The sequence below is a fragment of the Macaca thibetana genome, chromosome 10 (assembly GCF_024542745.1).
Source record: "Macaca thibetana thibetana isolate TM-01 chromosome 10, ASM2454274v1, whole genome shotgun sequence".
Lineage (NCBI taxonomy): Eukaryota > Metazoa > Chordata > Mammalia > Primates > Cercopithecidae > Macaca > Macaca thibetana.
Genome location: NC_065587.1, coordinates 35,534,413 through 35,674,858, shown reverse-complemented (window position 1 = coordinate 35,674,858; position 140,446 = coordinate 35,534,413). Strand labels below are relative to the sequence as shown.

Here is a 140,446-nt window from a genome sequence, read left to right as displayed (position 1 = left end):
GGCCCCACCTCCCACATCGGGGAACAAGTTTCAACATGAGGTTCGGGGACAAACATCCAAACGATAGCAGGTGTTTTTTTTTTTTTTTTTTTTTTTTTTTTTTTTTTTTTTTTTTTTTTTAGTGGAGACGGGGTTTCACCGTGTTAGCCAGGATGGTCTCGATCTCCTGACCTCGTGATCCGCCCGTCTCAGCCTCCCAAAGTGCTGGGATTACAGGCTTGAGCCACCGCGCCCGGCCAGCAGGTGTTTTTGAAGAACACTCGGGTGCTTCAAACCTGGGGTGAAGCCACGGGTTAATACTGTTTTTCAGACATGGCTGGAGACCTGGGATTCCTACACCACAGAGCCTCCCTGACAGAGTTCTCAGCTCCTGGGGAGGCCGAGGCGGGTGGATCAGTTGAGGTCAGGAGTTCAAGACCAGCCTGGCCAACATGGTGAAATCCCGTCTCTACTAAAAATACAAAAAAATTAGCTGGGCGTGGTGGCGCACACCTGTAATTCCAGCTACCCAGGAGGCTGAGGCACAAGAATCACTTGAACCTGGGAGGAGGAGGTTGCAGTGAGCTGAGATCTCACTACTGCACTCCAGCCTGGGTGATGGAATGAGACATTGTCAAAAAAAAAAAAAAAAAAAAAAAGAAAAAGAAGTATCATGATAAAAGAAATAACATTTTTTAAAAAGACAGTGTGGTATTTGCATCAAGATAGACAGATCAATAGAACAAATTACAGAGACCAGAAATAGACCCACAAATGTGAGCAACTGATTTTCAACAGAGATGCAAAAGCAATTCAATAAAGGCAAGTTTTGTTATCGGTAAATGATGCTAAACAGTTGGATATCCATATGCAAAAAATGAACTTTGATCCATACTTTGTACTATATTAAAATATTAAGTCAACATGGATCATAAACCTAAATGTAAAACCTAAAATTATAAAACTTCTATAAGAGGACATAGGAGAAAACCTTTGCAAACTTAGATCAGGCAAAGCATTATTAGATAGGATATCAAAACATAATCCATCAAATAAATAAGTTGTTTCATCAAAATGAAGAACTTCTGCTCTTCCAAAGACACTACTAAGAAAATGAAGAAAATGAAAATACAAGCCCAAGGCTGTAAGAAAATTTTTGCAAATCACATATTTGATAAAGGACTTGTATCGAGAATATATCAAGAACTCTCAAAACTCAATAATGTTAATGGAGAAAAACACTCTGTAAAATATTTTAAAGAGGTTTTTTCTGAGTCAATATGAGTGACCATGGCCTGGAGAACACAGTTTCGAGAGGTCCTGAGAAAGTGTGCCCCTGGCAGTCAGATTACACTTTGGTTTCATAGATTTCAGAGAGGCAGGAGTTACGGGAAAAGACATAAATCAATACATAGAAGGTAGACATTGGTTTGGCCCCAAATGGCAGGGTATCTTGAAGCAGGGAGTACAGTTTTGAGGTGGATTCAGAGATTCTTTAATTTGCAACTGGTTAAAGGAGTAAAGTTCTATTTAAAAATTTGGAGTCAGCAGAAAGGACCGTTTTGAGTTAAGATATAAGCCTCTTAACCCATAGGGGTGTGTGACTTAACTCCTGTCTGGCACGGCCTTAGGTCCTGTTTGTAATTTGCTATTGTCACAAAGAGTTTGTTTTGTTTGTCTTATGAAATCTATTTTAACATTAATGCTTGAGGTGCATGATGAGATGTGTCCAACTTCCCTTCCCATCATGGCCAGGAATTCAGTTTTTAAGGTTTTCTGGGGTCCCCTTGGCCAAGAGGGGGTCTGTTCAGGTGGTGGGGGGTTTAGGATTTCAGTTTTTTTTTTTTTGAAATGGAGTCTCCCTCTATTGCCCAGGATAGAGTGCAGTGGTGCAATCTCGGCTCACTGCAACCTCCGCCTCCCGGGTTCAAGCGATTCTCCTGCCTCAGCCTCCCAAGTAGCTGGGATGACAGGTGTGCACCACCATACCCAGCTAATTTTTTTGTATTTTTAGTAGAGATGGGGTTTCACCATGTTAGCCAGGATGGTCTCGATCTCCTGACCTCGTGATCTGCCCACCTTGGCCTCCCAAAGTGCTGGGATTACAGGCGTGAGCCATCGTGCCCGGCCGGTATTTCATATTTTTTGATGCTATTATAAATAGCTTTTTTTTTTTTTTTGAGACGGAGTCTCACTCTGTTGCCCAGGCTGGAGTGCAGTGGCCGGATCTCAGCTCACTGCAAGCTCCGCCTCCCGGGTTTACGCCATTCTCCTGCCTCAGCCTCCCGAGTAGCTGGGACTACAGGTGCCCGCCACCTCACCTGGCTAGTTTTTTTGTATTTTTTAGTAGAGACGGGGTTTCACTGTGTTAGCCAGGATGGTCTCGATCTCCTGACCTCGTGATCCACCTGTCTCGGCCTCCCAAAGTGCTGGGTTTACAGGCTTGAGCCACCGCGCCTGGCCAATAGCATTATTTTTAAAAACTTTCATTTGATCGTTTGTTCCTAGGATATAGAAATCCCATAGATTTTTGTGTATTGATTTTGTATCCTGACACTTTGTTGAAGTTGCTTATTAGTTCTAGTAGCTTTTTTGTAGATTATACCCAACTTTCTACACAGATGATCAGGTCTGTGAATTAGACAATTTTTTCTTTCTAATCTGGACACCTTTTATTTCTTTTTCTTACCTTATTGGTTTGGTTGGAATGTCCAGTACAATGTTGAGTAGAAGTGGACATCCTTGTCTCCGTCCTGCTCTGAGGGGAGACATTATGGAGTATGACTTACCTTGGGTTTTTCATATCAGGCTGACACATTCTTCCTATTCCTAGTTTGCTGAGAGTCCTTATGAGGAACGGGTTTTAGATTTTGTCAAATGCTTTTTCTGCATGTATTATGATAATCATGTGTTTCCTTTTTTAGTTTGTTAATATGATGAATCACACTGATTTTGTTAAACCAACCTTGCATTCCGGAATAAACCCTGCTTGGTTATATTATAGTATTTTTTAAAATATTGATGGATTTTGATTTACTAAAATTTTGTTAATGATTTTTGCATCTGTGTTTATAAGGGATATCGGTCTGTAATTTTTTTTCTTGTGATGCGTTTGGTATCAGAGTAATGCCGACCTCAACGAATGAGTTGGGAGACAGTCCCTCTTTTTCAGTTTTCTCAAAGAGTTCTGTTAAATGGGCATTCTTTTCTTTTTGGAGACAGAGTCTTGCTCTGTTGCCCAGGTAGGAGTGGAGTGGGTCACATCAGGGCTCACTGTAGCCTCAGCTTCCGGCAAAGTGATCCTACATCTCAGCCTTCCAAGTAGCTGGAACCAGAAGTGTGCGCCACCACACCTGGCTAATTTTTAATTTTTAGTAGAGACGGGATCTCACTGTGTTGCCCAGGCTGGTCTTGAACTCCCCACACTCCAGGAATGACACCTTCACTCAAATCACAGCCCCTCTGGCTGTCATTCCTGGAGCCCCTTGTGCTGCACTGGCCCCTGCTTGGTCCTGGTCCTTCTGGCCACCCTCAGGCTCCTGCCTGGTGTGTCACACCTCCCTCATCTACTGTCCCTCCTGGCTCCAGGCACCTGCCCAGATGCCACTCCACCGTCTCCCCTCCTGTTTGAGACGCAGGGCAAGACCACGGTGCTGCTCTCAGAGCCTCATGCTCCGCCTGCCCCACTAGGAAGCAGCTGAGGCCTCAGTCAGCCTCCTTGGGGGCCCAGATTAGTTTGAGACACTTGAGACCTGTTAAGTCCCGTCCCACAGACCCCTCTGAGCCTCCTCCATCACCACACGTGTGGGAAGATCCAGGCCAGTGGGGCCTGGCCAAGCCGGTGATGGGGAGCCTCCCAGGGGCCTTGGGGACACGTGGGGGCCAAAGGTTGGAGAGGATGGAGGCTGCTCAGCCAGGGCCAGAACCAGAGCAGCCCTTTCAGTGGGACAGTTGTGGAAAGCTGACAGTAATGCAAACAGTTCTTGTTCATAGGACTGCAAAGGAGTTTTGTCTGGAGGAATGAAGTATTTTGTGGATATTGACCAGTTTTGTGTCTATTTCAGCACCCTGGATTGTCGACAGTGATTTGGGTCCTCCTTGGAACTGGGCTCTAACGCTCAAGTCTTCTTCGTTCGTTAGTGTTGAGGGTTGAGTTGTGTCTCCTAAAAGATATGTTGGAGTCTCGGCCGGGTGTGGTGGCTCACGCCTGTAATCCCGGCACTTTGGGAGGCCAAGGCGGGTGGATCACGAGGTCAAGAGATCAAGACCATCCTGGCCAACATAATGAAACCCTGTGTCTACTAAAAAAATACAAAAATTAGCTGGGCGTGGTGGCACATGCCTGTAGTCCCAGCTACTCGGGAGGCTGAGGCTGGAGAATCACTTGAACCCGGGAGGCAGAGGTTGCAATGAGCCGTGATGGCGCCACTGCCCTCCAGCCTGGCGACAGAGTGAGACTCTGTCTAAAAAAAAGGTACATTGGAGTCTCAACCCCCAGCACCTGTGAGTGTGACCTTGTTTGGAAGCAGGGTCTTTGCAGATTTAATTAGTCAATTTGAGGCCATGGTGGACTGGGGTGTCTTTACAAGAAGAGGGCAGTGTGGGCCCAGACACAGAAGATGCAGGGGACAGTGCTGTGTGAAGACAGGAGTGGTGAGGCTGGAGGGATGCGTCTGTGAGCCAGGGAGCATCGAGGATTGCCAGCAACTGCTAGAAGCTGGAGGAGGTGAGGAAGGTCATCTCTGGAGTCTTCGGAGGGAATGCAGCCCTACCAATACTCGATTCCAGACTTCTGGCCTCCAGAACTAAGAGGGAATAATTTTCTGTTGTTTAAGCCAGTCTGGGGTCCTTTATTATGGCAACCCTAAGAGTCCCACGCAGTGTGCATGGAAAGGGTTGCTCCAGACAGAGGAAACCACACAAGCAGGTGTCCCAGGAGTGGGGGGTAGGGGAAGGAGGGGCTGGGTCATGGAGAACCTTTGAACTGTTTTCCTAAAGGCAGTGGGAGGCTTTTTACAAAAGGCCTAATTCTGGAAAAGGTTAAAGCACACGTTTTGAAAACAAGTTCCATGACCCTCATGCCAGAGGTTTTATTGAACTTGTGTTGATTTTAACCCCTGGGCCTGAGAACAGAGAACCGGGTGAGTGTGACAGAGGCATGCCCACTTCTGGGGAGGCCAGTGGGGCCTCTGTGCCTCCTGTCAGGGGTCGCTCAGGAAGAACAAGAGGTCGTGTGGAAGACGATGCTGGATGGTAAAGGTGGAGTTTTGGTGCGTTTGTCCTGGACCACTGACAGGTTCTTGTTCAGCACAAGGGCAATGGCAATGGCCACTGGTAATCCTAGGCTCCAGGCGTGTTCGTGTGTGCCTGGAGGCACTGGAGAATCCAGGCGTGTTCGTGTGTGTGTAGAGGCACTGGAGAATCCAGGCGTGTTCGTGTGTGTGTAGAGGTACTGGAGTATCCAGGCGTGTGTGTGTGTGTGTACAGGCACTGGAGTATCCAGGCGTGTTCGTGTGTGTGTAGAGGTACTGGAGAATCCAGGCGTGTTCGTGTGTGTGTAGAGGTACTGGAGTATCCAGGCGTGTTCGTGTGTGTGTAGAGGCACTGGAGAATCCAGGCGTGTTCGTGTGTGTGTAGAGGCACTGGAGAATCGAGGCGTGTTCGTGTGTGTGTAGATGTACTGGAGAATCCAGGCGTGTTCGTGTGTGTGTACAGGCACTGGAGTATCCAGGCGTGTGTGTGTGTGTACAGGTACTGGAGAATCCAGGTGTGTTCTTGTGTGTGTGTACAGGTACTGGAGTATCCAGGTGTGTTCTTGTGTGTGTACAGGTACTGGAGTATCCAGGCGTGTTCGTGTGTGTGTAGAGGTACTGGAGTATCCAGGCGTGTTCGTGTGTGTGTAGAGGTACTGGAGTATCCAGGTGTGTTCGTGTGTGTGTGTAGAGGCACTGGAGAATCCAGGCGTGTTCGTGTGTGTGTAGAGGCACTGGAGAATCGAGGCGTGTTCGTGTGTGTGTACAGGCACTGGAGAATCCAGGCGTGTTCGTGTGTGTGTGTAGAGGTACTGGAGAATCCAGGCGTGTGTGTGTGTGTGTACAGGCACTGGAGTATCCAGGTGTGTTCGTGTGTGTGTACAGGCACTGGAGAATCCAGGCGTGTTCGTGTGTGTGTACAGGCACTGGAGAATCCAGGCGTGTGTGTGTGTGTACAGGCACTGGAGTATCCAGGCGTGTTCGTGTGTGTGTAGAGGCACTGGAGAATCCAGGCGTGTTCGTGTGTGTGTAGAGGCACTGGAGAATCGAGGCGTGTTCGTGTGTGTGTACAGGCACTGGAGAATCCAGGCGTGTTCGTGTGTGTGTAGAGGTACTGGAGAATCCAGGCGTGTGTGTGTGTGTGTACAGGCACTGGAGTATTCAGGCGTGTTCGTGTGTGCCTGGAGGCACTGGAGAATCCAGGCGTGTTCATGTGTGTGTAGAGGTACTGGAGAATCCAGGCGTGTTCATGTGTGCCTAGAGGCACTGGAGAATCCAGGCGTGTTCATGTGTGTGTAGATGTACTGGAGTATCCAGGCGTGTTCGTGTGTGTGTACAGGCACTGGAGTATCCAGGCATGTTCGTGTGTGTGTGTACAGGTACTGGAGAATCCAGGCATGTTCGTGTGTGTGTGTACAGGTACTGGAGAATCCAGGCATGTTCGTGTGTGTGTACAGGCACTGGAGAATCCAGGCGTGTTCATGTGTGTGTGTAGAGGTACTGGAGTATCCAGGCGTGTTTGTGTGTGTGTAGAGGTACTGGAGTATCCAGGCGTGTTCGTGTGTGTGTAGAGGCACTGGAGAATCCAGGCGTGTTCGTGTGTGTGTAGAGGCACTGGAGAATCCAGGCGTGTTCGTGTGTGTGTAGAGGCACTGGAGAATCCAGGCGTGTTCGTGTGTGTGTAGAGGCACTGGAGAATCCAGGCGTGTTTGTGTGTGTGTAGAGGCACTGGAGAATCCAGGCGTGTTTGTGTGTGTGTAGAGGCACTGGAGTATCCAGGCGTGTTTGTGTGTGTGTAGATGTGTAGAGGTACTGGACAATTCAGGCGTGTTCGTGTGTGTGTAGAGGTACTGGAGAATCCAGGCGTGTGTGTGTGTGTGTACAGGCACTGGAGTATCCAGGCGTGTTCGTGTGTGCCTGGAGGCACTGGAGAATCCAGGCGTGTTCGTGTGTGTGTAGAGGTACTGGAGTATCCAGGCGTGTTCGTGTGTGTGTAGAGGTACTGGAGTATCCAGGCGTGTTCGTGTGTGTGTAGAGGTACTGGAGTATCCAGGCGTGTTCGTGTGTGGATAGAGGCACTGGAGAATCCAGGCGTGTTCGTGTGTGTGTAGAGGCACTGGAGAATCCAGGCGTGTTCGTGTGTGTGTAGAGGCACTGGAGAATCCAGGCGTGTTCGTGTGTGTGTAGAGGCACTGGAGAATCCAGGCGTGTTCATGTGTGTGTAGAGGCACTGGAGTATCCAGGCGTGTTTGTGTGTGTGTAGAGGTACTGGACAATTCAGGCGTGTTCGTGTGTGTGTAGAGGCACTGGAGAATCCAGGCGTGTTCATGTGTGTGTAGAGGCACTGGAGTATCCAGGCGTGTTTGTGTGTGTGTAGAGGCACTGGAGAATCCAGGCGTGTTCATGTGTGTGTAGAGGCACTGGAGTATCCAGGCGTGTTTGTGTGTGTGTAGAGGTACTGGACAATTCAGGCGTGTTCGTGTGTGTGTAGAGGTACTGGAGAATCCAGGCGTGTTCGTGTGTGTGTGTAGAGGCACTGGAGTATCCAGGCGTGTTCGTGTGTGTGTAGAGGCACTGGAGAATCCAGGCGTGTTCATGTGTGTGTAGAGGCACTGGAGTATCCAGGCGTGTTTGTGTGTGTGTAGAGGCACTGGAGAATCCAGGCGTGTTCGTGTGTGTGTAGAGGCACTGGAGAATCCAGGCGTGTTCGTGTGTGTGTAGAGGCACTGGAGAATCCAGGCGTGTTTGTGTGTGTGTGTAGAGGCACTGGAGTATCCAGGCGTGTTTGTGTGTGTGTAGATGTGTAGAGGTACTGGACAATTCAGGCGTGTTCGTGTGTGTGTGTGTAGAGGTACTGGAGAATCCAGGCGTGTTGTGTGTGTGTACAGGCACTGGAGTATCCAGGCGTGTTCGTGTGTGCCTGGAGGCACTGGAGAATCCAGGCGTGTTCGTGTGTGTGTAGAGGTACTGGAGTATCCAGGCGTGTTCGTGTGTGTGTAGAGGCACTGGAGAATCCAGGCGTGTTCGTGTGTGTGTAGAGGCACTGGAGAATCCAGGCGTGTTCGTGTGTGTGTAGAGGTACTGGAGTATCCAGGCGTGTTCGTGTGTGTGTGTAGAGGCACTGGAGTATCCAGGCGTGTTCGTGTGTGTGTAGAGGTACTGGAGTATCCAGGCGTGTTTGTGTGTGTGTAGAGGCACTGGAGAATCCAGGCGTGTTCGTGTGTGTGTAGAGGCACTGGAGAATCCAGGCGTGTTCATGTGTGTGTGTAGAGGCACTGGAGTATCCAGGCGTGTTTGTGTGTGTGTAGAGGCACTGGAGAATCCAGGCGTGTTCATGTGTGTGTGTGTAGAGGCACTGGAGTATCCAGGCGTGTTTGTGTGTGTGTAGAGGTACTGGACAATTCAGGCGTGTTCGTGTGTGTGTAGAGGTACTGGAGAATCCAGGCGTGTTCGTGTGTGTGTGTAGAGGCACTGGAGTATCCAGGCGTGTTCGTGTGTGTGTAGAGGCACTGGAGAATCCAGGCGTGTTCGTGTGTGTGTGTAGAGGCACTGGAGTATCCAGGCGTGTTCGTGTGTGTGTGTAGAGGCACTGGAGTATCCAGGCGTGTTTGTGTGTGTGTAGAGGCACTGGAGTATCCAGGCGTGTTCGTGTGTGTGTAGAGGCACTGGAGAATCCAGGCGTGTTCGTGTGTGCCTAGAGGCACTGGAGTATCCAGGCGTGTTCGTGTGTGGATAGAGGCACTGGAGTATCCAGGCGTGTTCGTGTGTGTGTAGAGGCACTGGAGAATCCAGGCGTGTTCGTGTGTGGATAGAGGCACTGGAGTATCCAGGCGTGTTCGTGTGTGGATAGAGGCACTGGAGAATCCAAGCGTGTTCATGTGTGTGTAGAGGTACTGGAGTATCCAGGCGTGTTCGTGTGTGGATAGAGGCACTGGAGAATCCAGGCGTGTTCGTGTGTGCCTAGAGGCACTGGAGTATCCAGGCGTGTGTGTGTAGAGGTACTGGAGAATCCAGGCGTGTTCGTGTGTGCCTGGAGGCACTGGAGAATCCAGTCGTGTGTGTGTGCATAGAGGCACTGGAGTATTGACACGCTAGGGGTGAACATGCCCAGTGTGGATGCCCTGCAATGTTACCCTGGGAAGCAGATGATGTGGGCCATCTGGTGGTCACACTGGCACTGTGCTGCTCTGTGTTTAGCTGGGCATGTGCTCTGCGCTGGGCACGAGGCAAGATGAGGACAGCTGCTGGTCTGTGAACAGTCGTTCGCAGGGCTGCAGGCTCTTGCAGGTGGGCCAAGAGGGGCTGCGCAGCCCATGAGGGTGAGGCTGAGACTCCACACTGAGCCCAGGTTTAGGGGACTTGGTGGGGGTCACATCCTCCCCTGTCCCAGACTTGTCCTGGCCCCTCTCATATCCTGTAGAGACCCCCTCACTGTTCACCCTTGTGTCCTGTAGAGACCCCCCCCAGTGTCCAGCCTCATGTTCTGTAGCGATCCTCTCAGTGTCCAGCCTCATGGCCTGTAGAGACCCCCCTCAGTGTCCACCCTCATGTTCTGTAGAGATCCCCTCAGTGTCCAGCCTCGTGTCCTGTAGAGACCACATCACCATCCCGCCTCGTGTCTGTAGAGACCACGTCACCGCCCAGCCTCGTGGCCTGGAGAGACCACGTCACTGTCCAGCCTCGTGTCTGTAGAGACCACGTCACCGCCCAGCCTCGTGGCCTGGAGAGACCACGTCACTGTCCAGCCTCGTGTCTGTAGAGACCACGTCACCACCCAGCCTCGTGGCCTGTAGAGACCACGTCACTGTCCAGCCTCGTGGCCCTCTGCATTTTCTCCTTGGGTTCCTGGAACTTGAGCTTGGGTCTTGGTCCACCGCCACTTTGGGAAGGGCCCTTGGCTGCTTTTTGCTTCAGCAGCTGGGGAGCAGTTAACCTTCAGACCCGACCCTATCCCAAGGCAGCTCAGGGAGGGACTGGACACTTGGTTATTTATGTATTTACTTATTTTTTAATCAAAGCACAGCAAACACACTGACCATGTGGAGGTGGCCCAGTAGACCCTCACAGCGAGCCCTGGGCCACACAGAACATGGCCCCGGAGCACCTCTATGGGGTTTTAACAGGCTCTTAGGGGACCTTGGTGCTGCCTGAAGTTTCAGGATCAGCCCCCGAGGTCTCTAGACTGCGTCTGCCTCCTTGTGCACCAGGCGGCGGCAGCATCTGTTCGTGTTTGCCCACCTGGACCCCATCCAGGGGTTTTTCCCAGGGCGACCTTGTCCGTTGTGGGGAGTGGGGAGAGCCCCTGAGGGGTCGGCCTGGAACGGGAGGTGGCAGCCCATTGCCCGAGTCTCGAAGTGAGTCCTTCCCCACAGCACTTCAGGATTACTCTGGGGCCAACCTAGGGTTAGGAATTTTAAAATGTTTTAAAAAATTGTTTTCCTTTTTTGGGGGGAAATTGGTTATACATCCAGATGATTCAAAAAGCAAAAGTTTAAAAATAAATAATAGTTTAAAAAATGCGCAAAACAAAAAAACTGCGTAAAGTGAAAAGGAAGCGTTTCTGCTTCTCTTTCAGGTCCTTGACGGTGATTCTGACCATCACAAACACACACGCTCCCTCAGTTATGGGCGTCACAAACACACACGCTCCCTCAGTTGTCAGGGGACTTTGAACTGTGCCTTTCCATGAAACCCCATGGCTTGGAGAGGTCCAGCATTGTTAGGGCCCCCTTACCCATGGTGTGGCGGTCCCTGACCAATTTAGCCATTGTTGAGGGACATCCGGATTGCTTTCAATGTTTTTTTCACAGACAGTGGTGCCAAAGGTGTCCTTGGACATGAGTCATCTCCCGGTGGGTGAGCACATCTTAGGACAGATTTCTGAAAGCAGATGTGCCAGGCAGAAGGGCTTGTACTGCGGAGGTGGGGCAGTGTCGTGCTGCCTGTGCTTTCCTAAAGTGTGTGTTGTGAAGTCTCTGGTTCTTTCTTTTTAAAATTTTATTTATTTTTAATTTTTTAAAATATAGAGACAGGGCCTCACTATGTTGCTCAGGCTGGTCTTGAACTCTTGGGCTCAAGCGATCCTCCTGCCTCGGCCTCCCCAGATGCTGGGATTCCAGGCCTAAGCCGCCATGCCTGGACTGGATCTTTCCAATCTAAGAGTTAAAAAGAGAAATTCTCTGCATTTTAGATTTGCGTTTCTCCTACCATGAGTCAGGTTGAACAAGCTTTTGTTTGTTTAAAAGTCATTTTCTCCTGTTCTATAAACAATTTATATTCTTGACCTATTTCCTTCCTTTCTTCCCTCCCTCCCTCCCTCCCTCCCTCCTTCCCTCCTTCCCTCCTTCCCTCCTTCCTTCCTTCCCTTCCTTCCTTCCTTCCTTCCTTCCTTCCTTCCTTCCTTCCTTCCTTCTTTTGAGATGGAGTCTCGCTCTGCTGCCCAGGCTAGAGTGCAGTGGTGCGATCTTGGCTCGCTGCAACCTCTGCCTCCCTGGCTCAAGCGATTCTCCTGCCTCAGCCTACCAAGTAGCTGGAACTACAGGTGTGCACCACACCTGGCTAATTTTTGTATTTTTAGTAGAGACAGAGTTTTGCCATATTGGCCAGGGTGGTCTCGAACTCCTGACCTCACGTGATCCGCCCAGCTTGGCCTCCCAGCATACTGGGATTACAGACCCTTGACACATTTTTCTTATTGCATTGTTGGGTTTTGTCTTATTGATTTGTACAGGGTGTTTACATATTAAGGGCCTTACACCTAAATACTTGCAGATTGTTTTTTACATTTTTTTCTTAAAAAAATTTTTTTTGGGAGACAGAGGTCTCGCTATGTTGCCCAGGCTGGTCTCAAACTCCTGAGCTCAAGGGATCCTCCCATCTCAACCTCTCAAGCAGCTGGGACCACAGGTGTGTGGCACCCCTCCCCTGGTTTGTTGTTTGACTTTTGTCTTTGCTTAAGGAGTTTTGCCATATATAATTTTCTTTTTATTACATGAGGTAATTAATAATTTTCATAATATTCCCCGTCCCCCATGCTTTCTTCTAGTACTATTTACATTAAAAACTTTTAAATCCTTGTAAATCCATCTAGGCTTTATTTTGGTGTAAGAGCCAAGGTTGGAATTGGTGTCTGTTAGCGTCCATGGAGGAGACAGATGTCACCCTCAGCTTGGGAAATTTGAGGAGAGATGAATAAAGGGACTAAGATGTGGTTGGCATGTAGAGAAACCACTAAGGCTAATGCTGGGTGGGACCCCTCAGGCCTTGGAGGAGACAGGGAGGCTGCAAGGGAGGTGGTCCTGTGGGAGCAGAGACCTGGGTGTGGGGAGATCCGAGGGCAGGGCCTTACAGGGAGGGTTGGGGGAACAAACACCCACTCCCAGCTGGCTCCCTGCAGGCCAGTCCCACCCAGCAGCCCAGATTCAGGCAGCCACAGGTGCCCTACAGGTCACAGAGGTGGAAAGTGGGGTGGGCCAGATGCCGGACAGGTGCAGCACAGGACGCTGGGATGAGCTCTGCCAGATGCAGCTCCATTACTGAACCAACAGCCACCGACTTGGGGAATGGGTACTCCCAGGAGCTCCCCAGGGTGCTTGGACTCAGCCCCCGGGATGCCGTGTGCGGCTGGATGTTCAGGAGCTCCCCAGGGCGCTTGGACTCAGCCCCCGGGATGCCGTGTGCGGCTGGATGTTGGAGGGCTCAGGTCTGGGCCTGGGGGAGGCCAAAGGGTAGTGCCAGTGTGGAATGAGCCGACCACAAGCTGCTCTGGACAAGGCTGTGATCTGCCTTTGTGACCCCAGGGCTGCCCATGGGGAGCTTATGGACCTCTCAATGTCAGTGTTTTGGGGTGAGGGTGGGGGTCAGGTGATGCTGGGATAGATGGGGCAGGGTCTGCGGGGGTGGGAAGGGCCGGGGAGGCTGTTGGTGGGCACCGGGCCCCATGCTGTCATTCATGTATCCAGTGCACGTGGGTGAAGCCCTGCTCTAGCCATACCCTGGAACAAGGCTGTGAGGAATCAGTCACTCGTGGTTGCTTTTAACGAGCACTTACGTGTGCAGGTTCCTTGTGTTGACCTTCACAGGCTCACTTAATGCTCACAACAACCCTGCCCTCTAAATGAGGAGACTGGGTTTCAGAAAGGTTAAGGAACCTGCCCATGGTCACACCAAGCTGGGATTCGAACACGGGACTGGCCGACTCCAGGCCTCAGGCTCCTTCCTGCTGAGCTGTGCTGCTGCCTCTGGGGAGTCTCACAGAGATGAGGGCCAGCCTGTCTCCACTTTCGGGGAATTCACCCTCCACTGGGTGGGCAGAGGCCTCGTGATCTCATAAGGACAGCAGGGCGATTCGTGCTGAGCCACGTGCGCCGTCCTGCACTCGCCTGTTCTTGTGGCCCAGGAACTGAGCAGCTATGTTGAGCCCCTGACAAAAACTTATGATGCTTTTCCTTTTTTTTTTTTTTTTTTGAGATGGAGTCTCGCTATGTCACCCAGGCTGGAGTGCAGTGGCGTGATCTCAGCTCACTGCAAGCTCCGCCTCCTGGGTTCACGCCATTCTCCTGCCTCCGCCTCCCGAGTAGCTGGGACTACAGGCGCCGCCACCACACCTGGCTAATTTTTTTTGTATTTTTAGTAGAGACAGTTTCACCATGTTGGCCGGGATGGTCTCGATCTCCTGACCTCGTGATCCACCCGCCTCGGCCTCCCAAAGTGCTGGGATTACAGGCGTGAGCCACCGTGGCTGGCCAAGTTATGATGCTTTTTGACATAAAATCTTTAAGCATTAAAACAATATTAAATCATAAAATCAGTATAAGGAAGTCTAAAACATTGCAGATTTTCCTGAGGTCAACTTAGACACTTTAAAAAAAATGCCAAATTCTTAAAACAATTGTTTTTTGTGTCCTGCTTTGATAGTTCCCTAAACACTTGCTCTGACCGTTAGAAATTCTGTACCTGGGTAGCTGGGGCCCCCATGGAGAGGGAGCAGCTCGTCCAGTGAGAGGGGCTTGGCCGTCATCCTGCAGGAACTCTGCTGCTGGGGGAGTGGGCAGGGCATGTGCAGTGTGGGCTGTGGCGTTTGAGGGAGTGGCCTTCACAGCCCTGTGGCCGGGGTAGGGAGCCCAGGGAGGCCATCCATGTTTCTCTCGAGGCACCTGGCAGAAGGCGGGCGAGGGGTGGTGGGGGGTGATCTTTGACAGCAGAGCAGAGAGAGATGGTGGGCAGAGGCCCAGGCGGGCACCGATTAGGGCAAGCACTGTTCGCCCTTCAGGCAGGCTGGGGTCCGGGATCCGTGGAACCCCTCAACCACCAATAGGGCCTTGAACACCCTGGCCACGGCAGAGGTAGTCCAGGACAGAGGACAGTTCTGCCAGTGGTGAGTTGAATGTGGGTTAGGGGCAGGGTTCGGGTTAAGTTCAGGCACTTGGGACAGATGGTGACCAGGAAACCTCCAGCAGCAGTGGGCCCCAGGGCTGACCTGCTGCCCGTCCTGCCCTGTGCTCCACCATCCTGCTTTGCCCAGGTGAAGGGTTTCCAGGACTCTCCGTTTTAAAACCAGCACAGTCTGGGCCAACTGGGATGCACTGGTCACCTTGCTGGTGTGTCCCTGTTCCTGAGGGGGAAAGTGGGCCGGCAGCTGTCCCCTAGGGCCCAGGGAAAGAGACCACATCAAAGTTACGACAGATTTCCCTGCCCCAGACTAAGGGAGCTGTGGACAGAGGCCGTCCCTGGGAGGTGCTGGGATCTGGGCCCCGAGACCTCATGTTTCCCTGACCCAGGGAAGAAGCCCTGTCCACTCTGGGCCTTGCCCTTCCTTTGTTTTCCTTGGTGGAGGGAGGGAGGGAGGGGCGCCAGCACTGTTTGCCGGAGTGAGGCTCACTTCTCCTTTGTCTGCACAAGGCTGACCGCCCTGCATTTTCATGGTAAGTTTGTTTCTTCAAGCCGTTGTTAAAATCCTGGAAGCAGAGAAAATGCATTTGCTCCATCACCTTTCCTGATGTGACAAGTCCTATAAAACCTGTTAAAGCCTTTAATGAAATCCCTGCGCAGAACTGTTCTGTGAATGAATGCGGAATCAGAATTTAAATTAAAATGTTGTTTTTGTTGTCTGGAGGCTTTGCCTGGGAAGAAATTAAAGGGGCAGCTCACCTTTCTGCCACCACTCAGGTCAGGTGGGCGCCACGGCTAGTCACCCTCTGACCCAGCGCTGGGGGCCCACTCGTGACTCACGGGCTGGGCCAAGGTGCTAGCTGGATTTCAAGGCAGTGGCTCTCTCCACACCTGAGACTGTCCCCACCACAGGCCCCACAGAAAATCCACACTGAGGGGGAAGGTGGGTGCCTGTGGATCAGGTAGCCACTTGGGACTGGAGGTTTTATGTACTCAGAAGCAGAGGCAGACAGTCGCCCTGGAAGAGGAAGGAAGAAAGTGAGAGTGACCAAGGGGCTCGGGTTGGTGCAAGGTGGAAAGGAGGCAGGGAACGTCTTCCCAGAGGAAGGGAGCAGGTGGGAGGCCAAGGCAAGGGGCATGAGGCCTGGAGGCTTGTGGCTTGGCGGGGGGCAGTGGCAGCCCTGCTGCAGCTCTTCCCTCTTCCCTTCACGGAGTCTTGCTCTTTGAACTTAAGACATACTCAGGAGTCTGTTGTTCAAAAACAAACCAGAGGCTCTCTCGGCCTCTGCCCCATCACAGCCAAGTTCTGGAGAGCTCTCTGCTCTGTCTCCTCTTGTCTCCCCCTCCTCCTTCCTCTCCACCTCTGCATGTCCCAGAGAGACAGAGACCCCCAGGCACCCTGGCTGGTGGGAGAGGCAGCACAAACATGAACGGCTCACAGGTGCCACGTAGTTGCCTTCAGAGAGGGGCGAGACACAGCTGTGTGGAACCGGCCCAGGCCCTGAGAGGTGCTTTCCTCTCCTTTTTTTTCCCAAGTTGGCAATGCTACCCTATTTCTTCTATGAGGAAAAGGAACTCTAAAAGCATTCAAAACGTTGAAAAAGTGTGTGTAACAAGTGTTTTCATCCCTGCACAGATTACCTCCAATGAATAATCAGCTATGCCTTCCCTCTTAGGGCCCCAGGTCACGGGAGGAGGCCAGGGGGCGCTCGGGCAGGGCAGGGCAGGGAAGGTGCTGCAGGTGGAGAGACTCCGGGGCACGTGGCTCTGGGAGCAGGTGCAAAGGGTTATAACTGAAGGAAGGAGAGGAGCCATAGCTGATTATTGATTGACAGTAATGCTACACAGGAATTAAAATCAGTCAACTTGAATAAACCGTAAGAATAAGGCTGAGGCCAGGTGCGGTGGCTCACGCCTGTAATCCCAGCACTTTGAGAAGCTGAGGTGGGCGGATCACAAGGTCAGGAGATCGAGACCATCCTGGCTAACACGGTGAAACCCTGTCTCTACTAAAAATACAGAAAATTAGCCGAGCGTGGTGGCGGGCGCCTGTAGTCCCAGCTACTCGGGAGGCTGAGGCAGGAGAATGGCGCGAACCCGGGAGGTAGAGCTTGCAGTGAGCCGAGACCGTGCCACTGCACTCCAGCCTGGGTGACAGAGCAAGACTCCGTCTCAAAAAAAAGAAAAAAAAGAAGAAGAAGGCTGAAACTGGCAGGGCACGAGGTGCGTGCCTGGATTTAGTCCCAGCTACTTGGGAGGCTGAGGCAGGAGGATTGCTTGAGTCTGGGAGGTCGAGGCTGCAGTGAGCTATGACTGTCACTGTACTCCAGCCTGGGTGACAGAGCGAGACTCCATCTCTTTAAAAAAAAGTCGAGCTATAAAAGCAAGTTGTAAAGAGTTTTGCTCTGTGTGATCACATCAATGTAAACTGAAAAAAAATGATACGTGTTGTTCTTGGATGTGTATGTAGATACAAAAACTATGAAAACATGCAGGGAGATGATACAAACCAATTTCAGAGATGCCCCCGATGGGCAGGAGGGCACAGGACAAGCATTCTTCATTGTCTGACAGTGTGTTTTGAATGTGCGTTTGAATATTTTCATGCTTAAAAATTAAACAACAAGAGATGATGGGAGATAGGATGAGGAGGCAGCGTGCTGAAACGGGTCCATTTCCAGGTGGTGAAGAGAGTGAGCTGGGGTAGTGGGCTGGGCAGAGGGAGGGCTTTGAGGGTTCCAGGAAGAATTCTGTAGGAAAAGGAGCCAGGGAGAAGGGTGGGAGGGCCACAGGGGCTGGAAGCAGCGTGGTACTTCCTGGAACCTGAAGCCCAGGTGAGGACAGGTGCTTGTGCCACACCACTGTGGCAGTGACAGCTTGGGCAGGAGAGGCCGTGTGTGCCGAGGGAGGGGTCAGGAGAGGGATGGAGATCTGGAATTGAATGGATGCCGAGAGGACGCTTAGTCATGCATCGCCAAAGACGGCTCATGGAGTAAATAGAGCACTAAAGGCTGGCTCACTCGGGAGAGCTGTTTCCTGTGGCTCAACAAGTTTATAATAAACACAGTTAAACTTTTATTTATGGCACAGCTGCTAATTGCACCATAAACACTTTCCATCAGGCAATTGCTGTTTACTCATTTGCCAATCAGCTCATTATCCAGCTACCTCTCCTTGCTCCTGCCTTCCCGCTTCCCAAATCCTGCTGTTTCTAGGGCGTCCCTCTGCAACTGTCCCCCCACCCAGCTGCCTGGCCTGCCTCCTGGTGTTTGAGGCCCTGTCTGCCCAGGCTGTGGTAGGTGTGCCTGCCCAGGCTCGGCTCTGTTCTACTGCTGCCCATGGCCAGCCCCGACTGTCCAGCATCCTGGTGTTTGAGGCCCTGAACAATGCCCCTGCTGGGCTCTCCTGACCGCTCTTTTCTCTGGCTCCCTCACGGCCCCTGGGGATCCTTGCCTCCCTCTTTTCCTGCCTTTATCCCAGCCCCACTCAGCATGCCCAGAGGTCTCACCACCCATCTCTCTCCTAGACCAGGGATTGCATAAAACTTAAGCCAGTGTTCCTGAGGGTCCTTCCTTTCCTTAAGAGGGAGCATGTTCCGAATAGTCAACTCCTTCCACCTGTTTGCTGGATTCAGTGTCAGCTCCTCGCTCACACTACCCCACAGAGCACTGAGACAGGGCTTACACTTACTCATACCTTGGTGCATTGGTTCACCTGACCATGGCAACCTCCACACGGGTGTGAGTCCCCTTCCCCCGTGCAGAGTTCCCTCTGCAGAGCCGGCTCCAGGGTGAGCCTGAGCTGGGAGATCCTCTGGATGGAAGGAAGTTCCACCCTGTATCCAGTTACTGTGACACCTGCCCCCTATGAGCTAATAGGCCCCCAAGTGGGTGGGGACAAGAGTCTTAGGGTGTGTGCTCTGTGTGCTCTGCAGCACCCACTTTGCAGACATCAGCATTAGTGGACATGTGTATTAGTGAGAATGCGCACGTGAGTGCATACATGTTTAGGTGAGTGTGCATGTACATCTACGTGTGAATGGTGTCTGTATGTACACACATGCACACAGGTACATATGTGTAAACGTGTGCATATGTGAGTGACGTGTATGCTCATGCAGGTATGCTAATGTATATGTAAATGTGTGCACGTGTGTATGTGTAAGTGGTATGTGCATGTGTGTACATGTAGGTTTTTGTGCATATGCAAGTGTATATGTGCACATAAGCGGTGTGTATGTGTGCATGTGTGTGAGTGGTATGTATGTACTCACGTGTGTATATGCATGTGGGCAGTGTGTTCACACGTGTATATGGGCATGTGTGTGCATGTGTGTGCACATGTGAGGGTGCGTGTATATGTGTGTATATGCATGTGGGTGGTGTGTTCACATGTGTATATGTGCATGTGTGTGCATGCATGTGCACGCGAGGGTGCGTGTATATATGTGCACATGCATGTGTGCATATAGCTGTGTTCGTGTGTGTACATGCACATTGTGTGTACATGTGTATATGTCAGCATGTGCATATGTGTAAAAGTGAATGTATGTGTGTGTTGTGTACATGTAAGTAATGCATGTGTGTATGCATGTGTTCAAGTGATATGTTTGTGTGCATAGGCTACACATGTGTGCTTTCATGAGCATATGTGTGTGGGTGGTGAGTGTAAGTGCATGTGCACAGAGGCCTCAGACTGAGTCTGATGGGGGGTCCCTGCTAGCTCTGGAGAGAATGTGCTCACAGGACTGAAGCCCTGTCTTCAGCTGAGTGGGTCTGTCTGGCGTGCGCTCAGCACTCTCCTGCTCTCCTCCTGCTCTTCTGAGGTCAGCCACAGACCTGGACATCTGGCTTGTGGGGGGTATTGAGTTTCAGTGGCTGCATGTGCTTTCGTATGTGAACATGTGCTCATGTGTTGCATATGTGTGGTGTGCACTGTGTCCAGATGTGATCATAGGCAGCGATTTTGGGGTATTTTTGGGTGTCAGGGCACTCACTGGGGGCATTAAAGGTGCAGTGACGAAGCAGGTGTACAGGAGTCTGAGCTCGGACTTGACTTTCTGCCTGGGTCAGCCTAGATTTTCTACATGGAAGTGAGGTGAGAGGAAGAGGAATATTTGGGGGTCCTTCTCTGTCCCTTAGGTCCCTAGGAGCCCAGGTATGGTGAGAGGGCCCAGCCCTTGGTTGGGAGGAACTGAGTAATCTTCTGGGGTCTGCTTTTGGCTTCTTCAGTACAGTGAAATTAGCGCTTTCTCTGGGCAGAGCCTCTCCTAACATTCCTTTGAAGCCTCCCTCCAGGCTGGGAATCCAGCAATGTCCAGTGATAAGCTTGGGAGGAGGACATACTCACAGTGGGAGAGAGACCGTGCCTCTCCCACCAGCCTCTTCTCTTTTGGGGTCAAGCGTGATTGGAGCCCTGCCAATGGATTGTGTGTGTCGTGACAGGTGTCAGCCGGGAGGAAAAGACACTGGGCCCCTCCTGCACTGGGAACTCATTCTAGAGAAAGGGAAGACTGAGGTGCAACGTGGGCCTGTGGGTATGGAAACTGTACTCTGAACACCGTGGGATGAATGCTAGAAGCTCTTAGCCTCTGCCTTCCTCTGACATGCTCAAGCTGGTCAGTCATGGTGCCCGAGGCCCTACAGCACCCTGCAGGGATCAGGGCAGCAAAAGTGCTGCAAAACCAGCAAGACCAACAGGACTGTACAAGACTGGTGTTCCACCGTGGCACCTTGTGGTTGCAATGGCAGCAGCACTGCCGGTGGAATGGAGAGGCTCTCCGGCAGCTCCTCCTACAGTCTTTGGGAGCAGCGCTGGCCCTCCTTTGGACTAAGCCTCCAGCATTTTTGGACAATCAGCATGCATGTTGGAGGAGAGTACTTGAGAAGGAAATAATGGACTTGGTGCTAATACAGGGTTTGGAGGCTCGCACACTAAATGGGGAAGGATTCATTCATACCCATTCCTCCTTCCCAAATGTTTCCTTCCGTGTCCTGCCCAGGCCTGCTCTTTGGGTCTCCTGGGTGGGGGGAACAGATGTGGCGTAATCACATTGAGATGCAGCAGGTGCACCAAGCACTGTGGGCACTGCTGTTACCCCCAGGACCCCCAGTGTCAGCACTAGCCCGGCCTGGTGGGGCTGGTGTTTGTGGACTGTGTCAGTGGACCAGCAGGCCCGTGGATTCCACGTGTGTGAGAGAGACGGACAGCCCTTCCTGTCTCAGAGCAGCCCCTGCTGTGTCCCATCCTGGGTCCTATCCTGGGGTTGGACATGCTCTTGTTGGAACTTGGCCCCTTCTTGCTGGGTCACCAGCCCTGACCCTAAATGTGAGAGGGGGCTTGGCTGGCCTGGGGTCAGGGGAGAAACAGCCACCCTGGCTGAGGCGCTGGCCAGCTGAGGATCTTCAGCCAGCTTTGGGGATCTGCTTGGGTTGGGAGATGGGCTGTTGTTTTCTTGGGCAACGCCCTCCCCAGCCCCTCAAGACTCTGTTTTCAGTCAGTTCAATTAGTACAACTTTAAAGCAATTAGGGAGAATTAGTGGCCAGGCGGCTGCAGGCAGATGCTGAATACACTCATGCCCCCTCCCCCAGCGTCCCTCCCTGAACCTGACAGCTGCTGTGGGGAGTGCCTAGGCCCTGCCTTTCTCTGGTGGTGCTGTCCTTTCTTCCAAAGATCAAGCCCACATCTCTCCTTCTCTCCAGGGTCTGAGGAGGGGAGGGTGGGCCGTCCAGGGGAGAGACACAGAGACAGGGGCCCTGGGACTGGGAGGGCAGGGCAGGCCCCGAGGAAATGAGCCAACTTCTCCCCAAGACCCCAGGCCTGGGCCTGCTCTAAGGAGAGAAGGGATGGGTGCTGGTTGGAGGCTCAGCCCCTGAGTGAGGGTGAGGGTACCCAGCATGGATTGGGAGGACTGACCAGATTGCAGCCCAGCCTCTGGCCCTGTGGCCTCCAGGAGCCCCCAGCTCTGGTGAGGGCAGCCTTTGGTTGGGCCGGCCTCTGCCTCTAGGTGTGGGGTGGCAGCGAGGCCCTGCTTCTGAGCCAGTGCTGGAGCCGTACCACCTTCTCTGCCTGGTAGTGAAGGAGGTGGCCCCGTGGGTGCTGCAGACCCTGGGCCCTCCCTGGTGCCCCTTGTTCTGCTCTGCGGGGAGAGCTCCAGGTGCTTGCTTGCATGGATGGGGCACCAGGGCAGGTGCAGGGCTGACTTCGCAGATGGAGCCCTTTGTGCGGGGACCCCGTCTTCCGGCCTTGCCCCTCCCTACTCCCCCAGCTTCTCAAAGAAGGTCTGTTTTCTGAGCCTCCTCTGTGATGCCCCAACCAGCCGCAGCCTCCCTTAGATGTGTGGGGGGTGTCCGCAGTCCCAACCAATGTCTTTTCTGCATGTGTCCACATGTATCTAGCACTTTCTCTGAGCAGCCCGTGGGCTCAGCACCAGGTAAGGCTGACCCATGCAGCCCCTCACCTAGGCCTAACACTGAACAGATGATGACATGTACTTGTGCAATTCCAGCTTCAACAAGGGTCACCAGAATAGCTCAGAGAAGGGCTGTGACCCAGTCCGAAAGCTTCCCAGAGATTGGCTTAGCAGGAAGACCCTGGGGAAAGAGAGAGTGGGTGGAGCAGAGAGGCCGATTTAGAGGCCGAGTCTTTATACCGAAGTGTTGGTGCCATAGGGGCACAGGAGGGAGTGAGTGCTGTCAGTGGGGGCAAGGAGGGGCAGCTCCCCCTGTGATCCTAACCCTAACCCACATAGGGAACCTTCAGGGCCCATCAAGGGGGCCCAAGCACACGAGGGTGTCTGCGCTCTGTGCCCTCGCTGAGCAGTGCAAGTCAGGGCCCAGGGGCTCCTCTGAGGAGGGGAAGCCAAGGGTGTCCACGAGAAGAGTCAAACTGTAAAGTATTTGAAGAGATTTATCCTGAACCAAATATGAGTGACCATGGCCCGTGGCGCTGCCTCAGGAGGTCCTGGTGACATGTGTCCGAGGTGATCGGGACACAGTCTGGTTTTATACATTTGAAGGGTGACAGGAGCCATTAGTCAGTATCTACATTGTACATTAATCAGTATGTACAAGATGTACATTGGTTTCATCTGGAAAGGCAGGACAACTCGGTGTGGGCTTCCGGGCCGTAGGGAGGTCAGAGACAAACAGTTGCAATCTTTTAGGTCTTTGAACAGCGTTTCACTGAACACACAATTTCCATGCGAGGCGGGTAGAGAAATAGTCACTTATGACTCAGTGAATCTGCATTTTTACATAAATAGGGCAGAGGAAGCCATCAGATCTGCGTTTGTCTCAGATGGGCAGCGGGATGACTTTGATGCGTTCTGCCTGCCCATTGTCCCGCACCTGCGAAGGTAAGCTATCAATTTACGTTGCCAGGGTGAAATTCAACAGAACTGTTTTAGGGCAAAGATCTTGAAGCCCAAGAAGAGTTTCTTTGTGGGGAAATTGTGAGGGAGGATGTAGCCTTCCAAATTATCTTTGTCGCTATCTTATTCAGGAATAAAATGGGAGGCAGGTTGGCCTGACATACTTTGGCTTAGTGATTTTGGGGTCCTGAAATTTATTTTCCTTTCCCAAGTACTTGTTACAATGTAGCAGGCTTCAGACTTGGAGATCTCACAACCCCAACTAACATTCCATTAGAAACCACGGACCGGTCACACAGCTGCTGTGGACTACAAGCTCGCATCACTGGCAGCTCAAAATAGAAAGTGTCAGACACCCCCCACCTTGGGGGACCTCTGTTTCAGATCTCAGGTAACTCTTCACCTTGAAGACATTCAGCTTAATCAGAATCTTTTCTGACCCTTTGTGCCAGCCTTCCTGGGCAGGGGGGCTCCCCAAAGAAGGGGCTACTTCTTTTTTTTTTTTTTTTTTTTTTTTTTTGAGACGGAGTCTCGCTCTGTCGCCCGGGCTGGAGTGCAGTGGTCAGATCTCAGCTCACTGCAAGCTCTGCCTCCCGAGTTTACGCCATTCTCCTGCCTCAGCCTCCCGAGTAGCTGGGACTACAGGCGCCCGCCACCTCGCCCGGCTAGATTTTTTTTGCATTTTTTGGTAGAGACGGGGTTTCACCATGTTAGCCAGGATGGTCTCGATCTCCTGACCTCGTGATCCACCTGTCTTGGCCTCCCAAAGTGCTGGGATTACAGGCTTGAGCCACCGCGCCCGGCAGGGCTACTTCTTGTCCCCTACCTCCCCAGCTCCACTGAGGGCTTCTAAACAAACACAGGATGAGATGAGAGGAAGGTGGCCACCAGAACGGTGCTTAATGGCCAGGACGTTCTCTCCCTGATATATGCTATTCCCATTACAAGTATTCACTTCCTGATGAAGCAATTTCCTATATAATGGCCCCACATGGCAGGCTAAATGTGGAAAACCACCAAATAGAGGCAGAGATATAAAGACACTTTGGATCATCATTTGCAGAAGGCAAAATAGCTGCAGGCAGCTTGTGGTTGAGACACTCAGTGATGGTACTGGCCAGGCCATGCTGGGGGAGGCACAGAAAGCATCCACAGACACAGCTCATGGGAGTGCAGCATGGAGAACTCCAACCAGCCAAGGGGCCCAGGCAGTCCTCCGAGGAATGATGCTTGACCTGAGACTTTCCCCTTAGTCATGGTCAAAGTGAGGGTGTCCCTGCTGGAGCCAGCACCTGCAAAGGCCCAAGGGAGCTGGGACCTTGGAGTCTGAGGATTGCATAAAGCCCAGTTTGAGGAAGCTTTCTTTGTTTGAGGAGGGGGTTGTAGGGCAGCATCATGGACCCTGGGTTGAGAAGGAGGTGGAGACCAGCGGGGTGAGGGGCTCCACCTTGGCTCAGCTCCCTAGATGGCAGCCGATGGGGGCTGGTCTAGAGGGCTCTCTCCTAGGTGAGGGGCTAGACCTGAAGCTCTTGTGCTTCCTCAGCCCGAGTCCCATTCATGGGGGCAGGAATGGTGTGTGATGGTGCATTCATAGATGTGCATGCACACACAGAGACATGTACATTTGTACACAGACATGCACATAGAAATGTGCATGCATAGGCCCACACAACAGACAGGCAAATGCACACAGGTGTGTACACGGAGATGCACGCACACATGCACACACAGATGTGTACACATAGATGCACGCACACATGCACACACAGGTGTGTACACAGATATGCACGCACACATGCACACACAGGTGTGTACACAGATGCACACACGCACACACAGATGTGTACACAGAGATGCACGCACACATGCACACACAGGTGTGTACACAGATATGCACGCACACATGCACACACAGGTGTGTACACAGATATGCACACACACATGCACCCACAGGTGTGTACACAGATATGCATGCACACATGCACACACAGGTGTGTACACGGAGATGCACGCACACATGCACACACAGGTGTGTACACAGATATGCACGCACACATGCACACACAGGTGTGTACACAGATGCACACACACATGCACACACAGATGTGTACACAGAGATGCACGCACACATGCACACACAGGTGTGTACACAGATATGCACGCACACATGCACACACAGATGTGTACACAGAGATGCACGCACACATGCACACACAGGTGTGTACACAGAGATGCACGCACACATGCACACACAGGTGTGTACACAGATGCACACACACATGCACACACAGATGTGTACACAGAGATGCATGCACACATGCACACACAGGTGTGTACACAGATATGCACGCACACATGCACACACAGGTGTGTACACAGAGATGCATGCACACATGCACACACAGATGTGTACACAGATGCACGCACACATGCACACACAGGTGTGTACACAGATGCACACACACATGCACACACAGATGTGTACACAGAGATGCACACACACATGCACACACAGGTGTGTACACAGATGCACACACATGCACACACAGGTGTGTACACAGATGCACGCACACATGCACACACAGATGTGTACACAGAGATGCATGCACACATGCACACACAGGTGTGTACACAGATATGCATGCACACATGCACACACAGGTGTGTACACAGATATGCATGCACACATGCACACACAGGTGTGTACACAGATGCACACACACATGCACGCAGATGTGTACACAGAGATGCACACACGTATGCACACAGAAATGGGCATGCACATGCACACAGATGTACACACATGGATGTTCACACACATACACATGCACGCAAACACAACCCCTCTGTGCAGCTCTACTGTCTGCCTCAGGTTGGGGCCATGCTGGGTGAAGATGTCATTTCTCCCTGTCTCTAAGTTCCTGCCTTGAGGCTATGAAGACAAGGGAATATGAACGGCTCTCTGGAGGCAGAAGACCTAGGTTCAAATATTGACTCTTCTCTGGGCCTCGGGTTTCTGGTCTGTAGACTAGGATATTGGAGTTTTACTCACGTTACTGGAGGGATGAGGGCCCTAAAGCAGCAGCTGGGAACTGGTGCATGGTAAGTTGTGGGAGTGGAGGACTGTGGGGAAAGGACAGGCCTTCCCTAGGTGAGGGGCTACTACTGTGGAGAGTGGTCTAGTTTCTGTGGAGAGTGGTCTAGTTTCCTCTCTGCCCCTACGGGCATCCAGGGGAAGAAGCTGGTGGTCAGTGATGGGCAGACTAGTCCTCAGGTCCTAAGACACTGGAGTGTCTGGATGACCAGTGTGACCTCTCAGAGAAGAGGTGTACACCCAGGGATCTGGCTATGGGAAGGGGAGGGTGTCAGTACAGGAACTGCAGGGACTAGGCCAGGCTGGGTGCACAGAGGCAAGGACAGGGTCGTGAGGCTGGTGCTTGATGAGAAAAGCTCAGTCTAGATATCTGGGCCAGGCCCCAAGGGGAGTAGGGGTCAGGCCTTCATGGTCGGTGTTGGAGAGCCCTGAACAGGATGTGACTTGGTCTTCCCAGTGGAGAACTCGGGGGACTAGCTGGAGCATTCAGGTATTTAAGGAGCAATGTCAGTGTGCCAGGAACTCTTGGGGAGCTTACATCCCAGTGGAAGAGAGAGTTCACCTCTTTGAGCTTTCTGGCAAAGTCAAGGGTGCTAAGTGCTGTGTCAGGGCCGTCCAAAGGTCCTGATATGAGTAGGACTTGGAGGAGGTCAGTCAGGACCAGGCTTGTTGTGGGTGTTGAAACACAGGAGTATCTGTGTGGAGGAGGCCTGGGGGAGCGGGGCACAGGGGAGCACGAGGTCCTCAAGGTTCTCAGTGGTTGCATCAGGAGTGCCCAGGTCATCTTGTCCTGGGCAGAGGATGGGTTCAGAAGAGAACGTCGGCTGTGTATCCTTTGTATCTTCCAGAGGTACACAGCCCTCCAACCCCAGGACAATGTGTGGGAGTGTGTTTGGCTCCTGCGTTCCCCTAGCTCCTTTGTCCACAGGATGCTCTTGGCTGCCAGGAGGTTCCCACTCCTCATCTTTCCAGGCCCAGGTCAGAGGCACTGAAGTCAGAAACAGAGGTGGCAATTTCAACCTAGAAGCACAAATTACAGACAAGTCTTCCTCCTGCAGGTTTCCAATTGCAATGGGCTTTTGTGTGGCACTAGAAGAAACCAGCTTTTGCAAGCATGGGGCTGATGAACACTTGCACAAAGGGAGACAGCGGAGTAGCAGGAGTTTGCAAGCTGCTTCATTAACTTGGAGCCAATGGAATGTCTGGGATCTTCTGTGACTTGGAAACCAGTGGCAGAATGTTCCCGTGTTTCTGGTCCTCTTCAGTCAGGTAGGTTGGGGGGCGCCCAAGACAAGCTTGTGGCTGCAGTGAGGGTGCAGGTTGGGTACACATCTCGGTGGTCCAGCTGGGTGTCAGCTACCTTGAATCTGACCCACGGGCTTTGTGTGGTCTCAGGGCTTGTGTGTATTTGGTCCCCTGTGTACCTGGTGTGCACACATTGCCTGTCATGTGGATCTGTGTTGGAAGCTCCTGCCCTTCAGTTCTTCATGTGGTGCTGTGGGACATCTGGTGGTTTTGAGCCTCCAAGTCTGTGTTGGCTGCTGTAGGTCAGGGCCTGGGACTTTGTGTACCAGTGACATGGCTCCACTGGGACCCCATTCCTGATTCAGCCATGCTGTCACGGACCTCAGAAAAGATCTATCATTTATTTGAGCCTGTAAAACAAGTAAATTCAATCTTCCTGTGAGGTGCGGTGATGATTCACTGGAACCATCGTGGTGTGTGAGGGGCGCTTGCTGGGGCTCTTCCTCCTGCCGGGACTGCCAGGTGGGACAGCTTCCTGCAGACTCAGCGGGTCCAAGCCAGGGTTTCCAAGGAGACTTTGCAGCTGGATGAGAGGAGGCGTCAGCGCACCTGCTTCATATGGTGACTGATGTGCCCGGGCCCAGGCAGGCCCATGCTCCAAGCACACTGTTCCTCAGGTGGGACAGCTCCACCTTCTTTTTTTTTTGAGATTGAGTCTCACTCTGTCGTCCAGGCTGCAGTGCAGTGGCGGGATCTCGGCTCACTGCAGCCTCTGCCTCCCGGGTTCAAGCAATTCTCCTGCCTCAGCCTCCCGAGTAGCTGGGACTACAGGCGTGCACTGCCACATCCTAATTTTTATATCATTAGTAGATACAGGGTTTCACCACGTTTGCCAGGATGGTCTTGAACTCCTGACCTTGTGATCTGCCCACCTCAGCTTCCCAAAGTGTGGGATTACAGGCGTGAGCCACTGCGCCCGGCCTGACAGCCCCTTCTTTAGGCTGGTGCCTCGGGCTCCTAGGCTCAGGGTGGGGCTCACACCCCTCCTCTCATGATCTTGCTTATCCCTTGGGGGAGGGGCCTGTGGCCCCCCAACCCCAAGCACACAGCTGTCACCCAGGTCACCTCCTCTGTCCTTCTCCCAGTACCCTACGTGCTCTGGCCTGGGCAGCCCCCTCCCCCTGTGCCCTTGGTGGCATTTGCATACAGGTGCCTTTACAGCTGAAGTGTTGGGGTGGGGCCGGCAAACCCACGCCCGGGAGGGCCAGCGGCTCTTGGCACAGGTGGTGGGACAATGGCCACTCAGAACATGGCTTTGCTCCCTTGCCACCTCCTTGGGGCTCACACCTTGCTCCTGCATTCGTTGGGGGAGGTGGGCTATGGTGTTTGGGACCTCCGGGGTGTCCTTGCTCTGCCATTAACTTTCCCTGGAAACTTGCTGAGTTTAGTCACTGTCTGAGCCTTAGTTCCTGGTCATAACTGGGGCTCTACAGGGCTTGGGGCCTCGTGTAAGGAGGAACTGATGGCCTGTGTGCTGGCAGAGGAGGTGGTGTCATCCTGGTGGGTCTCTGCACATCCACTGCACACACACTGCATGTGTGTATGTGTGGTGTGTGTGTTTATGTAGTGTGTTTGTGTCTGTGTATATGTGTGTGATGTGTATATGGTGTGTGTGTGTGTTTGTGTTGTGTGTATGTGTGTGGTGTGTTTGTGAGGTGTGCGTGTATTTGTATGTCTGTGTGTGTGTGGTGTGTATATGGTGTGTATGTCTGTGTGTGGTGTGTGTGTCTGTGGGTCTGTGGGGTCTGTTTGATGTATGTGGTGTGTGTGTATGTGTGTGTCTGTGTGTGTGTGGTGTCTATATGGTGTGTATGTCTGTGTGTGTTGTGTGTGTGTGTCTACGTGTGTGGGGTCTGTTGTGTGTATGTGGTATGTGTGTATATGTGTGTGGTGTGTATATGGTGTGTATATGGTGTGTATGTCTGTGTGTCTGCATGTGTTGTGTGTGTGTGGTGTGTGTGTGTAGGGTCTGTTGTGTGTGGTAGGGGTGGAAGGACCTCCCGGGGCTCTTGGATTTGGAGGGCCCATGCTGCTCTGGCCTGGGAAGTTGGGGTTATCTGGAGGGGATATTAGGCTGGGGTCACGGGGAAGGTTCTGGGGCTCTAGGCAGAGGTCCTGGGCCTGGCCAGGTGCAGGCACATGGGCTAGTTGGGCAGTCCCAGGCTGACTAGGCCCAAGGCCTTCCAGGCTCCATGGCCCGTGTTCCCTGTTGTCCTGGTGGGTGTGCCCTTTAGGCACCTGCCCAGGGTCCCCTCTGCCATCCTGGCTGCCCCCACACTGTGTGCCCTGGTTCTGCTCCTGGACCCCACACTCTGTGCCCCGGCTCTGCTCCTGGACCCCACACTGTGTGCCCTGGCTCTGCTGTCCCGGCTGCCCCCACACTCTGTGCCCCGGCTCTGCTCCTGGACCCCACACTGTGTGCCCTGGCTCTGCCATCCCAGCTGCCCCCACACTGTGTGCCCCGGCTCTGCTGTCCCGGCTGCCCCCACACTATGTGCCCTGGCTCTGCTCCTGGACCCCACACTGTGTGCCCTGGCTCTGCCGTCCCGGCTGCCCCCACACTGTGTGCCCCGGCTCTGCTCCTGGACCCCACACTGTGTGCCCCGGCTCTGCTTTTGGACCTCCGTATGCCTTCTGCTCGCTCCAGGGCAGAAACCTCCTGTGCTGGCTCTGCCTTCCTTTAAAGCCTAGCAGGGACTCCTCCGGCCCTGGGTCTGTCCCTCCTGAGCTCTCATTTGAGGAAGGCATCAGTGAGGCCCTTCTTTGGCTCAGATCCAGCCTTTGGTGCCAGACAGTCCAGGGCGTCAGTCCCAGCTTTGTCTGGGAGCTGTGGGCCCTTGACCCTTCTGAGCCCACCTACAAGTTGGGAACAACACTGTGGACCCTCAGGGAACTAAAGGATGAAACTGCCCTGTGGCTGGCACCAATGGGAGCATCCTCGTTCCTCCTCCTCAGGGGCTGGACCCATGGCTTGAGTGGCAGTGGGGACATCCAGCCTGGCTTCCTCAGTGGGGTTTGTCCAGCCTGGCTTCCTCAGTGGGGTTTGTCCAGCCTGGCTTCCTCAGTGGGGTTTGTCCAGCCTGGCTTCCTCAGTGGGGTTTGGCCATGGAGGTGCTCAGGGTGTGCTTGTTGGAATGGTAGGGGAGCTGGCTCCAGGGTCTGCCTCCTAGACCCTGTCCAGGGCTCCAGCTGCCCCTTCCTTCTCTGCACTCCCAGCTGGGATGGGAGGGCCTTGGGCACAGGCTCTAGAGCCCCTGTGGTTGGCTCCCACCCCTCCCCCAGAGTGATGCATGTGAGGATGGGGGCTTGTTCACTCAGGAAGTCGTCCTGTCATCCCAGAGTGTGGTGTTGGCCTCAGACTGGCTCTTGATCTCCAACGTGGGGCATGGCTGGAACCATCCAGTGGTCAGTGTGTCTCGGGCTCCAGCTTAGGCATCTTGGGACGGAGACTGGGCGGCGGGTGTTTCTCCGGACATGGCCAGGCCAGCATGGCTGTTGTCCTTGGACATCAGTTAGCAATAGGCCAGTGCCTACCTGTTCCGCCAAGCTCCATTCTTGGGAATGCAGGGCCCGGACATTCAGTCCAGGGTCTTTCCCTCCTGGGGCTCTGCTGGGGGTGCCCCTCCCCATGAGCCCATCTTGACATTTGTGGGCCTTGCTCTCTGTCTGCTAATGAGTGATCTTCACCAGTCCAGCCTGCCATGGCAACCGCCCGCAGTCTCGCTCTCTGTCCAGGCACCCGGTAGCTTTATCTCCGAGGCCATCTGTTCTGGGAGCACAATTCCAAAGCCATTTAAACAGAGCCTGGAGCAGGGCAAGGCGCTGGGCCCTCTGTCCTCACACGTGTGTGTACACACACTCAGGCACACACACGCATGTGCACATGCAGATGTGGTGTGACCCCTGCAAGGTGGAAGGCAATGACAGGGACAGTCAGGGCGTCCCACCGGCTGCTCCCTTTTCCTACTGTCCCCAAGCTGGTTCCTGGGCACCCTGGTGGTCGGCCAGTCTGTGTCTTCCTCTCTTTCTCTATATTCCTCACCTCTCTGTCCATCTGTTTGTCTGAGCCGGCCTGGTTTCTGCCTCACCTCTCTGCCTTTGTCTTACCTCTTTCCCCACATCCTTTGTCTCCTTTCCTGCCTCTGTCTGTGTCCATCTCTGTGTTTAATCCCCTTGATCCTGGTCCCTGGGCCCCCTCCCTGGCCATTGCCTCTGTTTCTTTGGCCTTTGTCTCCACCTCTTATCTCTCCTACTGGCTCAGCTGCTTTTTGCCTTTGGCTGTCATTCTGTGCTGGTAGGACTAGGGCATCAGGGGGTTTCCACCCCTGCCTCACCCTCTTAGATGCTCCTAGAACAGTCAGGCAGGGGCCTGTCACTCACTGTTCTCCTGGTCCACGCTGGGCACACCTATCTCTCCTCCCCACTTTCTTCTACCTCAGGGTGGCCAGGTCATGAGGTGGGCAGGCGGGGGGACGGGGGTACTTTCTCATACTGCTCTTAGCTTCCTGGGCCCATTGACCAGGGTAGTGCCTTCAGCCTGAGCTTCTTACTCTCCAAGTCCTTCACTCTGAGCTCCTCCCTCTGAGCCCAGTCCTGCTGTTCATTGAATGTGCTTCCCTTTCCTGCCATGCGGCCTTCACTCATGCTGTGCCCTCACCTAACACTCCTTCCTGGTCAGGCCTCCCTGTCAGGACCTTGTGTCCCTCTCTCCACAGGACTGGGCAGGTGCAGCATCCTGGGCTCAGCATGGAGCCTCCTGGCTTCCCCCAACTATGCATGATTGAGCTTGCAGCCTTGTTCAGCTGCCCCTGCCCACAGGGGCAGAGAGGCTCAGAGAGCCCTCTGAGCTCTGCAGAACTTTGACACCAGTCTGACTTGCAGGGGGATGGAAAGGAAGCCCCTCGGCAACTGCTTCCAGTTCTTCTTGAGGTTGGCCTAGGTTGCCGCTGCTGCAGGGAGCTGCTTGCCTTCTCCTGCTGGTGCCCCCAACCCTCAGCTGTCTCTCCTCTGTCTTTCCTCTGTCCCAGCATCCTTTGTCTCCTGGGCTGGACTGTTGCTGAGGCGGCTCTGAGATGCACAGACCCCCAGGACCCTTGGGCTGGTCCCCTCAGAGGCTTGAGGGCCTGGTGACCTGGGTCCTCTGAGCAGCTTCTGTCCTCCAGGTCACTCTGCTGTTTCAGCCAGCATCCACACAGCCCATCCACCTAGGATGCCTCCTTCCAAGGTCATGGCCCTGGGTCAGGGCAGAGCAAGCAGAGGAGCCATATGGGCAGACCAGAGGGGCTTCAGAGGTGCACATGTATTGGGGGGCCTACTAAAGCAGAAACCAGTACCAGCCCAGACAGCGATGGGAAACTGAGTCACAGAGCAGTTTGGCAACCTGCCCCAGGTCACTTCCCCTGTCTAAGCACAGACATCATTGTGGACGAGGAGAAGAGGCAGAACTCAGAGGGGAAACCACTCTTCCACACAGCTACTGCTGCTGCCACCTGTTCCCACCTGCCCCTGTCCCCACCTGTCCCTGTCCCGACCTGTCCCACCTGTCCCTGTCCTCAACCTGTCCCACCTGTCCCTGTCCCCACCTGTCCCTGTCCTCAACCTGTCCCACCTGTCCCTGTCCCCACCTGTCCGTGTCCTCAACCTGCCCCAAACTGTCCCTGTCCCCACCTGTCCCTGTCCCCACCTGCCCCTGTCCCCACCTGTCCCTGTCCTCAACCTGTCCCACCTGTCCCTGTCCCCACCTGTCCCTGTCCTCAACCTGTCCCACCTGTCCCTGTCCCCACCTGTCCCTGTCCTCAACCTGTCCCACCTGTCCCTGTCCTCAACCTGTCCCACCTGTCCCTGTCCTCAACCTGTCCCTGTCCTCAACCTGTCCCACCTGTCCCTGTCCTCAACCTGTCCCACCTGCCCCTGTCCCCACCTGTCCCTGTCCCCACCTGTCCCGACCTGTCCCACCTGTCCCTGTCCCCACCTGTCCCTGTCCTTAACCTGCCCCACCTGCCCCTGTCCCCACCTGTCCCTGTCCTCAACCTGCCCCACCTGCCCCTGTCCCCACCTGTCCCTGTCCCCACCTGCCCCACCTCTCCCTGTCCTCACCTACTCCACCTGCCCCTGCCCCCACCTGCCCCTGTCCCCACCTGCCCCTGTCCCCACCTGTCCCTGTCCCCACCTGCCCCACCTCTCCCTGTCCTCACCTACTCCACCTGCCCCTGCCCCCACCTGCCCCTGTCCCCACCTGCCCCTGTCCCCACCTGTCCCTGTCCCCACCTGCCCCACCTCTCCCTGTCCTCACCTACTCCACCTGCCCCTGCCCCCACCTGCCCCTGTCCCCACCTGCCCCTGTCCCCACCTGTCCCTGTCCCCAACCTGTCCCACCTGTCCCTGTCCTCAACCTGTCCCACCTGTCCCTGTCCTCAACCTGTCCCACCTGTCCCTGTCCTCACCTGTCCCTGTCCTTAACCTGCCCCACCTGCCCCTGTCCCCACCTGTCCCTGTCCTCAACCTGCCCCACCTGGCCCTGTCCCGACCTGCCCCACCTCTCCCTGTCCTCACCTGCTCCACCTGCCCCTGCCCCCACCTGCCCCTGTCCCCACCTGTCCATGTCCCCAACCTGCCCCACCTGTTCCTGTCCCCACCTGTCCCTATCCCCACCTGTCTTTGTCTCCACCTGCCCCTGTCCCCACCTGTTCCTGTCCCCACCTGCCCCACCTCTCCCTGTCCTCACCTGCCCAACCTGTCTATGTCCCCCACCTGCCCCACTGGTCCCTGCCACCACCTGCCCCACCTGATCCCTGTCCCTCTTCTACCTTCCTGCCACCACCTCCCTCCCCTCCCCCCACTTGTTCCACCTACCTCTCTACCGCCATATGCCCCTCCTGGCCCCACCTGTCCCACCTGTCTCCCCTGCCCCCAACCTGCCCCTCTTTTGCCCCCCACATGTCCCCCCTCCCCTGCCTACCTCCACCTGCCCCACCTATCTCCCCACCCCTACCAGCCCCTCCTGGCCTCCCACCTGTTCCGCCTGCACCCACCTGCTCCTTCCTGCTTTCCCTGCACGCTCACCAGCCTCTGAGCACATTCACCCCCTCACTGTTCTCTCCTCTAAACAAGATGACTCACCATTTATTTCCAGCCCAATCGCTGCCCTGAGCCTCAGCCTCCATACTGACACCCTTGTTGACAGTGTCACCTGGTGACTAACAGGCGCTCAGACATCCCAGCAGAGCCAGCAACTCCCACAAATCTGCCCTTCTTCGGCTTCTCCCTCAGGGGGTGCTGCCGCTCACCTCATGGCTCTGGTCAGCCCTGGAGTCTCCTGTGGTGTCTGTCCCAACCTCACCCAGACCCTCAGCAACCCGACTCATTCCTTGAGGGGTGTCCCAACTCAAGTGCAATTCGTTGCTTCCCTTGGGACACCCTTTACCATCTATTGCCGCCCAGTAGTGCTCACCACAGGCCTCACCGAAGATGTAAATGTTAAACATTTTGCTCTTGGCCACCCAGCTGGGAGGGGCCGGTCAGGGGTCAGTCCAGATCTGCCTCCTCCAAAGGTTTGAACCCTCCATACTTCAGGTCTCCCCCTCAATGCTGCCCTGGATGGGAGAGACTAGCCTGGACTTGGCCACGTGTTGGGAGAAAGAAGCCAGCATCACCTGGGCCTCCACCTGTCCCCTGCAGGGACAGACACCTGCAGCACCTGAGGATGAGGAGGTGACCCTGAGCTGCCTGGGGTGATGGAAGCTTCCCTCGGCATCAGGGAAAGCTGGCCCAGAGGACAGCCAGGCTCGATGCTGTGGCCAAGTTCATCGTTTCAAAGGGCCCCTGTGGGCCGTTAAAGGTTGTGGACCCAGTTTGAGGGACTAGGAATCATTCCGGAAGAGGCCTCTGCAGTGTGCACCTTCACTCCTATCCACACACCCTGCCCTTCCCTACCCCTGTGTGGCTCTGGCCGCTGGAAGATCCAGGTCCCTCTGGGCAGCGCTCTCTCCCTGCCCTTTCCTTCCTGCTCACCCCAGCCTCTGCCTGCAGGGCCTGGGGTTGTCCAGGGAGTCTTGACTTCTACAGTGCCCCTCCCCCGGCACCTCCCACCATAGCTTCTTCCTGGCACCTGGTGGTGGGGAGTCAACCACGGCAGCTGAGGGCTCTCAGGGGCCTGCCCTCTCAACAGCCAATGATTGGGTTGTGTGGAGCCAGACCTGACCCCACTCACCCATCCTGGCTGGTTCCCCACCAGGTTTCATCCTGGACCTGGTCTGACAGTCCCACCCGAGAGAGGAAGTGGGGGAAGGGATGCATCTTCAGGAAGGGCCCCTCCCCTCCCTCACTGTGAGTCCATTACTGTGTGGGAAGCCGTGTGTCTCTGCCTCCCCTCACTCCCCTTCCCTGGCCCTGCGGGGTGGGGGGAGAGATTGTCTGGGGCCTGAGCCCATTGTGTGGAGAAGAGAGTCTCATTGGCAGGCAGCCGGGGTATCAATTTGTGATTATCTGCTCCCTGGTCTTGATTGGCTGGATGCAGTGGGGTCTCCCCAGGGCCCCGGGACACAAGTTTGTGCAGCAACTTTTTTCAGCATGAAGTGACGTGTGTTCCCAGAGAGAAGGTGCACCTCCTGGCCAGGATGACACTCTGCGGGATCTTCCTGGGTGCGTACCACCCCCAGCCCCTCGCATCCCTCCCTGGTCTGTTCACAAGTTTCTGCGAAGATGCCAAAGGGACTAATTGGCTGTGTGTGTCCCCCCATCAGTGCTCAGTGCTCTTTTCTGGGCAGCCGAGGAGGTGACAGACATGCTCCCTCCTGAACAATGGCCAGGGCCCCTGGGGAAACTGCCACCTCCTCTTCTAGCGGATCCTGTGGCTTGCAGAAGTGCTGACGGCTCAGAGCCCTGTGAACGCTGCCCTGCAGAAGGTTGGAGGTTGGAGAGTGGTGGGCAGGGTGTGTGCAGAGGCCAGTCAGGCCTTCTTTCTGGTGATTTACCTGCCCAGATCTGCCTAGCAGGCCATATAGCTGGTGGGTGTCAGGAGCCCTTGGCCTGGCAGCAAGGCTCTGTGAGAAGGTGGGCAGAGAGAATCTGTGTGTGGCAGATGTCCCCTGGGACTTAACTGTAGCTAAGGGGCTTTGGCTGGGGCTGCCGCTGCTTGTGTCCTCATCACACTCAAAGTTGCTGTGTGTGAGTGCATGTGTGTGAGTGTGCATGTGTGTGTGAGGGTCTCACAAACTGGGTGCCAAACGTTTGTGTGTCTGCGTGAGTGTGAGACAGAAACACAAAGTCAGCCCCGAGTGTGGCGGAGAGTGGATCCCGGTTTTGTTTGCTCCATCTGCCAGGGCCGGCCTGGGGCAGCACCCCCGCCCTCAGCTGTTCTATACAATATTAATGCTCACCATCTCGGCCTCACACAACGGCCCTAATTGTCGTCTGCAGCATTAAGGCAGGCGCCCATCTGCGGGGAAGCTTTCAGAAGGAAACAAGAAAACTCTCACCCCCAGCTGGTCACCGGAGAAGGTGGTGCCAATTACAGATGCAGAAAGTTTAGACCAAAATTACTTGAAAGAGTTTTTATGAAGCAAATGAACGGACACTTGGAATGTCTGTGTGCAGATTTGCACAAGTAATTACACTTTATTTGAAATGATCTTACCAGCTAAGCGATCATTAAGCCTGCTCCCCCACTCACACAAAGCACTTGCTCAGTGAGTGCGGCCGCCGCGCAAGTTCGGTTTTGCAAATCTCCCTTTCCCTCCCCGTGTGGAGTCCGAGGACCCGCCAGTCAGACAGGAGTTATTTCCTGGTGGATCTTTCCAAACATATTATGGAAAAGTCACATGTGAGTTTCCCACAGGTTTTTATGAAATAAAACCCGAAGGAACTAACCCCATGCTTAGTTATGGAAGAGAAAATATTTTATGGTTTCAAAAGTCCTGACAAATTTTCACCCTCTCTAAGAAAATAAGTTTAAGACTATACCTTGCTGTTGTCACTCACAAGCAGGAGTCTGCTGGGGTTTGGAATTCTCTGTCTCAGCCCGGAGCCCCGAGTTTGGCGATGGCTGAAAACCGGCGCGAGCTCCGAAGCTTCCCTGTGCGGAGAACAAAGACGGAGGCGCTCTGGGGGGAGAGCGCTGTCCGAAGTGCTGATCAGACTTCGGATCCACCCACCGCTCAGGCTCCCTCCCAGGGGCTGGAGGGCGGCGGCCCCTTTTCGGCCCTGCTCTTTCCCCTGGACTCCTTTGTTCTCTTGCCGTGTCAGGTAAAGAGTGCGAACCTTTACTCATCACAGCTCCTCTTCGGAACTGCTCATGCCACTTTGACCTCCCGGCGGGAGCTCCCAGGGCCCTCCAGGTCCTGCCAGCAGGCACCAGTCGTCAGTTTCCAGGTCCTGCCAGCAGGCACCAGCTGTAAGTTTCCAGGCACATTCTGAGCAGCCCACAGAGGGTCTGGGGGCCCGTTCGCGACCACCAGAGCGCCGCACCTCAGGAGGCCTGTGATTGTGCAAAAGGGGAAGTGAGAAATGCCGAAAGACTTAGGTTTTCACAAATATAATTTCTATTACCTGAAAAAACTCTTGGGCCTCACGAAGCCCGTGGTGTACGGGTTGATTTCTCCCCGCTGCCACCTCTGCTTCATTGTGGCTTCTTAGGTGTGACTGCTGCATATCTGAATTAAGTCGCTTTCATGAAACCTTGGGTGTTGCTGGGAAATAAGGCTGATTCAGCAACGGCCCTCCCTTTGATTCTATCTTCATCATGGAACAATGGCCCGCAAGCCTGCCCGGAGCCTGCAGCCTGCCGATAAGAGTTTAATAGAATTTCTGAATGCCGAAGGTTTGGGATGGGAGACGTCCTGGCACTCACAGCATGTCCAGAGGAGATAGAAACGGCTTTCAGGAGTGCTCACAGCCGAGTGTGTCCTTTTGTACTGATGGATAGAAGTTTATGACAGAATTTAAAAATGGTAGGCAGTCATTGTGGAAACCTCAAACTGTTCTCATTTGACTAATTAATATTTCATCCTCAGTTTGACCAGTGCAGGCTTGCATTTATTTCCTTGTGCTCAATCTAAACAATTGCTCTGTGTGCATTTTGTGTTTTATTTGTTGAGGATAGTGTGTGTGTACAAGAACCTAAGATACTTGCCTGTGGGGTGAAGCTTATTGGTTTGTATGTAATGTGTAAAGCACAAATTGTATGTTAAAAATAAGCCACTAAGATTTTCAAAACATGGTCTCTTAGAGAAAGCTAAATGTTTCAGTTCTGCCTCATTCACACTTTTGGTGGCCCGAGCCCTTTGGTGCTAATTAATTGGGGTATTGTGTTCTCGCATAATTTACCAAGAAATGATGTTTACTGTCTGTTGAAATCTCTGCACTGAACTTCTGAGACGTGAATTTTCTTGTTCTCCAGCTGGCCTTGGATGGCAGCATCTTTGCAGGTGTCTCACATTGAGTTTTCACCCTTGTGTTTCACAGTTTTGTTTCTAACATTCTGATTATGATAATGGACAATTGTTTGCCTGATTTATCAGTACAAGAAGGAGATTTGGGCCGCAAACAAGAATACTCTGGCCCTTGAGTACTCTTACTTAAGAAATTCCTACATTTATCCCTGAATGTGGGGAAAAAAAAATCACAAACTGGCAGATGAGAATCACAAACTGGCAGATGACAGTCAGGCTGCATGGAGAGTGGGCGGGCACTTCCATTGTGTGTGTTATGGATTTTTCTCTTCCTGATTTTCATTGGATAGCTCCTTTCAGGCCATTTGTAAAATAATCAGAAAAAGAGCAGAAAACTTGGGCTTCGCTCTGGTTGGAATAAACTCAGTCTTTTTAGGGGGTGGGATACCCAGGCCTCAGGGGTCCCTGAGTTCTCTTTGGGAAGGTTTTTATTATTGTAAAAATTAAAGTGAAAGGGAAAGTGTGACCACAGAAAAATGTCTTTTCCTGATCTATTCTTTGTGTGCATGACTTTGTTTTTTGGTCTGTGGCTATAGTTACCTTTTATGCCGTTAAAAAATACGTATCCATTTAAGTCACGGGTACTTGAATATGCAGATGAGCCAGTATGTAATATTCCCGGTTCATCTGAGTAATAAATTCTGCAGCCCGTTCTTTATGACGGTAGGTCATATTCCTAACCACCAATAAATATTGTCAAGTACTTTCGCTGTAGCCATGCTAACCCCGGGCATCTGTCATTCCGGTTGCTGCTATTAGGAATTATTGGACTGAACCACTGGCAGAGAAAGCAGAGGGGGGTGAATGTGGTGGTTGTAATGCTCTCTGCCCTTTTGTGTGTTTTGCTTTTTCAAAAAATTCAATCATGCTGCACATTGATTATGAATCAGGGTGGACAAATGTAGGCACCTTCTGTTGGCCGAGGCTCAGAGCAGGGGACAGGGCTCCACCGGCCTGGGACACCTCTCACCCCCAGTTCAGCAGATCCATCTTTCTGATGCTATACTGTAAATTTATTTCACCTCAGAGAGTAAACAGATATATTGGAGCCCCAAGGGTTCATGGGTAGCGTATTTACAAAGGAGCCTCCTCCGCCAGCCCGTGCCACTGCTGCTAATGAGAGCAGTCATTAAGTAAATGAGACGTCGCCTTTAGCTGGCTTAGGAGTTCGCACACTAAGGGGAGAAGATATTTAATTGAAACCCGCACGCAGGCTTCCCCACATGTGACCGCTGTACGGGAGGCAGCTGCCTTCCCTCTCCTCCCCCAGTCCACCCTGCACCCCCCATGTAAATTTCATGATTGCTTTCCGTGATGTCATTTTGAAAGAGGACAGACAATAGCTGTGGGGAAAGGTAAGTCAATGTTACGTTCTTTCTGACAAAGGCAGATACCCAATGCTTGGCTTTTCCTCTTGGACAGAGACAGGGAGAGGGTGCGCGGACAGAGTTAATTTCTAAGATGAAGGTTCTCTTTGCAGGAAAAGCAGGTCTGAGGATGGCTTTTTGAAACTGCTCTGGAGGACGGGGGCTTTCTTCTCCTCCCTGGCCTGCCGTGTGCTGTTTTTCTCCTGCCTCTCTGTTGTTCATGCTCCTCTGAGATTCCAGGGGACATGTGCGTCTGACAGAGGAGACATTAGGGGAGGGGGAGTGCATATCAAAACAAGAAACTTTATGCGCATTTCTGGAAGAGGAACAACGGATATGTCTGTGGCCGTGGGACCCAGCGGCTCCGTACCTGGGGAGGGCACTGACCCCTCTGAAGCGGGGTCTCAGAGTCTGGGGTGTGTCACGTGTGACCCCTACCCAAGGTACTGAGTAGAGGGGCTCACGTGAACGTTTTGTCTGCATGTCACGCATTTCTCAACTTAAGGATCAATATCTAGGGTGCATGCGTTTGTGGGACAGACGTGCAGAAGTAAATATCGGCCGCTTCTCAGCCCCTTTTCTCGCTGCGTGTCCGTGAGGCTGTGGAGTGTGGTTGGCTATGGTGGTAGTGTAACTGGATTTTTGTATTTAAAACTAAAAATCAGGGTTAGCTAAGAAGTTGGTTTAGGCGTTGAGCACCTTAATGCCATTGTCTGTAGTTTTGGGGCCGTGGACTTTGGTTCTGTCCATCGAATTCACAAACCAGGAAAATAAACAATTGCTGGTGGCTTTGTGCTGGAGCGGTGGGCTCTCACTGCTCCTCTGAGTCACCAGGGGCTTTGCTTGTCTCAGCATCACCTTTGAATCAGTGGACATCATTGGCTGGTAAAGTTGGGTGTTTAATTTTGGAAACAAAACATCTGCGGTGGTGCGGGGGGTTCTGTGGCTGCAGGCGGGTTGGGTCCTGTCACGATAACGATGGTAATGACAGCGGTGATTATAATTATCCTTTTGGGAGAGGGAGGTGGAGAATTTTGCCCTTGTAGTTTTTTTTTTTTTTTTTTTTTTTTTTTTTTTTTTTAAATCACAGAAACCCGAGGACACCTCCAACGCCAGTGGCTGAGTGCACAAAAGGTGGGAGGGATGTTGGGGCAGGCCTGGGGGGGCCCGCTTGGTGCTGAGGGGTGTGCACTGGCTCTGTCTCCTCTGAGGTGCTGGCAGAGCCTGCCTTGGCCTCACTGTGGCCTGGGGAGTGGGGGTGCTGTGTCCTCACCCGGGGCTAACTGAGGGAGGCTCCCCTCGGCCCCCAGGCTCCCTGCCACCCAGGGCTCCCCTCCCATTGGTCCTTGGCTGTGATTATCGCCTCCTTCCATATGGCCCTGTTAATTAACAGTAAACAAAAGAGTACGAGAGCAGGGATTGGAGTCCTGTGGTACCAGCCTGGGTGCTGCTACCAGTGGGGGCAGGACCCTGCCCTGTCTCCCTGGGTAGCTGTTCCTTGTGCAGAGGAGGCTGGGTCAGGGCTTAGAGGGCAGTTTGTCTTCAAAGAGAAGGAGGCAGATTTCTGGATTCTTCTGTCCTGTAGAGACTGAGACTCCTACAGGGGCCCCTGGCCCCCTGGGCACCTGGATGGTGACGAACTTCAAGGGGTGTTTTCTGATCCAGCAGCCTGTGCAGGAGCCACGGAGAGTTGGACAAAGAGACTTTTCCACTCTGGAGCCGCCCGAGGGCCTGGGAGCTTACCCAAGGCAGGGGGGCTGCTTCTGTCCACAGTGCCACTCGGGGGCTGGTGTGACCCTCAGTCGTTGCCCACAGCTCTGGAGGTGGCCTCAGTTGTTCGGAGCCAAAGCTCTGGCCCCCCATTGGTAGATTCTGGCAAAGGCAGTGATCACCCACTGCCTGGAATGCCCCAGGTGTGTGAGCGCGAAAAACTCTCTGAGATGACCCCGTCTAGCCGTGCGGGATGCAAAGTTGCTCTGGTCTGGGGGTTGCAGCAGCCTCTGCTTGGAAGCTCTGTTAGTGCCCAGAGATGTCAGGGAGAGGCTGGTAGAGGGTATGCGGCCATGGGGTGCACGCTGGGCAGCTCTGGCAGCTGACCAACGGCAGTGCTGGCTCCACAGACAGCCTGGATGGTGGCTGGCGCTCGGCCTGTCCCCTGGCTGTGGAGGTGGTGGGTGCTCTCCCTGGTGCTGCCCAGAGACTCACTCCCTTCCTCTCTGGCCTGGGGTCACTGAATGTGCAGACAATGACATTCGTGGTGGTGTGGGGGGCAGAGGAGACCCACACCCCACACCACTCTGCACTGGGGAGACGGGGTCAGAGGCCTGACTGACCGCCTTCCGGGTGCTGCTCAGTCTGGTGATGGCTGCGCCGCTCGGAAGGCCGGTTTGCACAACCCAGTGCTGTGCAGAGAGAGCAGGAGAGGTTCCTGAAAACTGACAAAGTGCGAGAGAAACCTGGGGCCTCCAGCAGCTGCTCGGTGGCTCTGGGCAGGCTGGTGGGGGCTGAGCTCTTCCTGGATGGACTCCGTGCAAAAGGCACGTCTACTTTGGAAAAGACTGAGGAGGGCTTGGGGCCACCCAGTCCCTCTGTGGGGGCTCAGGGTGGGGACGAGACCAGGAACAACCAGAACACTGGCCAGCACCAGGCCTGGAGTGGATGAGGAGGTAGAGAACTGACCCAGCTGGAGCAGGGGTCGGGGGTTAGCTGTGGGGTGTGGGGGCTGCTGGCCGTCACCTGGTACTGTGGGCAGGCAGGCACTGGATGGTCAGCCAGACTTTCATTTTACTCAGGCATCTTGGAGAGTGGATGCTCTGCCTGTGCCAGCGCTGGAAGACACATCTCAGAGCCCCTCTTTTGTTGCCTGTTCTCTTGCAGAGGCCGGCGGGAGAGTGGGGCAGGGTGCGGCGGGGGACCGGGGGGTCTTCTCTTTCTTCCTCTCTCCCATCCTCCTCATCTTACATCCTCCCCCTCTGCATTTTCCTTGTGAACTCACTCATGAATAAACCAGAAGTTAGTTGTCTACGATGTAATTTTAACAGGAATTCTGTGGTGTGAGTTTACAGGAAAATGGTCTTTGGGAACCAGCATTATTAGATTAGTCAGACGGAGAAACGCTGTGTTTCCCAGAAGAGAAGAGAGCAGTGGCTGCTGTGCTGCTCCCCTGTGGGCTTTCTGCTCCTTGGAGACCACGGCACCCACCCCCGCTTCAGGACAACCCCGCTGGGGGCAGCCCACTGTCCCACCCAGAGTGTTTGCTGGGGCCTTGGGGGGAATGTGCTTCCATGGCCTCTTGAGGTTCCCAGCATTTTTCTGTCTTTCAGACAAAATTTCCCCAAACGTCACTTTAAAAAACTCAAAACAAAAATAAGCCAGAGGAATTTCACCTGAATTAAAATGTTTTTGATCTCAGGCTTCCATGGAGCCTGCTTCAGAGAGAAGAGATTAATGGATACTTGCAAGTGGAAAGCAGAGTTTGAAAATGTCTTCCTGTTTATCTTCAGTGTTGGTGGAACCAGCCCGATGCAAGCGTGATCTTTTCTCCCCACGGTTAAGGCCATTAGGAGCTTTCCTTGTGGGAAGATTGGTCTCACCCATCACTTCATCCTTTTTTTAAAATTTTATTTTACAATTTGTACTTAAAAATTGCAATGTTATTTTAATCGGGAACGAAAGCAACTCAGGATGCTTTAATCTGCCCTGGCTGAGTACATCTGCCTTGGCGAGGATTGGAGTCCAGGCCTTGCAGAGGAGAGAGGATGTCCACACAGCTGTGGGTGTCTGTGGCCCTCCTGCCATCCCTCGTCCTGCAGCACCGGGAGCCTCCACTCAGCAGCCCCAGCCTTCAAGAGGGCGACTTTGTGCTCAGGCAACTGAGTGTGTGGTTTGTCGTGGAGTTGCTCGGAGTCGACTGGATACGTTTGCTGTGCCTTGGGGTTTGTTTGGGACCGTGGCCTGGGAGTATGGCCCGTGCCAGGAGGGTGCAGGTTGGACGGTCCTCAGGAAGTAGGCTGCAGCACTCGGCATGAGTCAGGGTGGCCAGCAAGGTGGGGGTGAGCACTTGGGACCTAGATGCTGGGGAGGAAAAGTGGAGGCACCATATGGCCTGAGCTGCTGACAGATGAGCTTGCTGGCCCCACCTCTCTCTCACGCCTGGCTTCACACCTCCATCGTGTTCCACAGTGGTCTGAGGGCTGGGGCAGAAGCCATCTGGGTCCTCTTCTTTTTTTCCCATTTTGCTGCCTGCGATCCACACATCAGAGGAGGGGTGTGAGAAGAGGGGGCCCTGGGTCAGGGCGGTTAGAGCCTCTCACCTTGTCCTGGGGGACCCCCCACATCTCCCCAGCCCAGGGACCCTCAGAGCTGCCAGTGACTGACCTGCCCTGCCTGAGCGGGAGCTTGGAGGCTCCATGTGCCCCAGGGCCTGCTTTAGAAGGCCCTAGAAGGTCCCTGAGACTCTCGGACCACAAACTGACAGCAGCAGGTGCCTGGGGTGGCCTCCCAGTGAGCCAGACCCACAAACCCACGGTGAGCCGGTCCCCAGACACGTCCCAATCCCTGTGTGCACCTTGCTGAGCTTGTCAGAGCTAGACTTGGGTCTTCACACCTACAGAGTGTTTTGAATTCTGAAAATCAAATGGCTTTAGCAGTCATGCTCTGTCGGCAGCCCAAGTGGCTCCTAACTGAAGGTGCTGCCCATTCTTCACAAGACTTAGAGCTGGGGGACAAGCTCCCTCTCGGCTCTGACTTTCCCAGGGTATTTACCGTCCCGGGGATCCCAGGGATGGTTCAAAGCGGCCTGCCCGGTTACTGCTGACCGAACACTTGCTCGCCAGGCTCTGAGCTTCCCAGTGCCCCAAGCTGCCCGCAGACCACAGTATGACCCTTACTGCCCTCGTGTCTCTTCCTCACTGCCTGGGAGACGTGTGGAGCCTGTCCCCAGCCTGCCCTCCAACCGTATTCTCCGTCCCAAACTGGGTTGTTACCCAAGATTCCCTAACGTGCCTCCCTATGTCCCTTCATCTCCTGCAGTTGAATTTTTGCTTCTCTTTCAAGGCTCAGTACAGATGCCGCCCCTGGGCCTTCCTTTACTTACCTTTACTCTCATGTGTCTCACATTTGAAATCCCGCTCTCCGGATGTAATGTCTCTGCTGTGACATTGCATCAGGCTGATGGGTGTCCCTGCTTGCCTCCCGGGAGAGCCTGCAGGCAACCACCTCCAGGGGTGCCGGGCCTGAGGAAAGCACCCCAAGTCTGGGGCAGCTGGACCCAACGAGGCCACCCCAAGTCTGGGGCAGCTGGACCCAATGAGGCCACCCCAAGTCTAGGACCCGCTGGGCCCAAGGGGGGGCACCCCAAGTCTAGGACCTGCTGGGCCCAAGGGGGACACCCCAAGTCCAGGACCCGCTGGGCCTCAGGGGGACACCCCAATTTTGCCTAGGGGCCCCCTTGTCCACACGGCACATGGAGTTTTCAAAGCTGGTCTGGACCAGGGGAGGATCCACATTTTAGCTTTGAGGTTGGAAGGAGACTTGTGTTGGGAAGAAAAGCTGCTTAAATGCTCAATCGAGTGGTTCTGAATTTTTCCTCCTCTCTGTTCCTTCTTGAGGTTGAGCCCTGCCTTCTGGTTATTTGAGATCATGTCTGCCCAGATAAAATGTTAGACTATGAATGCACATTAAAGAGATACCTCTTACAGTCATTTTTTTTTCTTCAGTGGTCTGATTTTGTTCTGGCTGGCTTATTTAGAGTTTTGTGCTTCCTCATTTTATTTCCACGAAGGCCATGCCCAACCCTTGCCTTGGTGAGCCATGACCCAGCCATGTCACCAACGCATCAAAGTGGTTGGCTGTGAGGTGTTTGTTCCCTCCCCATGACACACGTAGACAAATTGGCCCAATTTTTTTTTTTTTTTTTTTTTTTGAGATGGCGTCTTGCTGTGTCGCCCGGGCTGGAGTGCAGTGGCGCCATCTCGGCTGCAACCTCCGCCTCCAGGTTCAAGGCAATTCTGTCTACCTCAGCCTCCCGAGTAGCTGGGACTGCAGGTGTGTGCCACCACGCCTGGCTAATTTTTGTATTTTTTTTTTTTTTAGTAGAGATGGGGTTTTGCCATGTTGACCGGGCAGGTCTCGAACTCCTCACCTCAGGTGATCTGCCCGCCTCAGCCTCCCAAAGTGCTGGTGTCACAGGCGTGAGCCACGGTGCCTGGCTAAATTTGCCCAATTTTTACGAGTTATGAGGTGCTGTGAGCTTGCTGCCTTCCCTTATCTAGCGGTAAGTCCTGTAAGTAGGGAGTCGACTTCCCAGGTGCATCAGCCAGACAGGAAAGACAGAGTGGCTCTGTTGCCGAGTGGCATCAGGGAAGCCGTCCCTAGGAGGCTGCCTGGAGCCCATCCCGGGGATCAGCTCCAGGACTCTGGGCCCTACACCCCTTCCCTGTGGTTCCCTGTGGAGCGTCATCCACCTGGCGACCTGGGCTTGTCTGGCTGCAAATCGCAGATGCAGCTTCTAAGTCAGAACCTGCTACTGGATGTGGAGCTGCCTTCATCCCCAGGGTCTGAGCCTTTGTGCTTGGCTGACTCCCTACGCCTCTGGCATCTGGAGGAACCCAAACCCACTTTGATCTAAGAGTTAGAGTCCAATTCCTCTTCCTGGAGAGCCCTCTGATGGCCTTGGGACCTCCTGGACCTGGTGAGTTCTCCCCTGCCAGCCCCTCCTGCTGGCGACCCACTTCCTGCCCAGTCACTCAGAGCCCAGGCAGCCTCTGGTGTCTGTAAAGTGTGTGTTTTCCCCAGATGTGTTCTGTGTTGGCGTCGTTTACTGACCACTGTCCATCCAGGCTGGGAAATGAGCATACACATCCCCTCGCCCCCCATAATTTTTCTAAGCCTGAAAAGCAGCAGAAGGGCTGCTCTGAGCCCGGAGCTGGGGCTGCAGTTGAGGCCACCAGAGAGCAGCGGCCTGGGCTCACCCGACCCAAACAGGAATGTGGGCAGGAGCCCTGCAGGCAGAGCCTGGGGTTAGAGGAGGAAAACAGAACTGTTGTGAAGGCCTGGAGCTTCCCTCGAGCCCTCTCCTTTCTGAACTGGGGATGAGCCAGGGTGTGGGCAGACCCAAAAGGGAATGTGGGATGCCCGTCCTCGTGGGAGTAAGGCCTCAGTGAAATGTGGGTTTAAGGAAGAAGGAGATGGCAGTTTCTTCTCTTTTTGGGCTGGAAAGCTGTAGGGTTCTAAGAAAAATTTCTGGGACAGAGGAACGAAAATGCTGGAGCAGAATTCCAGAGCGGGACCTCTTGATCCTGCGAGGCCAACCCAGCCCTACTGGCTCTGGCCATACCCTCTTTTTCTTTTTTTCTTAAAGATGGAGTCTCACCCTGTTGCCTAGGCTGGAGGGCAGTGGCGTGATCTTGGCTCCCTGCAACCTCTGCCTCCCGGGTTCAGCAATTCTCCTGCCTTAGCCTCCAAGTAGCTGAGATTACAGGCTTGTGCCACCACACCTGGCTAATTTTTGTATCTTTAGTGGAGATGGGGTTTCACCATGTTGGCCAGGCTGGTCTTTAACTCTTGCCCTCGAGTGATCCACCCGCCTTGGCCTCCCAAAGTGTTAGGATTACAGGCTTGAGCCACCGTGCCTGGCCTCATACCCTCTTAATTCTTATCTTGCATCTGGAATACCTGTTGGACCAGGCCTGTTTCCATCGCAGCCCCTTCTTACTGCCTTTGTTTTCTCTGTGTTCTCCCCCTTCCCTCCCCTCCTGAGCACCATGGGAGGGTCAGGCCTCGAGCAGCCCTTGGAGGCAGCAGCCACAGACAGAGGTGGGCTGGTGGGCAGGTGCGGCTGATAGACTGGGTGTCTTTTGTGGGCTTCTCCCCAGCCTGTGGCCTGGCCTAGTCAGGAGAGATGGTCAGGGGAGCAGGAGGGAGCCCCTTACCCCAGTGCCTGTAGTTGTGTCCTTTCCCCACTCCCTGGCTTCTCCTCCTGTAGCGTCGTTCCTGTTGCCCTGGGTGAGCTCTTGCGAGCCACCTATTTCTGGAGGTCCCCCCTCTGGGTTCCTTGTCCTGGGTGTGGGGCGAATGTGCTGGACTGGGGTCACAGGGTTGAACCCCACTTGGAGCTGAGGATGTTCTTGCCCCAGAAGGAAAATCCTGCGTGTGTCTGCATGGAGCAGCGTGGAGTGGTTTGCTTGGTGCCGCCTGGGTTCCGGGCACCAGGCCTGGGTGTGAGGCCTGGTCACACGGCTGAACGGCTCTCCCAGGCACCCCTGGGAGGGATGGATGTGACACTGTTGGTGTCCCTCCCAGCACACTGCCTGCCCCGGGCTGGGCACACTCCTCCCCTGTTGGCAGCCGGGGATGACAGGCCGCCTGGAGAGCCCGTCCTGTGATTTGGTTGGAAAGTCATTATTACTGCAGAGCAGTTTAGCTGTTGTTTTTACAGCGTTGGTAAGGTTAAAAGAAATAATGATAATAATATAAGAAAGACTCAGTCACAGTAACTGCCTGCAACATGCTATTTGCATTTTTAAGGAAACACTTCTTTGAGACAGCCTGGGTGAAAGGTCACTATTTGCATATAAATGGAAAAGAAAGTGTGTGATGCTGGAAGTTACATCTGTATTATTTTCTCAGCAGTGAGCTGCTGTTGGAGAGATTAGAGGACATGGCTTGCATTTGGCTTTTATTGAATAGAGAAAGTACCAGCGAGGCTGATTTAGAAGCAAAATAATGAGAGAAATGTGCAAAGCTATAGAACTGCCAGCTCCCTGCCCCCACCTCTCCCTTCTCTCATTTTCACCTAAACTCAGCAAAAGCTGGTCTGCCTTTGCGCCACTCAGCAAGTCTTCATTTCACTTTTCTCTGGATTCCAGAGATTAAAAAAAAGGAAAGAAAAAGAGCAAAACTTGCCCTCATTTCCCCCTTGGTCCCATTTGTGTTTCCTGCCCCGTAGCAGAAGCCCCTGCAGCTGTGGCCCTCCAGCGTGTGGAGTGGAAGAGGCACTCGGGGGCGGGGACGAGGGCACCCTCTCCGGAGCTAGTGGGGCTGTTTTGGAGCCGCTGCTGGGAAAGACTGGGGGCTGGGGCAAACGCGGGGGGTCCAGTGTGGGCTGAGGGAGTCCTGTTCCGCCTTCCTCTCAGCCCCATAGGACCCGTCGTATCTAGGGCATGGGTTCCACCTTCTTTATGGAAATTTCCAAGCTTGTCAGACTTTCCCAGGTGCCTGGTCCCCTGGGCTTTCCCGGAGGCCCCCAGGAACAGAGCCGGCCATCCCCGAGAGAAACCTGGGTGGGGCTGGGGCCGGCACCTGTCCAGCCAGCTTTGGAAGCAGGCCGAGTACATCACGGACTTTAGAGTCTTCCAGCAGCAGTCCTGGGACAGAGGGAGGTGGAGCGTCCTGCCCGGACGAGGCATCTCAGGATCCTCCTTGGTCCCAGCTTCTCTTCTCACAGAGGCCTCCACTGACCACTGGTTACTTAAATCGCAATCCCCCATCCTCATTATTTTCAAAAATACATTTTGAAACAATCTCAAAGCCACAGAAATGTTTCAGGTGACGGGCCCAGCTGTTTCTCCTGAGCGGCTGAGGGCGTGTTGCTGATGTGAGGCCATCACCAGGACATGTGGGTGGGTGTTTCCAACAGAGAGGCCGCCCTCCCCTGCTCCAGCCCCGCCCTCACAGCCACCTGGTCCTCAGACCCATTCGGGAGTGGGTTAGGAGCCGCGTGCTGTGCGTGGTCCTGGCGTCTCGTTCGTCCGAAGTCGTTTCAGTCCCTATCTTTCACGACCTCGTGCTTTTGGAAGGGTGCTGAGCCGTTATTTGGTGGAGTGCCCTTCAGTGTGGTGTGTCCAGTGTTGCCTGTGGTTGGACTTGGGTTATGCAGGGACACCCGAGTGGGAGGTTCTCCCTTCGCCTGACGCTCACTTGTCCCTGAACTAATAATGTTGACTTGGTCACTGGATTCGCTGGGGCATCCCGGCACCTCTATGCCCGAGGGAAATGCCAGTCATTTTCCCTTTGCAATTCATAAATATCTGGGGGGAAGGTACTTTGAAACTCTGGAAATATCTCCATCCTCAACAAACCATCACTTGATTTTGATGAATGTCTCTATAGACTCATTATTTCCTGTTTTATCCCACGGGCTAAAGCCTTCTTGTGATGCTCAGATTGTCCCTGATTGACCAGTACAGAGGCTTCCATAGCCTCAGTTCAGCTCCACTGTCCTTCCTTGTTCTTGCCTTTCTTGCTTGGGGCCTGGAACTCGGGTTCCTTTTATTAGAAAATGGTGCTTAGCCTGAGACCTGGGTGTTGTGCCTCTAGTGGACACGGCTGGGAAGACGCATGTGTGTACACACACATACATGCTACACACAGTTACACACATACATGCTACACACATGCTACACACAGTTACACACACGCCACACACAGTTACACACACATGCTACACGCACACACTACACACAGTTACATACATGCTACACACACGCTACACACAGTTACACAATGCTATACAGTTATGCACACATGCCACACACACAGTTACACACACGCCACACACACAGTTACACACACATGCTAGACACACAGTTACACATGCCACACAACACTACACACACGCTACACACACGCTACACAGTTACACACATGCTACACACACTACACACACAGCTACGCACATACATGCTACACACATGCTACACACACTACACACACAGTTACGCACATACATGCTACACACATGCTACACACTACACACACAGTTACGCACATACACGCTACACACATGCTACACACACTACACACAGTTACGCACATACATGCTACACACATGCTACACACACTACACACACAGTTATGTGCATACATGCTACACACATGCTACACACGGTTACACACATGCTAGACATAATTACACACACGCCACACACACAGTTACACACACATGCTTCATGCACAGTTACATGCTACACACAGTTACACACACAGCTACACACACACCCTTTTTCACCTAGGTCTGTATTTACTTCTCCATCTATCGATGTATATTGAAAAACACAAGTTCGCATTGATCACCTCTGATTCCAGTTCCCACACAGGGTTCGCTCTGAAGTTCTGCCTTTCCACAGGCATAACTTGCTCTTCCAACAGTGAGAAAGCTGGTTTCCATTATCTTCAATATGTTTACTTCCTTGATCCACCTCTTTCGCCACACCAGCGCCCTCCTCACCTCACACACGTGCTGACCCCTTACTGGGCCCCTCTCTGCAGGCCAAACCTCTGGCTCTCCACAGGACAGCCCCACGCTCTGTTTTAGGCCTTGGTGGGGACACCTTCTCCCCTGGAAGGGCTCTGGTGCTAGGGAGCCTCACTGGTCGGTTGCCCAGGACTGTGGGGTTCATGAGGTGTGGGACAGGACGATCCCAAGTATAATGGGCTGGTTGGCCTCCCTGTGGCCCCAGAACTAGCTTCCTTTGTAGCACTGAGCATTATCTTTCGTTATCTTCAACGTTTCAGTGCTGGACCAAGCAGTATTTACCAGTGTTATATCTCATACAAGATTTTGTGGTTTGTTTTTCTTGTAGATAATGATCACCACTCCTGCTGCAGGCACCGCCCTGGCCTCACTCCCCTTACTCAGTGTTCAAGGCGCAGTTTTTGAGACTGTGCGTATCTGGATTTTTTTTATCCACTACTTCCCGCGATCAATGTTTTGTCTGGGCATAGAGGGTATGCCCTGAAGTTGAATGTCAACGCCCTTAAAATCGGGAAGAGGCTTTCTCTGCTGTCTGTGAACATCCCGCTGCTCCTAAGCAATGCGACCCTATTCTAGTTATTGTTTCATTTGTGACTTTTTCCCCCTTTGAAAGCTTTTAGGGTGTCTTTTCTATTCCTGGTGTTTTAAAATTTTATAGTGCTGGGCTTGGTTGGATGTGGGTCTTTTTTATTCACTGTTATGGGCACTTAATGGGCCTTTTAATCTAAAAATATAATTTCCTTTAGTTCTGGGGAATTTTTTTTTTTTTTTAACTTATGCTTTTCCTTCCCATTTTCTTAATTATTTCTTTCTGGAACTCCCAAATCGGGTGTCAGACCTCGCTCAGTGTTTCCTCTGTCTCTCCTCTTTGTCCTTTTGTTCTCTTTTCTAGTATATTTCTTTGACTATCTCCCAAGTCTTCTATTGAATTTTTCATCTTGGTTTTACAATTTATTTCCAAGTTGGGGCAGATAGACACAATGGTATGAAACCTTCCCAAACAAGTCCTCCTGTCACTGTCTGGGCTGGGCCATATCTGCGCTGTCCACATGTGTCTGTGCTTGTTCCTGCTCTAACCACTGCCCACACCGTTGGTCGAGGGACCCTGAAGGAGCCTCCTGAGACATTGATTTGCTCACCCGGTGCAGGTTCCTCCCGCAGGCCAGGAAAGGTCCAGGAACAGCTGTGTTTGAGCACCCTGGCAGTCCTCAGACTGGGGCGGGGACCTCGCTTCGAACTCTGAGAGACAGATGCTGGACCTAGTTCTTCTGCTGCCTCCTCCAGGAGCCATGTGACATGGATGTGAGTCTGTTTGCCTCCTGGGGCCTTACCTCCCCATGTCTGGGGGTGCAGCCTGGACCTCGGGGTGTCACCTTGGGTGTCAGAGGCTCTTTGAGGGGGTGCAGCCTGGACCTCAGGGGTGTCAGAGGCTCTTTGGGTCTAGAGAGCGGAATCCTGGGCTGTGGTCCCCCAGGAGTCTACTGTGACCTGTGCTTGGTTTCGTGCAGGCCTTAAATTGTTTCTAAATTTTTATTCTAACCCTTTTCTTGCTGCCTTGCAAGGCTTTAATTTAAACCCAAGTAGCAGCAAGAAGGGGATAAATGGGGAATTGAGAGGAGAAGTAGGAAAAAGGTGGTTTTGTTTGTTTTTTTTTGCTTTCGAATGGCAATATGTAAGTTTATACTCGACCCGGGGCCCAGCTTCTTTTCAGTTTCCTCTGCGTGAGGTATGATGAAAGCTACGAAGGCCTGCCCTCTCCGGGGACGTGGCAGCTGGAGCAGCCACAGTGTCCCAGGACGTGGCAGGCCCAGCCAACGCGCACGCACAGGCAGAACGGGGGGCTGTTGCTGCTGGGTTAGCTACCAGGTGGGATCGGCCCTGGCCATCGGCTCAGCTGCATGGATAGCTGCTGACACATCCTGACAGCGCTGGCCAAGGTGGGAGGTGAGCTTGAGTCACGACGGTCACGACGCCTCCTGGCCGCACAGAGGCAGGTCGCCTTCCTTTGGCCTCGTTGAACGAATACAGCGCTGACTGCTCTGGGGAGTGGGAGGGTGAAGTAGACCCAACAGCTCTCACTCTGACCTCCATGGCCTGTCTCATGTCGCTCGCATGACCCATTCTCCTGCTGTATCCCTGGACCCAGGAGCAAGGAGTGACAGGTATCCAAGGTGGTCCAGCTTGGGGTTGAGGCGCAGTGGTCCAGAGGCTGGCCCAGGACACAGGCTCACAGAACCCCGTCTGGAGAACCAAGGGGGACTTGCTGGGACCTCCTGCCCTAAGCGAGAGTCCCTTGAGTGTCTCACTGACCATCCACATGGCACTGTTTAAAAACAGCTTTATTGGAATGTAATTTGCACATCACAGAATTCACCTATTAAAAGTATACAACTCAATGGTTTTAGCATACGCATAGGGTTGTGCATCTATCGTCACAGCTCAGTTTTAGGCTGTTTTGATCACCCCAGAAAGAAACCCCATGCCCATTCACAGTCATTCTCCATTTTCTCCTCCACCAGTCCTAGGCAACCACGAGTCTACTTTCTCTCTCTATGAATTTGCCTGTTCTGGACATTTCATAAATATGGAATTGTTCAGTACGTGGTCTTTTGTCCCTGGCCTCTTTCACTGAACACGATGTTTCTGAGATTCACCCACATCATTGCGAGTATAAGCAATTTCCTTCCTTTTTGTTGCCAAAGACAGTGCCACTGTATTTCGTATCACCCAGTCAGCAGTTGATGGACATTTGGGTTTTTCCACTTTTTGGCTAGTAGGAGTAAAGCTGCTATAAATACTTGTGTACAAGCCTTTATGTGGACATATGTTTTTATTTCTCTTGGGCAAATATCTAGAGTGGAATTCCTGAGTCATATAACTCTATATTTAACATTTTGAGTAACTGCCGTGCCATCTTCCAAGTGATAGTGCTATTTTACATTCCCATCAGCATTCTATGAGGGTTCTCGCCAACACTTGTTACTATCTGTTTATCTTTAAAATTACAGTCATTTTAGTGCAATGGTATCTGAGTGTGGTTTTCATTTGCATTTCCTGGATTACTAGCTGTTGGGCATCTCTTCATGTGCTTATTGGCCATTCCATGTTATCTTTGGAGAAATGTCTATTCAAATCCTCTGCTCATTTTAAAATTGGGTTATTAATCCTATTATGAGTTATCAGAGTTCTTTATTCCGAATACAAGCTCTTTATCAGATACATGATTTGCAAATATTTTCTCCCAGTCTTTGGGTTGTCTTTTCACCTTATTGACAGTGTTATTTATTTATTTATTTAGTTAGTTAGTTTTTTTTTTTTTTTTTTTTTGAGACAGAGTCTCGCTCTGTCACCCAGGCTGGAGTGCAGTGGCCAGATCTCAGCTCACTGCAAGCTCTGCCTCCCGGGTTTACACCATTCTCCTGCCTCAGCCTCCTGAGTAGCTGGGACTACAGACGCCCGCCACCTCGCCTGGCTAGTTTTTTGTATATTTTTAGTAGAGACGGGGTTTCACCGTGTTAGCCAGGATGGTCTTGATCTCCTGACCTCGTGATCTGCCCGTCTCGGCCTCCCAAAGTGCTGGGATTACAGGCTTGAGCCACTGCGCCTGGCCAGTTAGTTAGTTTTGAGACAGAGTCTCACTCTGTTACCCAGGCAGGAGTGCAGTGGCATAATATTGGCTCACTGCAACCTCCGCCTCCCAGATTCAAGTGATTCTCCTGCCTCAGCCTCCCAAGTAGCTGGGACTACAGGCGCACACCACCACACCCGGTTAATTTTGCATTTTCAGTAGAGATGGTGCTTTACCATGTTGGCCAGGCTGGTCTTGAATTCCTGACCTTAAGCGATCTGCCTGCTTCGGCCTCCCAAAGTATTTGGATTACAGGCGTGAGCCACCGAGCCTGGCCATCAGTGTTATTTTAACTACAAAAGTTTTGAACCTTGTTGAAGTCCAACATATTACTTTTTTTCTTTAATGGCTTGTAGTTTTGTTGTCATAGCTAAGAAACCATTGCTTAACCCAAAGTCAGAAGGATTTACCCCTGTGTTTTCTAAGAGTTTAGGTTCTTACATTTAGATATGTGATCCAGTGTGAGTTAATTTTTGAGAGGGTTCCAACTTCATTTTTTTTTTTTTTTTTTTGATATCTAGTTGTCCTAGTGCATTTGTTGAAAAGACTGGTTTTTTCCCATTAAATTGTTTTTGTGCCATTGTCAAAAATCCATTGATCATCAGTAGAGGGGGTTATTTCTGGACTCTCAATTCTGTCCCACTTATCTACATGCCCGTCCTCATGCTAGTAGCACATTGTCTTGATTACTGCAGCTTTGTAGTAAGTCTGGAAATTGAGAAGTATGTCTTCCAACTTTTCTCTTTTTCAAAATTGTTTTGGCTAGTCTATATTTCTTGAATTGCCATATGAATTTTAGAATGAGTTTGTCAGTTTTTGCAAACAGAACAAAACAACACAGCTGGAGAGGTCAGAAGTGGTCAGATTCTGGTGAGATTTAGAAAATAACTTTGGCAGGATTTGAGGCCAAGGATGACCCTCAAGGTTCTGGCTTAGGAGCTGATGACTGAAGAGGGGAAGAGGAAAACCCCAAGTCCCGTGAGAAGCAGATATTGTGGGCAGAGAGGAAGCAAAAAGGAGAGGGCGTCTGACATGGGGTGGCTGGGTGGCCGGTACAGGTGACCGACACGTTGGGGGTGAGTGTTTGCCACACAAGGAGGGACAGACACGCACTGCGGTGATGCGTATGGGCCCTCACATGCCCTGTGAACATGGAGCCGCCTGTTGTTTCAGTAGAGATGTGGGTGGAGGCCAACTGTGCTGGGGAGTGAGGAAGAGTCAGCAAGGTGTGTAGTTATGAAGCAGGAGGAGATGGAGAGGGGGCCGGGCCGGGACGTGCGGTCAAGAGAGACTTTTTAAACATGGATGCCTCAAGCCTGTTGAAGAGTTGGAAAGAGTGTTTCAGTGTTCCAGAAGAATGGAGGGAAGAGTTGATCTTCCTGGGAACTTTAACTGACAGTGGGAAGGAGGTGGAATAAAGTCCAGAGGGACAAGCCGGCTCAGCAGAGAGGCAAGACCCCACCTCCTTTGCTGGAGCTGGAGGAGGGCTGAGGGGTGCATGGGAGGATGGAGGTGTGGGCTCCTCTCAAGCGACTTCCCTTCGCCTCCTTGCATACTGAGGGGCGGGCAGTAAAGCTCCTGGCCCCAAAGGCAGCCCGAGTCACCGGAGACGCAAAACCGAGTGAAGACCAAAACATTTGGCTTTCCACACTTACCACCTGGCCTCTCCCTCGGCCTGCCTGTTGTTTTGTTCTTGTTTTCAGAGTGCGGAGGCTTTGCACAGTGGAAGGGGGTCGGGTTGCCAGGGCTGGAGTGGATCAGAGCTAACCGCCACAGGGATTCCCACCCAGAGGCCCAGGGGATACACCATGGAGGCAGTGGGTTCAGGCCAGATTCCAGGCCACCCAGCCAGCATGAAAGAACCATGGTCACCCGTGTGGGGTCCCCCGTGGGGCTGTGCGTGCCAGGAGGAAGTGTGTGCTGGCAGTGGGTCAGCGGGCAGCTGGGGTGTTAGCTCTGGGACAAGGGGGGTCTCCTTGCCATGATGACAGGAGGAAACCTTGGGGTAGGCCAGCAGCACTGCCTGGGAAGAACCCAACAGAGTACTGGCTTTCAGTGGAAATGTCCGTTTGGGGCCTGGGTCAGGCTGGTCTCCAGTTTGCAGTGATGCTGAGTTGGAAAAAGAGGGCTTCGTTAGGAGAGGGACAGACAGGGGCTGCAGCTCAGCTCTGCACATCTCCCTGGCGTGTGTTGAAGTCTCCGGCCAATGAGGGGCGGTTCCCTCTCCTCTGGACCCACGTGCGTCGGTCTCAGCGGAGCAGGCCCCGTTTGTTTACTGGGTTTTTCTGCCCACCGGAGCTCCACACAAGTGAGTCTGGGGCCACTGTGGGGACAGATATGGGGTGACCTTGAGCAGGCAGGACTCCAGGTGCAAAGATGTCGGGTCCCCAGAGAGGGGTCCCAGCCAGTGCTGCCCTCTGGGTGCCGTGCTCCGGGTGTTGCAGTCTCTGAAGTTCCGTTTCCCATTTGCATCGATGAGCAGGGATTCAGATTAACTCACGAGAAACTTAATAACCCAAGAAAACAGGCTCGTCTGGATGAAAAGCTCCACTTCACTTCAGATTCCCGACAAGAAAGTCCACAGTGATGGCAGCAGTGCTGACGTCCTCTTGGGTTCACTTCCAGGCTCGTCCATGTGTGTCTCTCCATCTCCAGATAATTCTTTCCCTCTCACTTTATGGGTGAAGAACTTAAGTCTCAGAGAGGGTAGGGACCTGCTGGTCAGGCCTGAGTTGGCGGCAGTGCCCTGTGTGAGCCCTGGGGACCCTTGTCCCTGTTCCCACCACAGAGTGTCCATGGAGCAGCGTGACTCCTGGAAGGAAGGGGCATCTCTGTGGAACCCTCCACATTTCTGTGGCGAGTTTTCCTCAGCACGTGGCCCTGGATGTTGTTTTGGTGCGTGGGGGCTCCACGTGCTGCCAGGGATGCCGATTGTGTGAGAGCAGGCAGGAGAGCTTGGTCTGGGGTGGAGCCCACTGAGCCCGTGGGGCAGGGCTTGGCCACACACAGGCCCCAGTGGGGGACAAGAGGGCCACAGGAGAAGAACTGGCATACCTTACTGGGCTTCTAGGAGTGATTGTTGTTTGCTGCCAAGACATTTCCTGGAAAAGGGAGGCTAAATCATGTCAAGGTTGAGCCGGGTCCTCGAGTCCTCATAAAGGAGGTTCTAAGCTTGGGGGTATGTACTTTGATGACTTGTGTGCTCTGTATCCCAGGGGTTTCACCCGGTGCCATTCTGCTCTTTTGCCCAGAGAAGCTCGGCGGCTTTGCTGCCTCAGGGAGGCAGGAGTGGCTCTTGGGAGCAGCAGCTGATCCCCGGGATCCTAGTGCTTTGCCTAAGTAGATGTGGGGCCTCAGGGGTCAGGACTTCAGAGCCCAGGGCTGACTGACCTAGGGACAGGAGTATAAGCGTGTGGGCAATGAAGAATTCCAGGGCTTTATTTCCAGACTCCCATGGGTGTGTGTGGGTGGAGAAGCCCAGTGAGCTGGTTATCTCCAATCGAACAAGACTGGAGGTCCCTTTGCAGAGACTCTTGCAGTTCATGTCCATGTGGCTTCTCTGGGAAGCAGGAGAGACTCAGAGCGGAACTCAGGGGGTCGCACTGGGGAGAGGCAGCGTCTCCTCTGGACACACAGACCTTGTGTCCTTCCCTCCAGCTGTCAGCCAGACGGGCCCCGGTTGTCTTCATGTTTACATACGTAACGGTGACGAGAAATTCTGCTTGAGCCAATCAGCCCAGTGAGCAGGTTTCTGCAGCGTCTTGTCTCCTGGGACAGATACTTGGAAAGTGAGCCCTGTGCACTTCGGGGCCTTGTCTCCAGCTTTTGTTGTCACCATAAAAAGAGACACGGAGAACCCCATGCCCTATCTTCAAAGTGTGAAGCACTCTCCCCACTGGCATGATTCTTGTTGGTTCACTGACGGGCGTTTTTCCTCCCGATACCCCACATCCCTGTCACAGAGTGAGAACTGGATTACCTGGTGGGCAGGCTGGGTCCCAGTTAGAGGCACCTCACACTGGCTCAGTGCAGATGACCAGTGGCAGATGGAACCCAGGGGGCCTAGAGGTCTTGGGCTATGGGGAAACTCCCACGGCTCCCTCCTCACTAGTCCAGGCACCGGAGCATGCGGTGGGAGCCCTGTCATCTCAGCGACTGACTCACAGCTCAGTGAGGGGAGGCACAGAGTAGGTGCACGGAGAAGGTGCCGAATCTGAGTGGTTTTCCTTGACGGCCAAACCGGCTTTCCTCTGTGTTTCTGCTCCGGAAGGTAATCGAAGCCCTTTACTGGGATAGAAGCATTTCCAGATAAGAAGAGGATGCTGAGGCCACAGCCACAGGGCTGCCTGGGGCCAGGAGTGGCCAGAATCCTAGAGAAAAATTGTTTGGGGATGCACCTCAAAAACACGAGGAAAAGAAAGAAAATGGGTGGGAATAGTGTGCCTTCGGCAGAATCCAAACTCACTTCCAAGGCGAAGCCAGAGCAGAATGCAAGGATATTCATTTCCTGTTTTTATTGTTGGTTACTTAATGACCTTCCTTTGAAATGCTGCAGTTATGTAGAAAGCAGGTTGTCATGGAAACGGGGAGTGACGTGCAGGGAATAGGTACACAATGCATTTCTTTGTCATGTCCAGCTGATGCATTCAGCCTCTGCTTAGACGTGGGAATTTATTGAGGAATTAAATATTAACTGGAGGCATTGCCCTGGAGAGAGGCAGAAACACAGGGTGAGAAAAGATGCTGGAAACCAGGGCAAAGAGCATGCTGAGGCCCCTGGGATCCTGCAGGAGGCAAAGCTGATTGGAGACCATGGGTGGATCTCACTTTCTTCAATCAATGGGCTCCAGAGAAGTCGTGCAAAACAATCTTCTTTTTCAAATGCATATGTACTGTGCATTCTTTTGAGGGGAAGAAGGATCTGGTTGTAAGGCGAATAATTACTCATTAGTCAGCTCATTTTCAAGGTTGGTGAAATGCCAACTTTTCTCAAGGTGGGTTTCAGCTGCCTTGTCCCAGCAATCTTTGGTGGGCGTGGTTGTCAGTGGGAACCAACACCCACCCAAGGCATGTTCTATGAAACGGCACCAGAGCTAGGACAACGGTGCAGAGGACTGTAGGTGCTGGAAGACTCCGAGGAGGCTCCCGAGTCAGAGAGAAGTTGTCTCTTGTCCCTGAAACAGCCGCGGAGCCATGACCTTGTCTGTTTTTCCGGTGGCTTCCAGGAAATGGGGGTTGAATATATGATGTTTAAAAAAGTGCCCCAAGTTTCTCACTTTCTCCCCTTGAGCCAGCATGGCTGGCACCCACCAAGCTTTCCTTTTCTGACCTTGTGCTTTTCAAACCCTCAGAAAATGAGTTCCGGGGTGAGCTGCTGAATCAGAGGTGGACACACGGAGGCAAGGCCAGCAGCTGCAGGACCTCAAGACACCTTCTTGGCAGACACTGCAAGGTGAGGCGTGAGAGGGCAGCCCCTGTCCTGGGGCCCCACCACGTGGCTGCCTGCAGAAAGCCTCTCGTTGGCTGCAGGCGTGAAGCGTGGAGACGACTTTGGGTCTGATCCTCACCAGAGTCCAGGTTAGGCGAAGGGAAAATGGGGACTAGGATCAGCAATGCTCTGGTCACTTTAGAATTAAGGGAAGAAAAACGGCGACTCTGAGTAGATCAAAACTAAAATGTGACCCCAGGCTGGGCACGGTGGCTCACACCTGTAATCCCAGCACTTTGGGAGGCTGAGGCAGGTGAATCACTTGAGGTCAAGAGTTCCAGACCAGCCCGGCCAACATGGTGAAACCCCGTCTTTACTAAAAATACAAAAATTAGCCGGGCTGTAGTTCCAGCTACTCGAGAGGCTGAGGCAGGAGAATCGCTTGAACCTGGGAGGCAGAGGTTGCAGTGACCCAAGATTGTGCCACTGCACTCCAGCCTGGGTGACAGAGCAAGACTCCATCTCAAAAAACAAGCAAGCAAGCAAGCAAGCAAACAAAAACCACCAAAATGGGCCGGGCGTGGTGGCTCAAGCCTGTAATCCCAGCACTTTGGGAGGCCGAGACGGGCAGATCACGAGGTCAGGAGATCGAGACCATCCTGGCGAACACGGTGAAACCCTGTCTCTACTAAAAAATACAAAAAACTAGCTGGGCATGGTGGCGGGCGTCTGTAGTCCCAGCTACTCGGGAGGCTGAGGCAGGAGAATGGCGTAAACCCGGGAGGCGGAGCTTGCAGTGAGCTGAGATCCGGCCACTGCACTCCAGCCTGGGCGACACAGCGAGACTCCGTCTCAAAAAAAAAAAAAAAAAAAAAAAAAAAAAAAAAAACCACCAAAATGAAAACGTGACCCCAGAGTCTCACTTCCCTGCTTTGAGGTATGATCACATCTGGGCTCTGTGTTGTGCCTGAGCAACTGTTCCCTGTTCACCCTGCTTTTACCTGGGCAGGCTGAGAATCCCTACAGGATCTGACAGCAGAGATTGCTGGCAGGAACTTATGAAGTCTGTTGGCCTTGTTTTATTTCGATCTTCCTAAGGGGAGGCAGATGGTGCATGCCCTTCTTGTACCTTCCCAGGATATAAGATCTCCCCTCGGGGACACTCCCAAACTGTGATATCACATGTGCTTACAGCCACTGTTCTCCACCACCAACCCTCTAATTCTAGAACTTCGCACCAATACTCTCTGGGTGAAGCCAGGTCCCAGGGTCAGGTGACCCTCACAGCTGGACGTGGAGGCTGACAACAGGCTTAGGGTGAAGCCTTCCCGGATACCAGTTTCTGACCTCTCTTTTTTTCGCATGTAGATGTTTCCAGCAAGGATCCAGCTGTGACTCAGGGCACAGCTCAAGGACGGTGATGGCGCAGGGTGTAGGCAAGGAGGGCTATGCAGTTGCGGTGGGAACTTCATTTGGGGGTGCTTGTATTTTACTCTCAAAGCCCAACCTTTTTCTTTTGAATCTGGTGACGAGAATGTACATTTTAATGGGTCTGTTATAGATGCCTCGTTAAGCGCCTCTGCTGTGTTTTGGCTCCCACAGGATTATCAGTGCTCTGCTGATCCACACTGGAGCCTGAGGCACAAGGAGGAGTCAGTAATATTGATCCTGTCTTGATTTAAAGTTTTGATATCTTGTTTATCATGGTTTTTTGCATCATGTTGATGTTTCTAAATATTGAATTAAAATATTATTTATCTTGGTCATTCAGTTTTTGGCCTCATTCCCCTTGCCCCACCCCAAACCCTGAGGATTCACATAGAGCTGTACTGGCCTGAGATCATGTGAGCATGAGAGTTACTTGATTTGAGGCCAGGGGCTCTGCATGCAGTGTTATCTGCAAATGTCTGGGGCCATGCCAGGGGTGGGTAAGAAGATTTTTGTCTCCCCCTGGCCCAGGCATGACAAACTCAGAGAGTTTGGCACCTACATGGACAACCCACGGCTGTTCAAAGTGCTGCTTCTGTGAACAAAGCCAGGGGCCCGTGCCCAGATTCTTGTGGCATCACCAGCTCTTTCATCTCTCTGTCTGAGGGTCATTTCCTTATTTCCCTTCATTTCTTGCAGATAGGGCCTGAGTTACTGCTCTGAATAGAGAAGCTAAGATGTAAAGTGTGCCAGAGAAGGTGAGAGGATGAGAAAGGGTCGACTGCCTAGATAGAGGACAGTGGGGCAGGTGCAGGTGGAATCTCCTGACTAAGGAGGCTGAAGAGCGTGGCAGTACAGGGGATGAGCCGTGGTCACAGTGCGAGAATGTCACACAGCCATAGCAGCATCAGGGTCAGCCTTCCAGAGACTGGCTTAGGACAGGAGACGGGTGAGGTGAGGAGCCAGCATGGGAGGGCAGTGAACACACAAACCCTGTGCAGGGGACTGTGACAGCCTGCGGCATGCCTCTGAGTTCAGCACCAGGCATGTGGACAGCTCAGGACCGGTTGGAAGGGGCTGCCAGAAAAGTCAGGTGGTGGCGTGTCAGTGGGGTGTGCAGGCACTGATGGTAGCTCCTCAACCCCCTTCTTGCAAATTATTCAGTGGACGACTGTAGAGATATGGAATCAAGGAAAAGATCAGTTGCATAGCCATTCAGCCAACCCTTCTTCCTGCCACCCAGGGCAGGGGGTGCCTCTGGCAAGGACTACTGGATAGAGGCTCCTGCAAGGGAAGGAACTGCCACTGGGTATGGCCCTTCTGGCTTGCCTCACTTGATGTTGTTGGATTCTACCCTGGGTGGGTATAAATTCCATTTATGCTGGAGTTTTTAACAGACGGATGCAGATATGGCTGCTTCATCAGGGTATCCATTATGTAGCTCTAATTTTTGATTTGGGAGTGAAGTGAGCCAGTATCCCATGCTTAGAGCTGTCAAGAGAACCCCTTCTCAGACATGTGTTAAATAATGCCCCATGGAGGTGTCCTTTCTGTATTCCAAGGAGGAGGCTGGTCTATTCTGCTGAATTTGTCAGGAGAATTTCAGAATTTCAGACATGCAACAGGAATCACCCAATGTGGGGACAGAACTATCTCTGCAAGGAACCAGGGGTACTGTGATGGCTGCCAGTGGGGTGCAGGGGTGAGGGCATATGGTTTAGCCTCAGAGATCTAGAGAGTGGAAAGCAGGATGTGTGCCCAGCTCACCGACTTTCTATACCTGTTCTGTGGGCTGAGCTGGCGGGCAGGTCCATGCTCCAAAGAAAGGGAAGGGAAGGGCCGTGGATGCAGCAGGTGATCCTCCTGGGATACTCGGGAGGGGAGCAAGACAAATGCTTGAATGCTGCTCTTAGCAGCATTGCTCTCAACATTGCTCTTAGCAAATGTTGAGTGGGAACGTGGTCTTCCACGATGCTCTCTGCCCTAATGGCTTCACAGCAGTGACAGGGAAGTTGATGCTGCCCTCAGTACCTAAGTGAGAGAAGAAAACAGGCCAGACCATGGCTCTGTCTTTCTCCCCTCCCCTCACTGCAGAGAAGTGACTGAATGTGTGTGAGGCACTGTTGGAGCCAGGCAGGGTGGGTGATAGTCAGTTTCTGGCCACCTCCTCGCCCTGAAGTCTTCATTGGCCCCTTCCTCCCGGGAAAGGGCTGCCTATGGTCCCCTGGGACTCAGCAGATGGGTCTCCGGGAGGAAAACCATTATGCAAGAGGCCCAACCGTCCCACTGAGACACTATAACCTTTGTAATTTTGTGGATTTTTAAAGAATAGTTGTCAGTCCATCCTAATTCTCCAGATTTTCTGGCTGTCAGAACACATTTTAAAGAAAATGAAACACTGTCGTGTCTCCTGCTCTGGTCCAGGGCTGGGTGAATGGCCCCTGTGGTGTCAGAACGCCCGGAACCCCCCAGCTCAGGGTTCCCACATATGGCCTGTGTGCAGCCCTCTGACCACGGCTCTCCACACACCCCAGCCCCAGGAGTTCAGAGATGTTTCTGACTGTCCCCATTTATTCATTCATCCACCTGTCCATCCACCCATCCTTAAATGACATGCACTAAGCAGCTCTCTGGAGGAGAGACAATGACCTTACAACCATGAATGAACGAGCTCATTTCAGATTGAGATGAGGACTGTGAGGGAAACAAACAGGCACAGGGTGGAGACTGAGAGGAGGTGGGAAGAGGCAGGGTGTTGGCCACCCAAGAAAGCTCCCGGCTCTACCTCTGGAGTGCCCCCCTACCCAAATGTCCGCAGGTCACTGATCCATCCACCCTCCCCATCCCTACCTGGCTCTCAAGCCTTAGCAGAGCTCCCTGTTTCTTGAGCTCTCCCCGAGCACTCCCTGCCACCCTGGAGTGATGTACAGACCTTGGGATGCCAGGCTGGTGCCCCTCAGGGCCAGGACACCCTCCTGCTGGGGCCAGGCTTCAGCCAGGATTCTGTCCTTTGACCGGCCCTGGGCCATTGGTGCAGAAGGGATGTTGTGGGGGTTGAGGGAGGGAGCTGTTCAGCTCTCAGGGCCTGGCCTGGGGAGAAGCATGGAAAAGGAATGAAAGAGGCAGAGAGAGACAGAGAGAGAGTGAATGAGTGAGCGAGGAGAAATGGGTGTCCCTGAGCTGGGGCCCAGAATGGAGCGGGAGGCACAGCCTCTGGGGGCAAATGTGGAAGTTGGCACAAAGCCTGTTGGGCTTCATGGAAAATATCCAACCCTGACATCTTTGGAAGCTGAGTCTACCACTTCCCCTTAGAGGTTAGACATGAGTGGTTTGTTACTGGCTCTGTTTCTGGGTTCTTTTCATTTTTTATTTTTTTTGAGACGGAGTCTTGCTCTGTCACCCAGGCTGGAGTGCAGTGGTGCAATCTCGGCTTACCTCAACCTTTGCCTCGTGGGTTCAGGCAATTCTCCTGCCTCAGCCTCCCAGGTAGCTGGGATTACAGGTGGCTGCCACCATACCTGGCTAATTTTTGTATTTTTAGTACAGTCAGGTTTCACCATGCCTGCCTCGACCTCCCGACGTGCTGGGATTACAGGCGTGAGCCACCACGCCCAGCCCTGTTTCTGGGCTCTGAGTGTATTTGTCACAGCTGCAGCCTAAGAGTCCAGATTCCTCTGCAGGTTTCAAGACTGCTAACTGCATTTGCTTGTTTTGGTTCCTGAGTTTGTAAACACCCAACTCAGGGCACTCTGTTTTAGCAAGGCCAGCATGCAGATGAGTCTGGAAAAGGGGCTGGTCTTCGTCGCACGTCACGGTGAGAACTATGTGTGTGTGTGTATATATATATACTTTTTTTTTCTTTTTTTGAGACGGAGCCTCACTCTGTCGCCCAGGCTGGAGTGCAGTGGTGCAATCTTGGCTCACCGCAACCTCCGCCTCCCAGGTTCAAGTGATCCTTCTGCCTCAGCCTCCTGAGTAGGTGGGACTACAGGCATGCGCCACCACACCCAATTAATTTTTGTGTTTTTAGTAGACACAGGGTTTCACCCTGTTGTCCAGGCTGGTCATGAACTCCTGACCTCAAGTGATCCGCCTGCCTCGGCCTCCCAAAGTGCTGGGATTACAGGTGTGAGCTACTGTGCCTGGCCAGAACTATGTCTATTTTCAAAAGAGCTTACATGGTTAATCCTGACTTAACTAAAAAGAAATATAAAACAGAACAAAGCAAAAACACACTTTTGAGGAGACGGCTTTTATATGGTACTAAGAAAGCAAGTTAAATGGATGGACAAGGAGACAGTTCTCTCGGGTTAATTTGGCAGTATACAACGTATTTGCATTTATGAATTATTCTCCTCCCCATAGTTTTCATGGTTTTCCTACTGAAGGTAGAACTATTGAAATATTAATTACAGCCTAAGACAAGCTCGCAGTGGCAGAATGAAGTTGGCATTGGAGAAACAGAGCAGGCGTTCCTGAGGGAGATTGCCGGCCCAGCAGTGAGAGTGGGTAATGGGGTCATTCTGTCTCAGCAAAGGGAACTTTTCACCCTCAAGGGGAGAGGGCACTGGGTTATTTGTGGGTTGCACAAAAAAAGGGACCTGGTTGGTTTGTGTTTGGAACAAGTGAAGTGTGTTTTAAAAATCAATGAAAAATTGAGAAGTGTTTAATTTTCTTTGCATCATTGAACTGCCCTTTGGGGCCCAGCTGTCATTGTGTGGTGGGGGCAGAAGGTCTGGGGGGCTGCCGCCCAGTGATCGCCAAAGTGAGCGTGGGTGGTGCTGGGCACAGGGCCACCCCCAGCACCCGCTCTCCATCTACCACATCAGGGTGCTGATCTTGCTGCAGGAGGAGAGCAGAGAATCCACCTCTGAAGTGCTTTGAGTTCTTTCGAAAAGAAAAATAGTAAATCAGGCAGTGCTGGTTTTGTCATGGCCTAGCCCAGATGCTTTCGTGTCAGCCGGCACTGCTGATTTCAAACAGCTCAGAAATCAGTGTCCCAAGTCACCCAGCTCTTACGGATTCATTCTCATATTAAAGAGCCTGTATTTTTTTTTCTTTGGTAGGTCAATTTTTTTCCCTTTAAAAATCAAAGCTACATGCACCTAAGAGAACTTCTCGCTTATTGGCCAGTCGAGGCAGATAAACTGCAGATGGTGCTTGGCAGAAGGAGAGGCAGAGCTGTCAGCTTCATCAATGGGAGCTCACAGTTTTCAAGCAGCACCCATTACACATCCCTGCAGTCTCTCTATTCTCTGCTCTTTGAATAATTTATCTGCAGGAAATCCAAATTGCCAAGGCACGCTTTAACCCAGCAGAATGCTTGCCAATATCCTTGGGAAAACTGGCAAAAAAAAAAAAGGCCGTAGATTGCATTTCAGCTGAGCGCAGGCACCGCGCAATCAGACACATCAGCTCCATTGTGCGTCCTGCATCGGAGGCATTGCGCACGGGCTCCGCGCAGACGACATTTGAAGGCTCATAAATGTAATGAAGTCCCTGTGACACCTGCTCCTCTCTTCACTTTCAACGTGAGCCATTGGTCCATGGGGAACCTCTGCTTTAAAAATAGAAATTGTAGTAACTGTCTTCTGTTCTATTGGAAGGCGGTAATAAACACACGGCCCCCAGCACTGTGCTCCACAGCCCGGAGTCCACAGGTTGCATAAATTACCCAGGTTTTGATTTTTCTTCCTTAACAAATCACATACGTCATTGTATGTTAGTGCTGCTGCATGGGGGAGGTTCAATTTGCAAATTTCGTCTTACTAATTGGGGGAATTCCTTTTTCTTCCTTCCCAGGTGGTTCTGTAGACATTGGTCTCTTGCTGGCTTTCAGGAACTAAAGCCCCATTTAAGACGTGGGGGCTTCTGAGCCCCCCTCCTGCTGCCTCCCTTCCTTTCTTCTGCTATTTCTTTCCACTCCCCTGCTTTCCCTTTGACTGCCTCACGCATAGAGCCCTGGCAGCTCTGGTATCTGTGACCTGGGACAGGAGGTGTGGATTTGCTGCCTCCCCTTCCTGACCACAGGTGATGGTGGTGGAGCCCAGCACTCTCCTCTTGGGCCTCCTGGGATGGAGCATCCCCTGTCCAGCTAGAGGTGCCCTCCCTGGCCTGGCGCGGCTCCCTGGGAAGGACGTTTTGCATAGCATGGAGTGGGTGGGACTTACCTGCCTGCCCAGATTTGTCATGGGTGACACAGGACGAGGATTCTGTGTGTGACCCTCGCCCCCCTCGCTCCCCCGGCATGTCCTTTCTGTGATTGTCACCCTCCTGGGGGCTCCCCCATGACTCCCTCGCAGGACAATGCTGTGGGCAGCGTCCCCATGGAGGCTGGTCAGATTCAGGGATCACAGGTGGGGAGGGACACCGATGGGCTCAGGCAAGGCAGCCAGGCCCTTGAGGCCCAGAGAACACATGGGCTGGGGCCGCTCCAGGTTGCCTGTTTCTCACGGAATGACCCTGGTGCATGAGGGGCATTAAAGCCTCTGCTGTAGTGGGAAGAAAAGGCCCATGGGAAGCTGTGCTCTAGGGACACGTTGGGGTCAGAAGCCATTGGATGACCCGGCACTGCCGCTGGTGGCCGTGTCTGTGGTGAGCGACCTGCCCTGCTGCCTTGGCACCTGCCTGGCCAGGTGAGCAGTGGGTGCTGCTCTGTGTCGGGCCAGGAGACCCTCGTGGATAAAACACGGACACTCATCAGGCTTTCAGTGGAGCAGGGCCCACGTCTCAGCACTTGGTGGCAGGTGCAAATCCGGGGGCAGTGGGAGGGCACGGTGCACTGTACCCTCCTTGCCAAGGGCGGCGACATACTGATGGGACACTTCCAAGTCTCGTAGAAGGTCCTTTCTCCACACCCTCCCACCTGCTGCTCCTGGCCCCAGGCCTTTCCTGTCTTGTGAGCCCATCCTTGTTGTTATCACCTTTGCTGTCACAGCTTGAGCCAGAAAATGGACAGACCATTCCTGATGGTTCTATACTCCAGAGGCACTGGCTGGCTTTTCTGGTTAACCTCATGGCTTTTTGCTTGCAGATGAGCTTAGAAAATGAAGACAAGCGAGCTCGCACGCGATCCAAGGCCCTGCGAGGTGAGTGCTGCCCTTACCTCCTCCAGGGCGGTAAATGCCACTTTCCTCCGCGGTCTTCCTCGGGAGCACAAACCCGTAACCACACGTGTGCAGAGACGCCTGGGGACCTCAGGCCTCTTCAGCCTCGTTCATCCTCAGGGCTGCTGCGCTTTGAAGCTGGCATCTCAGAGGGCTGCTGAGGGGCCTTTGGCCCGGATGAACCTGCCTTGAGGGCAGAAATGTAGAGGCAGACTCAGCTCCATGGCGTGGGAGTAGCAAGGCTCAGTTATGAGACCATTGTTTGGAAATGAGAGGCCACCAGCCTTCCACCAGCAGCCCCTTCCTTCCCAGGAGATCAGTCTTGGTGCTGATGGGGAATAGGAGGTTGTTGGGTTGAACTGGAAGTGCAGTGGGAGGAGAGGGGGCCAAGGCCTTGCTCACTCTGCTAGGATCTGAGCCCCAGCCCCTGGCCAGACTTACCTCCCTGATCCGTGCGGGAGCTTCCTCTTGTGCCCAAGCATCTCAGGTGTTCCTGCCTTGGTCAGAGCCCCGTGCACCTTTGCAGCCACCACTGAAGGACCAGCCACTTGGTCCAGTTGTTCTCTTCTCTGTCCAGCTTGATCTGGTGGTTTGTGTTTCTTGCCAAAAACTGACTTCTATCTGCAATTAGAGAAAGAGTACCATCCCTGGCCCTGAGGTCCCAGAGAGCCTGTGTGAGGTGGAGCATCCGTCCCGCTCTGCAGAACTGCTCAGGGGAGCTTCTGGGGCGAGCACCGGGCTGGAGGGAGCAGCTCACTCTGTTGACCTTGGAGGACTCTCTGGGAGGTCAGGAAAGGGTGAGGGCCCTGGGAAAACTGCTCAGGTCTCACTGAGATTGCCTCCACTTGTCCTTGGCAAACCTCTCGGCTGTTTAACTTAGTTTATGCTGTTAGGGCAATGAGTCTTTAAAATCACAATTCTCACATGTTTTCCCTGTTTCTCTCTTTTTCCCAGGACCCCCCGAGACCACAGCTGCAGACCTCAGGTAAGGACGTCTTCCTGTTAGCACCAAACATCGTCTCTGTGCCTGTGACCCTGGAGAGACCCTAAATGTCCCAAACGGGGTCTTCCTGGATTGACCAAACACCCCGGTGAGCCCCTGCTTTCCCTAAGGAGACTGCCTTTCTCCTGGCCACGTGTCCAGCTGTCTTGGCCCCATCTCTGTCCGTTCTCACCTCTGTCCTGCCCCCATCATGTGGTGTCCCAGCATCATGGCGAGGACACGGATGTGCTCACACCTGGTCACCGAGAGGACCTGGACTGTCACTGGGTCCCCCAAACCAAAAATGAGCCGCTCTCTTAGCGGACTCTCACAAGAGCTTCTGTGTCAGATGGTTGGAGGCCCAGCTTGGGAATGAGATGAGAGAAGGGGGTCTTCTACGTCCCGAGTCTTCCATTGGCTCGGGATGCAAACAGCAGTTCTGTGTGCTGATGACCTGGCTGGCTGAGCTCTGTGACCGTTTTCTTCCTGCTTCTTAGGGATACAGATTCCCAGGGCAGGGAGCATCTTATTGTCCAGCAAACCATTGAAGAGTGGATGCCAATCAGGAAAACGAGAGGACTGCAGAGTTCACTTTGTAAACCTTTTGCAGAGGTGGGACGGGAAGACAGTGTCCCTCCTCTGCTTGAGGCCCCATAACTTGGAGATGAACGGGGCAGGGCTACGGGAGGGAGTTGGGGTGCTGCAAGCCCCAGGCTCTGCGCCAGTCACACATCACAGTCTTGATCTCTGGGAAGGTCATGGAAGCACTGCCTTGTGATGTTATTATCCTGTTTGTGAAGTGCGGAAACTGAGACTCAGGGGTTAACCCTCCTCTAAGGCGCTGAATCACATGTGCTACCTGCTGGAAGCCCCGCCCTGGGTAACAGGTGGGAGGGGTGGGGTGGAACCTCAGCCAAACCAGATCGTGTGCCAGCACTTCCGGTCAGGTGTCCTCAGCAACCCACTGGGTGCTCCCCAGAACACAGTCCCCCGAAGCACACTGTCTGCTTGGCCAGCCTGCTGAGGAAGCAGTGAGTGCAATGGCGAGATGCTCAGAGGGGCCCCGAGGAAAGGGAAGAGGAGGTGCCACGTGGCCGTCACCCGGGGACACGGCGGAGACAAAGATGGAGGACGGTCCCAGGCGAGGACACAGGAGTAGAGGAAACTCCAGGCTTTTTGGTAACAGATGGAGTGTGGAGGAAGTTGAAAAGGCAAATACAAATGGCTGGGTGCTCTCTTGTAGATTTGAAACAGCGGAAGAAAAAATGACTCTCGAATAGATTTGTTTGTTTTGAAACGTTCTGAGAGGACCTGTCCAGCCTAAGTGAGGGGTTCTGTGAGCATTTGGATTTGACACCCTCGTCACTAGCCTTGAGGTCTGACCTACATGCTTGGTAAGAGTAAGACCCTTGATCTTTTTAATGGAGAGACTCGGGGAAAACATGTTGACGTCTCGTGTTCCAACAGCAATTTCTTCACCAATTCTTCATTGCTGACAAGTGATGCTTAGAGTAAAATCGAACAGAGATTATGTTCCAAGGAATCAAATACACTCTGCACAGAAGGTACCATGCATTCCTGGGTTCTCAAACATCTGTTGGCCACACGCTCCACGCGGGCATGCCTGTGGCTCGTGCTGGCTGACTGTGCCCCAGCCATAGTGGGAGCGTTTACACCACAGAAATGGGCTGATGATGTCTCCCCCTCCCAAAGACCTGTTTGCCAGCACACCCTGGGCTCTGACTGGACGAGCAGACGAGACCTCTGTTCTGGTGGGGCCCACACTGTGGGTGCCAGAACGGGAAGCATGACCCACAGAGAACACGCACCGCTGTGGGCTGTGAGAGGAGCACCACGTCCTGTGTGCAGACCATGGCACTGGATGAACTCACGGACACAGTCACCTGTGGGGAACCCCTGCGTGCAGGACTTTCTCTGTGGATGAGGGACTTAGCACCCCATTGACTCAGAACTTCACAGCCTGCAGTGCCCCTAACCCCAGCTCGTCTCCCCATGAGCTCAGGCAGAGCTCCCGGGAAGACACTCCATTGGTTGTTTACCAGGTGAACTGAGGAGAGGTTGGACTTGGCTCAAGTTGGGCCCTGAGCTGCTGTTTCCGACCTTGGAGCCCACTGGGAGTTTCCGTGTGCCCTGATTTAACACTCTGAGTGCCTGAGCGAAGAAGCAGGTTGATGACTTTTGCTCTCACCCCAGTGGAAGAACAGATGACATTTCAGCTTGTATTTTTGCCTGGGTCCATCTGTTGTCACATGGCCTCAGACTGGCTCTGCTGGAGGCGAAGACTAGGGAAGGTTAGGGTTGGGGTTAGCATCTTTGAGACAGCAAGTCGCCAACAACCCCGAGTTCAGGACCATCTCCACGTTCAGAGAGAGAGCACATCTGTAGCTCACCCGTCCTCTTCTGGAGCCCTCCTCCTTGAGCCACTGGCCAACTCCCACCCAGATGACAGGAGGGAGCGGGGGGTCTTCTACCTGCCCCAGGAGAGGGAGGGAAGGCAGGGAAGGCAGCGTCTTCAAAGGCTGTAGCTGAAGCACGGGGCTCCAGGCTGGGATTCGGCTCCTCTCCCGACTTGTCTTCTTTGAGGCCTACTTTTCAAGTTTCGGTCCCTCAGAGCTCTCATGCAGGATGCCAGCCGAGGGGTGACTGTGAGCCACACCCTCTTCCCAGCCTCACGTGCGTCCTTTCCTCGCATCTCTGACACCAGCCCTAGTCAGAGCTGAGGAGTCAAGGCTGGGGAATCCCCTCCTCCCAGAGAAAAGAGGCTCAGGAGTCCTGGCGCCCTGGCCGTCTTCCTCTCCCTACAGCTCTGGCCCTGAGCACCCAGAGGGCATCAGTAAGTAAGAGCTGGGTGTGCTTGCAGGTGAACTGCAGGGCTGGCATCTGCTGGCATGGCACCCTTGGAGGCCCTGGCTGGGTCTCTTGTCCCCTCGGCTGTGGGGTGGGGAACAGGCATCTAAGGGGTTTCCAGCTTCCTGCCCCGGAGTGGCCTTGTCGGCTCCACGCACTTGGCTCACAGCCCACCTTTCTGGGGACTGGGACTCTTCGGAGCTGAGGGTGATGTGTTTGGGGCAGTTCGGTCCCCACAGCGGCTGTCACCTAATTACCTGATTAACTCAGTGATTTCATCGACTGACTGGGACCTTAGCTTCGAGTCCCCAGTCACAAGGAACTTTTTGTGAAAAGTCTCGAAGCTAGTTCTCCGAAGAGTGAAAGCAAGTGTGGGCCTGGATTTTAGAAGAGACTAGAGGCAGGGAGAGGTGGGTGGCAGCAGCAGCAACTCCCTCAGTTTGGAAAGGGAACCCGCAGTAAGTGTGGCGTGCCCTCCCTCTCTCCCTCTTCCTCCCTCTTCCCCTCCTTTCCCGCCTGGGTTCCTTCTTCCCTCCTCCCTCCTTCCTTCCCTCCCTTTCTGTCTTCTTTTTAACACACTGAAAGCACCACCCTGGAAGGCTGCAGAGAACGTCCCATGAGCACTCCCCCACCCCATGGCTGCTGTTGAGTTGGGTGATAGGGTGAGGTCTGGATTCTACTGACAGTTCTCCCTGAGGTGGTCGGGGAGGGTGGCCTACAAGGCCATTGGGCCCCACAGTTGTCTGCAGTCAGGCCTGTGGTCAGTCGAATTAGAAACGATCAGAGGTGTCTATATAGAGGCTGGGGATGGTGTTCTTTTCTCTGGGTCCCAGGTGTGGGGGTGTCAGCCCTTTCCTTCCTCCCTTCACAGGCTCTGGAAGATATGCTTGCGTTTTGGAAAGAGCTCAGACTCACAATGTCAATCCTGTTAAAAACAAGGTCTTCCGATGCAAAAATCCTCAATAAAATACTGGCAAACCGAATCCAGCAGCACATCAAAAAGCTTATCCACCATGATCAAGTGGGCTTCATCTCTGGGATGCAAGGCTGGTTCAATATACACAAATCAATAAACGTAATCCAGCATGTAAACAGAACGAAAGACAAAAACCACATGATTATCTCAATAGATGCAGAAAAGGCCTTTGACAAATTCAACAGCCCTTCATGCTAAAAACTCTCAATAAATTCGGTATTGATGGAACGTATCTCAAAATAACGAGAGCTATTTATGACAAACCCACAGCCAATATCATACTGAATAGGCCAAAACTGGGAGCTTTCCCTTTGAAAACTGGCACAAGACAGGGATGCCCTCTCTCACCACTCCTATTCAACATAGTGTTGGAAGTTCTGGCCAGGGCAATCAGGCAAGAGAAAGAAATAAACAGTATTCAGGTAGGAGAAGAAGAAGTCAAATTGTCCCTGTTTGCAGAGGATATGATTATATACTTAGAAAACCCCATCATCTCAGCCCAAAATCTCCTTAAGCTGATGAGCAACTTCAGCAAAGTCTCAGGATACAAAATCAATGTGCAAAAATCACAAGCATTCTTATACACCAGTAACAGACAAACAGAGAGCCAAATTATGAATGAACTTCCATTCACAATTGCTTCAAAGAGAATAAAATACCTAGGAATCTAACTTACAAGGGATGTAAGGACCTCTTCAAGGAGAACTACAAACCATTGCTCAGTGAAATAAAAGAGGACACAAACAAATGGAAGAACATACCATGCTTATGGATAGGAAGAATTAATATTGTGAAAATGGCCATACTGCCCAAGGTAATTTATAGATTCAATGCCATCCCCATCAAACTACCAAGTGCTTTCTTCACAGAATTGGAAAAAACTGCTTTAAAGTTCATATGGAACCAAAAAAGAGCCCGCATTGCCAAGACAATCGTAAGCCAAAAGAACAAAACTGGAGGCATCACGCTACCTGACTTCAAACTATACTACAAGGCTACAGTAACCAAAACAGCATGGTACTGGTACCAAAACAGAGATATAGACCAATGGAACAGAACAGAGCCCTCAGAAATAATACCACACATCTACAGCCATCTGATCTTTGACAAACCTGACAAAAACAAGAAATGGGGAAAGGATTCCCTATTTAATAAATAGTGCTGGGAAAATTGGCTAGCCATAAGCAGAAAGCTGAAACTGGATCCTTTCCTTACTCCTTATGCAAAAATTAATTCAAGATGGATTAGAGACTTAAATGTTAGACCTAATACCATAAAAACCCTAGAAGAAAACCTAGATAATACCATTCAGGACATAGGCATGGGCAAGGACTTCATGTTTTTTTTTTTTTTTTTTTTGAGACGGAGTCTCGCTGTGTCGCCCGAGCTGGAGTGCAGTGGCCGGATCGCAGCTCACTGCAAGCTCCGCCTCCCGGGTTTACGCCATTCTCCTGCCTCAGCCTCCCGAGTAGCTGGGACTACAGGCGCCCGCCACCTCGCCCGGCTAGTTTTTTTTGTATTTTTTAGTAGAGACGGGGTTTCACCGTGTTAGCCAGGATGGTCTCGATCTCCTGACCTCGTGATCCACCCGTCTCGGCCTCCCAAAGTGCTGGGATTACAGGCCTGAGCCACCGCGCCCGGCCGACTTCATGTTTAAAACACCAAAAGCAACGGCAACAAAAGCCAAAATTGACAAATGGGATCTAATTAAACTAAAGAGCTTCTGCACAGCAAAAGAAACTACCATCAGAGTGAACAGGCAACCTACAGAATGGGAGAAAATTTTTGCAATCTACTCATCTGACAAAAGGCTAATATCCAGAACCTATAAAGAACTCAATCAAATTTACAAGAAAAAAACAAACAACCCCATCAAAAAGTGGGCAAAGGATATGAACAGACATGTCTCAAAAGAAGACATGCATACAGCCAACAGAAACATGAAAAAATGCTCATCATCACTGGCCATCAGAGAAATGCAAATCAAAACCACAATGAGATACCATCTCACACCAGTTAGAATGGCAATCATTAAAAAGTCAGGAAACAACAGGTGCTGGAGAGGATGTGGAGAAATAGGAACACTTTTACACTGTTGGTGGGATGGCAAACTAGTTCAACCATTGTGGAAAACAGTGTGGTGATTCCTCAAGGATCTAGAACTAGAAATACCATATGACCCAGCCATCCCATTACTGGGTATATACCCAAAGGATTATAAATCATGCTATAAAGACACATGCACACGTATGTTTATTGTGGCACTATTCACAATAGCAAAGACTTGGAATCAACCCAAATGTCCATCAGTGACAGACTGGATTAAGAAAATGTGGCACATATACACCATGGAATACTATGCAGCCATAAAAAAGGATGAGTTCGTGTCCTTTCTAGGGACATGGGTGCAGCTGGAAACCATCATTCTCAGCAAACTATTGCAAGAACAGAAAACCAAACACCACATGTTCTCACTCATAGGTGGGAACTGAACAATGAGATCACCTGGACATGGGAAGGGGAACATCATACACTGGGGCATATTATGGGGAGTTGGGGGAGGGATGGCATTGGGAGTTATAACTGATGTAAAGGATGAGTTGATGGATGCTGACGAGTTGATGGGTGCAGCACACCAACATGGCACATGTATACATATGTAACAAACCTGCACGTTGTGCACATGTACCCTAGAACTTAAAGTATAAAATATATATATATATATATATATATATATATATATATATATATAAAAAATAACAAAAACAAAACAAAACAAAACAATGTCTTCCCATCTTGGCCAGGAAAGCCTCTGTCTTCCTGCAAGGAGCGCAGGCCTGCCCCTCCCACTTGCCTTAGGCAACTTGGCGCAGGCATCTGGGTCTTACAATGGCTGCTCCTTGTAGTCCTTGAGCCGTGGATGCATCCGACAGCCCGCAAGAGCCTGATATGTGGTGAACTCTGGCCTCACACTCCACACCGGCCCCTTTGGCCCCGAGGCTGCTGTGGGAGCTGTGGTCCTGCTGCCACGGTGGTTGGCATAGTCAGTACTCATGCTCAGAAGTTTCCAGAGCTTCCTGCTGGTTTGGTTATATCGGGAGACAGATGATGGTTAAGGAAGAGGAACTCCTGGGTGTCCTGCCTTGTGCTTGCCAACCCTGGGATGAGAGATGCAGGAGGGTCAGTATCACCCCCTCCCCAAACTACCCTTCTTAGCCCGAGTCCTTCACTAAGGCAGACCCTGTCAGCTCCTGGTTCATTGGCCCTCCTGGCTTCTTTTCCCTGCGTGGAAGCTGGGACTCACACCAGCTACAGGCACTGGTGGAATCTTCACCACTGCCTTTGGCTTGGGCCACAGATTCCTTTCTGCCTGTCAGACCTGGCTCAGTTTGCTGGGGCACGAAGGTCACAGCTGGCAGGGAATGCAGAGACTGTTGCCGCCGATGGCCATAGGTCTTATAGCATTAGTGATGGACACAGCGAATGCCAACTTCTGTGCTTTGGACTTGGGCCCTCTTTAGAGAGGGGTACTGTGTTCAGGGCACCTCAGAGTATCTTGTGTCCAAGCTCCTGGAAACCGGGTGGCAGCTGGTGGAATGCCTGCCGTAGGGAGCGGTCTGGGAGACTCTGGTGTTAGAAGTCTTGCTCTTACGTATAAACAGTCTTTAATGGAACACTTGTAAAACTGTAACGAGCCATTCATTTATTTGAATGGGGTGAGTTATTAATTTTCAGCAAACTGCAAGCAGCCGTTCTGAGATGAATCGTTTGGAGAGAGTCTGCTCCCCAGGGTGAAGGTCTGCGATGGGCCCTGAGATCTGAACCCATCGCCTGATGTGACCTCGCCTTTTTCTTTCCCCTCAGCTGCCCCACCCCGGGATGCACTGGCTCAGGACACGTCCGGGGCAAGTACTCCAGGCACCGAAGGTAAGAGGACCCTTGGATCTCACAGAGCTTCCTGGGAAGCAGATTTGGAGGCCCCCCACCGCCCGCCCAACTCTGTTCTAGGCCCTTTTGCAGATGGAGAACTTTCCATCTTTTTCCACGGCTCCTGAGGCCGGGCTGCTGACCCTTCTGCGAGGCAGCGACCTCCCACTCTAGCCTGGAGGCCCGTGTGGCCATGGGCACGCCCTGTGGGGAAAGACAGACCATCTGACTTCCCAGCGCTGCACTGTGGTTTTCTTGTCTGGGTCCCCTGCAAGAACTGGATGAGTCTGTGGGGGAGGGGGGGAGGGAGGACCCTCGGGAGGGGCGCATGGGGTGGCCGAGGCCTCTCGTGGCCCTAGCCTGGCCCTCTCCACTGCCTACTCCTCCTTCCCAGTTTGCAGAGCTGCCCCCTGGCCAAGAAGAGGAAGCTGGAGGGCGCTGAGGCTGAGCACCTGGTGTCCAAGAGGAAGTCGCACCCCCTGAAGCTGGCTCTGGACGAGGGCTATGGTGTGGACAGCGACGGCAGTGAGGACCCCGAGGTGAAGGACGCCTCTGTCTCGGATGAATCGGAAGGAACTCTGGAGGGGGCCGAGGCTGAGACGGCAGGACAGGAGGAGATTCATTGCCCCGAGCCAGCTGAAGGTGCTTTGTCGCTCTTTCTTCCCCGAATAAAGGGTGCTTAGTGTGGCCCTGGAGAATTGCAGCCTGTGAGCGGGGAGGGCTCACTCTGAGCGAGAGAAAGCTCTTCCTGAGAACAAGGCATGTCTTGTCCCAACATGTGCTGGGCTTCCTGGGAGAGAGGTCTGCCCATGGCGTTCATGGGGCCTGTGGTGTGTTTGTGTGTGAACACTGTGTGTGTGGGAGGGAGGCAGGGCAGACACAGACACGCGGCTGGTGTGTGTGTGTGTGTGCAATTGTAGCATGTTTCGGCAGGTGTCTGCATGTATATGAGAGACAGACAAGGCTGTGTCTCCGTCTGTATGTGGGGAAGGGAGGGTCTTAGACTGGCCCTCTGGGAGACCTGCCTGGGGGCATGGGTGAGAGGTCTGCTTTCCCCTGAGGCACTCACAGGCAGATGCGGAGGAAACACCTCAGGTTGAGTTCAGGTGATTGAGGACCAGGTGGGGCCTCTGAAAATGGGGTGCCCGGGGAAGCCAAGACGGGAAGGAGGAAAGCAGATGAGTCCCCCATTTCCTTGGGGGGTCTACCAGGACTGCCATGTTGGGGCACCGAGCCCTTGGCGGAAGTGGGTGAAGCAGGTGCTTTGGCCCCTGGGTTCCAGAGGGAGGGGTCTGTACCCCTGAGAGCCCTGGCAGATCTGTAGAGAACTGGGGTCAGACGAGGCCCAAGGTCCGCTCCCCCTGCCATCCCCACCACCCACCCAACACTCCCCAAGCTTCTGCAATGGGGAAGGGTCTGAGATGGATTTTAGAAGCAAAGCCAGAGAGGGTCCTCAACCCCAGCTCCCTAGGGGGGCTCTGGAGTGAGTGCGCTGCCCCGAGGAATCAACACAGTCCTAGATCGCAGGGAGAAGAGACACAGATTTTCCTGCTTTCTTATCAAGAAGGGCATCTGGAGTTGAGGCATCATCCTGGGCTTGGACTTTCCCCTCCGAAGTGGGTGGATGGCAGGGCCTGTTCCTACCACTGTGGGACGTGCTGGCCCAGGTGTCCTTGCTGACAACCCTACGGGGCCTGCTGGTGGTGAGCACCGACCATATCTTAGTTTTGTTTTGTTTCTGTTTCAAGAGAGTCTCACTCTGTTGCCCAGGCTGGAGTGCAGGGGCACAATCTTGATTTACTGCAATCTCCTCCTCCCGGGTTCAAGGAATAGCTGGGACTACAGGCGTGGCACCACCACGCCCAGCTCATTTTTGTATTTTTAGTAGAGACAAGGTTTCGCCATTTTGGCCAGGCTGGTCTTGAACTCCTGACCTCAGGTGATCCGCCTGCCTCGGCCTCCCCAGGTGCTGGGATTACAGGCGTGAGCCACCACGCCCATTCTTATTTACTGCTTTTCAATTATGAAACAATTATTATTTTTTAAAATCTGACTTGCTGCTTAAGCTCCATTGTATACAGTGCAGGTTGATCTGATTCGGAAAGTAAAGGTGATGAGAGAGGAACATTAAGGAAAACTATCCAAGTAATTCTTAGTTTAGAAAATACATCAGTGGCCCATGACCTGCCTCCTGAAATATGTTCACCATGATTTCTGGATTCAGGCAGAAGGGTTGACAGAAAGTCCATACCAAATCCCCACTTCGGGAGTTTCGTGTTTCTGCTTGGCTCCCGTGTAAAGAATGAGTGGTAGGTCAGGTGGAGGGGTGGTGGGTGTGTTGGGGACTGGAGACCTGGAGTCTTCCCACATGCTCTCTGGCCCCCACGTTGATTTTGATTTTGTGCAGGAAGGAGCCCCATCAAGTCCCATTTTGGATCCAACCCCCCTGGCTCCTCCAAGGGCAGCTATAGCAGTTACCAGGGAATCATCGCCACTTCGCTCCTGAACTTGGGTCAAATTGCTGAAGAGACTCTGGCGGCCAAGCCAGGCCCTGGCGTTGTGCACCTGCTTCAGGAGGCCACAGAGGGAGCCGCCAGCGAGGAGGGTGAAAAGGGCCTCTTCATCCAGCCAGAGGATGCCGAGGAGGTCGTAGAAGTCACCACCGAACGCTGCCAGGACCTGTGTCCCCAGTCCCTGGAGGATGCAGCCAGTGAGGAGTCCAGCAAGCAGAAAGGCATCCTGAGTCACGAAGAGGAGGATGAGGAGGAGGAGGAGGAGGAGGAGGAAGAGGAGGAGGAAGAGGATGAAGAAGAGGAAGAGGAAGAGGACGAGGAAGAGGAGGAGGAAGAGGACGAGGAGGAGGAGGAGGAGGAGGAGGAGGAAGAGGCAGCTCCTGATGTGATCTTTCAGGAGGACACCTCTCACACCTCTGCCCAGAAGGCACCTGAGCTCCAGGGCCCAGAACCACCCAGTCCCAAGCCTGAGTACTCTGTGATTGTGGAGGTCCGCTCGGATGATGACAAGGACGAGGACACCCACTCCCAGAAGTCAACAGTCACTGACGAGTCGGAGATGCATGACATGATGACCCGGGGAAACCTGGGCCTCCTGGAGCAGGCCATTGCCCTGAAGGCTGAACAGGTGCGCACGGTCTGTGAGCCGGGCTGCCCGCCTGCCGAGCAGAGCCAGCTGGGCCTGGGAGAGCCAGGGAAGGCAGCAAAGGCCCTGGACACTGTTCGGAAGAGCTACTACAGTAAAGGTAGGGGTCAGGGGCGGCCTGGCCCTGCAGACTCATCCTTTCACCCCTGCCCCAGTGTGCAAATGCAGGCTGAGAGCCCTTCTAGGACAGGAGACTGGGAGATGGCAGAAAAGCAGACAAAAGGACAGATACATGACACAGACTGTGGTCAGATACCGAGCAAATGGGTTCCCACACTGCTTTACAGAGCAATCATAGAGCGGAGACGTGTGAGAAAGAACCAGGTGGGAGAGAGGAGGTGGGAGGGACAGTGACCCACCCACAGTGACTGGTCACAGCAGCATCTGGGATCCGGAGAGGGTGGGGACTGTCCTGTCGCTTCCACCCCAACTCACACTTGTGGCAGGGATTGTGCTATGACAGAACCCGCTGTTTCCTACGGCCATGCTGGGCCATCCTGATCCTCTCGTGGGGTGGAGCCCAGCAGGCAGAGGTGAGGGGTGCCCTTCTCCTCAGAGGAAGCAGCCTGCCGCTGGCTCTGCATCTGCTCTGGATTTGGCTCTAAAGTGTGCAGGGTATAGGGGAGGCATCCCCTGACTGCACTGAGTGGCTGATGTTGAGGTGAGGACAGACAAGGAGGGCTGCTTGGAGGGGCTTGGGACTGGGCTGACATGGTTGGGGAGCAGCTGGGAGCCTGGAGTGCTGAGGTCTGAGGACGAATCCTGAGTGAACGGTTGCGGCCTTCACTGTTACTGGGGTGTCAGGGTCTGGACAGCAGGCTGGCTCTGCTCTGCTGACTGCCCATCTCAGATTCCTCCTTGGGACAGGGGCCTGGGGAGCAGGGCTGGCCAGGGGCTGCTCCCTCAGCGAGCCATGCCAGGGAGGCCAGGCCTTGGACAGGTCAGCTTTGGCTTACCTGGCCTGGTGCAGAGAACCTTCTGCACCTGGGCACTTGGCCTCTCTTCTCCTAAGACTAGGGACCTGCCCGGACCTCAGCCTATTTTTTCCGCACGTCTAGTCCTGCATCTCTTCTCCAGGTGGACGGGCGCAGTGGGAGTTCTTGGCACTCTTCCAATGAGTGCCCCCAGGAAGGGTTAGCTGAGACCAGGGAGGGGCAGATACGGAGAGAGAACTGGGATGGGAGATGACTCAGGTGCTGGAGCCAGGAACCAAAAATGCAGGAGACACAGACTCAAGGCCAACCCTGGGAAGACGCACTTGGCTCATGGGAGAGACAGACCTGAGCAAGACATAATTCAAGGGGCATGATAGGCAGGTCAGTGGAGACATGAGGGACATATTTTCTGGGAACACCCAGGCTTATGAGACAAGCCCAGGGGAAAGATACTAAGGGACACAGGTGGGACATGGTTTCAGGGTGAGATGGACCCCAGGCTTTGAGGGGACACCCTTTAGGGCAACCCAGATGGCGGGACAGCTCTTTGGGGACCCAGATTTAAGTCAGCACCGTCATGCTCCAGCCTTGTGGGGCCATGGGCACAAAGAGACACAGGCTAAAGGTGAGACTTAGGGACAGGTGTTAAGGGCCTGGTGTGGTTACTAGCCTGGGTGTGGTGTGCTTGGGCCACACAGATCAGCGCAGAATTGGATGGGACACGTATGAGGAACAGAGACACCAAGTGACAGCCCCAGGCCCAGGTTTTCAAGGGTCTCAGACCTGTGGGACAGACACAGGGGGACCCAGAGGCAAGGTGTCCTGCCTTCAGGAATAGATTTTCAGTGCATGGATGCAAAGGGACACAGCCCCGGGTGACACAGGTGGCCAAGCTGAGAACACCAGGCAGTGCCGGGCTGGGCTGTGAGTGTCTGTGCAATGTGAACGTGCAGTAGGATAGAGACGAGACTGCGACTGCTTCTAAGGGACTCGTGTGGGGACCCAGATGCGGCGAGAATTCTGAATGGAGGCTGTGGGACGGGGCGGCAAGCCCAGGAGGCAGGTGTTGGGCACGGGTTTGGAAGCCCCTCAGGACCCCGCTGCCTGTCCACATGGGTGGAAGTCTGACTTCCTGCTCCTTTGAGCTGGGGGCAGCAGAGCAAAAGCTCCTTCCCTTTGGAGCCCACCGTCGGGGCCTCCCCCTCTGGAGTGGGAGTTCTGCGTTTGGCTCTGTGACCTCTGCACCCTCCCAAAGGGGCAGCTCGTCCAAAGGTGTTTCACTGAGACGTCAGCTCTGTTCTGAGGGTCCTCTGTGCTCCTGCTGGTCCCTGCACTCTGTAGTGGCCAGCCTGGTCCTGCAGAGTCTAGATAAGGTCAATAACAGATGTGGGTTTAAATTTCCGCCCAGACGTATGTTAGTCATGCAGCCTTGGATAAGTTTCTTAGCTCCTTTGTCCTCCTCGTTTTGTCAAATTCCAAGGACATCTCCTGGCAGGAATGTTGCCAAACGCCTTGACCTCTCTGGGCAGAAGCCTGACCCATGAGGCCTCCGCACTGTCAGAGGAGAGAGGAAAGAGGACTCCAGCTGCCGTCTGGGTGGTTCTCCGTAAAACGCTGCACAAACCGCTATTTGGGATGGTCAGGGCAGTATCAGGGCTTTTGCACACAGGTAGCCAGTGTGGGCTGGTTTCTTCAGGGTCACCTGACTGTCCAGCCCCAGTCCCTGTCCAAGCTCATGGGCAGTCTTGCCTCTCTTCTCTCTGGACAGCCAGAGAGAGGGGTCCTGAGCTACCCCTGCCCCCTCTCTGCTCACCACCCAGCTTCCGGGCTCTAACTGATGTGACTTGTGTGTTTTAGATCCTTCAAGAGCTGAGAAGCGTGAGATCAAGTGTCCAACACCAGGCTGTGATGGCACTGGCCACGTTACCGGGTTGTACCCTCACCACCGCAGCCTTTCTGGCTGTCCCCACAAGGATAGGATCCCCCCAGAGAGTGAGTAGCTCTGTGCAGCGTTAGCCCTAACTCCGAAGCTCAGGCTGCCTCGGTGGTGTTTGGGTGGTGTCTATGGGGAGGCGTGGCCTGCCCAGGGCCATAACCTGCCCCTTTGGTTTGTCCAGATGCTCATCCTTACATCTCCCCGCCTCCCCCCACAAACGGCCTTAGCCCAAACTTGAGCCCTTTGAGGCTGGGGCCCTGCAACCAGCCCATTTGTCTACCTAGAGACGCCAGTCGGGGTCAGAGCCCGCAGTCACAGATCGATGGGAGGGGACAGGCCAGTGCCAGCCACGCTGGGAAGGGAGAGCTCTTCTTGCAGCAACCTCTGTGCTCCGAAGGCTTGGGAAGCAAATACTTCTTCTAATTTTTAGGCTAGAAGCAGTAATTGTGAAAATTAAATTTAAAGGAGCAAACCACAGAATGAGAGGTTTTAAAGCTGAGTCTGGTTTCTGCCGCAGGAGGGAGGGACCACAGTGGTGGTGGGGGGTGTGCCCTGATCACACTGAGGGTGGGGGGGGCGTGCCCTGATCACACTGAGGTGGGGGGGCGTGCCCTGATCACACTGAGGTGGGGGGTTAGGGAGGGACCACAGTGGTGGTGGGGGGCGTGCCCTGATCACACTGAGGGTGGGGGGTTAGGGAGGGACCACAGTGGTGGTGGGGGGCGTGCCCTGATCACACTGAGGGTGGGGGGGGCGTGCCCTGATCACACTGAGGGTGGGGGGTTAGGGAGGGACCACAGTGGTGGTGGGGGGGCGTGCCCTGATCACACTGAGGGTGGGGGGGTTAGGGAGGGACCACAGTGGTGGTGGGGGGCGTGCCCTGATCACACTGAGGGTGGGGGGGGGCGTGCCCTGATCACACTGAGGGTGGGGGGTTAGGGAGGGACCACACACTGGTGGTGGGGGGTGTGCCCTGATCACACTGAGGTGGGGGGGGGGAGTGCCCTGATCACACTGAGGGTGGGGGGGGGCATGCCCTGATCACACTGAGGGTGGGGGGGGCGTGCCCTGATCACACTGAGGGTGGGGGGGGGGGCATGCCCTGATCACACTGAGGGTGGGGGGGGTGTGCCCTGATCACACTGAGGGTGGGGGGCGTGCCCTGATCACACTGAGGTGGGGGGTTAGGGAGGGACCACAGTGGTGGTGGGGGGTGTGCCCTGATCACACTGAGGGTGGGGGGGGCGTGCCCTGATCACACTGAGGGTGGGGGGGGCGTGCCCTGATCACACTGAGGTGGGGGGGGTAGGGAGGGACCACAGGGTGGTGGGGGGTGTGCCCTGATCACACTGAGGTGGGGGGTTAGGGAGGGACCACAGGGTGGTGGGGGGTGTGCCCTGATCACACTGAGGGTGGGGGGGGCGTGCCCTGATCACACTGAGGTGGGGGGTTAGGGAGGGACCACAGTGGTGGTGGGGGGTGTGCCCTGATCACACTGAGGGTGGGGGGGGTGTGCCCTGATCACACTGAGGGTGGGGGGGGCGTGCCCTGATCACACTGAGGGTGGGGGGGGGTGCCCTGATCACACTGAGGGTGGGGGGGGCGTGCCCTGATCACACTGAGGGTGGGGGGGGGCGTGCCCTGATCACACTGAGGTGGGGGGTTAGGGGGAGGGACCACAGTGGTGGTGGGGGGTGTGCCCTGATCACACTGAGGGTGGGGGGGGTGTGCCCTGATCACACTGAGGGTGGGGGGGGCGTGCCCTGATCACACTGAGGGTGGGGGGGGGGCGTGCCCTGATCACACTGAGGGTGGGGGGGGGGGCGTGCCCTGATCACACTGAGGGTGGGGGGCGTGCCCTGATCACACTGAGGTGGGGGGTTAGGGAGGGACCATAGTGGTGGTGGGGGGTGTGCCCTGATCACACTGAGGGTGGGGGGCGTGCCCTGATCACACTGAGGTGGGGGGTTAGGGAGGGACCACAGTGGTGGGGGGGTGTGGATCACACTGAGGGTGGGGGGGTTGTGCCCTGATCACACTGAGGGTGGGGGGGCCGTGCCCTGATCACACTGAGGGTGGGGGGGCCGGCCGTGCCCTGATCACACTGAGGGTGGGGGGGGCGTGCCCTGATCACACTGAGGGTGGGGGGGGGGGGGCGTGCCCTGATCACACTGAGGGTGGGGGGGGGGGCGTGCCCTGATCACACTGAGGGTGGGGGGGGCGTGCCCTGATCACACTGAGGGTGGGGGGGGGGCGTGCCCTGATCACACTGAGGGTGGGGGGGGCGTGCCCTGATCACACTGAGGGTGGGGGGGGGGTGCCCTGATCGTGCCCTGATCACACTGAGGGTGGGGGGGGCGTGCCCTGATGCCCTGATCACACTGAGGGTGGGGGGGGCGTGCCCTGATCACACTGAGGGTGGGGGGGTGCATGCCCTGATCACACTGAGGGTGGGGGGGCGTGCCCTGATCACACTGAGGTGGGGGGTTAGGGAGGGACCACAGTGGTGGTGGGGGGGGGTGTGCCCTGATCACACTGAGGGTGGGGGGCGTGCCCTGATCACACTGAGGTGGGGGGTTAGGGAGGGACCACAGTGGTGGTGGGGGGTGTGCCCTGATCACACTGAGGGTGGGGGGCGTGCCCTGATCACACTGAGGGTGGGGGAGTGCGTGCCCTGATCACACTGAGGGTGCGGGGGGCATGCCCTGATCACACTGAGGGTGCGGGGGGCATGCCCTGATCACACTGAGGGTGGGGGGGGCGTGCCCTGATCACGCTGAGGGTGGGGGGTTAGGGGGGGACCACAGTGGTGGGGAGGGCGTGTCCTGATCACGCTGAGGGTGGGGGGTTAGGGAGGGACCACAGTGGTGGGGGGGGCGTGTCCTGATCACACTGAGGGTGGGGGGTTAGGGAGGGACCACAGTGGTGGGGGGGGTGTGCCCTGATCACACTGAGGTGGGTGGTTACGTCTGCAGGCTCTTGGGGGCTGGAGCTGCCCTGCGTTGCTGCCCTAAATTGCTGTGTCCCCCAACCGCCCAGCAAGCAGCAGCCTTGGGACAGGGCTCCTGCCTCCTCCTCAGCCTGTGCTCCCCACTCAGCTGGTGCTCCCCAGATTCTCTGACAGCCTTGGCTCCTCCGTCCCCGCTTCTCTTACAGTCTTAGCCATGCATGAGAACGTGCTGAAGTGCCCCACGCCCGGCTGCACAGGCCAGGGCCACGTGAACAGCAACCGCAACACACACAGAAGGTACTGGACTGAACTGGGCCAGGGTGGGGCCGGGGGGCCCATGTGCGGGAGGGCACCTGGGTTAGACCTGTGTGTCCCGGTCTGGGCCTTGGGCCCGTGACCTGGGACGGGGCTCTGGCCCTGTGGGCTGCCCTTCTCCCTGCCTGCTGCCCTCAGGAGTGGGTATAAGGTCAGGGCACACCTGGGCTGTGAGGGCCCTTTGGGCAGAGCAGCAACTGGAGGTGCAGTCACCTCGTGGGGTTGCTGCCTTGACTCCTATGAGCTGGGGGTCTCAAGAGATCAGGGGGCGGCCTGTGGAGGAGTGAGCAATGCACCCTCTGTGAAGAGAGGTACGATGACCGTGTGGAGAGCCAGGTGAATGCTTGTGTCCTGCCCACAGTCAGAAAGCCTCTGCACACTGGCTCTTGCTCCTGCGTGGAAAGGGCGGACAGGAACAGTAACCTCGGCAGGCCAGGACTGTACTCTGGGCTGCTTTGTGGCAGTTCTGAGGCCCAGGTGGAAGTGAAGCTTCCCAACCGCCCTCGAGGTGTAGTTGTTGACGCGTCTTCTATGGCAAGGGGGTCTACTCCCCCAGCCTTACCCAAAGTGTCATGGGTGGCCATGGCCTTGGTGGGATATGCCTTTGCCCCAGCATACGCTCAGCTGAAGGGACTGCCAGAGCTTTTGAGGTCACTTCATTTGAAGAGAGGCCAATTCCCCCTCACGTCACCTCCCGGGCTGGCTGCGGGACTGGCGCTGGCGCTCACAGTTGACTTAATTCTGACAGAGGAAGCGACTGCCTCCGTGTCTTAGGCTTACCTGGGCCTGAGTCATCCAGGGTCAGTGCCCAGGTTGTGGTCCAAGTGGGGCCCTGGGCTGCCCAGGGCAGCTAACAGAACAAGAGCCAGAGATGGCTGCAGAACCCAGCCCTGGAAGCTGGGAAGGGAGAGGACGCGGGGAGGGGAAAGCCAGCCACCGGACCCATGCAGGGGGGGCAGCCTCGCCCAGAGCTTTCAAGGCCTTTAGGGTATATTTCATCTTTGTGTGTCATTGGCATAGAATGTTCCAAAACAGAAACCGACTAGGCAGCTTGTACTTTGAGGGCTCAAGAACAGAGTCAGAGAGAAAACCCCTGCCCTGCAGAATGACAGGATTATTCCCGGCTCTGGCTTCTTGCACACCTGGAGTTCTCCCATCTGAATGACCTTGCCGTGAGACGCCCACACACGCAGTCACCCAGGACAGGACAGGCGTGGAGGGGGAGGCTCAGATATCCCTCCTCTTCCTTCCTCTAGTTTGTCTGGGTGTCCCATTGCTGCCGCCGAAAAATTAGCCAAATCCCATGAGAAGCAGCAGCCGCAGACAGGAGATCCTTCCAAGAGCAGCTCCAATTCTGATCGGATCCTCAGGTGAGTGAGATGAGCCGCAGAACTGAAGACGCTGCCTCCTAAATGCCTGCAGGGGGCTTCTTAGTCTCCTGCAGGCTGTGTGTGCACATGTGTGAGTGCACGTGTGAGTGCTTGTGAGTGCATGTGTGTGAGTGCATGTGAGTGCGTGTGTGTGAGTGCACGTGTGTGAGTGGTTGTGAGTGTACGTGTGTGAGTGGTTGTGAGTACGTGTGTGAGTGCACGTGTGTGAGTGCATGTGAGTGCACGTGTGCGAGCACTTGTGTGTGTGAGTGCACGTGTGTCAGTGCCTGTGAGTGTACGTGTGTGAGTGCACGTGTGTCAGTGTCTGTGAGTGTACATGAGTGCCTGTGTGTGCTTGAGAGTGTACATGTATGAGTGCATGTGTGTGAGTGCACATGTGTGAGTGCTTGGGAATGTACGTGTGTGAGTGCACATGTGTGAGCACACGTGTGTGAGTGCGAGTGTACGTGTGTGAGTGCATGAGTGCACAGGTGTGGGTGTACGTGTGTGAGCACGTGTGTGAGTGCATGTGTGTGAGTGCACGTGAGTGCTTGGGAATGTACGTGAGTGCACACGTATGCGTGTGAGTGTATGTGTGTGAGTGCGTGTGTGAGTGTATGTGCGTGCACGTGTGAGTGTACATGTGTGAGTGCACGTGTGCGGGCGTACATGTGTGAGTGAATGGTGTGAGTGCATGAGTGCTTGTGTACATGTGTGAGTGCACGTGTGTGAGTCCATGTGTGTGAGTGCGTGTGAGTGCTTGTGAGTGTACGTGTGTGAGTGCACGTGTGTGAGTGCATGGGTGTGAGTGCGCATGTGTGTGCGTGAGTGTGCGTGAGTGTACGTGTGAGTGTACGTGTGAGTGCACACGTGTGAGTGTACGTGTGTGAATGCTTGTGAGTGTACATGTGTGAATGCACGTGTGTGAGTGCGTGTGAGTGCACGTGTGTGAGTGCACGTGTGTGAGTGCATATGTGTGAGTGCTTGTGAGTACATGTGTGAGTGCACGGGTGTGAGTGCATGAAAGTGCATGTGTGTGCACGTGTGTGAGTGCATGTGTGTGAGTGTACGTGTGTGAGTACATGGGTGTGCTTGTGAGTGCATGTGTGCAAGTGCATGTGTGCTTGTGAGTGTACGTGTGTGAGTGCATGTGTGTGAGTGTACGTGTGTGCGTGCGTGGGTGTGAGTGCATGCAAGTGCATGTGTGTGAGTGCACGTGTGTGAGTGCGAGTGTGTGAGTGCACGTGTGTGAGTGCGTGTGTGTGAGTGCACGTGTGTGAGTGCGTGTGTGTGAGTGCACGTGAGTACATGTGTGTGAGTGCACATGTGTGAGTACATGTGAGTGCTTGTGAGTGTATGTGTGTGAGTGCATGGGTGTGAGTGCACGTGTGTGAGTGCACGTGTGTGAGTGCACGTGTGTGAGTGCGTGTGTGTGAGTGCACGTGTGTGAGTGCGTGTGTGTGAGTGCACGTGTGTGAGTGCGTGTGTGTGAGTGCACATGTGTGAGTACATGTGAGTGCTTGTGAGTGTATGTGTGTGAGTGCATGGGTGTGAGTGCATGTGTGTGAGTGCATGTGTGTGCCTGCATGTGTGTGACTGCATGTGTGTGTGACGGCACGTGCAGGAATGTGCACATGCCCCGGGCCGCCCAGGAGCAGGACTGTGGGGCAGTTTTGGGGCCACACAGGACAGAGTCTCATGTCTGCCACGTTCGCCAGTGCCTCAGCCAAAGCACAAACTCCCGCACAGCTGCCTCTGCCCTGGACATGGTGCTCTGCCTCCTCAGAGTCGTCTGATGTGACCACTTGAGGCTCCTTGGGAATTCATTTATGGAGATGCTGGTCCTGTCTGGAGGGAGTAGACTGCACCAGCCGAGGACCACGGACGTCCAGGAAGCACCATGAGCCACTAACCCTTGGCCATCCTGCCTGTCCCTCCCCGACCCCAGGGATAGACCCCAAGTCAAGGAGGGGGGGTGGGTGCAGGCTTTGCTCCCCCGAGTGCTTTGTGGCCCCTGAGGTTCTGAGATTGCAGTAGGTGTGTGTGAGCGTGTGGAGCGTGTGTGTGCCTGTTCACACGCCTGTTTGTGTTTGCATATGTGCCAGTATGTTTACATGTGCGTGTGAGTCCGTGTGTGTGTGCACGTGTAGATTTGGCTTTCATCACTAAGGATCTTTCAGAATGCATCCCATTAGTGTCCCCTCCTTCCATGTGGCTCTAAGAAGTAAGTGCCACAGATAAGGCCAGAGGCTCAGAGAGTTGCCCAAGGCCACCCTGCCCATCCTGCCTGGCTTCAGAGTCTCTCCTCTGTGGGGCTGAGTCCTTGGACCGTGGTACCCACTGTTGAAGAGGACACCTTCCACTGCTCCTGTCTTCACCTGCAGACACACTGCTCTCCCATTTCCTGAGGAACTAGAACTCACACGCTCCTCCTCCCCAGCTCTCAGACTCCCCCATTTCCTGAGGAACTAGAACTCACACATCCTCCTCCCCAGCTCTCAGACCCCTGTTCCATATCTTTCTCACCAAACAAGAGTGTAGGAGACCCCGGCTGGGGTGAGTGTGAATGACTGCATAGCCCCTTCCACTGTCCGCCTCCTTTCGGGGCCCACCTGACCCCAGCCCTTCCTGGCACGTAACTGGAAAAGTCCCAGCCAGATGATCTTGGCTGCTCACCTTGGCTGTGTCATACCCAGGCCCTTCCCTGGCCTGCTCCAGAGGGTTCCTCTGAAGGTGCGATTCCCACACGGGGGATCTCTGGGCCGAGGACAGAGACTCGCCTTCCTGCTCTATGGGCATGCTTGCCAGCCCACACACAGGCACCTTCAGCCCTGTAGGTCCTAGCAGGCTGCTTTTCCACCAGCTGGCTCTCACAATGGTTTGAAGATGTTTTTCCTCTATCTTATTTGCTGCTCCCTCCAGCTTCCTGTCAGTTCCTAATTCAATCCTTTCCCTCTTTGATCTAAATCACCGATAAAATGTCAAACCACAGATTTGGCCCCCGTGTGAGGCCAGGCAGGGGTGTCAAACAGGTTCCAACTTCGGAGACTGCGCTCCCTGGGACTATGACCTCAGTTTGTTTGCTTATAAAAGTAGGACAACAAACTAAGGCACTCATGAGGCTCAAGTGACTCTGCCGCCCTCAGCCCCTGTGAACACTCACTGAACGCTAGAGACTGTGGCTAGGGTGCAGGAGGCCTCCCATCAGGCTCTGTTGATTCTGTCTAGCCCACATTTCTGGTTGTCGAACTTTGGGGTGTGAGGACAGGCTTTGCCAAGCTTTGTTGGCATTGCGGACAATAAGTGCACAGATTCTGACTGAAGCCTTCGCCAAGGAAGCCATCGACAGTGGTACCAATGTTAACTTTATTATTATTATTATTTCTAGTGACAGAGTCTCACTCTGTTGCTCAGGCTGGACTGCAGTGGTTTCAATCATAACTCACTGTAACCTCAAACTCCTGGTCTCAAGTGATCCTCCCACCTCAGCCTCCTGAGTAGCTGGGAGTACAGGTGCGCCACCATGCCTGGCTATTTTTTCGTGTAATTTTTTTTGTAGAGAGGGTCTCACTACGTTGCCTAAGCTGGTTTCTTACTGTTGGCTTCAAGAGACCTGCCTTGGCCTCCCAAAGTGCTTGGATTATAGACATAAGCCACCACACCTGACCCAATGTTAAGTTTAAAGTTAGTTTTTTCCCTCCTGGCCTCACTCTTGTAACTCTTCTATCTGCCACTGGGGCCAGGGTCCATCCTGTGGCTCCCACCCTTCTTGGAGAAGGAGAACGCATCCAGGTCCCGGTAGTGTTCAGTTCTTCCAGGCCCATCAGAGCTGGTCACAGTCGCAGCACTGGCCTGGCGGTCCTCTGTGCTGGGCTCTGTTCTTAGTCCACACTTAAGTTCTCGTAGCACCCAGCACCTTAGAGGCTGTCATTGCCAGCTCCTTAATTCCACCGATTGCACATTTTCCAGACTGAAGTCACTGCTTGGTCCAGACAGGAGCAAAGAAAGCCATGGCTGCTTGCTGGGACCTCCTCTTCTCTGAGCTGCCAGGTTCAGAAACCCCTCTGTGCCTGTGTGGTCACCGGCGTCTACCACCGGTCTTCCTGCCTCCTGTGCCTTCTATGCCAGTTTCTTCATGCCATCTTTTGTGCATGTAAAATCCTGAAGTCTTCCAAGAGCATTAGTGGCAGTGAACTGAGTGCTCACAGTAGCTTTTCCGTGTCTGTTATTAACGCTTCCAGCAGTTCTTGAGGGTTCACCTCAACAGAGCTTTAAGAAGAGGGCAGCTGAGGGCTGAGTCCCTGGCTGAACGAAGAAGGGTCGGGCCTGGCCCTGAGACCACTCCTCAGAAATGCACCTGATACAACTAGTGTCTCCTGTAGATTCCTCAACTTCCTCCTTGCTGGGGAGTTTTGGCTTATTCTGCCTTGGAGTGTCTTGCTGTGGTCCTGGGCTATGCTACTGTTTGCCCTCTGCCCGGTACTCACTCCAGTTGTAGCTGAGCTGTTTGAAACCTGCTCTCCTACGTTCTGGGGAAAATCTCGGGCCCTCCTCTAGCTGATGCTGTCAGCCGGACAGGCATTGATTATTTGAGGGCCCTATTGCTTCCTTCCTGCAGGCAATTCTTCATGGGCCTGCTCTGGGAGCCCTTGGCCCTGGGAGGTGGAACTGCCCAGCTTTAATGGTGGAATATGCAGGGGGAGTATCTCCCCGAGTCTCCTTCCTCACCAGACGCTGTGAGGCCCCTGCCTGGGCTGTGGATTGGGGTTGGGGAGGGCGGCATGGCATCCCCGGGTCCCATCTCACTGGCTGTGCATCCCTGTACTGCACCCCAGGCCTATGTGCTTCGTGAAGCAGCTCGAGGTCCCTCCATATGGGAGCTACCGGCCCAACGTGGCCCCTACCACGCCCAGGGCCAACTTGGCCAAGGAGCTGGAGAAGTTCTCCAAGGTCACCTTTGACTACGCAAGTTTCGATGCTCAGGTTTTTGGCAAACGCATGCTTGCCCCAAAGATTCAGACCAGCGAAACCTCACCTAAAGCCTTTCAATGTAAGTTGGGGAGAATTGTCGTTGTTTCTCTTCCGTGTCGCTCCTGGGAGGGCAGGATTCAAGGGGCAGTGGAGGAGGGACCGTCTCAAGGAGCTCCTAGGGAGGGACTCTCTACCCTCGTGAGGGGACCACGATGCAGGCTGCAGGTCTTAGCTGTCCCAGTGGGCACTGTGGTGGCTTTCTTGGGGCCTACATCTCACTCCTGCTGCCACCTTCATGTTCACCATTAACATTTATGTGTCTCCTAATTATTTGTGAAACAAAACCCAGATCCGTTATGAGTGTGTGTGTCCAAAGACTTCAGAGCAACTCCACTAACGTGGTTCACCCTGGGAGACCCCACTCTCCCCACTGTCCTCGTGCTACCTGTTTAATCCCAATGCAGCCGGGCGTCCATTTCCCAGCACTGCCTCTGGGGAGGGTCAGGCTGTGGGCTGGGTGGGGCCAGATGACTGCGGGGCTGGGCCCAGTGCCCTGGCGGGAAGCCATTGGTCTCCTGGTGGGGACCGTCTTACTGGATACAATGTGTTATTTGTGACATTAGTGACAAATTTTCTGGGTAATTGTACTGACAAAAATCATTCCTACAAATCTTTCAGAACAATCCTTTCTGTCTTGTCTTGTCACTTACGTCCTAGTTTGTGGAATAAGCTCATTAGCCCCGAAATGCATGTGGAATGGAAAAGCATTCGGTGCACACGAGGCTGGGAGGGGCGTTTTGTGGCAGATGCTGTCAGCCCGAAACGTGACAGTGACGGGTTTCCTACATGAGAATAATATAAGCACTGATTGCTGCAGCCCCAGTGGGGTGTGAGCCTCTCCTCCCAACTCCGGCAGCCCCAGTGGGGTGTGAGCCTCTCCTCCTAACTTTGGCAGAGCCTGCTCGTTAGGGTGGAGGACTTCCTGCCTCCGGGCACACACGCCTGCTTGGATGAGGGAAGGCAACGGTACCAGTGGAGAGGGGACCACACGATCAGCTTTCCAATATATCTAGACCTTTCTGGATATACTGGTGACATCGTGATTGCTGAGAACATCGTGCATGAGAGTGATTTTGCGGCGACAGTACAATTACTAGAAAAGATAACATTCCGTGCCTTCATTCGCCATGTTCATTTGAGCAGTAATGTTACTTTTTTGAGGCAGTGATGGTTACTGGGGACACCAAGTCAGCCTAAATATGGGTACACCCTTTTGAGATGATGTCACAGAATTTTCCTGTTTGGGCGATACGGCACACTCATCCTATTTACAGAATGCTTCCGTTTCTGATAGACAAGTTATTTTTGTTTGAAGTATCAGGGCTGCTGGAATGTCTTGGAGGCTTTTATTCTTTTCGCCCAAATTTTCACTGAGCCAGAAACGAGATTGTCTCCTCAGTCCCCTAGAGGAGGGTGGGTGGGAATGAGGTGTGTGAGGACATGGGACTGGGATGGGTGGCCAAGCCCCTGGCCCACGTCAACATAGCTGTGCCCTGGGCCCTCGAATCGCTCCCAAAGTCCCCCCTCCCCACTGACTTGTCTGCATTGCTGCCTCTTTTCCAGTTGTGTATCAGCCTGGTGTTGTTCCCTTTTTGCAGCCAAACCTTTCCCAAAGGCCTCTTCCCCCAGGCACAGCCCCTCCAGTAGTTATGTGAGGAGCACTTCATCCTCTTCTGCAGGCTTTGACTGCTCACACGATGCCGAGGCTGCACACATGGCTGCCACTGCCATCCTGAACCTCTCCACACGCTGCTGGGAGATGCCTGAGAACCTCAGCACGAAGCCACAGGACCTCCCCAGCAAGGTCAGTGCGTCCGCCTTTCTTGGGAGGGGTGAGTTGGTGGAATTTGCAGTCAGGCCCACCTGCTGTCCGCACAAAATGTCTCTAGGAATGGCTCCTGTCTAGCTGGCAATTCTCATTCTTTACTTTTTCTCCCTCCTGGCCATGGCCCCAAGGACCACAGAGCTTGGATGGGTCCACCAAGAGAACCTGGTGTACTGAGTGAAGGGGGACCGAGGGCTGTGAGCACAAGTTCCCACGTGTCTCCCCCTCTGACTGTGAGGCTGAGCGAAGGGGGACCCAGGGCTGTGAGCACAAGTTCCCACGTGTCTCCCCCTCTGACTGTGAGGCTGAGCGAAGGGGGACCGAGGGCTGTGAGCACAAGTTCCCACGTGTCACCCCCTCTGACTGTGAGGCTGAGCGAAGGGGGGCCGAGGGCTGTGAGCACAAGTTCCCACGTGTCTCCCCCTCTGACTGTGAGGCTGAGCGAAGGGGGACCCAGGGCTGTGAGCACAAGTTCCCATGTGTCTCCCCCTCTGACTGTGAGGCTGAGCGAAGGGGGGCCGAGGGCTGTGAGCACAAGTTCCCACGTGTCTCCCCCTCTGACTGTGAGGCTGAGCGAAGGGGGACCGAGGGCTGTGAGCACAAGTTCCCACGTGTCTCCCCCTCTGACTGTGAGGCTGAGCGAAGGGGGACCGAGGGCTGTGAGCACAAGTTCCCACGTGTCACCCCCTCTGACTGTGAGGCTGAGCGAAGGGGGGCCGAGGGCTGTGAGCACAAGTTCCCACGTGTCTCCCCCTCTGACTGTGAGGCTGAGCGAAGGGGGGCCGAGGGCTGTGAGCACAAGTTCCCACGTGTCTCCCCCTCTGACTGTGAGGTTGTGCACACACGGTGCGCCCACGTGTCTCCCTCTGAGCCTGAGGGTGGTGCACACACATTCCCAGGTGTCTCCTTCTGAGTCCAGGGCAGTGCACGTGCCCTGTTCACACGTGTTTTCCGCAGAGTCTTGTGGTTACTGACACACTCTCCTTGCTCAGAGGACCTTGTCCTACCCGTGTTTATGACATGTCCTGAGGGACTGGTTTTTGTGCTGTTGGGGGGCAAGAGGAATTGCAGGGCCTCCTTCATGGGAAATCAGGAAATGGCAGTTGGATTTTTCCGCTCTCGCTGCCTGTCTATCCGTGTTGTTCTGCTTCCTTCTATGGGAACCAGTGTTCCGGACTCTGTACCTTTGATTAAAATGTACCAGAAGGCACACACGGGAAGGGGCTGCAATCGCTAACAGATTTCCCCTTTGCAATTGCAGTCTGTGGATATTGAGGTAGATGAGAATGGAACCCTGGACTTGAGCATGCACAAACACCGCAAGCGAGAACAGGCTTTCCCCAGCAGCAGCAGCTGCAGCAGCAGCCCCGGCGTGAAGTCTCCTGACACCTCCCAGCGCCAGAGCAGCACCAGCGCCCCCAGCAGCTCCATGACCTCTCCCCAGTCCAGCCAGGCCTCCCGCCAGGACGAGTGGGACCGGCCCCTGGACTACACCAAGCCTAGCCGCCTGAGAGAGGAGGAGCCTGAGGAGGTGGGTGCAGGCGCCTGGGCAGTCAGAAGGCTGCTTGCCCCGCCTGAGGTTGTTGTAATGTTGGCTTTTCAAGGAAGCTCCTCCTCACAGGTTCTGGCAGAGCCTCAGGGGGAGACATCCCATTTCGTGAAGGGTCCTTCATCTTCTGAGCGGCTGGGACTCAGGGGCCCACCCTCTGGGTGGGATTTTCAGCAGCAGGGCCATGCTGTGCCCTTGTCTGTCAAGAAGGAGGTGGTCTTGTCACCCCCGTGGAGCGTGGCGGCCAGTACCAACGTGGGCACTCTGGAGGCATGGGGAGGAGAAAGGCATCTTTCAGATCCCATGAGTTGACTGGGGAAAAGCTCAGGTTTCTTGGGTTTTGAGCCTCCCACCACCATGAGCTTAGGATCGCCCATGGTGGGCGGTGCCAGGTCCCTGAGACCAGGACCAACCTGGCGTGGCTGTTAGAACTGTGATCTGGGAAGCAGGGGATCCTTCCCTTTTTAGTTATTCCTTAAAACATGTGAAAGAAGAGCCCTCAGAGGCTAATTCTGGGCTTTTCCCGAGGAGGTGTGTGTCCTGAAGAGAAAAGTCCAGCTCTGAGGGCAGCCCAGGGTCCAGGTGGCAGCAGCGGCGTGTGTGAGACTAGCAGGCCCCTCTCTCTCTCCCTCTCCTTCCCCTCCCCTAAAGCCCCTCAGGAGGTGGAAGGGGTCCCTGTGGAAGGAGCAGGGCCAGACCCTCAAGGAGGAATGAGGGAGGTGGGGCTAGGCCCCTATGAAGGGTGCGGGCTGGATCAGGCCCCTCCATAATCCGGCCTCAGTGGGGAGCCAGACTTCCTCACTGGCTCCCACACCACCCTCAGGTTGCCGCATTTTATAGAGGAGGAGCCTGGGAACCCACAACAAGGTCTGATTGTCCGAAGACTGTTCTTATGCTGGGCCGTGGGCTTCAAGGGCATTTCCTCATTTGACCCCCAAAGACCCGTGAAGGACTGCTGTTATCTCAAGTTTGAAAGAGTGGCACCTGGGCCCTAGGAGCCTGAGCCACCTGCCTGGGACACATGCGAGTGCTTGTCAGGACTGGAATTTGAGCTCTGGTTACAGCATCCTGCAGAATGTTGGCCTTCTGACCCTTCATGGACCCCTGGCCCCTCCGTGGGGGGGACTGTGCCCTGCTTACCTGTGTCCACAGCACTGAGCCTCCATACCCAGCATTCAGTTTGAAGCCTTTATCAAGTACCTGCCATGGTCAAGGCATCGCACTGGTGGGCGTGTCGGGCCAGGTGGTTTCAAGACCACTGCAATGATCGTAATTTGTATATTATTACCCTCGTTGTGCCATCTCATCTTCATGGCATTTCAGTAACACTTATTTAGTGCCTACTGTCTGTTGAGTGCCATCCCTGGCTCTGAAGGGACAGTATCCTGATGTTTACACTGTGGAGTGACGTGGTGGAGGAGACCCATGCACCTGAGGCCAGGGAGGGTGTCAGGAGCTGCCACACTGGGCAGCACCAGGCCTTCTAATTTCTGGGGCAACCCAGGAGCTCTGGCTGAAGTGGGGGAGGGATCCGGCCCCTTGGGCGTGTTGTCTTCTGTGTTTGCTGGGGAGTTAAGTCTTCCTCCCTTATCCAGAAGACAGGAGACTCCAGGCACTGTCCTGAAGGTTCCTCTCCCTCGCCCACCGGGTTGGGCGCCCAGGCCTCCCCGCCAGCCGGTTAAAACGTCTCCCTGCTGGTCTTTTGCAGTCAGAGCCAGCAGCCCATTCTTTTGCTTCTTCTGAAGCAGATGACCAGGAAGTGTCGGAAGAGAATTTTGAGGAGCGGAAGTATCCGGGGGAAGTCACCCTGACCAACTTTAAGCTGAAGTTTCTCTCCAAGGACATAAAGAAGGAGCTGCTCACGTGAGTCCCTGCTTTGGCTGGCACAGCTCCTAGGAGACCCTCTGTGGCCTGGGGAGGAACAGGCCCCGGTCCTGACCCGTGACGAGTGGGTCTGTTCAGGCTTCCTCCGACCTGTCCTGACCACCTTGATCCGGGCAGCCTGCGACAGGAACCAGAGCAGTCAGAGGTTTCCCAACACCTCTGCACTGTGGTGGGCTTTTCTGCAATCTTCTAAAAGTGATTAAGAACAAGGAAATTCCCTGGCCAAGCTCACCAAGCAGGACAGAGCAGAGCAGGGGCAGAGTGGAGGAGAGTTCCTCAGAGAGCTCCACTGGAAGCCCTCGGGGCAACCAGAGGCCCAGCCCTCTCCCTGAGGCCGCAGCTGGGCATGTTCTGCCCAGGGCTCCGTGGCCAAGGCCTGGAATGTACTGCTTTAGGGCTCACCACCCTCAACTCTGTCATGCTGGCTGGCCCAGATGCTGTGTGTCTGAGCTGCTCCGCACAGGGCTGGAACAGTCAAAGTTGCTGATGGATAATGGTCAGATGTCAGTGACCTTCAGGTCAGCCTTCACTGCCAGCCACCTCTCCTAGGGGACTGTGAGAGGCTGTGCCTGGCACCGGCTCCACAGGTGATCCAGCTCTCACATGTGCTCAGAGTGCATTTCTGGGGTCCCTCTTCTCCTCACCCTGAACCCCTCTTGTACCCTCACACCTGTGGCTTGCCCTCCTGGGAGTGGCTGGATCCAGGGAAGGCCTTGCTGCTTCAGGGCCTGGAAAAGGGAGGAGCTCCCTGCCTAAATATTCATGGGCACATGCACGGGCACACACAGCACATGTGTGTCACCCGCACCTTAACTTTAAGCTCAACTTTAATTTGGTTCCTTTTTCTTCTTGAGTTAAGTTGTGTGGGAGAAACTTCCAGCCTGAGAGGCACCGGCTGTCCTCCAAGGACTGAGGGGAGGAGGAGCCACGGGCCAGGAGTGGGCATCAGTCGCCCTCGCAGAGCAGGCTTAGCCTGGGGGACAGGTACACACCACTCTCTGGCCTGACACTCTTTTTCCTTTGTCCAGCTGTCCCACCCCTGGCTGTGACGGCAGTGGCCACATCACTGGGAACTATGCCTCCCACCGCAGGTTTGTCTCCCGCTCGGGTCTGTCTGGCCTGGGTGCTTCTTGGTGGGTCTTCCTCCTCTCCTCCTCCTCTGCTCCCCTCTGTGGCTTACCCCGATATCCCATCTCTTCTCTTTCAGCCTCTCTGGTTGCCCTCTTGCTGACAAGAGCCTCAGAAACCTCATGGCTGCCCACTCTGCTGACCTCAAGTATGTTTGCGCTCCCTGACCTCCTGTCTCTGGGGCGGCACCCTCGCTGTGCTCTCCTTCCATGAGGCTCCTGCCAAAATCAGCCTTCTCCAAGGTGCCAAGCCTCAGCTGGCCCTAGCTCTCCTGAGACGGGCAGAGGGGCAGGGCCGTGGAGCGGCCGATTCCGCTTGGCTGGGGCTGCTCTGCCTGTGTGCCCCTGCTCTGAGCTCTGCTGTTCACCTCTCCGCTGGGTGCTAGGGCTGCTGCAGGCTCCTGTGCTGCTCTTGCCCCCTTCCCCACCCTCCAGCCTCTCCTGAAGACCCCCGACAGGGCTGTCTGGGCCTGCCTTCTCACTGCCCTAGAGATTTGGGGAAAGCCCAGAACCGACCAGGGAATGTAAGCCCTGCCGTGGCTCAGCAGGCCACAGGCTGTGCGGCTCTTGCTGAATGAACTGAACGCTGATGATGAAGAGAAAGCTCCTTGTCCTCCCCTCTCCTGTCACGCTCCAGCTGCTTCTGCCTTGGCCCTGATGCCCTTCCTCCATGCTTATGCCTTCTGTTTGCTGGGCTCACCCGTTTCTGCTTCTGCACCTCCCTGCCCCTACCTAACACATGGGCAGGGCAGGCCCTGCAGGCACCAGCTAGCCTGCTTGACCGTCCCGCACAGCCAGGCGCAAGCACCCAGAGGTTTCCAGGTATCAGTGTCCTCTTGGGGTTGGAGTCAGGAACTGTTATTGCCTTTGGTTTTCATGCCTCCAGTTGTGCTGTGACTCCACAGCCTATGTGACCCTGAGCCACGGGGAGCACCTCCTGGGCACCGGGGTTGAGTTGAAGCCTTGGAGGAAGGGGGTCCCATTCTTGTCTCCTCAGGGCACCCCTCTCCAGGGGTGTCCCTCCCTCCCATAGGCCTCTGTGGTGGGGGCCCTGAATTCAGGTCAACACACCCCGTCTCATTCCATTCTGGGGCCAGACAGGATCCTGGGCACTGGTGCCTCTAAGATGAGGAAATGAAGTTGCTGAAGGCTTCTGGGACCTTAGCTGGCTCAGAGCTGGACAGAAAGCTCTGAGTCTCCCAGAGCCCCCACCAGCAGCCTTGTCTCTGTTTCTCTCTGGAGGCTGCCCTGGCCCCAGCAGCCAGGAGGAGTGTGTCCTCAGGCCCTTCAGTTCCCACAGGGTGGGGTGCACCATCTCAGTTTCCTTCCTGGAAGTTAATAGCTTCAACATAAGCATTTCTGAGGCTTAGATCACCACAGCCGATTCACACATTGGCTTATTCATTCATTCTGCCCCTCACTTTGTCTAGTCCTAGAAACCCAGGAAACACTCAGTCCTGCAGCTTCTGGGACTGTCCTCTCTCCCTCTCTCCTTCTCTTGCCATCTTTCTTGCATTCCTTTTTCCTTTTCCAGTTCTGCTTTCTTTTCTATGATTAGTTCCCATGGTGTTTCCCATTTGAGGGGCTGAATAATTGAAGGGCAAGAAATGTGGCTGCGTGCACCCAGTGGCCCCAATGTCACCGTGTCCTTTCTGTCCTGCTAAGTGGATGCCCAGGTGGATGAGAGGAGCTTGGCATGGTTCCGGCCTGGAGACACGGCCGTCTGGGAGAGTTAGTGCTTTTTTAAGACTAAGAGCCTGTGAAGAACTTTAACTCCAAACTTCTTTAGAAATAACGGCCAAAAGCCTCCCCTGTGTGAAAGTGAACCACTCATCAGCGTCGGCAAGGTGTGGGCAGGCAGCCAAGGCCTCCAGGCTCCTTCAGAAGCTCCACTCTCCCCCAGGGGCCTTTCCATGGGAGGCCACTTCCTCTCCTCCCTCCGACCACTGCACGAGCTTGGGACGATGGTGGTCCTGCCCCGCCACGTGTCCTGGTGTACCAACCTCCTTGCTCTCTGCCACCTCCTGTGTGAGGGGGCATCAGGCACTGGCTCCTCCTGATCAGCCTTGTGGCAGCCGTGGGTGAAGGTGGCCTTGAGAAAAATGAGGTTCCTTTCATGACCTCCCTGTCCACAACTGGCTGCAGTGACAGTCGGATGATGTGTGTTCTGTGTTTTAAGTGAATCCCAAGGGTGTTCACTCTTCCCTCCCATGTGTCTGATGTGGTCAAGGGCTGAGAGGACATGGTTGCCTCCGGCCACAGCCACACACACCTGCCAGGGCATGACAGGCTTTGTGCAGAGTGAAGAATGCCTGTCCACAGCACAGGGATGGGGCTGAGAGAGGTGAGACCTGGTGTGTATTGCCAAGGCAGAGGGTGTCCCTCAGACATGGTGCTCCCTTCTGCCCAGATGGGACACTCAGAAACAGGCAGTGGGAGGGGTGGACGTGGCTCCAGATTCCTGCAGCTGACCCTGGGGGTCCACAGGGCCATAAGGGGCATGCAGAGGGGACACCTGCTCTTCTGACTATGTGAGCACTTTCCTCTCTTGGATACAACTCTTGAGAAAAGCCATTGAATCCGGCCTCAGTGAGGAGTGCAGGACGGCCCCACCTGTGTGTTAGGTACCTGCCGGCCCCTTGGGAGTTATACCCCCACCTGAGACTCACTCACAGATGCCATCGGGGAGTATCTGCCCTGCTGCTGATGCCACTCACAGCCCAATGCTGTGCTTATCCCCGTCGAGGCCTGGAGCTGCTGTGGGTCTGTCACTCTGGCACCTGAGTGGCCACTTGCCCACTGCACTGAACCGGAGCTCTACCCGATGCTTTCCTGCCACTGAGACAAGGAGCTGGAGCCCCACGTGGCCACTTGAACAGCTACCAACCCAGGAAGGAGAGGCAGGCCATCTTCAGGCCTTGCTGGGCTGGCCAGCAAGGTATCCAACGTGTGGCCCACAGGGCAAGGATGAAGGAACCTGAGACTCCCCACGAGGGCACCCCGAGAAAACTCCTAGGGGCTGAAGAGAAGGTTGCAAGAGGTGGGGCCAGCCCTGCTGTGCCGCCATAGCCCTTTGGGTGCCAGGCTGTGCCCGGCCGCATCTTCCTCTAAGCGAGGAGATGTCCTGCCCCAGTGGCCAGATGTCACATGTGCTGGTGGAAGACTCCGGTGAGGAAGGGCCGGCAGCCCGGAAAGTGAGACGTCCTCCCTGGGGTCTGAGCGCCACAGCAAAGTGCCCATGAGTAGCAGGTGATCTGGACACAAGCACTGAACTCTTGCCTGGCTCCTGCAGGGTCAGGATGCTCGTGAGGGGTGAGGCACAGACAGCAGCCCTGACGGGGGATGGATCTACCCGCACAATCAGGTCACCTCCTCCCACTGTAACATCAGCAGGAACTCACATATTTTTCCTCAGTGGACATTCGGAAGAAAATAGCATTCGTGCTTGTAATATTAAAGTGGAATTTTGTACCACCTTACGTGATGCATTCATCACATAGTTTTGGGTGTATAAAGTTGGACTTTTGTGCTTCTCCTTAGTCTGCTGTAAGCTACTGGCTGTGTGAACTCTGAAGTCGCGCTACACAACAGCCAGGCCTGGCATGGCCAGCGCCATCTGCTATGCAGCAGGTGTGCAAAAAAGCCTCTGTTCATTTACCAGCCCATAGTGGCAACCCTTTGTGAGCGCAAGCTCCCAGCCCGTCCAAGAAGATGAACTGGTCTTAGGATCTGGAGAACTCATGCTTGAAGTTACGGCTCAGATATGCTCTGAATGCCTTTAGCGCAGCCTAGACCCTACAGAAGTCCAAGCTGGGAGCCCTTCGTGTCCTTGGGCTGCTGTGGACCCTGTAGGCCTGTCCCAGTGCCCAGGTTTGGTGTCTGGGTGTAAACCGATGCTGGAGCAGCAGTTGGCTGCTGTCCTCTCAGACTTCCTGGTCTCCCTTGGGGAGACAGGGGAGCAAAGTACTGAAGCCCTGAGACGATCTCATCAGACCTCTGTTGCTGGCAGTAGGCAGCTGGGGTGAACATCAGTGATGTTCCTCTGTGGACAAGGGAATGTGAGTGGGCTCACTCAAGGGCTGCGCCCGGAAGGCTTTCCTCTGGGAGTCCCAGGGCTCTGGGCCGGTTCCAGTCTTCCCGGGCTCTGGTTCCAGTTGTGCTTTCCTCTGCAGGTGCCCCACGCCTGGCTGCGACGGCTCTGGCCATATCACAGGGAACTACGCTTCACACCGGAGGTGAGCCTGCCATGCCCTCAGGTCCTGGGCCCCAGGGGTGGGTAGGGAATCTCTTCCTTAGATGAAGACCGGAAGACACTAATGTTGCTGACCGCTGGAGTCCATTTCCATCTCTTTAATCTGAATTGTTGCCATTTCCAGAACCTGATTAGATTGCCCTCTGCAGTAAGATAAAAAGACAAAGTGTCAGGGTTAGGGGCTCATGGAAATGCTTCTCCTTCTGACCCTGCTGCCTCGTGCGAAGGTGTCTGTGGATTCTGCTTCTTACAATGGACCCATCAGTTGCCCTCACTCTCTCCCACCCCAACCTGGGGTCACAGAGCGTGAGGGGCGAGGATGAGATGAACGGGTGTGAGAAGCCGCTGTTCTAGCACTAAGGTGGCCTTTTTTCCTCTTTCAAAATCAGCTTGTCCGGCTGCCCTCGTGCAAAGAAAAGTGGAGTCAAGGTGGCACCCACCAAGGACGACAAGGAGGACCCCGAGCTGATGAAGTACGTTGGGCCATGCTGGCTCCCTCATTGCTTTGCAGAATTGAGATTTTCCTGTGTTTTGTAATGTAAAAAATGCCTACTAGAGTCCCTTTTCATTAATACAATGGGTCACCTAACCGATCAATGCCAACTTTCGTTTTTATGGAAGCTCTCATACTGCACGTTGGCACCTATGAAGATGTGAGCCCTGAGTGTCGTATGGAGGGCATGGGTGCCAGAGCCTCCGGGCTTCTCGGGTCTGGAGTATTTGACGGGGCTGGGAGAGGCAGAGCACCCTGCTACCTATGTGTTAGGGCCACCTGGGAGTGGGCCCCAGGGCCTTGCAACCTGCAGACTTTTGTCTGCAGGAAAGGTGAGATGCAGAAGTCAAGGAGAAGAGGGTGGTTAGAAAGACGTTGAAGCTTCGAATCCCATGTGTCCGTCCACCCACACACCTATGCAGAGAGCTGGTAGATTGAGAGAGCCGGGAGGATCTAAACTGGACACCAGACACTGTTGGGTGAAGGAGAGGACATCCTTGGCCTTAAGTGACCCAAAGTCCTTGAGGCAAACAGAATCTCCTCTGTTGCTCTCCCCACTGGGGCAGGGCGGGGCTGACAGGTGAACCCTGCCTCTGTGTTGTCTTACTCAGTGGGGGTTTGTGTCCTTGCAAGCCTATTCTCCCAATAGGGGGTGGGTCCCCTGCACTGCCCACTTGTAGGTGGGGGCAATGCTTTGCCACAGACTCAAACCGGGTGGCCCACTGGCCAATGTGCCCAGGACCGAGGTACTTTCAGAGCTGACATCTGGCAAAATGGGCAGTGGGTTCCCCAGCAGGTGAGCGGTGGAAATGATGGCTCTGGACACTTTGTTGCCCAGGGCCTTGGGGCTGGCTTGGTCGGAACAGGGCCCTACTATGTCCACAGGAAACAGGTTGCCCTGATTGTGTTACCTGCTGGGCCAAGGGCAGGCAGACCTCACCCCCGGGGAGGGGGCAACTTGTCCGAGATTGGGTTGCCCCTCTTGGTAGCTCGCTCCAGCTGTGCCCCTGGAGGAACCTAACTGACCAACATCACATCCTTCGGAAGGGCTGGCCCCAGCAGCTGTTTGGTGTAATAGGCTGTGGCTTGTTTGTTTATTTTTTATAATAAAACTGTAATGAATGCTAAATTAACAATGCAAAATTTGTGGTCGTTAGTACTATGAAGGCCGCACACTAAATGCTGAGGTGCAGAGAAAAACATTTCGCCCCTGAGAATCCAGGAATTTGATATGATCATATAAGTGCAGCACCTTTATGGATTTGGCAAGGATCCTGCTGGCAGGGATGTTACAAGTGAATCGTGCTGCATTTGCAGATGACTAAAATCAAGATCAGCATTTTTCAAATTAACCAGGAAAAACGGTTTTCCTTTCTAATGTGCTGTCAACTTAGCTTTAAAAAAAACAAGAGTTCTGCAGCCAAGTGGAGACTCGACTTTGAGAAACATTTCAGCATTTGCAGGATAGACGAAGTTCCTAATGGCCCCATGGCAGAGGGAACCTGACCACTTAACGCCTCTGTTTTACGGGGTTTGCCTCCCCAGCCATAAACTTTAACTGCATTTATAATTGCCTAACGTCTTTAAACAGATGCAGATCGAAGCAGAAACTCGAATGGATGTGTCAGGTCTTGCTGAGGGACGGGATTTTGTCAGCGTGCGTGAGCTGTGATCGGGAGAGCCTGGTGGAGCAAGTCCTTTTTATGACATCTCATGCCTGCACTATTTAAAACTGAGTCACATCAGGCACTTGGTGGTAAATCCCTTTGCCACAGCTTTATAACTGGTCATAAAAGTCCTTCGGAGGCGCCACCATGGGAGTCAAGAGGCGAATGTCCCCTGCCCTGCCCATTGTCCCTAGAGGGGAGCCCACGCTGCCCCTGGCCACACAGACACCCGACAAATGAAATGCACCTCTGGTTCCTGGTCCTGGCCGTGTTTCTCATGTCACTGGCACACACGGCTTCTGCCCCCCAATACGTGACAGGAAACACTAGCTCACCCAAGAAGCACAGAGGCCTCACCAGCTCAGTGCCCGCACCCCTGCCCCAGCACGTTTCAAACATGACGTCCCTGACGGCTTGAAAGTCTCCACACATGGTGTTGTGAGAAAGAGAACATACCTGAAATCTGAAATCCTCTCCATGTATGTGACCCAGGGGAACAAAAACAGTTTCCTTTGATGAAGGGGACTAGTGTTTTGCAAGAAAGGGAGTAAAAATAATTCAGATTTGGGCCAGGTGCTGTGGCTCATGCCTGTAATCCCAGCACTTTGGGAGGCCGAGGTGGGCAGATCACCTGAGGTCAGGAATTTGAGACCAGCCTGGCCAACATGGTGAAACCCCATCTGTACTAACAATACAAAAATCAACTGGGTGTGGTGGCGGGCGCCTGTAATCCCAGCTACTTGGGAGGCTGAGGCAGGAGGATTGCTTGAAGCCAGGAGATGGAGGTTGCAGTGAGCCGAGATCATGCCACTGCACTCCAGCCGGGGCAACAGAGTGAGACTCCATCTCAATAATAATAATAATAATTCAGACTCGACCATGTAGAGTAACTGAAGAGCCACCTCCCATTTGGCCAGTGCCTCTTCCCAGCCCAGGTCCTCACCTCAGGGTCGGCTGTGCCTGGCACAGGTGCCCCCCAGGGCCCCATGGCTGGGAGGCATCCCCGTCTGAGGGGGGCTGGACATTGAATGTGAACTTCCCAAAGCCCCCATAGGGGCCGCTGGCAGTGTCTCTACTCTGGATGGGGTTGAGACGGCCTTGGACTGGCTCAGGGAATGTCCTGTGAGTTTCTGAGGGCTGGGTGGGTGGGATGAGCAACAAAGGGAAAAGAATCCAGAGAGGGGCCTGTGGAGAGAGAAAGCAGGGCCCTGGCCGAGGTGGCTGGGAAGTGCCCGAAATGGCAGCTTCAGAGATGAGGCCAGTGTGGGGCAAGGAGCCGGATGCTGCCCTCCCTGCCCAGGCCTTGTTGACCTCCCATCGAGTAGCACAGCTCTGTGCCCCCATCTCACCCCTGCAGCAGGAGCCTCTGCCACTGCCCCCGCCCCCGCTACCGTCCGGAGCGCTTCCTGCGCTGACTGTGACTTCCCTGTATCCCCGTGGATCTCTTTGTAAATGGTGCAATGTCCTCTCTTGGGGTCTTGTGTTGCCAGGTAATCATCACTGTGAGTGTGTGACAAATGGTAATTTGGATGAGTTTCACTGATGGAGAGATAAGAATGAGCCTTGCAGACTGAAGATCTTGTCCTAGGTTTGGAGTGGGTTCCTGGATGACGTGGTCCCTCAGATCCCCAAATCCTGGTCCAGGTCCTTCCCTGAGGCAGTGGGGACAGACACTCACAGAGGTCTTGGGCCTGGGCCCTCTGCATTGTCATTGTCCTGTTTGTCTCCGACCCACACTGTGCTCAAGGCATCTGCCAATCTGAATTTATGTTATTTTCATAAGGGCCTCTATCCCTCTCCTGGAATACCCAGAACAAAGGAAAGGAAATCACCATTTAAGGCCAGCCTCAGGCAGGAGTGATTATGGGATATCCTAGTGAGTCTCCCCCACATGAGGTCTGTGTTCCTCCTTCTAGAACATAGATCTCAGTTGTGGCAAAGCTGCAACATCTATGGGCATTGCCCCCCGATTGCACTGGCCTCAGTCTGGGAGGCTGTGGGGTGACAGGCCCCTGCTGTCCCTGAGCTCCCCTGCTTAGGGTACCTTGTCATTCTCATGGATCCATAGGCCCCCAGGCCTATGCGTGATGCAAGCTCCCAGGGAGTAGCCTCTGGGTGGTCTCAGCTGACAACATGGCTCCACATTGCTGAGTGACACAGAAGTGACTCCAGCAGCAAGGCCCGGAGTGAACCTGAGGGCAGCCCCCAGGCCCAGGGTCATAGCATGGAAAGAAGGTGGCTGCGGAGACTCCAGCCACACAGGGGCTGTGAGGCCAAGGCGGAAGACGGAGCGTGGCCCTGCAGTCTTCATGTTCAGCCCGGAAGGGCCAGGTTCTTCCCTGAGGCTCCAGGACCTCAGCTGCCCTCCCTGCCTCACTCAGAAGTCCTTTAATGTGTGATGCTGGGCTCCCTCGTGTCTGGCTTGGGAGTGTCTCCAGGCTTCTCCTCCCAACCCTTCGCCCCTGTACTCACCCTGGCCTTTCTGTGCCCAGGTGCCCAGTTCCAGGCTGTGTGGGGCTTGGTCACATCAGTGGAAAATACGCCTCTCACAGGAGCGCGTCCGGCTGCCCACTGGCCGCCCGCAGGCAGAAGGAAGGTTCCCTCAATGGCTCGTCATTCTCCTGGAAGTCCCTGAAGAATGAAGGACCGACCTGCCCCACCCCGGGCTGTGACGGCTCTGGCCACGCCAATGGGAGTTTCCTCACCCACCGGAGGTAACTGTGCCTGCCGGCCCTGCCCCTCTGCAGTCAGTAGGGACCCTTGCCTGGGGCCTGGGGCTGAAGCCAGACCAGGGCTCCGTGTGACCGAAGTTTCTCAAGGGAAAGGCCAGGCCACATGGGTAGCGGATGGGGGAGGCTGGCGGGTCTGTTGTGCCAGGTGATGCTGTTGGTTATGTCTTCACCATGCGTCTTCCCTCATAAGCCACCCTTCCCCATCCTGATGGAGCCCTTCCAGGCTGGGTGTTATGCTGGACACAGAGGCCACACATGAGCAGAGCCCTGGGTCTGACACGTTCTCTTAACAGGCTGACAACTTCTCAGGAAAAGTGTGTCTCCTACACCTTTTGCCCTGTCTCTCCCATGCACACCTCTTCTTTGAACTCTGGGCAGAGACCCCTGCCTGCTTTGCAAGGAGCTGGCGACCCCTCACTGTCTGGCAGTGGCCTGGGCAGCACTCACCACCTCTCACCTGCCCTCCAACACCTGCTGTGGAGCTGAGGGACCTTGCTTCACCAGCCCCCACTTCCTGTGTGTGTCCTATGGCGACAATAAGTGCCTGGTCCCATCAGAAACCCTGTGTCTGGGCCTAGGGCCAATGCTGACTCCTCATTCCCTCCCCTGTCCCTCCCCTCCCCTTTTTCCCTCCTCCTTCCTCTCCCTTCTCCCTCCTTTCCTCTCCTCCCTCCCTTCCTCCTTCCCTTTCCCTCCCCTTTCCTCCCCTCTCCCTTCCCCTATCCCTCCCCATTTCCTTCTTTCCCCTCCCTTCCCCTCCCCTCTCCCTCCCCTTTTCTTCCTCTCCCCTTCCCTCCCTCTCTCCCCTCCCCCTCCCCTCCCCCTCCCCTCTTCCCTCCCTCTCTCCCCCTCCCTCTCTCCCCTCCCCTCCCCTTCCCCTCCCCTCCCCTTCCCTTTTCCCTCCTCTCCCCTCCCTCTCTCTCCCCCCCCCCTCCCCTCCCTTCCCCTCCCCTCCCCTCCCCCTTCCCTTTTCCCTCCTCTCCCCTCCCCTTCCCCTCCTCTCCTCTTCCCCTCCCCTCCCCACCCCCTCTCCTCCCCTTCTTCCTCTCCCCTCCCTTCTTCCTCTCCCCTCCCTTTCCCCCTGACCTTCTCCTTCCCTTCCCTCCCTTCCTCACCTTCTCTTCTTTTTCTTCACCTCCCCTCCCTTTTCCCTTCCTTCCTCCCCTACAAGATTAATTAACTCATTCATTCAACGAAAGCATTTGCACCATGTACCCAGCCCTGGAGAGAGAGCAGAGAAGAAAAGGACAACTAACCCTTATCCTTGTAGAGTGCATTTGGGGCAGAGTAGGTGGGACAGCCTATAAACAAATAAATACGTAAATGACAAAGAGGACAAGGAAGTCCTCTTTGAGAAGGAGGTAGCAGCTTGGCCTCAGGTGTCTGGGGCACAAGGCCTCAGTGAGGTGGCTGGAGCTGGGAACACCCTGGTCCGCTGGACGAGGTTGGAGGTGCTGGGGGGCTGGAGCCAGGGAGAGGCAGCGAAAGGAAATGAGGTAGAAAGTTCTGGGCCAGGGCTTATCCGGCTGCCAGCTGGCAAGGACTCAGCGTTCACTGTGAGTGAGGGGCCTGGCAGAAGGCAGAGGAGAGACTAGATCTGGCACGGGCAGCTGGCACGGTCACAGTCGCAGAGGCCGAGAGGGCCACTAAAGGAGGCCGCTGCAGCCAGGGTCAGGTGGGCAGAGACTCAGGCTGGGCTTCCTAAGGACGTCTCACTTGCCTCAATCAACCTTTACTTATGGTGTGGATACAATCACTTCATAAAGGAAATCATGCCCGAGAATGTACAATTTTAATGCCTTTTTCTGCTCGAGTGTCTGTATCCGAGGAGTGATCTGTGATTGTCGTTACCACCACATCCTAGAGGGTGTCTCAGAGGCAGAGTCAGCCAGGACCGGCTCCTCTGGGAGGTCCGGGCTGCAAAGCACGGGCAAGCGGGTCCTGTGGACCTCAGACCCCAGAGGGAGCCTTACCCAGAGCACCACTGCCCCGGCCCCTCGAGTATCAGGTAGGGCCAGCGATGGCTGTGCCAGGTGAGGTGAGCTCTGGAGTGTCCCCTTCCCAGCCTCTGCCCTGCCTAGATGTAGCTTCTGTTTCCCCGTAGAACCCAGTTTGGCCATAGGGAGGCCACCTAGGCCCTCCGGGTCATCTAGGTGAGGTGGACATGCTTTCTGTTAACCCATAATGTGTGACCCTGGGCTGGCCGTGGTGGGTGACCCTGGGCTGGCCGTGGTATGTGACCCTGGGCTGGTCATGGTGTCTGACCCCAAACTAGTCGTGGTGACCCCTAGACTATCCCATAGTGTGTGACCCTGGCCTTGTCATGGTGCGTGACCCTGGGCTGGCCATGGTGGGTGACCCTGGGCTGGCTGTGGTATGTGACCCTGGGCTGGTCGTGGTGGGTGACCCTGGGCTGGCCGTGGTGTGTGACCCTGGGCTGGTCATGGTGTCTGACCCCAAACTAGTCGTGGTGATCCCTAGACTATCCCATAGTGTGTGACCCTGGCCTTGTCATGATGGGTGACCCAGGGCTGGTCGTGGTGGGTGACCCTGGGCTGGCCGTGGTGGGTGACCCTGGGCTGGCCGTGGTGTGTGACCCTGGGCTGGCCGTGGTGGGTGACCCTGGCCTTGTCATGGTGCGTGACCCTGGGCTGGCCGTGGTGGGTGACCCTGGGCTGGCTGTGGTATGTGACCCTGGGCTGGTCGTGGTGGGTGACCCTGGGCTGGCCGTGGTGTGTGACCCTGGGCTGGTCATGGTGTCTGACCCCAAACTAGTCGTGGTGACCCCTAGACTATCCCATAGTGTGTGACCCTGGCCTTGTCATGATGGGTGACCCAGGGCTGGTCGTGGTGGGTGACCCTGGGCTGGCCGTGGTGGGTGACCCTGGGCTGGCCGTGGTGGGTGACCCTGGGCTGGCCGTGGTGGGTGACCCTGGGCTGGCCGTGGTGGGTGACCCAGGGCTGGTCATGGTGGGTGACCCTGGGCTGTCTGTGGTGGGTAACCCTGGGCTGGCCGTGGTATGTGACCCTGGGCTGTCCATGGCGGGTGACCCTGGGCTGTCCGTGGCGGGTGACCCAGGGCTGGCCGTGGTGGGTGACTCTGGGCTGGCCGTGGTGGGTGACTCTAGGCTGGCCGTGGTGGGTGACCCAGGGCTGGCCGTGGTGGGTGACCCTGGGCTGGCCGTGGTGGGTGACCCTGGGCTGGCCGTGGTATGTGACCCTGGGCTGGTCATGGTGGGTGACCCTGGGCTGGCCCTGGTGGGTGACCCTGGGATGTTCATGGTATGTGACCCTGGGCTGGTCATGGTGTCTGACCCCAAACTAGTCGTGGTGACCCCTAGACTATCCCATAGTGTGTGACCCTGGCCTTGTCATGGTGCGTGACCCTGGGCTGGCCGTGGTGGGTGACTCTGGGCTGGCCGTGGTGGGTGACCCAGGGCTGGCCGTGGTGGGTGACCCAGGGCTGGTCTTTGTGGGTGACCCTGGGCTGGTCTTTGTGGGTGACCCTGGGCTGGTCGTGGTGGGTGACCCTGGGCTGGTCTTTGTGGGTGACCCTGGGCTGGCCGTGGTATGTGACCCTGGGCTGGCCGTGGTGGGTGACCCTGGGCTGGCCGTGGTGGGAGACCCTGGGCTGGCCGTGGTATGTGACTCTGGGCTGGCCGTGGTGGGTGACCCTGGGCTGGCCGTGGTGGGTGACCCTGGGCTGGCCGTGGTGGGTGACCCTGGGCTGGCCGTGGTATGTGACTCTGGGCTGGCCGTGGTGGGTGACCCTGGGCTGGCCGTGGTGGATGACCCTGGGCTGGCCGTGGTATGTGACCCTGGGCTGGCTGTGGTATGTGACTCTGGGCTGGCCGTGGTGGGTGACCCTGGGCTGGCCGTGGTATGTGACTCTGGGCTGGCCGTGGTGGGTGACCCTGGGCTGGCCGTGGTATGTGACTCTGGGCTGGTCTTTGTGGGTGATCCTGGGTTGGCCGTGGTGGGTGACCCTAGGCTGGTCATGGTAGGTGACCCTGGGCTGGCCGTGGTAGGTGACCCTGGGCTGGCCGTGGTATGTGACCCTTGGCTGGCCCTGGTGGGTGACCCTGGGTTGGCCATGGTGGATGACCCTGGGCTGGCCATAGTATATGACCCTGGGCTGGTCATGGTGGGTGACCCTGGGCTGGCCTGGTGGGTGACCCTGGGCTGGCCATAGTATATGACCCTGGGCTGGCCGTGGTGGGTGACCCTGGGCTGGCCGTGGTATGTGACCCTACGCTGGCCATGGTGGATGACCCTGGGCTGGCCGTGGTGGGTGACCCTGGGCTGGCCGTGGTATGTGACCCTGGGCTGGTCATGGTGGGTGACCCTGGGCTGGCCCTGGTGGGTGACCCTGGGATGTTCATGGTATGTGACCCTGGGCTGGCCGTGGTGGGTGACCCTGGGCTGGCCGTGGAATGTGACTCTGGGCTGGCCGTGGTGGGTGACCCTGGGTTGGCCGTGGTGGATGACCCTGGGCTGGCTGTGGTATGTGACCCTGGGCTGGCCGTGGTGGGTGACCCTGGGTTGGCCGTGGTGGATGACCCTGGGCTGGCCGTGGTGGGTGACCCTGGGCTGGCTGTGATATGTGACCCTGGGCTGGCCGTGGTGGGTGACCCTGGGCTGGCCGTGGTATGTGACCCTGGGCTGGCCGTGGTGGGTGACCCTGGTTTGGCCGTGGTGGATGACCCTGGGCTGGCCGTGGTGGGTGACCCTGGGCTGGCCATGGTATATGACCCTGGGCTGGCCCTGGTGGGTGACCCTGGGATGTTCATGGTATGTGACCCTGGGCTGGCCGTGGTGGGTGACCCTGGGCTGGCCGTGGTATGTGACTCTGGGCTGGCCATGGTGGGTGACCCTGGGCTGGCCGTGGTATGCGACTCTGGGCTGGCCGTGGTGGGTGACCCTGGGCTGGTGAATGATATGTAGCCTCTGCTTCCAGTTTGTCAGGCTGTCCCAGAGCAACATTTGCTGGAAAGAAGGGAAAACTCTCAGGGGATGAGGTCCTCAGTCCAAAATTCAAGACTAGCGATGGTAAGCATGGCTTCCTGAATTTCCCTGCTCATGACTGGGTGCCCGGGTGAGAGAGAGCTGTGCACCTTTTTGGTGGGAAGAAGGCAGAGAGATGAAGCCCCTCCTGGAATGAGTCATGGCAGAGGCAGATCCCTTGACCTGAGCTGACAGCCTTTTGGACCTTGGCTCTGCAGCTATTGACACCTGTGTCTGGGGCCCCTGGCCCTCAGGAGGTCATGCCTGCTGTAACCTGTGGCTTTGGTGACCACTGGGATCAGAGTCCAGTGGAGCCCACATGCTATGATTTTGTGGAGAGGTGAGGCTCGTTCCCACTTAGGTGAGGAAATTCAGCATCGCCTGAACAAACTTCCATCTTTAATGTAGCAATTAATATCTCCCAAAGAGATTTAAGCCTTTCCACCTGCCACCCAGCTCAGGAGGCAAACCATAAACACTCATCTCAGAATTTTCAAGACAGACTTCTCCAGCACGCGATGTGGGGTGTGAGCCCCAGAGAGATGAGCTCAGACACCCAGGAGGGGGGACCTCTGCTGCACGGGGGGTTGCAGTTCCATCTAGAAAGCAGGCTTCCCCACAGCACTTTGGCCCAGGCCTGCCTGAGGCCCAGAGCCACAGCTCAGGTTTCTCACTGGGTCAGTGTTGGAGAATGATGAGGAGATCAAGCAGCTGAACCAGGAGATCCGAGACCTGAACGAGTCCAACTCGGAGATGGAGGCCGCCATGGTACAGCTGCAGTCACAGGTAGGTGGTGCTGCCCCCCACTCCTGGGCTCTTTGCCTTCCCAACCCAAACATTCATCGTGGGAACAGTGAGGCATCCGTCGGCACTCATCAAGGTTGCCGTCAGGGCTGAGCTGACGGACAGCGCAGTGCCTGGCACACAGGCACACTTAGGACGTGCTGGCCACTCACGTTGTGGTGTCTGTGAAGTCACACTGTGAGTGCCGGCGGGTCGCTGGAGCTGGTTGTCCCACTAGGGCTGTGGTCTCGTTAGCGTTAATAATACTATTAATAATACTAGTCCCATTAAGATTAGCAGCACTGTCTCTCTTACTCTCATTAGAATTCGTCCTGTCAAGGCTAGTGGTCCCGTTAGGCTTACTGGTCTTGTGAGCACCAGTAGTCCATGAGTGTGATGCCTTAGAGCCAGGCCTCTGGAGCCAGGTTTCTTCCCCAGCACAGCCACATACCAGCTGAGGGACCTGACAAACCTTTCAGCCTTTTCCTCCGTAAATGGAGGTAAGAACAGGATTCTACTCCTGGTTATTGTACAATGAACGCATTTCTATGAGGAAAACATTTAGCATAAGCACCTGATCCAGAGTAAGTGTGGTCAATGAGAGCTGCTGTTGCTGAGGAATAGGATTACAAATTACTTCAAATGTTTGTGTCATATTTCCTGATTTCCCTAAAATGAGCATTTGTAATCAGAAAAATAAAAGAAAAACACTAAAGATCTTATTTTGAAAATAAGAGCATGCCTCACCTGTGGCTACTGAGTGGAGTCTGCAGCCGCAGTGGGGGAGTGGGCACACATAACTGTGCCCCTAACGGCTGGAGGGACAAAGGGACAAGGAAGTGACCAGGTCCCACAGGGAATTTGGGCAGAGCCCCTCTGGGCAGGGACAGATGGGGAGACGGCGGCCTCCACCAAGGCGGCAGAAAATGAGTGACATACTCCAGCCCCATGTGTCTCGTTACTCTGCTCTTGTCTCTACTGGCAAACAGGCTCACGTTGACCGCTTGTTACTCAAGAGCCTGTATAAAAATAGCATCACCCCACGGGGATCAGGAAGGATTTTCGTTGTCATGCACATGTCAATGCTGCGTGCCCCCAGGTTCATAGGCAGTGACAACAGAGAAGGGGTGACGGCCCTCCTGGCAGAGCCATCCCCATCCCCTCCTGGTGTCTCCGAGTGTGGAGATGCACTGTGGTATGGGTGTCCCACTTTGTGCTCCCTGCTCCTCCCCTTCTCAAAGTCCTCAGAGCCTTCATCAGTGTCAGTGTCCTTGGGGTAGCACCTCTGATTTCTCTTTATTTGCCAAAACAAATCTTTTTAAAGACAAATTATTACCTTTTACTGGCATCCCTTTGGAAGGACTCAGAAGCCCCTGTCCCTTTGAGGGAGTTTGGTGAGTGGTGTCCTCTGCAGAAGGGCAAAGGCAAAGGGAAGGCAGGTCCCTGTCTCCCATGCAACCCTTTCAGAGCCACATGCTTGTCGCCAGGCGGCAGAAGAAGCGTGCTCGACCCCATCCACAGCCTCCCAGGAAGGAGCTCACCACTCCTGCCTCGTGTGTCACCCACACTGTCTTTCTGTGAGTGTAGCCTCTGCCCCCACGGCTCCCTGCAGATGGCTGGCGGCTGTTCCTGGACACCAAAGGCCTCAGGGCCAACGCAGCCCTAGGCAGGTTCACCGCCGTGGTGGGGAAGTGAGAAGACTTGTCTGTGGTTGGCCTGGGGAAGACGTGCTTGGGAGGCCCTGAGGAGGCTCTCTGTTGGTCTTTCTGGTGAGGGGAAGACCCAAAGGCTGTCCGACACCCCACAGGGTGGGTGCAGTGATTCCCGTCTTACAGATAGGAGCAGGAAGCATGGTGAAGCAAAGACCACAGCAGGTGGAGTCTGAAGCTGAGACAGGGCGCTGTGAAGTCTGTGGTCCCACCCCATCCCCTCAGGACAGAGGGGCTCAGAAAACCAGGAGGGGGACCTCTGCTGCACAAGGGTTTCGGTTCCATCTGGAAAGCATGGTACAGGGAGACGTGCCACACGAGCCCCTTCCTGGCTTCCCTGGAGTCAGGCCATGTCTCCAGAGGGCCCTTGCCTTTCTCTCCTCTGGCAGCCCCTCACCTGTGGCAGGACACTTACAGGAAGGCAGGGTCCCTGCCCCTTCCCCCACCCCAGGGTTCTGCATTCTCCCAGAGGGTTGTGAGAGGCAGCCCAGGAGGACTCCCAGGAGGATGGGGGCCAAGGGCAGGCAGCACTTCAGACCTCTCTCTGGCACAGATCTCCTCCATGGAGAAGAACCTGAAGAACATCGAGGAGGAGAACAAGCTCATTGAGGAGCAGAATGAAGCCCTGTTTCTGGAGCTGTCCGGCCTGAGCCAGGCCCTCATCCAAAGTCTCGCCAATATCCGCCTTCCACACATGGTAGGCAGCACACAGACCTGCCGGCACCACAGCTGCCCCCCAGGGTCTCTCCGGAAAGCAGGAGGGCAGGGCATCTCCCACCCCCTCTGCCTCTGGGTCCTGCCCTAGGGGTCCTGTGCCCTGGTGGAGATTCTCTCTACCCCGAATGGCCTGGGCATTGGTTGGCTATGGTGGCTTTAGCCCTCCTGAGTAGCTAATGAATCCGAAGCAAAATGGTGATTCCATCAGCAGAGAGGCTACTGCTGGGATGGCTGCAGAGAGAAACACTCAAAGCAACCAGGGCAGGGCAGCCAGTGCTGCCCCGAGTTGGTACGGGCTTGTCTCAGGTCACACGGGGGCACAGGTTTGATGCTCCCACATCAGGTTCTTTGGTGTGGGGCCCACTGCATGGATGGGGCTTGCTAACCTGGTTCTGTTCTCTAGGAGCCAATATGCGAACAGAATTTCGATGCCTATGTGAGCACCCTCACCGACATGTACTCCAACCAGGAGTGCTACCAGAACCCGGAGAACAAGGACCTCCTGGAGAGCATCAAGCAGGCTGTGAGGGGCATCCAGGTCTAGGCCGTGTGGTACCCAGGAGTGTCCCAGCCCACCACACCGTTTACCTCCCCCGCCCTGCCCCACACCGTGGGGATGCCCAACTCACAGTGACTTCCCGTTCGCGGCCCGGTGTGGCCTCGGGTGGGTTTATCCAAAGGGATGGCTGGAAATCAGCCTCTCCCACGATGCTCCCTCCAGGCTTGGGGCCGTGGCGGCCCCATCTGTGCGCACAGGGGCTCTGAAGAATTACAAAGTGATTTATTTTTGTTTTCTGAAAGAAATCTGAAGAGCAGCTCAAAGTCTCCAGTGGAAGCTCATGGACAAGGTTCTCAGGGAAGTTTTGGAGTTTGCAACCACAGTATTCCTTTGTCTGTCGAGGCTGGGAGGGTAGCCGTGAGCGTGGTGGGCGGGTGGTGTGAGTGGCATCTTGGCCTGGAGGACATGCCCGGGGCAGCGTGCCTGTGCTCAGTGAGGGCGGCTGAATCAAGTGCGTTTTCTGTTTTCATTTAATTCAGTTTTGTGTTAAGGGTGGAACAAAGCTCTGTCCCAGAGGGAAAGTTAGGAATGTGCCTCCCAGAGGACACTCCGGACAGTTGACAAGCATCGCAGCCCCTGTCAGGTCAAGGAATTTTAACCTGGGAGACTCCTGAAAATCAGCCTAGTGTCTGGGGGCAGCTGGCGCGCTGAGGCTCTGGAGATGTGTGTGGCCCTGGGTCACAGCTCCCTGTTGGGGCTGCAGCCTTTAGACCCTGGGTCTGGGATCCACGTCCAGGGACCGCTCTGGCTTCTGTGCATCCACCCGGACCCCTGACCCATCACTGCCACATTATCCGGGTCGTGGCCAAGCTTGACCTCTGCATCCATGGCGATGGAGGTGGCAATGGCATCATCAAGGCCAGAGGGTAAATTCCTAACAGGAGACCACCAAGGTTTCACTTCTTTTAGATCCATCCAGTATGCGAAAAAAGGGTACATTTTAATTTAGTGTGTTAAAAACACAATGTTCCTACTGTGTAAATAGAATCCAAGTCAGTTGTGACTGCAATTCCAAGTTAGTATTTAAAAGTAGAGAAATTGCACTTCCTGGAAAAAATTAAAAAGTAGTTAGTTTAATTATTCTGTAAATTATTTAATTTTGTCAAGATGTATTTATATTCACAACCTCTTATGTTAACGTTTGCTATTTATTTAACATTTTTATTTATTAATTTTATACTATTTCAACTAGACCCCACACCAGGGCACCCTAAGAGGGGAAAAGTGAATTCAAAGCAAAAATAACTATTTGACTATAATGTAGGCCACAAAAAATCTTGATATAACTCCTAGTTATAATTTTGATGCAACCAAGTTATTTTTTATATATTTTGTTATTTATTCTTTTAATAATGGAATTTTTTAAAAAAGTATTTTGTAACTGAGGAATTTTGATAATTTGGGGATTTTTTTCCCTTGGTCCAGTGGAGAGAAAGATGTTTTGGTTTTCTTTTTCCATTTTGGGTTCCTTTTGTTTCAAGCACGGATAACAGCAAATGGAATTCTGTATTTATTATTATTTAAGCGTAGCGCAGATGTGTGTGCTTGGGCATGTTTCTCGTGTCGCGTTTGCGTGTCGGCCCTTGCGGTGGAGTCCTGTTGCTGTGAGGGGGTGCCGGCCGCAGGCAGCCTCGAGTCGCCGCTGGGCTCACAGGCTGTGCCGCCCATCCCTCCGACAGCTCCAATACTGTGACCCTCCTTCCTCAGGAAACGCGTTGAACCCACAGCACTCCATGGTGTGTTTGCAGGGTGATTTCCTAATAAAAGTCCACTCTGACTGTGAGTCGGTGCTGTGGTCTGTGGGGAGGACACTGTCTCCATTCCTGGTGGGCTCTATCATGCACCCTCCTGGGAGCCTTTCCTGGTGGGCTCTATCATGCGCCCTCCTGGGAGCCATTCCTGGTGGGCTCTATCATGCACCCTCCTGGGAGCTTTTCCTGGTGGGCTCTATCATGCACCCTCCTGAGAGTCATTCCTGGTGGGCTCTATCATGCACCCTCCTGGGAGCCTTTCCTGGTGGGCTCTATCATGCGCCCTCCTGAGAGTCATTCCTGGTGGGCTCTATCGTGCACCTTCCTGGGAGCCTTTCCTGGTGGGCTCTATCATGCACCCTCCTGGGAGCCTTTCCTGGTGGGCTCTATCATGCACCCTCCTGGGAGCTTTTCCTGGTGGGCTCTATCATGCACCCTCCTGGGAGCCTTTCCTGGTGGGCTCTATCGTGCACCCTCCTGAGAGTCATTTCTGGTGGGCTCTATCATGCACCCTCCTGAGAGTCATTCCTGGTGGGCTCTATCGTGCGCCCTCCTGGGAGCCTTTCCTGGTGAGCTCTATCATACACCCTCCTGGGAGCCTTTCCTGGTGAGCTCTATCATGCACCCTCCTGAGAGTCATTCCCGGTGGGCTCTATCATGCACCCTCCTGAGAGTCATTTCTGGTGGGCTCTATCATGCACCCTCCTGAGAGTCATTCCTGGTGGCTCTATCATGCGCCCTCCTGGGAGTCATTCCTGGTGGACTCTATCATGCGCCCTCCTGAGAGTCATTCCTGGTGGCTCTATCATGCACCCTCCTGGGAGCTTTTCCTGGTGGGCTCTATCATGCGCCCTCCTGAGAGTCATTCCCGGTGGGCTCTATCATGCACCCTCCTGAGAGTCATTCCCGGTGGGCTCTATCATGCGCCCTCCTGGGAGCTTTTCCTGGTGGGCTCTATCATGCGCCCTCCTGAGAGTCATTCCTGTAGGGCTCTATCATGCGCCCTCCTGGGAGTCATTCCTGGTGGACTCTATCATGCGCCCTCCTGAGAGTCATTCCTGGTGGCTATCATGCACCCTCCTGGGAGTCATTTCTGGTGGGCTCTATCATGCGCCCTCCTGGGAGCTTTTCCTGGTGGGCTCTATCATGCACCCTCCTGGGAATCATTCCTGGTGAGCTCTATCATGCACCCTCCTGAGAGTCATTCCTGGTGGGCTCTATCATGCACCCTCCTGGGAGCTTTTCCTGGTGGGCTCTATCATGCACCCTCCTGGGAGTCATTCCTGGTGAGCTCTATCATGCACCCTCCTGAGAGCCATTCCTGGTGGGCTCTATCATGCACCCTCCTGGGAGTCATTCCTGGTGGGCTCTATCATGCACCCTCCTGAGAGTCATTCCTGGTGAGCTCTATCATGCGCCCTCCTGGGAGCCATTCCTGGTGGCTCTATCATGCACCCTCCTGGGATTCATTCCTGGTGAGCTCTATCATGCGCCCTCCTGGGAGCCTTTCCTGGTGGGCTCTATCATGCACCCTCCTGGGAGTCATTTCTGGTGAGCTCTATCATGCGCCCTCCTGGGAGCTTTTCCTGGTGGGCTCTATCATGCACCCTCCTGAGAGTCATTCCTGGTGGGCTCTATCATGCACCCTCCTGAGAGTCATTCCTGGTGAGCTCTATCATGCGCCCTCCTGGGAGCTTTTCCTGGTGGGCTCTATCATGCACCCTCCTGAGAGTCATTCCTGGTGGGCTCTATCGTGCACCCTCCTGAGAGTCATTCCTGGTGGGCTCTATCATGCGCCCTCCTGGGAGCCTTTCCTGGTGAGCTCTATCATGCACCCTCCTGGGAGCCTTTCCTGGTGAGCTCTATCATGCACCCTCCTGAGAGTCATTCCCAGTGGGCTCTGTCATGCGCCCTCCTGGGAATCATTCCTGGTGAGCTCTATCATGCACCCTCCTGAGAGTCATTCCTGGTGGGCTCTATCATGCACCCTCCTGGGAGCTTTTCCTGGTGGGCTCTATCATGCACCCTCCTGGGAGTCATTCCTGGTGAGCTCTATCATGCGCCCTCCTGGGAGCGTGTGGGCAGGAAGGGAGTCATCCATCTCTGGTCTCTCCTTGATACCACATGTGGGGCCCCCCTTGTGTCAGTTTAGCCAATATCTCCTTTTGAAACTACCCTTGCTTACCGCCTCCATGTGTGTTTCTAGAAGGTCTAAGTCACTCTATCTTGCCCCTTCCCACATGACCAGTCATTTGCAAATTGAAGTTTTTCCCAGGAGTCTTTTCTTAGGGTCAGGGAGAAAAAGTTTTCCTGCTGAGGTTGTTAGGCTTGGGGGTATGGAATTGGGGTTTGCCTGGGCTCTCTCTCCTGGCCACAGGAGGAAGCCATCAGTAATAGGAGAGAGTTCAGACATTCTGGAGGTGGGCAAAGCTGACAATGGAGGTAGACGTGGAGGAGAAGAGAGCTCTCTGATGATCTTTTCAGAGCTCAGGGACCCAGCCATGTCTGAAGGCACTCCACCCTTGAACTGCCCAGTTATGTAAGGCAATGGATTCTTTTTTTTTTTTTTTTTTTCAAGCTGGCATACAAGGCCAAAAAGCCAATGCAAGCCAGCTTTAAAAAAAAAGTGACTTCTCCCCTTTTTCATTTTTGTACTTTTGTGTCAGGTGGAGCTCTAGTGCTCCTAGAGTAAGACTTGGACTTGGGGCTTCTAGTCACATTCAGCCTAAACTGTCAACATGCTTTTGACCTCCCTGGAATCTGGCCCTGGTGGTAGTCCTGGAGCATTCATCTGATATGCAAACAAAGGATCCATCTTCACTGACAAATTCTTAGAAATTCTGGACTGAGTTTCCAACCTCTGTTGTAGTCAGACAGGGTCCGTAGCACCTGTGGAGGACATTTGATCTGCCTTCACGGCTCCAACTGCTGGCTCTGGGGGCCCGAGCAGGTGCCAGTGCCTACTAGTGGGTTATGCAGAACCTGTTCAACTATGAGGAAGGGCTCCTGGGGGTCCCCTTTGGCGAGGCCCCATTTGTGACAGGGAGACCAGTGGCCTGGAGCTGTATCCCTTCACATCAGCACAGCAGATGCAGGGGTGGGTGTGAGCAAGACCGAGTCTGCAGCGTCCCCTCAGCAAGCTGAGGTAAAATCATTCTGGGGGACATGAGAGTTGGCTGGAGAGATGGGGACTATGATGTTCCTGCTAGGGGCCACAGGCTGTTACCATGATGTTAGAAAGCTGCACAATCCCACAGTTTGATAATGGCATGAGCTGGTCACCCCCAACAAGATTCTCTCACTTTTTGCTTTGAGGCACTGGCTGGGCCACCAGCCCACTGGGAGCTGGGAGAAAAAGTGTCTAGAGTCACAGGCATGTGCTCTCTTAGGATTTATTTTTGGTATGGGACCCCACAGCTAGGCCTTCTCTACCAGCCTGCAGACCCTCCTGTTTACCATATCCAGAGAATAAAGCTCAAGGTTTCATCCAGAGGGAGGGGAGTGTTTGCCTGGCTCTCAGAGTCAGGGTGGAGTTCTGGGGAAGGGGGCTACTGGCCCCCGAAACACTTTCTCCCAGTCGTCCTTTCCCATCTCCAGCAGAATTTGGTACCACCAGTTCTTGGGGGGTTCTGAGGTGTGGACAGTGTTGGTTCTGAACTTTCTACACTCTGGCCAGAATTCAGTGTTTTGGGTCTTCTAGCCCATTTATTTTGCATCTGTGAATTTTCTGGCTTCTAAATTGCTTTGTTGCAATTTCATCTCCTCACTCCTGCCGATTTATGCCTTAAAATCTGTCATTTTAGCCAGGTGTAAGAGACAACAAAGGTAAATACACATATACACCTGCTTTCCTTACCTGAATGGGTATGCTTCAAGCTGATGAGCACACGACTGTCTGCCTGAACAGACGGGAAGTCAGCTTAGTGCTGGGTCGACAACACCCCGTGAGTAATTGAAGCCTCAAGTTCAGGCGAGATTTTCCTATTAACCACTCTGTCTCTCTGAAGCTGGTGGCCTCTCAGAGGCTGCTAAAGACATGGATGTGGAGGGTCTCCTAACCATCACCTGACTGTGAATCCTGCAACACAGGCCATCCATGCTCCCAGGGGTTATAGCCTCTGTGCCATTCCCTTTGCCATTCTTAAAATATGGAGGTGGAGTGTGGACTTCTCTTAATAGTCTTAAGTCTTCACAAGGGCACCCTTATCCATGATCGTGGGTGGCCTGGGCTGATGCCAGGCAGCTGACCTTTGGCAGAGCTATGCTCTGAGCCACTCTGGCCCTCACTGCACCCCAAGCCCACCACCCCTCCTGGCTGCTCCCATTGTCTCTGCCTCTCTTCCTTTCCTCTCAGTGTCTTCAGCATGCAGGTCTCCGTGTGTGCTGACTTTTCTAAAGCCTGGCCTCTCCTCTTCCGGCACCTGCTGTGGCTCCCTCCTCCTCTCCCTCTACTGTATCTTCCTCCCATCTGCTTATGTGCTCCTGGCCTCTCCTCCTTCCTGATTTCCACCCTACCCTGCAGCTGCATCGGGGCTGTCCCAGCCCCTTTCTCCTCATTCCCAAAGCTGATGTCTGCTGTGTGCGGAGAACTCCCATACTGTCCCCCAGTCCTTTCTTCCCTGGCTCTAGTACCTCCTGGGTGTGCACTTGGATGCCCCAGAGGCATCAGGACACATGCCTGGGTGAACACAACCGCCTGCCCGCTACTCCCACCTGGTCCTTTCTGGGCCCAGCAAGACACCAACCCCCATCAGCCCCGGACTTCACTCACGCAGCCGAAGGTCACATGGCCACACGAGAGCCCCTAAGCACAGCTGCCTGATGTGCCACGTGAATGTGAATGCCCTGGGGAGCACCCAGCTTCTGCTGTGCCACCGCATGGGGCCAACCATAGAGCAGCTCTGACAAGGGCAGGTGTGTGATGTGGGGGAAGAAGGGATGGTTATTTTGGATCCTGGGGAAAGCCATGCAGGGATACATGTACAACAGCACAGTCTGTGCCCTGCCCACCATGTGGACACAGCGACTCCCCTGAGCTCCTAGAGAGCCCCTCCCAGTAGCTAGCGTCGCAGTGTCGCTGAGCTGTCTACTTGGGCTGACTGTAGCTCCTGAGAGCTGGCCACACCCCTGGCAGCCTCGTGAGCCAGTGTAGGTCTTGAGGGGTTCACTGGGAGCACCATGAAGTTGAAGGATGTGGCACAGTCTCAGCCCTGCAGAACCATCCCTGAGCACCCACCACCCCCAGGATGAGAAACCTTGCTGGAGGGGAAGGGGTGCCTGTGAAGCCTTGCCACCCCCCCACAGGAGCCCAGGAGCAGGAGGTTGAGCAGCACACTGCAGCCACCACTCCAGCACCCAGCGAACCCTCTTCATGGGGCACATTCATCTCTGCTCATGGGGCACCTTTTGCCAAATTAGACACACCTTTGCCTGTTGATTTCACTCACTGTCAAAAGTGTTTTCCTTGTGTTTAATCCTGTCACCGCTCTCTCTGTAGAAGTTGTCAAAATAGCAGAAGTCAGACCTGGTAACGTTTATGGCTAAAGATGGTGAGGAGCCATGTGAGAACCAGCCCTGCTGCCTAGGAAAGACCAACCGGAAGTGCTACAGGTTCCACCCCGTATCCCCCTGGGCCACTGCTTGGGACCCCTGGGGGGTGGATAATCTCAGAACACATCAGGCACCAAATCTAGAAGGGCTCCATGATGACTGCCCTAACTCCCACCCCATGTAGAAGGCCTACTTGGCTCAGCTCTGAGCACATAAGGAGAAAAAAGACTGACCATTGTTGAATCTTTTTTTTTTTTTTTCTTTTTGAGACGGAATCTCGCTGTGTCGCCCAGGCTGGAGTGCAGTGGCCGGATCTCGGCTCACTGCAAGCTCCGCCTCCCGGGTTTACGCCATTCTCCTGCCTCAGCCTCCCAAGTAACTGGGACTACAGGCGCCGCCACCACGCCCGGCTAGTTTTTTTGTATTTTTTTTTAGTAGAGATGGGGTTTCACCGTGTTAGCCAGGATGGTCTCGATCTCCTGACCTCGTGATCCACCCGTCTCGGCCTCCCAAAGTGCTGGGATTACAGGCTTGAGCCACCGCGCCCAGCCCCGTTGTTGAATCTTATCCCTTTCTACACATATGGGCTCCTTCCACCTCTCAGCCACCTGTGATACAGGCAATAGGACTGTCCCCATCATTGCAGGTGAAGGAACCAAGGCCCAGGGAGGCCCAGAAGGCTGCTCAGAGCCACACAGGTTTGCCTGCAGGCCCCTGACTCCAGAGCTGGTGCCTTGGGAACCACATGATGGTGTCTGTAGCATATCCAGGAGGAGAAGAGCAGATCCTCACAGAACAGTAGGATCCAGTGGGTATCCAAGGGGCCAAGGGAGAAGGGGCTCCTATGGTCCCTAGTCCAGTGGGAAGGGCAGGAGGCGCCTGGAAGAATCTGCCTGGGCAGGGAAAGATGGGCGCTCACTGCTGGGTTGCTCCAGCCTCAGGAGAGTTGGGAACCATCTGGGTCCCCAGTCAGGATGCCTGAAGAGGAGGCCAGGGGAGGCCAGGTAGATGTCATTGCCTCCGGGGACAATCTGATCATTCCCCAGGGCAGGTAGGACTGGCTGGAGACCACTAAGGCTCCTCGAAATGGAGTCAGATTCTCCAGCCTCATCTGCCTCCATATTTGGTGAAGAGAGCTACAGAGAAATCATGGAGAAAAAATGGGGCACAATGTGGTCAGGGATGCCCCTCCTGAGGGGATTTGCACTTGAGCTGAGGGAGGCGTAGGCCAGGCCTAGGGGTGTCTGGGACAGGGGCAGGGACCCTGGTGGGAGGGAGGAAGGGTGCCAGCCAGTGGGGCTGGCCAAGGGGCGGGGCAGCGGGAGTCATGAGGGATGAGGGAGTTCAGCCATGGCCAGACTTTGACGCTGTGTGAGATGCAAACACTGGGGCTTTGGGGCAGTGGAGTGACCTTGCGGATGTGTTTTCTGGTTTATTTGCCTCTACAAGATCCCCGAGATGAGGGTCTTGTCATACTAACCCTGGATGCCCAGGGTCAAGAGAGCAATCTGCCCTTGCAGGCAAACAGTGCTGAGTGGAGGGAGGGAGGGGGAGTCTAGGGCTGGCCTCAAGTCACTGGGGACATCTGGATGAGTGCTGAGACAGGGCAGGGGGCTCCACATGGCATATCCTCACCCAGATCTCAGGACTGGACTGCCCGGGAGAAGCTGACTTGGAGCTCACTCTCCAGACAGCTGGCAACTGGGGACCTCTCCCTGTGCCTGGCACCCCTGCCTGCCACATAAAGCCATCCTGCAAAGGTGCACTGGGTCCCAGATCACCCACCTATGACACTTCAGGGACATCCCTGCATCTCCCATCTATACCAGCCACCCCTCTTGGCTTCGAGGTCTGACCCTGGTGGGTTGCTGGCTACCAGATGTCTGACAACAGCCCAGCCTGGTTCGGGAGTGCTACCCAAGGCCCTCCTGTCTGCACCTCCAGGTCCAGCTGCCACCCACATGGTGCCCAGGGAGTGAAAACATCCTCTGCTACCACCTCATCCTCATGACTAGTCTGTTCCACCACCTGTTGCAGTAAGACGTTTCTGGGGCAGCCCCTTCTTCTTCAAGGCCAATACCCACTCGCACGTTCCCCTCCAGGTTTTCCTTTCACAATTCGCAAGAGGCAGTGAGGAGTGGGGAGTGGAGGAAGAGCTGGCACAGGGGAGTTCCTGTTACGACAGCAATGTCACCAAGAACCCTGGGTCCCACATCCTAAGAAGTGTGGGTGTCAGCTCAAGGCACTCCCACCTCAGGTTTCCTGTGGACAGGGCTCTGGGCCCTGGGTCTGACCCCACTTCTCTGTGAGGACCCTGTGTTAGCCAGGGTCCCCAGAGAAACAGAACCAATAGGGGATACATATGTACCTCTTACATAGGCCCAGCAAAGTTGATATAAAATTGGCCATCGCAGACCTCTTCCCTATGCCCACATAAAGTGGTCATTTTAAGATGAGAAATAATTTTTGAGAATCATTCCCAACCATTTTATGTATGTGAATACACTTGAGTTTACCGGTATTTTCAGATCAGCATCAAACTGCTGTCGCTTGTGTGGCGTGAATCGCAGCAAAGCCTTGACAGATGTCGGAAAACAGACTGGCTCATTCCATTCTCTGGCTACGGGGCTTAAAATGAGAAGAACGACTTCCCCTTCCAGATGACCCAGTTTGTCTCCTCCCAAGAAAGCAGCTGTGCAGCAGTGACACCTTGCAGTAAATTCCTCATATGAGCGCCCCCCCGCCCCCTAGCCCCAACCAGAGGCAAGGGAGACCAGGCGTAAGGCCATTCTCTAGGAGTTCTGGCCCCTGCCCCTGCGGCCCTGACAAAGCCAACCTGTGTTTGATGAGACTGTGGGTAAGTATCTCAGAGGTCCAGGACACCTACAGTGGGTGTGAGACCTGCCCCTTCACTGGACTGCAAAAAGCACCCAGGAGACGTTGGAAGAGTGGCAGGGAAGGGGCTGAGGATGTAGGGCAGCTGCTGCAGGGGCCTCTCCACACATTCACCCAATTCCCTTGTGAACTGCTTTCTGCTTGCATGGCGGGGAGAACCCCTGACACATCATCTATCAGAGTGTCTTATTCTGACTCCCCTTCATCTAGCCAGTCCTGACTCAGCCACCCCTGAACAACACCAAGTACTGAGCAGGGAAATGGCAAGGCAGCCACTGTCTGGTACTTAGGAGTGGAGCTCCTCCTCAGAAACAGGGTGCTGTCCGGGCGCTGTGGCTCACGCCTGTAATCCCAGCACTTTGGGAGGCCAAGGCGGGTGGATCACTGAGGTCAGGAGTTTGAGACCAGCCTGGCCAACATGGTGAAACCCTGTCTCTTCTGAAAATACAAAAAAAATTAGCCAGGCATGGTGGCGGGCACCTGTAATCCCAGCTGCTTGGGAGGCTGGGGCAGGAGCATCGCTTGAACTCGAGAGGCAGAGGTTGCAGAGATCGTACTACTGCACTCCAGCCTGGGTCACAGAGTGAGACTTCATTAAAAAAAAAAAAAAAAAAAGAGAAAGAATAGGGCACTTGTAAAACCCTTAGAGGATAAAAAAAAAAAAAAATTAAATTGTCATTGCAAAAGCAACATTGTACATCATACAAACAAACATCACGGAGGTAAATTAAATGAGAAGTTGCCTCCTTAGCCAGAGCTGAGACATGCTAAGAAATTAACCTTACTGGCCGGGCACGGTGGCTCAAGCCTGTAATCCCAGCACTTTGGGAGGCCGAGACGGGCGGATCACGAGGTCGGAAGATTGAGACCATCCTGGCTAACACAGTGAAACCCCATCTCTACTAAAAAATACAAAAAACTAGCCGGGCGAGGTGGCGGGCGCCTGTAGTCCCAGCTACTCGGGAGGCTGAGGCAGGAGAATGGCGTAAACCCAGGAGGCGGAGCTTGCAGTGAGCTGAGATCGAGCCACTGCACTCCAGCGTGGACGACAGAGGGAGACTCCGTCTCGAAAAAAAAAAAAAAAAGAAAGAAATTAACCTTACGTATTTACCCATGGAGTTCTCATTTCCAGTGTCCTTTTTCAAATGTAGATCTACTCTTCTATCTGCTTCATTTGCTATCTGCCTGAAAAATTCCCTTTAACGTTTCACATTGTGTGGGTCTGCTAATGAATTCTTTTAGCTTTGCATGTCTGAGAAAAATCTTTCATTGTTTAAAATAAATGACAAACTTTATTTTTGAGAACAGTTTGGGGTTTACAGGAAATTTGAGCAGATAGTACAAAGAGTTCCCATAAACCCCTCTCCTGTACCCAGTTTTCCTTATTATTAACATCTTGAATCACTATGGTACATTGTAACAACTAATACACCAATATTGATGCATTACTATTAACTATAGTTATTAGTTAATAGTTATTTATTCTATTTAACTATTAGTTAATAGTTAATTAGTCTATAGTTCACATTAGGGTTCACTCTTTGTGTTGCAGTTACACGTTTTGATGTTGTTGTTTTGTGGGTTTTTTCTTTTTTTGAGACAGGCTCAGGCTCTGTTGCAGTGCAGTGACACAATCACTGCTCACTGCAGCTTCCACCTCCATCAAGCGATCCTTCCTACCTCAGCCTCCTGAGTAGCTGGGATTACAGGCCTGTGCCACCATGCCCGGCTAATTTTTTTTTTCTTTTTCTCTTTTTTTTTTGTAGTGACGAGGTCTCGCTGTGTTGCCAAGGCTGGTCTTGAAATACTCCTGCCTCAGCCTCCCAAAGTGCTAGGATTACAGGCGTGAGCCACCGCACCTGGATAGTTATATGGGTTTTGACAAAAGCATAATAACATGTATCCACCGTTACAGCATCATGCAGAATAGTTTCAGTGCCCTAAAAATCCTCTGTGCTCTGCCTGTTCATCTCTCCCTCTCCTCAACCCCAATCCCTGGCAACCATTGATCTGTTCACAGTTTCTACAGTTTTCACTTTTCCTGAATGTCTTATCATTGGAATCATATAGTGTTAATACGTAGCCTTTGTATCCTGGTTTCTTTCATTTCGCAATAAGCATTCAAGGTTCCTCCTTGTCTTTTCATGGCTCAGAGCTCATTCTTTTTATCACCGATTCATCCTCTATTGTTTAGCATGTATGAGTTTGTTTATTCATTTACCTATTGAAGGACATCTTGGTTGTTTCCAATTTTTGGAAACTGTGAATGCAGCTGTTACAAAAATCTAAGTGCACCTTTTTGCATGGACATAGTGGTTGAGTAAGCACCTAGGAGTGCAAATGCTAAACCATAAGGTAAGACTTGTGTCTTTCACAGAGCAGACATTTTAATTTTAACAAGATCCACCTTGCCAAATTTTACTTTCATGGATTGTATGTTTGACTTGTCAAAAAAGTCATCACTAAACCCAAGACCACCAGGATTTTCTCCTATATTATCTTGTAGAACTTTTATATAAAAAGTTTGAGATCTATGTCTAGTTTTTTTGTTTTTTGTTTGCATGTGGATGCTCAGTTGTCCCAGAATCATTTGTTGAAAAGACTATTCTTTATCCATTTAATTGCTTTCGCTCCTTTGTCAAAGAACAGTTGAATGTATTTGTGTGGGTCTGTTTCTGGGCTTACTATTTTATTCCATTGATCTATTTGTCTCTTCTTTTGCCAACCTCACACTGTCATGATTACTGTAACTTTACAGGTCTTGAAACCTGGTTGTGTCAGTCCTCCTACTTTGTTCTTCTTTAGTATTATGTTGGCTATTCTGGGCATTTTGCCTTTCCATACACACTTTAGAATCAGTTTGTTGATATCCATGAAATAACTTGCTAAGATTTTGATTGGTGTTGCATTGAATCTACAGATTAAGTTGGAAAGAACTGATAGCACTGCTGAGTTTTCCTCTCCATAAACATGGAATATCTGCCTATGTAAATATTTGATTTCTTTTATGAGAGTTTGGCAGTTTTCCACATATAGACCTTGTACTTATTTTGTTAGGCTTACGCCTAAGCATCCCATTTTTTGGTGCTATTGTAAACAGTATTGTATTTTTAATTTCAAATTCCAATCATTCATTGCTGGTCTATAGGAAAGCAATTGGCTTTTGTTTATTAACCTTACATAGTAGTCCCCCATCTGTGGTTTTGCTTTCCATGGTTTCAGTTACCTGCAGTCAACCACAATTCAAAAATATTAATTGGAAAATTACAGAAATAATTAATAAATTTTAAACTGTGTGCTATTCTGAGTAGTGTGATGAAATCTCGTGCCGTCCTGCTCTATGCTACCCAGTATATGCGCCACCTTTCTGTTCAGCATATCCGTGCCATATACACTACTTGCCCATTAATCTCTCTGTGGTGACAGAGAGACCACATTCATGTAGCTTTTATTACAGTATATTGTTATAATTGTTCAACTGTATTATTAGTTACTGTTGTTAATCTCTTGCTATGCCTAATTTATAAATTAAACTTTATCATAGATGATCCAGGAAAAAACATAATATATATAGGGTTTGATTCCATCCCTGGTTTCAAGCATTCGTATATGTACTATAGGGTTTGGTACATATCCCCGACAGTGTCTTAGAATGTATCCCCTAAGGATAAGGGGGGACTGCTGTATCCAGCAACCTGGCTCTAGTCACTCCTTAGTTTTAGGAGTTTTACTGGAGATTCTTCAGGGTATAATACACAGTTAATCTTATCACCTGTGCACAAAGACAGTTTCATTTCTTCTTTCCAAATTTTGTAACCCTTGTTTTCACGCTTATTGCATCAGCTAGGACTTCTATATGATGTTGAACAGAAGTAGTGAGAGGGGACATTCTTGCCTTATTCCTGAATTTAAGGAGAAAGGGTCCACTTTCTCACCATTAGGTATGATATTAGCTGTTGGTTTTCTGTAGATGTTCTTTATCAAGTTGAGGAAATGCCCCTCTATTACTAGCTGGGTGAGAATTTTTTATTTTTATTTTTTGAGACAGAGTCTCGCTCTGTGGCCCAGGCAGGAGTGCAGTGGTGTGACCTCGGCTCACTGCAACCGCCAACTCCCTGGTTCAAGCTATTCTCCTGCCTCACCCTCCCGAGTAGCTGGGATTACAGATACATGTCACCATGCCCGGCTAATTTTTGTATTTTTAGTAGAGACAGGGTTTCACCATGTTGGCCAGGATGGTCTCAATCTCCTGACCTTGTGATCTGCCCACCTCGGCCTCCCATAGTGCTGGGATTATAGGCATGAGCCACCCTGCTTGGCCAGCTGGGTGAGAATTTTTAACATGAACGGGTATGGAGTTCCACTTGGGCATGATGAAAAAAATGTGGAGCTGGATAGTAGTGAGGTTGCACAAGAATGTCAGTGTACTTCATGTACACTTAAAAATGGTTAAAATGATAAATATTTTGTATATTTTACCATAATAAGAATAGGGTATTTTGAAGACAACAACACAACCTCCCACATGTGGCTCTAGCCACTTGCACTCCAGATACCCGGCCGCACCCGTCTCAGGCCCTCGCACGACCTTCCCTCTGTCCCAAGGCTCCTCTGCAGATACGACAAAGATGAGTGGACAGATGCAAGGGGATAGGCAAGGTGACACTGAAGACATACTCAGAAGGCGCCCTGTGGCTGGGTGTGGGAGAAGCCTGGAGGGGGCTGAGAGTAGCAGTTGGATTCCTGTCCACCTTCCTGTGCTTACTACTAGCTGGTAAGTACAGGAAGCCAGCTAACCTCTTGTAGTTTCAGTTCCCTCATCTGTAAAATGGAGGTATCAGTGCCGTCAAGCCAAAGGCCACCAGGAACCTGCCTGTAATTGAATGAGTTGGGGATTATCTCTCATTGCTGCGAGAAGGATGCGGATCATGGAGAACTGCAAGGCATCTCAGTAAGAGGTGTCGGGAAAACTTACTAAAGGTTATGGGCTTAAGTTGGGTGATTTTTTTCATGGATCAGATGCTGTCAGGAATTGGGGGAGTGGATGGGGGGAAAGGGCGGTTCTCTGGGCGCCTCAGTAGATGTTATCTGTGAGAAGGCCAGGGCAGAGGGAGGCTCAGCTGTAGCTGGTAGAGGAGCAGGGGTCACTGCTACTAACTTGGGGAGGATCTGTCTTAGATTTTGTGGGTGACACAGTGACCCTATTTTTGTTTGTGCTTAGACAAAATTATGATGTGGCCTTGGATCATGATGGTGCTTCTCTACAAAAGTATTTATGTCCAATAGGAGACCCCATGGCCTCCATCTGAGCGCCAGGCCAGTTCCTGATGTCATGGTCCACTTTTCTTCTTGGAGGTCATACTAGTACCTATTTCTTGGAAATAACCTATGTAGAGTGCTTAGTATGTACCCTGTGAAGGGTTATGAATGCTGATGGTAGTGGGAGCTGATATGGAGGGGAATGCAGGAGACACCTTGGAAAACCAAGCAAGAGTCTGAAGTTGTGGCAGGCCAGGTTTCACTAACACAGGCGTCCATTACAACTGTCCCAGCACGGACTGAGTAGCCAGGTTAAACATTAAAAGCTGATTGAGCCAATGCCCTTATACAAAGGTTGGAATGTAACAAAGAGCCCACCAAGATTTTTGCCTAGGCTTTTCCTGGGCCTTGAAGCATGACAAGATAATGAAGGAACTCTTAACAGGACCCTTTTAGGATTAAACAAATTGTATTAGGGATCTGAAGAAACTCCCCAGGCCTCCACAAATAAGTGTATGGGGGTCTAAAGGAACTGCCCATACCATTATGATTTAGCAGGAGATGAGATAAGGGTAATCACCCCAGCACCTGGACCCATTTAGATTAAGTAAACTTACTGAGGCTCCAGGAGAGGGTCTTCAGGACTTAGATCTTAGTTATAGATTAGAAGAAGTTAATCTCTATGTCTTTAGATGAATGCACACGTACACGTAGACAAACAGCTTAGAAGGTATACAAGCTTCAGAAAACTTTGTAATTTTGAGTTGGTCTGGTGATAATTTCCAGGCCTTCTCCTTGTAACCGGTTACAGAAATAAAACCTCCCTTACTCCCCAGCTTACCTGCATCTTGTTATTGGGCCAGGAGAAGTAGCGCCCGACCCTCAGTTGGTTCCAGGAACAAAGGGAGTGTCTGAAGACAGCAGTGATGTGATCACACTGTTTTAGGAGGACCACTCGCCAGAGCCCAGGGGAGTGGTGGGAGGGGTGGGGAGAGGTGAGGGGAGCTGGGGCAGGGCAAGGAGGGATGTATGGAGGACATGTCCCCTGGCAGTAGGAAGAGGGTCAAAGATGACTCCAGGGCTTCTGTAATTTGAAACATAAGCTCTCAGGTGGAAGGACACTACTGAGAGCCCCATGAAGGTCATGAGGTGGTGGGCCATCTCAGGTCCATGGATCCAGGACCATGGATCAACAAGAGAAGTGAGGTCTCCCTGGGACCACATAACGTGTTGAAGGCACCGGCCTTTGGTTTTCAAACTCTGCTCCTAAGTGGAGCTCCAGGGTCTGGGTAGGAATGCCGCGCAGGAGGGAGGCGGGGACGGGAGACCCAGGCCCACTCATCCGCAGCAGCGACACTGGCACTTGCTGCACATATGGGGTGGTTTGCATGGCTGTACTTGAAGAAAAGGTTCCACAGCTAAAGCCCATCTGCAAAGCCCCACGCGAAGTTTGGGCAATGGGCTGTGTGAACCCTGAAAATGTGAGACAGGTCTCAGTTAATTTAGAAAGTTTATTTTGCCAAGGTTGAGGACGCGCCCGTGACACAGCCTCAGAAGGCCTGGCGACCTGTGCCCAACGTGGTCGGGGCACAGCTTGGTTTTATACATTTAGGGAGACATGACACATCAGTCAATACATGTAAGAAGTACATTGCTTCGGTCTGGAAAGGCGGGACTTGAAGCAAAGGCAGGAAGACTCCAAGCGGGGAGGGAGCGTCCAGGTCACGGTTAGGTGAGACACAAACCGTTACGTTCTTTTGAGTTTCTGATTTGCCTTTCCAAAGGAGGCAAATCAGATACACATCTATCTCAGTGAGCAGAGAGAGGAGTGACTTTGAATGGAATGGGAAGCAGGTTTGCCCTAAGCAGTTTCCTGCTGGAGTTTTCCTTAGTGATCTTGGGGGCCCAGGATATTTTCCTTTCACAGCTGATTTCACAAAGCCGGCTGGGTAGGAGGGCCCCAGGGCCGGGTGGCAGGGCGGGGGTCCCAGGGCGGCCGTGCTTGGTGCTGGGAGGCCGCCCGAGGGCAGCGCCCGCCCCGAGGCAGCCGCCGCAGGGCACCCTGGAGATGCGAAACGCCCCCAGCCGTGGGTCAGCAAGGGCGTCTCAGGTGACCCTCAGGGAGCGCTTCTCAGGCAGCCTGTGCGGGGTCCGTCCTGGCTGAGCACTGCGCGGACGGCGCGCCCACGAGACTCGGACCCGGCCTAGGGCTGAGTGGGGCGGGCGGACGCGGGCAGCCCACGGGAGTGGGGCCCTCCCTGCGTCGCCATCACCCCTTTAAGTGCCAGGCCCGCGGCGCATGCGCAGTCAGGCCGTTGTGCGCAGGCGCAGAGGCGGCGGCGGCGGCGGCGGCGGATGTTTACGGCGGCCGAGGTTGGAGCGGCGCTGCCGGGCAGCGGACGTGCGCCCGGAGCGCTCCTCTGGGGGCCTCGCTTCTCCCCACCTCGGGCACCCTCGCTTCCCTCCAGCGGCCCCCAGGGCGCCCCGCGTTTCTCCGAGCGCTCGCGGTTTCCCTTCGGTCTCTCCCGGTGCCCGTTGCTCACTCACACACTTGGGTCTGGTTAGTCCAGACCTGCAGCTTGTCCTCGATTTCCCAAGTGGGCAACGTTTGCAATTCCAAGGCAAGCCAAGAACTAAGGTTTAGAACAAAGTCTACCTTGGACCCTTTCAGAAGATGACAATTTTTTTAAAAAAAGTTGTCCCCCCCGCCCCGTGCCTTGGAGATAGTAAGAATTGGAGCGGAGCTCTGGGACTTCCCTTCACGCATCGAAAGAGATCTTTGTTAGTTGGAGGAAGAACTTGTCTGAGCTTCGTGCCTTTTGTTTTTGTGAGAGGGTTGTGTCTCCCAAATGAATGTTTGCTCCAGCGTGCACCTCAAATAAGTCACCTAAATATCCACGCCCTCTTTATCCACCCCCTCTTTACTCGTGTGCCTAGATTAGTTCTCATTTTCTTCTCAAGGGAATGGCTAAACAGCTCCGATGTGGGCATTTGATAGAATGTCATTCAAGAATGAGTGATGTTGAGGTGCCTATAAGCAACTCAGAAATTGTTGTGGCCGTGCTTGGGGGAAATAGAGCCTTACACTCAGGTGATGAGAGGAGACCTCAGAGGTGATGGGTCCAGGGCCTTTCTGCCTGTCCCACCCCAGCTCGTACCTCCGGTGGAACTCTGCTGGGGTTGTCAAGAGCTCCTTTCATTCATGGCAACTTCATTTGTTAGAAAGCTTCTCTATGTATTTAGTAGGCATTGTCTCCAGCATGTACCACTGGTCTGGCTTTTGTTAGGCCCATTTATAGTGTGCATGTGACAGCCTTTCAGGTACAAATGCTCCTCGACTTGTGATGGGGTCGCATCCCAGTAAACACGTCGTTAAACCTGAAGTCGAACCATCCTAAGTCGGAGACCATCTGTATTTGAAAAAAGTCCCTTTGCATTCCTTGTAAGAGTTCTGGTTTTCAAGGTGAGAAATCTGTGTGTGTGTTTGATCATTCTGCCCAAAGGAGATGTGGCTTTGGGTCCTTTTTCCCACTCATCTTCCACAATGAATTACTGTGTCCATATTACCCTTAAGAAGTGACATCCATGTTGGAGTGTGGTCTTCTCCCAAAACTCCATTACCATGCTTCATACTTGTGTTGACACAGCCACAATCACAACCTCCTCAGGTGTCAGTTCGGAGACCTTCCCCTGCTTTGGTGACATCATGACTGATCACATCCACAGTCTGTTGTAAACAGCGATGGTTTCCAGCGTAAGGGACTGTTAGATTACCAGACAAAGATGGTAATAAATGTCAGACCCTACAGCTATTCACATGGATCCTACCAATGGCAATAGATATAGATGGGGTTGCCCCATAGTCAAAAGGTGACCGGTGTGTTGTGTGGTAAAGAACGTTGCTGTCTTGAGTATTTTTAAAAGCTGCATTGTTGTGGTATTAAAAACACAGGCCTGTTGCCATACAGTCCTGGGTTTGAATTCAGCCCCCTCCTCACAAATTGGCTGATGTGATCATGAACAAATTAACTGGCCAGCTCCAATTTGCTCCTTAATGTTGTGAAGTGTAAATGAGGCCATGACTGGCAGGTGGTACCTGGAAAAGGGTGCTTGTTTTTACTAAAAAGCTGTCCGAACTTTCCAGTTAAGGACAGAGTTCAAAATAAGTGATAGTTACTTAATGGAAAATGAAACCTATCCAACATACAGTTTGAGGTTGCCTTCTAAAGATGTGGCATTGAGACAGAATGTCAGAACATTATATACAGGCTTCTGGGTGAGGAGGTGGCTTTGACTGAGGAGAGTATGTGATTTCCAGCTCGTTTCCTAAATAGAACCTTAAGCATCCAAACACATGATTCTGCTTTTAACCACTGACCTAAATTTTAAGATGACTGTGCCAGGCTAGGGGTGCAGCCACAGAGCTAAGTGGCTTATCCAGGATTAAACTTGACCTCATTAGGACTTAATTCCATCTAAGTCTAAGTCAACTGGCTGTGGACCGTAATCTAACAAGGGCTGTGAAACAATTCAAAAAATTCAAAAAGGGTGTGAAAATTTAATGACTGGACCATCCTATTGATTTGCAAAACCTAATATTCAGCTCTAAAATCTTGAGTATGAAGTTTGAGTATTCCACCATAAAAATAGAAGAGAATTTGTGTTAAGCCATAGCCTTCACCCTTTTTGTTCACTTGTAAGGAACTACGTGATTATTTTCATTCCTGGGAAAACCTCTCCCACCGTCGCCTGTTGTGTACGTGGGTGTGTATGAAATCTGCCCCCAGCCCCTCGCCACCCTGCAGTATTTCTTAACCATCCTCATTCTGCTGTTAGAAATCCAGAGGAATGTGAGGAGGAAAGCAAGTATAAACTTCATCATAATTATAACAGGCTGTTAAAAAGATTGTGTTCATTTCAGAAAATGTCTGCATGAGGTCTGGTGGTCTTTTCCCCCAACACTTTGTATCTGGTGTTTTGTAAAGCATTACCATGTTATGTGAAGTTAAAGCAGTTACTTTGAAAAAGTTACATGGGGTAAGTATAAAATTGGAAAGGATATTTTTGTAGTTTTAAGAAGAGTAAGACTTCTCCATATGGAAGAGTGTTTTCTTGTGAATTAGATGAAGCTACACTGTATTTTAATAGTTAGGCTCAGAGGTGACACATTCTGCGCTTTTTCTTCTTGAAGGCAGCTTGGGAGAAGGTAAGACAAGTAGTTGTTATTTTTAAAGAGTTGGGAAAGCTGCATATCATGCAATTAAGAAGAGGCTGTAGGAAGTTCTGGTAGCAGCCCTTCCTACACTTAAACTTTAGCCAGGAAGTTGATTTTGCATTTGTTAGGAGAAGGTGTTTGTCACAGTGTGTTCAATTTGGGAAGAGTGTTTTCTTGCTTTTTTTGTCTAAAATTTGAACATCAGAATATCCAGATCAACAGGTCAAATGGATTGCTTGACTTGGGTGGGTATTTTTGTGTTATGTTGGGGATGTAGAGTTCCCAGATGTAATATAGGACACCACCTAAATTTTTTTTCTTTTTTCTTTTCTCTTTTTTTTTTTGAGACAGAGAGAGTCTTGCTCTATTGCCCAAGCTGGAGTGCAGTGGCATGAGCTGTGCTCACTGCAGCCTCTGCCTCCCGGGTTCAAGCTTTTCTCCTCTCTCAGCCTTGCAAGTAGCTGGGATTACAGGCATCCACTAGCACGCCTGGCTAATTTTTGTATTTTTAGTAGAGACGGGGTTTTACCATGTTGGCCAGGCTGTTCTCGAACTCCTGACCTCAGGTGATCCGCTCACCTCAGCCTCCCAAAGTGCTGGGATTACAGTCATGAGCCACCGCACCCGGCCTAAATTTGAATTTCAAATAAATCTCAAATAATTTTTAGTGGTGGTGTTTACCTGAATTTCCAATGGAACTGGGATTTTTTTTTTCCTTCTAAATCTAGCATCTCTGGGTGGGGCAGGGGATGAGGTGGGTGTTGACAAAAGATAGTCTATTATTTTCAGAATTCAGAATTCGAAAGTGGTATCTGTTTAGAACTTTTATTGTTCTGCTCTTACTTTTAACATAAACCACTCTTTTTAAAAATTTTTAATTATAGTATTGCCTAAGTGTAATCTTGAACATGGGCGGTGCTGTGAGTGCTGGTGAAGACAATGATGAGCTGATAGATAATTTGAAAGAAGCACAGTATATCCGGACTGAGCTGGTAGAGCAGGCTTTCCGAGCTATCGATCGTGCAGACTATTATCTTGAAGAATTTAAAGAAAATGCTTATAAAGACTTGGCATGGAAGCATGGAAACATTCACCTCTCAGCCCCATGCATCTATTCAGAGGTGATGGAAGCCTTAGATCTGCAGCCTGGACTCTCATTTCTGAACCTGGGCAGTGGCACTGGGTACCTGAGCTCCATGGTGGGCCTCATTCTAGGTAAGTGTGGAAGGAGAGTCTGAAAACTCATCTGTCTCAGGGAAGGAGGCGTCTCCTTTGACAGAAAATGTAGTCTGCTAATGGCCCGCCTGGGTCGAGACCCCAGCCTTCCCAGTAGTTATCTGACGTTGACATATCACTGGGTGGTGGATGGAGGGATGAGGGAGGAAGGCCTGCATGCATCTCATGGCCCCAGGTTCTCCAGGGGGACCTCTCCTGTTCTCTGTCCCCTCTGCCTGTACTGCCACAGCCTGTACTGTGCACCTGCCCTCTGGACAGTGGAGGACAAAGACAGTTGTGTAAATCTTGACCCCGCTGTGATTTCTTGATTTAATTTTATCACTCAGTCTTCGTTGGCACTCCTTCTCTGAATCGATGGTAATTAACTTTAAAGTCCTTTCGGAGTACTTCTAAGCAGTGTTTTTTTTTTTTTTTTTTTTTTGACAGAATCATGCTCCATCGCCTAGGCTGGAGTGCCGTGACACAAACATGGCCCACTACAGCCTTGACCTCCTGGGCTCTAGCAGTCTTCCTGAGTACCTGGGGCCACAGGCGTGCACCACCACACCTGGCTAATTTTTAAAACTTTTTTGTGGAGATGGGGTCTTGGCGTGCACCACCATGCCTGGCTAATTTTTAAATTTTTTTTAGAGACGGGGTCTCGCCGTGTTTCCCAGGCTGGTCTCAAACTCCTGGGCGCCAGCTCTCCACCTTCCTCAGCCTCCCAAAGTGCTGGGATTACAGGCATGAGCCACCATGCC

General features: G+C 53.6%; 2 protein-coding genes and 1 long non-coding RNA gene across 5 annotated transcripts in view; all 3 read left to right on the top strand.

Moving 5' to 3' along the window:
• The window catches only part of LOC126929804 (uncharacterized), a 13,267-nt gene extending 2,081 nt beyond the window's left edge, over positions 1-11,186 (top strand). The window contains exons 2-3 of the long non-coding RNA XR_007717281.1: positions 4,044-4,453; positions 9,790-11,186. This is a non-coding gene — a long non-coding RNA (uncharacterized LOC126929804). The remainder of the gene's footprint in view (positions 1-4,043; positions 4,454-9,789) is intronic.
• Positions 11,187-39,858: 28,672 nt separating this feature from the next.
• On the top strand, positions 39,859-119,583 carry MYT1 (myelin transcription factor 1). 3 transcript variants are annotated; one of them, XM_050746044.1, is made up of 23 exons: positions 39,859-40,194; positions 60,440-60,540; positions 68,978-69,032; positions 70,005-70,035; positions 77,741-77,803; positions 78,198-78,445; positions 80,211-81,062; positions 83,755-83,889; positions 86,990-87,080; positions 88,355-88,468; positions 93,304-93,518; positions 95,179-95,303; positions 96,586-96,855; positions 98,582-98,736; positions 99,786-99,848; positions 99,965-100,033; positions 104,057-104,119; positions 104,526-104,609; positions 108,789-109,010; positions 113,986-114,077; positions 114,715-114,818; positions 117,078-117,221; positions 117,645-119,583. In XM_050746044.1, exons 3-23 carry the CDS (start codon positions 68,978-68,980, stop codon positions 117,783-117,785), a joined length of 3,336 nt encoding a protein of 1,111 aa, XP_050602001.1. In that variant the 5' UTR covers positions 39,859-40,194; positions 60,440-60,540; the 3' UTR covers positions 117,786-119,583. The 3 variants fall into 3 exon arrangements, with proteins under 3 accessions (XP_050602001.1, XP_050601999.1, XP_050602000.1); XM_050746042.1 differs by having other exon boundaries at positions 95,098-95,303; XM_050746043.1 differs by lacking the exon at positions 99,965-100,033 and having other exon boundaries at positions 95,098-95,303.
• A 17,372-nt stretch (positions 119,584-136,955) lies between these two features.
• PCMTD2 (protein-L-isoaspartate (D-aspartate) O-methyltransferase domain containing 2) overlaps positions 136,956-140,446 on the top strand; it is an 18,341-nt gene continuing 14,850 nt past the window's right edge. The window contains exon 1 of the mRNA XM_050746240.1: positions 136,956-139,685. Coding sequence (XP_050602197.1) covers positions 139,379-139,685 — 307 coding nt within the window. The 5' untranslated portion in view covers positions 136,956-139,378. The remainder of the gene's footprint in view (positions 139,686-140,446) is intronic.

Excerpts from the sequence above, each read along its gene's own strand:
- MYT1 (XM_050746042.1), top strand. The coding sequence starts at position 68,978 with ATGAGCTTAGAAAATGAAGACAAGCGAGCTCGCACGCGATCCAAGGCC. Across the intron at positions 87,081-88,354 it reads AACCGCAACACACACAGAAG|TTTGTCTGGGTGTCCCATTG; the intron begins GTACTGGACTGA and ends TCCTTCCTCTAG. Across the intron at positions 100,034-104,056 it reads GCCCACTCTGCTGACCTCAA|GTGCCCCACGCCTGGCTGCG; the intron begins GTATGTTTGCGC and ends TTTCCTCTGCAG.